Below are 144,179 nucleotides of genomic sequence, written 5' to 3' on the forward strand. Positions count from 1 at the left end.
CTTGGCCAGAGCATAACTGGTTATCTTCACCCAAGAGACCTACTGTTGGTCAATCGTTTTGGTTTTAAAGGTAAATGCATTGTTAGTCACAATGTCTAGTTACTGGGCCAGAAGGAAAATAATATTGAAAAGAGTTAAGCGGGACAAACAGGACATTCACTTGAATCACTACATGCTACAGAAGTTGCATCGATTCCAGAAAACCAGGAAAATGTTGAGCCATCTGTAGACTTCAGAGCTGGTATGTAAAATGTATTGCTGTGATGCTTAATTAGTGATCCTGTAACTAAACTATACACTTTGTTTGATTTTCAAATTTCTGTTCCCTCTTTCTCAGAACCAGGTTTCTCCCCAGTAATCCAGACTCCACTTCACAGAGCCAAGAGTTTGAGTACAAGTAAGTGATGTTATTTGTGACGTTTTTTGTCTTGGAAACTATTGCTTCTATTTAAGATTAGGAATCGTTTTATCCATAATCTGTTTTTCATTAGGGCACTTGACTTTCTGAATAAAAGGTGTCCAGGTGTGTTGTACATATCATTAGCTTTGCACAGTTCAATTCTTGTTTCATTACTGAATATGCAATCTCTGCAGTGAAATTAAAGCTGTTATGTTTGTTCCCCCAGCTCGTCAAGTACTAAGCTTTACACCACCAGCAGCAAATTTACCCTGGCAGCATATGGGTGAAAACGCTGGAGGTATGTAATACGTTGCGCTAAACTAAGTTTTACATTTAAGTCCAATTCATTAAATGTATGCAATTACTTCAAACATATTTTTACGTCAATGATTATCAATAGGAGAAAGTCATCGCTTTGTTATTGGCCCTTGGACGCCCCTGGCATCTTGTGTACAGCACAAAGTTTTCAGCTATGAAGGTATATTCTAGGCCTATGTCTTATTGTCCAGTGTTTTAACAGTATTGAAAATATTGCCTTTAGTAGTTGTTTTTTTATTTTTTTTAATGTAGATTTCCAGTGACTCTGAGGGAGGAGAACCAAGCTCTGAGGGAGAAGAAAACCAAGGCCTTAGGGAGTGCAATGCACAAGCAGGTGAGAACGTGCACTCTTTCTTAAATTTTACTTTTTTGTGTGTAATGTAGGTTCAGAATTACCATATGCCTTTGATTTTGTAGCTTCGGATGACAGCGGCTCACTTCAAGAGCAGGTGAAGCAAGTAGGGACAATGTTGAAGACGTTTGCTCTCACTGGGCAATCAGGTACAACTTGCAAACAACACCTGTGGTTGGTTGTTTAATACCTGTACATGTAGTAGACCTAGATATAAATGTCGTAGTTTAGTATTTGATGGACCAGGACTGACTACTTTATTCTTTTATTCTGGGAACCCCTGTAGGTGCGTTACCTGAAAGGAGCATCTGACCGTGAAGGCAGAAAAAGCCGCACAGCTGAGAAGGACCCACAGCCGACCCTTTAAACCTAGGCTGACTACTGACACCCCAGCATCACTGAACTGGAACACTTTCTTTATCCTGCAGTCAGTAACATCAAGACACCAGAAGTGCCAGACTACACTCACCCTGTTTTTTTTTTTTTATTTTAACTTTAGTATTGGCTTATTTCATTCCGTCTTAACGATTCTATTATAGTTTGTAAATCCTATTTCATACCTGTTACGTGATATTGCACATTAACTAGTACCAAAATTCTACTTTCATTTCATCACTGTGCTTAACTGTTATTCCATTAATAATAGCTTGGAAATACTATTTTGTACCTCTGATACTTGATATTGCACATTACCTGGTACCAAATATTCTACTTACTCTGTTTTTAACATCACTATTTTTCATTCCATCAGTGCTTAACTGTTATTCTATTGTTAAATATAGCTTGTAAATCCTTGTGCCACAGGTCAGCATGTGACGACTACGACCTCTGCTGGTTCACCTCCCCCTGCAGCGGGCGGGCCCCGGCGGTCGACGTCACCGGCTTTCTAACACCACCGTCTCATCATGCATTTCACCTGTGTCTTGTTTCGTGCACCTGTTCATCATCATCCTGTTTCCCCCGGTATATATGTTCCCTCTGCTCCCCCTGTCTTTGTGTGTGATTGTTCTCTGCCACAGTCAGAGCTGTATGCGCTTGTTAAGACGCTCGTTCTGTTTATTTTGTTCTATTCATATATATAAAAACCTTCATCCGCCACGCCTTCTCCGGTTCCTCCTTTGCTTCCTCAACCTAAGCCGTGACACAGCATTGCAGTTGTAATGGTCTGTTCTACTACTGTTTTTACCTCCATATTTTTATATAAATATATATGTCACGTTTTGTTTATCACAGATACAAGAGACACAGATCTTATTGCAGCACGGTGTAAATCTTGTCAGCAATGCCATTATAATGGTCTATTCTACTCTAGAGCTTTACTCTAAATTATTACCATTTTTCCTATTGTTAGAAATGGCTTGAAAATGTGATGTTATACCTCGATTTTATTTGGTATCCTGCACATTATTTGGTACCAAATATCCTCATTACTTGTTATGTTTACTGGTAATTATTTTCATCCCAGAGCTGACCTCTTTTTATATTATTAACAATTATTGTGTTTGTGTTATAATTTGCTTGTATGGCTGTTTTTTTTTTTTTTACCAACATTTAATTGGGAACCTGCATGTTCTGTAGTGTGTATTTATATGTATGTTTTTTTTCTGCCTGTTATTTATTTCAGTGATCTGACACATCTTGTTTGAATGACAGTTACTGTACTTTGAAATGTGGAATTAAAACACCAAATGGAAATGTGTTTGATCAATCATTATTCTCAATAAACTGCATACTATAAATATTAAATATGTGTATATATATAAAAGCGGCAGATCGCTCGAAAATAGCGTTTGTCGCGGAAGGTCCACTTTTTAAAAAGCGGCTGCCGCCGGCGGTGAGCCGGCAAACGTGTTTGCGATTTAGACATTCTGACGCATCTACTGTCTCTGGAGGACCGCCTACGGTCCGCCGACTCATTGCTATCTGGGTCCGGGAAATCCGTGCCTCGATGATGGTGACGTCAAATAGGTTTCAGTTGGTGCGTGTCAATGAGACGATTTTATTGACCACCATTATTATTAATGGGAGGAGATCGCGTCTCAACTGCACGCAAAAAAGGACTTTGGCTTATGCATAGCACGACATTGTGTGAACCCGTGTTATATGTAAGCAAAAGGAAGAGAGTAGGTTGCTTATTTAGAATACCCGTACATTTAAAAACATTTATGGGATGGGAAGAAAACATGGGTGAAAGCAGTTCCAACTGTTAAAATCCTTCGCATGAAACTTGACTCTATTTTAAAAATCTAACAAACATTATTTCTACTCTAAAGTACATCATATATATATATATATATATATATATATATATATATTTGATTATATTCATGAAATAAACTATGTTCTGAGTGTAAAAATGGTACGGGAAAATATGCGTCTGTTTCTGTAGAATTACAAATAAGGAGAAGGCTTTTTTTCATAGCCATATATCACCGGAATGAGCAGTTATACCCCATTTTCCACTTCTGGTGTGTGATAAAAAATGCTGCGGCAGAGACGTCGTCCACTGAGATGTTGTTGTAGAGTAGGTTTGTGGTGTACAGTACTGTAGTCTGAAGTAGATGGAGAGAGGCAGGAGAAATAGACAAACCATGAAGGATCTGATTATATAGAGGTTTGCCCGGAGTTGGAAAGTCGCATCGCGCAAGGTAGGCTATTCTTCTCAAGCCGGGGCGCTCAACAATAAGACATTTATACATTCAGACATTCAGAAGTATACGCTATATTTATATCGTTTTTCAGGCAGCTCCTTCAAAAATGTCGAAGACGTGGAGATCACGGGAGATTTATTCCCCAGACCGCTACCATGAAAATTCCGGTTGGAACATAAATTACTTCAAACACAACCACATGTTGAATCAACTGGATGGTGTGTATCGATCTATTGGGTTGGTGGGGTAATGGGAAAAATGGGAAAACCTACAACATGTCCTCTACAAATACCCATCCCTAACCCTACACATAACCTGTAGACCTAATACCTAAACCTAAACGTATCCCCTAAATCAGAAATCGCGTTTCCCACATGCCAAATGTCCACACGATGTTCAATTTCTCAGCCTTTTGTGTCCAATAATCAAACAAACGCACACATTTTTGCCCCAAATTAATCTGACTAGTTTTTTTGCGACCGTTTTTGGAGCCATGCAACGAGGTGTGACTCCTATCATCGTTGACAAACATTTATCGTTGGCACATGTACCCTTATGTCTTCATGGTATGTACCAATGTGTGTATATGAATAATGACATCGATCATCCCCAGTTTTGTTTGGTTATTCACAGCAGCCAGGCTTGCAGAGACATTTAAAATAATGTAATTGTTGTAACCTTACTAATTCTCCAGTCAGTGTCAGCAACACGGATGCATTGTCATACTGACCACACATGCACTTTCCAGATGCTCTGATGTCCTTTCAGGTACTTTTAATGGGCATTAGAATATTCCTTTGCATGTACCATTCAAATGCATATTACACTCATACATATCTATACTACTTAATACTTCTACCATACTGTTCATACTCCCAATCCTGCTCTTTAAAACATGCTAGTTGCTAGTTTACATTTTTATAAATATTATTTCCATACTCTGCATATCTATAATATTAAATACTAATACTAATATTGCTGCTAGTTTACAGTACCTTTCATACTGCTGCTAGTGCACATTGGTATGTATATTATTGATTTATCTTCTTGCTATATTTTTGCTGTGAATACTTTTTTTTCTTCTTAAATTCTCACTATAGTTGTATTGTGCAATGCCACCATTCATAAGCTTATTACACTCATATGTGATTTTCGAATAATGTATTAGGATTTGTTCAGGATGGACAAAAACCTCACTGGCTACACGATTCTCTTGTCTTTTCACTTGACGAAAAAGTCAGTTGTTTTCCCCTGTATTGATAGTTATTATATCAAAGTCAATCACGAATGGTTAATAAGCTGTTAAAACGGCCAGTGGCAAAAGCCATAGAGGTAATAGATGCTATTTGTGTTGGATGTAAACTTAATAAGAAATGTCAGTCAGTTAAACACAATGCCTAATGGTGATCATTACCTTTTATTATGGGCCGGCTGAGGCATGCCTGGTTTCTTGTTTAAACTACTACTCGTGTACAGTGTTATGCATACTAGCTGTTGCTTTATTTCATTAGTATTTTTTCTCTTGCTATATTTTTGTTTATATATTCTTCTTCCTAACTCTCACTACATAGGGTGATAACAGGTAAAATGGGCCATCAGGTAAAATGGGTCATTTAAGGTTTGGGGGTCCCAGCCCCTCTGGAATTTAGAGCCAATGACCGCAAAGGATTTCAAACTATTGTCATAACTGTGCTTGACAAGTAACAGGTGATTTGATTAGTTTATGGTTGCTATGGTGGGCAGGGCAATACTTCAATTCAAGACTGCACCAGAAAGCTGCATGGTAAGTAGCCTGGCATACCAAATCTAACTAAACTATTATAAGGATGATAAATCTATAAAAAAAAACATGCACATAAAAAAACTATGCATAATATCTGTCTTGATGGCATCAATCAGAATTAATGTTGTTAGTTTTGTATATGAACATATTTTTTGAAAAAGTTATGTTTTTTTTGGTGGCCCAATTTACCTTAACCCACTGAGGTAAAATGGGCAACATGGTTTCAGCTAAAATGGGCCATCATCTGTGTCACTCACAAACACACATACACGTGTGTTTGAGTGTGTGTGTGTGTGTGTGTGTGTGTGAGTGAGTGTGTGTGTGTGTGTGTGTGTGTGTGTGTGTGTGTGTGTATGTACGTGCGGGTTAGGTCTTACTGAACGAATGACATCACACACACCACTGACATCAGTTCACTGATCTATGCTGTTCCAAAATTGCCTTTTTTTAATGGCACATATGAATATGTTTGTTTAATGCAGTTTAAATGTTATGTGGCTGTATAAGCAACTGTGTTTTAAAATTAAAATTGATGATAAATTACTATTTCCCTTTGCAGTTTGACTGGCCCATTATACCTGAAACAACTGGCCCATTTTACCTGAAACTGCTCATGCAAAAAAAGTTGGCACAGCTGATGTTTCAAGAACTGTAGGGCCTAAATAATTATATTTTATTAAATAATTTCAACACAAAATTATCAAAAACAGTCATTATTAATCATAAAAACACATGGAAAAGGCATATATGGTATTGTATTATTGTCCCAAACGATTTACCAAAAAGTGGCCCAATTTACCTGATATCACCCTAGTTGTCGGGTGCCATTTCACAATAATTTCATTGTGGCGTATTTGGTCATTAACCAACGGCGAGTGAATTACCGATATTGCATTCATCTCTAAATAGGCAGACATAGAATTACATTTTACAACGAAGACGTGCATAGCACAGTCAGCAGTTGAGAAAGAAGTGAAAATAGACACATTTTTCTTTTACTGTGTGACAGACAGACACATTTAGATATGTCATATAACGCATTTTTCCTCTCAGGGGAAGCAACGCGGTGACTATTACATCACTATAGAAGTGGCTCGTGGGTATCCTGAAACCTTCATCTCCCTCAACAAACTGTACAGGCAAGAAACAACCTAATCAAGGATTTCTAGTATACTGGCTACATTTTCAGTTCATCAAGAGTTACCTGTATACCTGTTTGGCTCGTAAATTTAGCAATAGATTTGTTATAAATCATTTTTCCTGTTATCCTCTAGTCCCAGGGTTTTTATAACGATAGTGCTGTCCCCAAATGGAAGTTCAGAAATTTCAGGGACCGCAGGGAAAAAGTTCTCAACTGCAAGGATGTTCTGAATGACGAATACTCCCTCAAAACGTGGGGGCATAGCGGCGAGAAATTGGACGAAGATGCTCACACATTCCTCGTTTGCTTGTAATCTCTAGAACATGTTGTTGAATCATCTCAACTGAGCAAGTAATTACATACTAAATATTTTGACTTAAGTTGATCTTACTTTTTGTCATTTTGAAAATATTGTCCTGTGATGTTAGACCTAAATTCTTTTTTAAAATTCATTAGGAAGGCTTTAGGCTAAGTTAATGCACTTGTTCAGACAATCATCAGAGAATCAAAAAATCCTAATAATTTTTTATAGCAATCCTGTTTTTTGTGATGATCATGTTTGGGGCTAAATGCCCCCTCTCCTTATATATAGTATAACCATCATTCAAGATCTAGCCTAACACATAACATTTAGTATAATAGATAGTTTACTGAGCAAATATTAGCATCTAATAGGCCTATCAATTGCCACTGATATTGAATGAATTGTTCAATATTTTTATTTAATGTTGTTTACTTAATACTTTGGCATGGCTAACATACAAATATTTACAAACATTTATCAAAAGCTATTTGGTATTGTAATAAATATTATACATAATTTTTTGCCTTTGGATATTGTCACTTTAGAGACAAGCATGTTCCACCTCCCGTATGTTTTATCAGTTGGGAGTATTTTTAATTCATATAGCCTACTGATAGGAAATGGGCATGAGGAACTTAACACAATGCATATGTGCTGACTAATGCTGAACAGCGGACAATAGATGTGGCCATTACTGATAGGCCCCACACACCCTGTCCACACCTCCTGCTAGGAACTGTCCATATGAGTGTCATAGATTCTATCAATAGACCCATGGACCATAGGGGAGGTTGGAACATACCAAACAAGCGAACCATGTAGGATAAACCTTTCTTATTGGCGGATAATAGACTGTGTAATGGTTGGCTACAATCACTGACTGCCTACTATGTGTATTGGCATTAAGGACTGTGTTAACTTGTAATTATTGGAGAGAAAATTAAAGAATGGAAGGTTAACATCATAGCCTCATGCTGAATAACATTGGCTGTACCCTGACTTTTGGTTGCAATTATTTTGTTCATGGATCAAAACTGGACAGAATCTAACAGATGGTGCCGCGACCCGTATGGATGGTTTTGCGCTCTGGTGAGTCAAAACCACTATAAAAGAGCAAGTCAGTTTAAAGAGCATCTGGATCAACCAGAAGACCTAGAAATGACGCTTTTTAGGCAATGGAAACATGTGGTGAGGACATGCAAGACTTACGTTGACACTAAAAGATATGTGCTTTAGTCCATGAAATACCACAGGAGAAGCTAAGACCTTCTAGGCCACTGAAACAGTGATGAAAACCTCCTCATGTTATTTGGAAGTCATTGATAGAAGAGTATCAAGGGACACGTGTATAATATTTGTACAATTGAAGTTTAAGTTAAAAACAATGTGGTACAAACTATGGACTGCAGCCCTGACGTTGTAATTTTGAGAAAATGGCAAAATCATTGGCTGATGACATTAACAATAGTTTGAAAATAGATGACAGTCGCCAAGAGATAATTCAAAAATAAGATCTTTGGAGTTTTTTTGATATACAGAAAATATGGGAAGAAATTCAAAGAATGCCTGATGAATTACAAAAAACACGTTGGTCATTGATTGTGTTATCAGAAATAAAAATATTGAATGATAAATTCCTCAAAGATGTTCTTGAAAGATCTTTGAAGGAGAAAGAATGTGTTCTGGCGTCGGCTGAACAAATGGCTGAACTGGACAAGTTGAAAAAAGGACTTGAAAAGTTGAAATTTGGAAAAGAGACACAAAGCCCATTGAAGAAGAAACCAGGATCATGTCACTATTGTGAAATCCCGGGCCATTGGCAGAATGAGTGTCGCAAGACGAAAAACCAAAAGAAAAAGACAGGATGCACAGACAGTTGCAACATGAGACATTCTGCCCACACGTCGAGCAGCGGCAAGGACAGATCTCCCATGTCATGTCATCTTCTTCCGCTTATCCGGGGCCGGTTCGCGGGGGCAGCATGCCCAGACTTCCCTCTCCCCAGACACTTCCTCTAGCTCTTCCGGGGGGACACCGAGGCGTTCCCAGGCCAGCCGGGAGACATAGTCCCTCCAGCGAGTCCTAGGTCTTCCCCGGGGTCTCCTCCCGGTGGGACGGGACCGGAACACCTTCCCAGGAAGGCGTTCCGGAGGCATCTGAAAAAGATGCCCAAGCCACCTCAGCTGACCCCTCTCGATGTGGAGGAGCAGCGGCTCTACTCTGAGCTCCTCCCGGGTGACCGAGCTTCTCACCCTATCTCTAAGGGATCGCCCGGCCACCCTGCGGAGAAAGCTCATTTCGGCCGCCTGTATCCGGGATCTTGTCCTTTCGGTCATGACCCAAAGCTCATGACCATAGGTGAGAGTAGGAACGTAGATTGACTGGTAAATCGAGAGCTTCGCCTTGCGGCTCAGCTCTTTCTTCACCACGACAGACCGATACATCGACTGCATTACTGCAGAAGCTGCACCGATCCGTCTGTCAATCTCCCGTTCCATCCTTCCCTCACTCGTGAACAAGACCCCTAGATACTTAAACTCCTCCACTTGAGGCAGGCACTCTCCACCAACCTGAAGCGGGCAAGCCACCCTTTTCCGACTGAGGACCATGGCCTCGGATTTGGAGGTACTGATTTTCATCCCCACCGCTTCACACTCGGCTGCAAACCGTCCCAGCGCATGCTGAAGGTCCTGGTAAGAAGGGGCCAATACGACAACATCATCTGCAAAAAGCAGAGACGAAATTGTGTGGTCCCCAAACCTGACACCCTCCGGCCCCTGGCTGCGCCTAGAAATTCTGTCCATAAAAACTACGAACAGAACCGGTGACAAAGGGCAGCCCTGCCGGAGTCCAACATGCACTGGGAACAAGTCTGACTTACTGCCGGCAATGCGGACCAAGCTCCTGCTTCGGTTGTACAGGGACCTGACAGCCCTTAGCAAAGGACCCAGGACCCCATATTCCCCAAGCACCCTCCACAAGATGCCGCGAGGGACACAGTCGAATGCCTTCTCCAAATCCACAAAACACATGTGGATTGGTTGGGCAAACTCCCATGAACCCTCCAACACCCCGTAGAGGGTATAGAGCTGGTCCAGTGTTCCACGGCCCGGACGAAAACCACACTGTTCCTCCTGAATCCGAGGTTCTACTATCGGCCGTATTCTCCTCTCCAGTACCCTGGCATAGACTTTCCCGGGGAGGCTGAGAAGTGTGATCCCCCTATAGTTGGAACACACCCTCCGGTCCCCCTTCTTAAAAAGAGGGACCACCAAACCGGTCTGCCATCCCAGAGGCACTGTCCCCGACCGCCACGCGATGTTGCACAGGCGTGTCAACCAAGACAGCCCCACAACGTCCAGAGACTTGAGGTACTCAGGGCGGATCTCATCCACCCCCGGTGCCTTGCCACCGAGGAGTTTCTTGACCACCTCAGTGACTTCAGCCCGGGTGATGGACGAGTCCACCTCTGAGCCCTCATCCTCTGCTTCCTCAATGGAAGAAGTGACAGCGGGATTGAGGAGATCCTCGAAGTAGTCTTTCCACCGCCCGACGACATCCTCAGTTGAGGTCAACAGCTGCCCACCTCTACTGTAAACAGCGTTGGTAGGTCACTGTTTCCCTCTCCTGAGGCGCCGGATGGTTTGCCAGAATCTCTTCGAGGCCAGCCGATAGTCCTTCTCCATGGCCTCACCGAACTCCTCCCAGGCCCGAGTTTTTGCCTCCACAACCACCCGGGCTGCAGCCCGCTTGGCCTGTCGGTACCCGTCAGCTGCGTCAGGAGTCCCACAAGCCAACCAGGCCTGATAGGACTCCTTCTTCAGCTTGACGGCATCCCTTACTTCCGGTGTCCACCACCGGGTTCGGGGATTGCCGCCTCGACAGGCACCGGAGACCTTACGGCCACAGCTCCGAGCGGCCGCTTCGACAATGGCGGTGGAGAACATGGTCCATTCGGACTCAATATCTCCAACCTCCCTCGGGATCCAGTCGAAGCTCTGCCGGAGGTGGGAGTTAAAGATCTCTCTGACAGGAGACTCGGCCAGACGTTCCCAGCAGACCCTTACAGTTCGCTTGGGCCTGCCGAGTCTGTCCAGCTTTCTCCCCCGCCATCGGATCCAACTCACCACCAGGTGGTGATCAGTTGACAGCTCCGCCCCTCTCTTCACCCGAGTGTCCAAGACATACGGCCGCAGGTCAGATGAGACGACAACAAAGTCGATCATCGACCTGCGGCCTAGGGTGTCCTGGTGCCACGTGCACTGATGGACACCCTTATGCTTGAACCTGGTGTTCGTTATGGACAAACTGTGACTAGCACAGAAGTCCAATAACTGAACACCACTCGGGTTCAGATCAGGGGGGCCGTTCCTCCCAATCATGCCCCTCCAGGTGTCACTGTCGTCCCCCAGTAGAACAATAGAGTCCCCAGTCGGAGCACTTTCCAGCACCCCTCCCAGAGACTCCAAGAAGGTCGGGTACTCTGCACTGCCGTTCGGCCCGTAGGCACAAACAACAGTGAGAGACCTATCCCCGACCCGTAGGCGCAGGGAAACGACCCTCTCGTTCACCGGGGTAAACTCCAACACATGGCGGCAGAGCTGGGGAGCTATAAGCAAACCCACACCAGCCCGCCGCCTCTCACCATGGGCAACTCCAGAGTGGTGAAGAGTCCATCCTCTCTCAAGGAGTGTGGTTCCAGAGCCCAAGCCGTGCGTAGAGGTGATCCCGACTACCTCTAATCGGAACCTCTCAACCTCACGCACTAGCTCAGGCTCCTTCCCCGCCAGCGAGGTGACATTCCACGTCCCTAGAGCTAGTTTCTTTGTCCAGAGATCGGGTTGTCTAGGCCCCTGCCTTCGACTGCCGCCCGATCCTCTTCGCACCGGCCCCTTATGGTCCCTCCTTTGGGTGGTGAGCCCACGGTAGGGCGGCCCCACGTCACCCGTTCTGGCTGAGCCCGGCCGGGCCCCATGGGGGAAGGCCCGGCCACCAGGCGCTCGCATACGAGCCCCAACCCCTGGCCTGGCTCCAGGGTAGGGCCCCGGCTGCGCCATACCGGGCGACGTCACGGTACTCATAATGTTGTTCTTCATTAAGGGGGGTTTGAACCGCTCTTAGTCTGACCCGTCGCCTAAGACCTGTTTGCCTTGGGAGACCCTACCAGGGGCATATAGCCCCAGACAACATAGCTCCTAGGGTCACTCGGGTACTCAAACCCCTCCACCACGTTAAGGTGGCAGTTCTTGGAGGGGAGATCTCCCATGTATGGAATCAAATATGGAGGATTTCCTGGCGATACCTGGAACAGATGTGAGCTTATATAATCATTGGTTAAATGTTCTTGAATGTTTAGTTCCAAAAATGTATTGTACATAACCATTGAATGGAGCTGGAATTTATCAAGGAAACCTGATCACTTTCCTCGGTAATAGCCAAGCTTATTTTTTTGAATATTACATCTCTCATCTTCATCCGCTTATCCGGTATCGGGTCGCGGGGGCAGCATCTCCAAGAGGGGACCCCAAACTTCCCTTTCCCGAGCCACATTTGCCAGCTCTGACTCGGGGATCCCGAGGTGTTCCTAGGCCAGTGTCGAAATATAATCTCTCCACCTAGTCCTGGGCCTACCCCGAGGTCTCCTCCCAGCTGGACGTGCCTGGAACACTTCCCTAGGGAGACGTCCTGGGGGCATCCTTACCAGATGCCCAAACCACCTCAACTGGCTCCTTTCGATGCAAAGGAGCAGCGGCTCTACTCCGAGTTCCTCATGGATGACTGAGCTTCTCACCCTATCTTAAATAGTTTAATGTGAAAACTAATTTGGGTCCTTCTACAAAAATGGTGGCCTACCTGCCCCCGCCATAATCCGTGTTTAATTTGTAAATATTTGAGATCCTAAGATTTCTAAGTGAATGTGGATCCTGTATATTTTTGGAAGGAACAAGGTGCCGGGTAGGGCTTGCAAATATTTTTTTCCTCGCTGTTCCAGCACCGCCTCAAACTGTCATTTCAGTCGTCCCAAACTGAACTTGACCAAAATTAGAGTACTTGATTTTTTTACATTTTGAAAATACAAACATGGGCTTTAGTCATTTGAAACACTTTTTAAGTAATTTGTTTTTTTCTGACACAGACAATTGACAGTACACAAATATTTAATATTAAATGTATTAATTGAACTCTGATTTACAACACATTTCATGGAGATGATGTTGAGAATCTATTTGACCACTAGCTGCCCGGTTAAACAGCGTTACACCCAGGGATGGCAATATTTATGATACATCTATTTAAAATAGGCATTTCAAATACAAAACAGTATTTTGTCATTAGATATGGTTGATGGGGTTGATGAAAATGAGTGCCCCTCCAGTGGAGAAAATGTAATGCAGTGCACTAATGGGTGGCCCTCCAGTGGAAAAATAGTCATGCAGTGTATTCATGGGTGCCCCTATGTTTGAGGAAATGTGATTAAGTGTCCTAGTGGGTGCCGTTCCAGTGGAGATCATGTGATGTAGGCTTCCCTATATGCAAGAAAATGTATTGGTCTCTATGTGCTCCTAAATGCTAGACAATGTGCCCTCATGGGATGCCTCTGTGGTAGAAAATGCCCTCCTGGTGTCCCGTTTATATATATCCTTTTAAAAAACTGTTTAGTGGCAGCATGATTCTACCTCTTTCATTTCTGTTATGAGCCAATATACTCACCTAGACAGTTTTTCGAATTGTTAGCATGTAGAAGTTAAAAAGTTAGCATGGAGAAGTTAAACGTATATTAGAATATTCATGAGTCAGGGGGTTTAGTGCAGGCTAAACTGTAAACTTCATATCCCACTACAGTGTGTGCGGTTGGTTATATAGCAATATGTGTTAAATTGAAACCAATGGACAGATTGCAGCTTACCTAAGATGCATGACTAATGTGCGTAGTCTGCATTTTCAGGTTTGTTTAGGTTTTTAAGCTGTATACCATGTTACACAATATGCTAGAGGATGCCTTGCTATGTAGCTTTTTCTGTGCTAACTGTTGGGTTTGATCCAACTCAAATCAAACAGAAAGTGTAGGAATATCTTTAACTTCTATTCCACCAACCTGACTCTCCCTACCCTGACTATGCTCCTCAACATTCAGTTGAAGTCGGGAGTTTATGTATACCTTAGCAAAATACATTTAAACTCAGTTGTTCACAATTCCTGACATCTAATCTAAATAAAATGTTCCTGTCAGTTAGGATTATCATTTTATTTTAAGATTGTGAAAGGTCAGAATAATAGTAAAGAAAATGATTTATTTCAGCTTATATTTTATTTCATCCCATTCCCAGTGGGTCAGAAGTCTACATACACTTATTTAGTATTTGGTAGCATTGCCTTTGTTTAGGTAGGTAATTGTTTAGGTAGGTAAGACTGTCCTATTGAAAGCCGCTTTTATACATATTAGAGAATGTGGTCAGTAACACAAGCTGTCTTGTCCTTCATGTCAGCAGTTATCATTTTGTGATATATTTTACATTGATTTCCCTCCCCCTTTCAATGTCATAATACTAATAATAGAGTATGAATATTACAGTTATTTATTAAAAAACTAATATGTCAAGTAAATAATTTGCAGGGAACAAATGCCCCTCAATTTAGAGTGTCTGGTATCCCCATTGATAAAAAAACACTGTCATCACAGTCTCCTGACCTTAATATCATCGAGCCACTCTGGGGAGATCTCAAACGTGTAGTTCATGCAAGGAGACCAAAGACTTTGCATGACCTGGAGGCATTTTGCCAAGACAAATGGGCAGCTATACCACCTGCAAGAACTCGGGGCCTCATAGACAACTATTACAAAAGACTGCATGCTGTCATTGATGCTAAAGTGGGCAAAACACAGTATTAAGAACTAAGGGTATGCAGACTTTTGAACAGGGGTCAGTTTTTTCTTTGTTGCCATGTTTTGTTTTGTGATTGTGCCAACCTGTTATAACTTACAGTTGAATGTGAATCCCATAAGAAATAAAAGACGTGTTTTGCCGCTCCTTCATGTTTTCTTTACAAATGGTTACATACACTCACCTAAAGGATTATTAGGAACACCACACTAATACTGTGTCTGACCCCCTGTCGCCTTCAGAACTGCCTTAATTCTACGTGGCATTGATTCAACGAGGTTCAGGAGAACTGCTGGTGATGTACCCGAAGAGCACATTAAGATCTTACAGGTGAATGATTGGTAGCTTGTTAAACATCAAATAATCTAAAATGCAAGATAACCTATTTTGCTTTTTGATTGTAAAATGCTACACTTAATGTTGACCTAAAGTGAAGTGACTCAACTAGTGGTTGGATATAAAAAACTTAATTTCAATTATTTTAAGTAACTAGGTAAAGGAACACTTTTGACATTTTTTATTACAATTCGAGTCATATTCGATGGGATGGATAGCCCATTTGGGCATTGGGGCAGTCCCCTTCTTAAGATACTATGTTTTTAAAAGTGTTTTCTTAAATATATTATGGATTATAAAATGTGATTTTCGTAAAAGTGTTTAGATTTTACCATCAAAATTATATTTAAAAAGCTTTTCAGTTACCCGCTACTCTGTCTCACTGATGCTCTGTTCATTGGGCAGAACGCCCATAGCTGGGAGTGCAGGATTTCATATCCATTGCTTCCCTAAGGGAGATGGCTGCACCAATGTAATGCCAGGGATTGTATCACATGACTTGTACAGCACAGTGTTAATGGACCACGTTTGGGGCTTTTCAATGGTCATGGCTAGAACTAATACAGTTCAAAGTTCAAAGTAGAACCAGAATCCCAAGAGAGTTTGAACTTTCTCTATCTATGTAACGGGACTTTGGAGAATGTTCAGAATTGTTAACTTTTTGTTTTCGTTTCTCTGACAACATGTTGACTTTAACGCTGTTTTGTAATGGTGGTGGCTCACTGATGTTGTAATGAGTACCAAGTACTTTGTTCCTGTACACTGCTATCCTATGTTAAATAGAGAAGTCTGCGCCAAAGCGTTTGTCTGTCCAGTGGAAGACTACTCACTGTCCTAAACTTTCATCAACTATTGAAGGAAAAGTCTTCAGTATCGATTATGACATCTCTTTTACATGACCTGTATCCCTGCTAGACACAACTCGTTGAAATGAACAGCTTTCTTGATACATGATTTGTGCCGTTGTGTGGTATCCTTTCCTGACAGATGGATCCCTGCGGCTGCTTGTGGGCCTTTGACAGAGGGAATGAAATACAAATTTCACTCATTAAAATGCAAATTAATGTATAACATTTTTGACATGCGTTTTTTGTTTTTGTTATTCTGTTCTGATAAACCTACCATTAAAATTATAGACTGATAATTTCTTTGTCAGTGGGCAAACGTACAAAATCAGCAGGGGATCAAATCATTTTTTATATTCCTATAGTTTTCTGTTATAGTAATTGATTAGACAAAAAAACTTGTTTTCAGTGAACGTGACTTTTTCTGCATCACTGATTGTAGAAGATGTCTTCACTGATCACATTTGATTATGGGATGGAAAATATGAAAAATAAATTCTGTCAATTGTGATGGGTAATTTACAGTTAGAGTTTTGCCTAACGTGAAACCAGTGAAACAAACTGTAATACATTACTTTCAGCACTTCAAAGAGTCATTTTCAAACACTTTTCTCACCTTGTTTGGTCTTGGATTAACAGATTTTTACACTGACTTAACTGAAAGAATTGCACTGTGCTATGTTCTAATGATGTAACGAATGTACTCGATGCATTTCACCAAAAACGTGGTGGTTGAATCACTGATCTTGTGTTGAATGTTTACAAACTGATTGAAAACAAAATCTGTTGTTTCGAATGCAAGATTTAATGATTTAAATCTGTTTGGAGTCTTGTACTAGGAGTTTCGAAACACTGCACCATACTATTGATAATAGTGCCAAATCAACTGAATTAAAAAAATATATTCATAAAAAAAAAAAAGCCTCATTATGTGTTTATTTGTATACATTTAAAAAAATTAATAATTCCAATACTTCTGCTCAATTTCAATACTAAGGGTTTCAATACTTCCAGAGTGGACTGCGGGCGTATCTCAACACATAAACCGGTGTGTGGGGGTCACAGGTATGCACAGATACAGGCATCTTTTTCCTGCAGAGTCATGATATACTGTCTTTGGCAGCAGAGAAGTCTGATCAACAAACCCTTGGTCCTGCTGGTCCATACCTCTCTGAACTAGTCCAGCCATACAGAACCAATACAGACTAAGAGAGACTATTGGCGGTAAAGAGAGATGACGTCCACGTCTCTTTGACATTAGCTGTATCCCATCTAGCCGTGGTCCACAGAGAGGGAGACGCTCCTCTGGCTCTTGGACGTTTCCGAGGTTTGTTGATCCGCGGCACCGGAGGTCCACACGATTACAGCGGACTCCTCTGTGTGAATTCCAGACGGTGATGGTCACATTGGAGCCGTGTCAATGGTGTCCCAAAGCAGCTGCTGTTCATGTTGGACACCTGTGTCTGATTCAACGCAAAGGACCATTATGCCCCGGCGAGAATTACGCAAAATACGCATGGCTTACATGAGCCAGAAATATTCAAAGCACTGTACCACTGTATTTATATATATTTTCCCATTTCATTAAAATGAAGTCGAAACCTTTTGGTTTCCACGTATTATCATTGATGTTTCTTAATTGCAGCACTGGTTTTTCTTAATTGAACTACATTTCCTGTTGTAATTCAGAAACAAAACATAAAAGGCACTGACAAACTGATTGGCACTCAAGACTTAGCATTTGGTCACACGTCCAAGATAACTGCAGTTAAATGGTTCTTGTTATCATAATACGCTTCCCGCATTTTTCTGCAAGCAACTTGGCCAGTAGTATATCAGGAACGTTACCAGATCCAGGTTTTTATGGCTTTAGTCCAAGATGATATTGGCCCAGCTGAGTATAAAATGTTTTTTTTGTGCATTATTGAACATCATAATAGACCTCCTTTGTACAAGTATATATACAGCTGAATCAGAACTGAAGAGCCCCAACACTGGTCAACATGTTGAACTTTGAACATGCTAAACTCAACATACAAACATGACATAACATGGAAATTACAATAACAAATTGTAATAAAGTTAATCTAAACCTGTCTGTTTAAGGCATACCATAACATTAGGTTAGTTTCAAGTTCACTAGGATATCACACCTCTCCTGGCTTGGAGACCCACATAAAAACGGAAGACTCAAATGTAGATGCCCTCAAACTACTCAGTTTTCAGGTGCAGAAATATTGATACAAGTTTTGGGCCATTGAATGGCCAGATGATTTTCTCCAATTACATAATTGTTAACACTGCAGTTCACAGATCTCCCAAAAGATGGTGTCATTATACAGGTTTTTGATGTACACAGATGTTTACATTATATACGTCCGATAATTTGTTTTAATATGTTCCAGAACTTAAATGCGTTTTCACTTCTAAATGTTGTTTGGACCCAAACAATGTGGTTGACTGAAATAATTCCAGCACAGATTTTGATAATTTGATAAAAACACTTTTGGTATCTTACGTCATAATGTTCCAAAACAGAATAAAAATAATTCTTGAAAATGATATTTGAAAACAGATTATTTAGCCAAACTTTCATTTTGTCATTAAAATAATGACCAGGTCTGTTTTAATTTTTGATTTACGCATAACTTAGCCTAACAGTTGGCAAGCTGTATGTCTGGTTTAGACTCTAGTAACTAGTATCTAACTAGCGATGGTTAAGTTACATTTGTAAAACAATGGACAGAAAATCAGATGCACAAATCAGACGCCCTGAAACATAAGGAACGAAGGAAGAGTAATTGTATCCTGTGTTACACTTACATAGAATATACAAAACCATCCCCATCAGCACTGACAGTGCTGATAGGTTTCAGCTGCTTGAAAAGTTTCAGCTGCTTGAAAGTCATCAAGACCTATTTACTTGCATGCACGGATGAGGCCTAACTATCCAACCTGTAGGCCTGAGGGGTGGTGGGTGGGGCCAATGAGAGAGCCCCGCCCCCTCTGCGCTTAGAGTCAGTTCTGCACCTGATCCAAACATTCTACCACTATGAACCAGCCAAGTTCTACCTTTTGGCCAGACAGAATATAATTTTTTTAAAGATAGAATATCAATTTTCTTGGAAATTAGGGACACTGCTTGACTTGACAAAGAATATATACATGAGCTGGCTTTTTTCAAGTGGATGACCAAGGAGTCAGAGCCCAATGGCCGGTCCGTCTCCCAGTACTTTTTGTCTCCAGTGTTCATAACTCTGTCTCCTTAACGTCCAGCTCGTAGAACACTCCGGGATAACCAAAAAAACACCAGGTACCCGGAAGCCCGGTCTGGTGCTGCCCTTGGTTTTGAGGCAGTTGTTGGGTTGATTTTGAAGAGGGCAAAATTACCTTTGCCCCAAATGGAGTGCATTGGCCTACACAGAGAGCTGTGTTTTAATGTATATTTTTTTACTTATTACGCTGATTTAAAATTGTGAAACACACTGTGTTTATTACCTTATAGGCTATAGGTGTATTTCTCTATTAAAACATTGGACAGCTCCTACACAAGTCAAGCGCCAGTAAAGTTACCCATACGATGACTCAAAAAACAAGAAGTGCTGCTGCAGAGCTCCAGACTACTCCAACTTAAGTTAAGATCAGAGACTCAAAATGTTAATGAATGATGTCATAGCCATTAAATTGATTGCATGCGTTAACCAAAGATCCAATGGCTCCCATTTAAAGCTCACAACCTGGTGCTGGCCTGTAGAGCAGCAAGGGAAACTCCACCTCCATAACTCCAAGCCACGCCCAAACCCTTCCTTCTGCCACTGCTGAACTCTCGGCTGTCCCCCCCTACATGAGGGCACCTCCCCCTCAGGCCTGTCAAACGTCTGTGCTGGTATCCCAGTGGTGGAACCAGCTTCCCCTTAAAGGATGAGTCCATGAACATGTATTGTCCCCAAATCCTCTGACTCCCCCATCCTCCCCCTCAGGCCTGTCAAACGTCTGTGCTGGTATCCCAGTGGTGGAACCTGCTTCCCCTTAAAACTGGGGTGGCCAAGTCCTTGACCATTTGTAGAAAACCACACATTTTCCTTCTGAAATCCTGTTCACTGCATTATCCCCAATCCCTCTGAATAATCCATCTGATACCCCCATCTCCTCTTCTCTCCTCACCATCTCTGTCTCATATTCTTGCATTCTGTTTGTCTTGTGGTCTTGTGCTGTTTTTTCTCCTCCCTCTGTCCTCTTCTCTCTCCTCTATCGTCTCCCCTCTTTCTCCTCTATCCTCTCTCCTCTCCTCTCTCTCTGCTCTTTCCTCCCGCCCCTTGTCAGGGAAATTTCTTTATACAATGTATTCTCACTGATTAAAGGACTGAGTCCCATTGTTTAGATGGGTAGAGGAATGTGGGGGATCTGGTATTTGCATAGGGGGCATCATTGACTGGTATCAGCTGATGAAATGGTTACTCTTTATCTCCTTATCTGTCTAAACTCACCAGGGCATCTATTGTCTGTTCGGGTTCGGTTGGAACCCTTAGAGTTGAAGAAGGTATTTATGGCAGGAAGGAGAGCTGTCCTTTGTGTGATGTTTAGGTTATAATGGAACAAAGGGAATGTGTCCTGATTGAGCTGGAATGTGTAGGATTTGTCACACCCCTCTCCTGTCTTTAAATACTGTCGATTGCCTGTTTTTATTTAGAGACTATTCACTGTTACTTTGTAACCTGCGCATTCCCTCCTTGCAAGTATATTAAAACCGTTTATTGCCCAATTGATTTCTCCTGTCTTACCTACCATTTTCATAGAACTGTTTTGCACTTTAGAAATTGCCATCACACCCTCTTCTCCTCTTCTCCTCTGCTCCTCATTATCTCCTCTCCTATCTCCTCTCCTGTTATCCTCCCTCTCTCTTTTCCTACTCCCTGTGCCCTCCTTCCTCACTGCTCTTCTCCTCCTCTAACATGTAAATTTACTTAAAATGCAAATGATTTCCAGAGCAATCTCTGGAAATGAATGTAGGGGAAGCAGCATTCACTGGTGATGTTGTCATCTTTGTCCATCTCTCGCTGCTACTCGAGCTTCACGTTGCGGCTCCTCTTCCTCTTGAAGTAGATACGCAAATGTTTCCAGAAGGACATGTTGGCTTGTTCGGTCTCAGCAATCAGCTCCTCAAGAGTCTCCTCGGAGATGCTGGCGAGGGTCTGTTCAAAGGCCAACTTTTCCCAGCGAGTACCACACCCTTTTCTCCCCATATCCAGCGATGATACTCGCTTGTGTTGATTAACAATATGCTCACACTCTGGGGAAAGTTGAATGATCCGAAAGGGATCGATTCTGGTACTGCGGTGTCCAGTGTTAAGGCGCCTGCCTCTTGATCCGTCCCTGGAGTTCACTATCCCATGGATAGTCTCCTCATGAAGAGTCTCGTCATGTATGATCTCCTCACAGATGCTGGCGAGTGCCGGTTTTGAGGTACCAGCAGAGGACACTGAGCGGGCCGGCCTGGTCCAAGAATCACCAGACCCATTTCTCCCCGTCTCCAGTGATGGGACCCTCTTGTGGCGGGTGACAATATGTTCAACCATTGGGTAAAGCCAGAAGGGCCAGGAGTCATTGTTGCCGGTACTGGAGCCTTGGTGGGTCAGGCTGTCTTCTGATCTGTTCCTGGAGGCCACCCAAGCAGCTCTGGGGGCAGGCAGGATGTTCGTGGTCCGGCCCCTGGCAGGTGATGCCCGGGGGGATTGGCAACGTCCATACATGATCATAACCAATTGGCGAGCATAGTGTATTAGTAGGTTATCCAGAAAATCGTTATTTGAATGGCTGAGTAATGATAATAAGACAACAGATGTTCAGCCTTTTTATAGTCCAGCCCATTATGATGCAATAATCCATGCTTAGAATCAAAATGCTGTTCCAAATCTTGATATTCAGTTTCAGTCTGAGTGGGGAGCTGTCAATGCTGTAGAATGTTACATCATAATGCAGAAAGCAACATCCTCAAGAAACATGGCTCTACCCATGTTCAGACCCACAGAATCCTAAATGATGCCTCAGTTCCCCATGTAATGCAGGATGTTTGATCAAGGTCTGTAGTGATGATATAGGCACCATTTGGGACACTCAGATTTTTTGTCTCCAGTTTGGTTGCATGCAATGCTTAAGATCAATAGTTGCTAATAAGAAATGAACAATAATATCTATGGTAGTCTACCTGTTTTCTTTGTAGTCATTAAAACGTTTGGGGGGAAAAGTGGGCTTACTGCACAAGCCAACAAGACGTCTTTAGAGGGGGTGTTAGGAATTGAAAACTTGAAACAGCGTGACTTACATTTCTCTTATACACTAAGGCATGCATCACAATGTGTTGTTTTCCATGTGACAGTAGATTTGTTTTTCACGTACATAATAACTTTTCATTATTTCACAATATCCTTTTACAATCGCTTTAATGGTGGAGAGCAATGTAACCTCTAACGTCGCACTCCGCTAGCTTGACCGTGTGTTGAGGTAGAGTGTAACAACTACTTTAGGCAATTTATCTTAGAAAATCTTAGATATTTGTGAATAAAAAAATAAATAAGTAACCAGACTTACAAAACTGGTTCACAGAGATCATCAAGACACCAAACAGTTAAACAATTTATGTTTCTAATATAGAGTTGTGCTCAAAAGTTAGCATGCCCTTGGAGAATTGTTAATATACAGCTCTGGAAAAAATTAAGAGATCACTCCTAATTTGTCTTAAATCAGCATCTCTACATGTATAGCAGCCATTCCATTACAGTGTCTGTTAATAAATTCCAACACAGACACACCTCATTTTAATTAATGAGGTACTGATTAGTTGATTACCTGAACAAAATATAATTTAACAAGGAAAAGTATAAAAAACACCTCTGTGGTCATCACTATCTTCTTGCAATAGGACCAGCTGGATGGCAAAACAGTGTAAGTAGTACCTCAAAGTTAATTTCAAGTAGTACCTCAAAGTTAATTTGAATAACAATAATAAAGTTGAAAAGAAAAGCATTGAGTGAGGAAAATAAGTTTTCAATTCTGGCTTTACTAGCAGAGGGATACAGTGAGTGTCAGGTTGCTTCCATCCTGAAATTTTCAAAGACGCTGGTTCATAAGAACAAGGTCAAGAAACAGACATTGGGTGGGACAAAGCTACAGACTGGCAGAGGGCGAAAACGACTGTCCACTGACTGAGATGACCGTCACCTCAATAGAATGTCACTCAATGTCACGATGCAGGTGTAGTGGAGTGTGTAGAATAACTTCGAGCCAAACGCAGGGAGGTGATAACAAAACTGTATTCTTAAATTCATCAAACTCAAAGGCACACTATAACACGGCGCATAAACGCTCAAATCTCCACAATAGAAAGACATAGAACAATACCACACAAAGACACCCAGAAACACAGGAACTAATATAGGCAACCTAATGAGGGAATGGACACCAGGTGTGTGCAATAACAAGACATGACAGTGCCGTGGGAGGAGGAGCGGCGTGGCTAGAAGGCCGGCGATGACGTGCGCCGAATACCACGTCGGGGGCCGTCCACCTCGCGCGTCCTCGTTACACTCAAGAACCGTAGGATGACATCAAGTGACCTACAGAAAGAATGGCACACAGCAGCTGGGGTGAAGTGCATGACGAGGACGGTTAGAAACAGGCTCCTAGGGGCAGGGCTGATCTGGGGATGCTTCAGTGAAGGACACATGAATCAAGCCAAGTGCAAGGTTATCCTGGAAGAACACCTGTTTCCTTCTGCTCTGACAATATTACCCAATTCTAAGAATTGGGAAATATTGTCCCTGTCATGGCCAGCCCAATCTCCAGACCTGAACCCCATTGAAAACCCCAGGAATTTGAACAAGAGGAAGATGGATGGTCACAAGCCATCAAACAAAGCTGAGCTACTTGAATTGTTGTGCCAGGAGTGGCATAAAGTCACCCAACAGCAATGTGACAGACTAGTGGAGAGCATGTCACGACGCATGAAAGCTGCGATTAAAAATCAGATTTACTCCACCAAATATTGATTTCTGAACTCTTCCTAAATTAAAACATTAGTATTTTGTGGTTTAAAAATGAATACTAATTTGTTTTCTTTGTATTATTTGAGGTCTGAAAACAATGCATCTTCTTTTTTGGTAATTTTGACCAGCTACAAATAAATACTCTAAATTACGGTGTTCTTCTTTGGAATTTGGGAGTAATGTTTTGAGTAGTTTATAGAATAAAACAAACATTTTCATTTTACTGAAACACATACCTATGAATATTAAAACCAGAGAAACTGATTATTTTGCAGTGGTTTCTTAATCTTTTCCAGAGCTGTATGTACCATTTGTACAAAAGTCGGCATTCTTAATACTGTGTATGGCCCCTTTTAACATCAATGATAGCGTGCAGTCTTTTTTATTACTTGTCTATGAGGCTCCAAATTCTTGCAGGTGGTATAGCTACCCATTCGTCATGGCTAAATGCCTCCAGGTCATGCAAAGTCTTTAGTCGTCTTGCATGAACTGCACATTTGAGATCTCCCCAGAGTGGCTTGATGATATTAAAGTCAGGAGACTGTGATGGCCACTCCAGAACCTTCACCTTTTTCTGCTGTAACTGGAGGGTCAACTTGGCCTTGTGCTTAGGATCATTGTCATGCTGGAAGGTCCAAGAGCATCCCATGCGCAGCTTTCGTGCAGAAGAATGCAAATTGTCTGCCCCCCCCCAACATTAGTGAGCCACCACCATTCTTCACAGCGGGGATGGTATTCTATTCACTATAGGCCTTGTTGTCCCCTCTCCAAAAAATTATTTTCTTTGTCTCATCACTCTAAATTACAATGTTCCAAAAGCTGTGAGGCATGTCAAGGTGTTGTCGGGTACTGGCACAGTAAAGATTTCTTTCTGGCAACTTGACCATGCAGGTAATTTCTGTTCAAGTATCGTCGTATTGTGCTCCTTGAAACAACCACACCATCTTTTTCAAGAGCAGTCTGTATTTCTCCTGGGGTTAGCTGTAGGTTTTTCTTTGTATCCCGAACATTTCTTCTGGCAGTTTTGGCTGAAATCTTTCTTGGTCTACCTGACCATGGCTTGGTATCAAGAGATCCCCGAATTGAAAAACTTCTTAGTAATTGATTGAACAGTCCTGACTGGCATTTGAAAAGCTTTGGATATCTTTTTATATCCTTTTCCATTTTTATAAAGTTTCATTACCTTTTTTACGCAGGTCTTTTGACAGTTATTTTCTGCTCCCCATGACTTAGTATCTAGCCTGCTCAGTGCATCCACGTGAGAGCTAACAAACTCAATTACTATTTATACACATACACTAATTGCAATTTAAAAAGCCACAGGTGTGGGAAATTCCCCTTTAATTGCCATTTTCACCTGTGTGTGTCACCAAACATTCAAGGGTATGTAAACTTTTGATCAGGGTCATTTGGGTAATTTCTATTCTCATTATGATTTAGCAAGGAGCCAAACAACTAGGTGATAATAAATGGCTTCATATGATCACAATGCTTAAATAAAAAACAAAATCAATGCAAAAATTTCACAATTTCTGCCAGGGTATGCAAACTTATAGCATAACTGTAGCTTAGAATTACATTGATTAGACTAAACTCTTCCCTACCTCTATTGTCGCCTATTTTCAGTCTCCATTTTGGCTCCCTTCCAAATTCATTTACCATCACATAGCTTTTCCAGTCTTTTGTTGCCCGTGTCCCAAGTGGGGAAATATTTGTCAAAAAACCATAGAATTTGTCAGTTTCAACATTTGATCTGCTGTCTTTGTACTATTGTGAATTAAATATGTAAATGATTTGCACATCATTGCATTCTGTTTTTATATACATTTTAAACAGCGTCACAACTTTTTTGGAAACAAGGCTGTATATTTATATTTATTTAACAAACAATGTGGAGGAGACTGGACTGTTAAAGTGTGTGAGAACTACACAACTTGTGGTACTTGTGGTCACAATACACAGAAAAGGAACGTTGGCTGCTTTGCCCAGGTAAATTCTGAGGTCCTTAGGCCGGATGAGATCACACAGCTTTTTGGCCTCAACGTTCAATGCAATGCAGGGCCTGGAAAACTTGCAAAGCTTGTTAAGATGGAGCTGAGAAACGGATGCACCAAGTACAGAGAAATCCTAGAAGAAAACCTGCTGAAGTCTGCAGGAGACCTGGGACCTCGGTGAAGATTCATCTTCCATCAAGACATTGAAACCAAACATGGCTTACACAGCACAGTATTCAGTGAGTGAACCTTTTTTTTTATACTGGATAGATTCTTTGCTGATACAACAAAATGGAATCAATGTGTGGTTGCTTGTGGCTGGTGGTAAATGTGGCCACATTTCACAAAAACAGAAACAGAAAGTGGGTCACAAGCATATCTATAGGTTCTTAACATTCTAAGGAACTTAAATTAACTGCCCCAAATTGGTTTACTTGTTTAAAAGCATGCTTTTATTTGTGGCTAAACTGCAATTGGAGAAAATACACTTTAAAACCTACCCCAAATATTTATCCCTTAATAATCTGAAAAAATTTTATATATTAAAGAAATCTGGAAACACAGCTCTTTTAAAATTCTGGTCTTGTGATATTAAAACAAGTCCATAAAACAAAACATAATGAATATGTATGCACGTTCAAATAAAAAAATTTTTTGGAGTAGTTCTGAGCATTGCATATTTCCTCAGTGTTTACTCTTGCAAGTTGCATACATTGCCCAAACACAGATTTCCAATGGTGATCAAAACCCCCTGGAACAAAAGTGAAATAGTAAGCCACCCACTCAGCAGCCCGAATTTCCCAGAATTAACTTTAACTTCACTAAACTCAATTTATGGATGGGTGTTAAACACATTTCGTCTGTAGGAGTTCAAATTGTGTAAATAAATTTTAGCACAGATTTTTGTGTGTAAAAAATATGAATGACTTCATTAATATACAATATCTATTTCATGGCTTGTTATGCTTTTTTGGACAGAAAAATTGTGAAAGATCAGCTGGTCAGACGCAAGTGCATGTTCAACAAACGCAGTGGCTTATACTGCTGTTCCAACCTAGGCCACGACTTTATGAATTAATATAACAATTATGTTAAAGAAGTATACATTTAAAGTTCAGGTAAACTAGAATTACTGCGTTGACCATATTCACAATATCAGATTTTTTTACATGCACTAATAAACAGTTCTTTGTGGCAGTAGAGATTTTTCACCAATTATAATTTCTCCACAACATTCAAACTTGGCCTAGTTATGGCTTTAGCTCAGTCTAACATGGTTTTGTAGTTGGGTGGAATGTCTTTGCGGAGCATTGAAAGGTGACGCCTACTTTCAAATCCTTTTTTTGTGTCTAAATCCGAAGTTAACTAGATTAGGTGTTCATCTATAGAGCTCATTGGTGCAACAAACACCCCTGCAACTGACATGCCATCCCGACGTGATGTTGAGAAAAACAGACAAGAAATGTCCGTCCAAAACACTGGGGAACCGGTGGTATCAGACTTCTTTTGCTGGTCTGTCCTGAATATAATATTTTGCTGCTGGCCATTAGGAGTTGGAGCGCTTCTTCAATCCAGAAAGGTTTGTCTCTCAAATTCTCATTTGTTTTTATTTTTGTGAACTTTCACTATGGCAAAAATGTTGTGAACTTTCACTATGCATTCCAATTTCAGGCAAGGAAGAAATTGGCTGAAGGAGATGTGCAAGCGGCGAAGAGTGCATCAGGCTCTGCTTTGGCTATGAATGTGTTGGCCATGATTTTTGGATTGGGATGTTGGGTAACCATTATTATTACAATGAAAAATCAAAAGTAAAGGGGAAAAAAGGCAGAAAAATAAATACTGAAGCACAAACAGCATGTATGAAACCTTTTTCTGACAACTAACATGTTCTCCTGCAGAACATTGAATCTTTCAAAATAAAAACATGAAATAATGCTTTGTATTTATCTGTATTTTCTTAAGATCTTGGTTTGTTATATTTAACCACTAGTTGTAACAAGGATACATTTTTACGAGGGAATGTACTGTATTGTCAGACAGTTGTGTTGCTTATCCATTAGGAAAAATCAGAATTTTGATTATTTACAAAAAATAATTAGAATATAAAAAAGACATTTGCACAGCTTCACAAAGGCTAGTTTGCAAGGCTAACATTTGGAATGATAGAGGAATGACCTTGTGGTTTTGTAAAAAGACGAGAAAATAGATTAGAACTGAAAACAAAATACATAATCTCATGAGGGAACAGTGAAACTGATAATGGTAAAACATTAGTACTATTATACCGTCTCTAAGTCTGGGCTGTGTTCGGTATAGGTAAAACGATATGGAAATCTGGATGAAATTCAGTGTACTCATCAGTTAACCAATGAGGAGTGGATGGGTTGGTGAACACTGCAGCCGTTGATTCAACACACAAACCAAATCAGGAGCAACAGACTTAAAATGACTTTTTTCATTTATTGAGCATGTGCTTTTTTTGACAATGTAAAAATCAGGTTAAATACGTGTGCACATACATGGCCCTTTTTACCAAGGGGGTTGCATTTCTCACTGATGATCTTTTCTCTGACACGGTAAAACCTGGCCTACTTAAGGCATTGGCTTCATTTGATGTGGTTGATAGTCCTTTTCTTCGTGGAGGTGTGTAGGTTGCTAACTTTTTTCAACTCCTTTGTTTCCAGTATAAAGCTCTACACTTTAATCCTTCAGAGCCCACTGTGGTACAGCATAGACCATTGACAAGTGACATGGCTTACGGAGGTGATGTGGAGGCTAACAGACAAGAATGGGCCATCCAAAATACTGAGGAACCAGTGGTATCGGACTTCTGCTGCTGGTCTGTCCTGAATACAATATTTTGCTGCTGGCCACTTGGGATAGGAGCTCTTTGCCAGTCCAAAAAGGTTTGTCTATCAAATCCACATTTGTTTATGTTTTTATGAGTTTTCTTTATCTAAGGCAAACACTTTTATCACATTGACATTTCAGGTCAGGAAGAAATTGGCTGAAGGTGATATAGAAGGAGCGAAGGCGGCATCTGACAATTCTTTGTGTTTGAATGTGTTGTCCCTGATTTTTGGAGTGATATTTTTGTCATTTTATGTGTACTTCAAATATGAGAAAAGGCTAACGTACTACTGAAGCTAATGAAAGATGTATACAAATCGATTTGACAACTGATACAGAACATTTAGCCTTTCAAAATAAAAGCATGAAATTAAGCCTTTTATTTGTTTGTTGTTTTGGAAACATTGAAGCAAAAAATTTTATGAAAAACCCGAACTGCATTTTAATCTCTACAACTAATAGCATGAAGCTTAAGTAGTTTTTTTAAATAATGGTGTACTATGTTTACCACTTTGTTTATTCTACATGCAATGGACTGAAAACTGAAGAGACTTATCTTTTTTGTTGCAATAGCCTAATTTTATTAAATACTGTCCGCATGTTAGGGTGGCTTGGGGTTAAACGCCTCCCTGGGTTAAACATCCCTCCGTAATTCTCTACCAAACCAACACATTTTATTTCCACACATTTCTTGGTTGCCACTATTCTTGTTCATGCAGCTACCTCTTGACCCTCCAGTGGTTACAGCAGAAAAGGTTCTGAATGTTTTGGAGTGGCCATCAGTCTCCTGACCTTAATATCATCGAGCCACTCTGGGGAGATCTCAAACGTGTAGTTCATGCAAGGAGACCAAAGACTTTGCATGACCTGGAGGCATTTTGCCAAGACAAATGGGCAGCTATACCACCTGCAAGAACTCGTGGCCTCATAGACAACTATTATAAAAGACTGCATGCTGTAATTGATGTTAAAGGGGGCAATACACAGTATTAGGGACTAAGGGTATGCAGACTTTTGAATAGGGATCAGTTCCTTTTTTTCTTTATTGCCATGTTTTGTTTTATGATTGTGCCATTCTGTTATAACCAACAGTGTTTCCTACCCATTAAATCATTTTCATGCATTATAATTTGATGGCTTCCCCTCTTTGTCATGTAGTGTGAAAAAGAGTAATCATTATTTAAAAGAAACACGTGAATAGTCACAATAATTTGAATGATAAATAATATTTTTCATTTTGAGTATTTGATTGATGTATTATGTATATATTAGACATGTTATAACCATTCCTAAGCATATGTTACAACCATCCCTGTGCACTGGGACGGTTGCACCAGTGGAGAGACTGGGTTTGCAACCTGTACATATTTTATAAAAAACTCTTAAATAAATCAGTAGTTTAAAAAAACTGAACACACGGGAAACTAGCAGACAACACACCACAAAGACAAAGGCGGTTAAAGGCTGTGGTATTGAGGATCCGGTGTGCGCAATCACGGGGCGTCCGCTGTGCCGAGAAACAGGTGTGGGTAGCTTAATTGTGGAGAGTCCGGGAAATTCCGTGACTGAATCCGGAAGAACGGACTATGGCGGGTAACAGATTGTTTCAGGTTAACACATTTACACAATCGACTACGTCCAAATACCGGTCTTTGGTCTGCCGACTGCGGAATTCCGAGTGCAGGACAAGGCTGTCTATTTGCGGACAAACGGACTACTTAGGGACCGGGGTAAAAGTGCAATCCTCAGATCGAAGGCTTTTTATGATACCGTTGATAGCTTATAACTTGAAATCTGCATCAGCAGGGACCCCTCTCCTCCCAGGCAGGGACCCCTCTCATCCCAGTCAGGGACCCCTCTCATCCCAGGCAGGGACCCCTCTGATCCCAGCTATGGACTGTTTACCCTCCTCCCATCTGGGAGGCTGTACAGAAGCCTCCGCTCCCACACTGGCAGGCGAAAGAACAGTTTTTCCCTGCGGCTGTTAATCTGCTGAACTCCGAGTCCCAGTGGTAACCCCCCACTTAAAACCCTCCACCTTCATTACCAGCACCTTCATTACATTTCTCCTTGTCTCATTCTTTTACATCACAAGAACCTGGCATTTTATATCAATCAATCAATCAATCAATCAAATGTATTTACAGTGGGAGAACAAGTATTTGATACACTGCCGATTTTGCAGGTTTTCCTACTTACAAAGCATGTAGAGGTCTGTCATTTTTATCATAGGTACACTTCAAATGTGAGAGACATAATCTAAAACAAAAATCCAGAAAAACACATTGCATGATTTTTAAATAATTAATTAGCATTTTATTGCATGACATAAGTATTTGATCACCTACCAACCAGTAAGAATTCCAGCTCTCACAGACCTGTTAGTTTTTCTTTAAGAAGCCCTCCTGTTCTCCACTCATTACCTGTATTAACTGCACCTGTTTGAACTTGTTACCTGTATAAAAGACACCTGTCCACACACTCAATCAAACAGACTCCAACCTCTCCACAATGGCCAAGACCCAAGAGCTGTCTAAGGACATCAGGGATAACATTGTAGACCTGCACAAGGCTGGGATGGGTTAAAGGACAATAGTCAAGCAGCTTGGTGAGAAGGCAACAACTGTTGGCGCAATTATAATAAAATGGAAGACGTTCAAGATGACAGTCAATCTCCCTCGGTCTGGGGCTCCATGCAAGATCTCACCTCGTGGGGCATCAATGATCATGAGGAAGGTGAGGGATCAGCCCAGAACTACACAGCAGGACCTGGTGAATGACCTGAAGAGAGCTGGGACCAGTCTCAAAGAAAACCATTAGTAACACACTACACCATCATGGATTAAAATCCTGCAGCGCACACAAGGTCCCCCTGCTCAAGCCAGGTCCATGCCCGTCTGAGGTTTGCCAATGACCATCTGGATGATCCAGAGGAGGAATGGGAGAAGGTCATGTGGTCTGATTAGATAAATAGAGATCTTTTTGGTCTAAACTCCACTCGCCATGTTTGGAGGAAGAAGAAGGATGAGTACAACCCCAAGAACACCATCCCAACCGTGAAGCATGGAGGTGGAAACATCATTCTTTGGGGGTGCTTTTCTGCAAAGGGGACAGGACGACTGCACCGTATTGAGGGGAGGGTGGATGGGGCCATGTATCGCGAGATTTGGCCAACAACCTCCTTCCCTCAGTAAGAGCTTTGAAGATTGGTCGTGGCTGGGTCTTCCAGCATGACAACGACCCAAAACACACAGCCAGGGCAACTAAGGAGTGGCTCCGTAAGAAGCATCTCAAGGTCCTGGAGTGGCCTAGCCAGTCTCCAGACCTGAACCCAATAGAAAATCTTTGGAGTGAGCTGAAAGTCCGTATTGCCCAGCGACAGCCCCGAAACCTGAAGGATCTGGAGAAGGTCTGTATGGAGGAGTGGGCCAAAATCCCTGCTGCAGTGTGTGCAAACCTGGTCAAGAACTACAGAAAACGTATGATCTCTGTAATTGCAAACAAAGGTTTCTGTACAAAATATTAAGTTCTGCTTTTCTGATGTATCATATACTTATAATTATTTAAAAATCATACAATGTGATTTTCTGGATTTTTAGATTCTGTCACTCACAGTTGAAGAGTACCTTTGATAGAAATTATAGACTTCTACATGCTTTGTAAGTGGGAAAACCTGCAAAATTGGTAGTGCATTAAATACTTGTTCTCCCCACTGTATGCTCAATGTTAGATCTGGGTCAAATAATATGCATGGGCTAACATTTTCGGCTAGGAAAATGGCTTTGCCGAAATTACCCCCCCCCCCCCCCAAACTTCTTAGAATTGTGACTAGAGTCAAATACTTTTTGTGGGATATTCAGGTGGTCATATTCTTGAGCTACCAAAATGACTATGAAGTGTGCCAGACTTTGCAGTCCCAAGATTTGTGGGGGGGGGGGGGTAATTTTGGCAGGCAGGAGAATGGCCTTGCCAAATATACCCTCCCCCCAACTGGCTTCAGATTGTGACTACTACATACTTTTTGTGGCAGTACTGAGTTTGACCTTCACCAATAACTCATTAATTGATTAGAATGCAATTACTACTCACCAAAGGTTTCATACATGCTGAATGTGCTTCACCTTTTCACCTTAAAATCTATGCACTTACTGTAAATCTCCTAAATTAAATGTAGAAATTATTACCACTTGAAGTGTTTTTTTTTTTTGCATTATTGACTGATTACAATCCAGAAGTGTACTGATGCCACCTAGTGTACAGAATGAAAACCACAAATACAATCAACCAAGAAACAACGTAACAAAGTATGAATAAATAAGAATATCCCATTTCTTCGCCATTCTTCCTTGCAAGTCTGTCATTGTTAACCTTTGAAGGCACCAGAAAGATTTTTGCAGCAGCCACAATAGTGTTGTCTCTTTAGCAGTGCAGTTAACACCAGTTTCAATGAATATCACAGAATCTACCTTTACACAGGTGTCTCTTGTTTCATCAGGCATTAATGGCTAGGGTGAATGACATTTTCTGTCAGCAGTGTCGCCTCCTAAATTCTTTTGAAATTCCTCCACCTCACCCTTCTACACCCTTCCAGAAGCTCAGGATCCTGATCCACATCAAAGCTGCAGCTCTGACTTTCTGCATGCCAAAGCTGCAACACTGACCTTCTGCGTGCCAAAGCTGCAACACTGACCTTCTGCGTGCCAAAGCTGCAACACTGACCTTCTGCATGCCAAAGCTGCAACACTGACCTTCTGCATGCCAAAGCTGTAACACTGACCTTCTGCATGCCAAAGCTGCAATACTGACCTTCTGCATGCCAAAGCTGCAACACTGACCTTCTGCATGCCAAAGCTGCAGCTCTGACCTTCTGCATGCCAAAGCTGCAACACTGACCTTCTGCATGCCAAAGCTGTAACACTGACCTTCTGCATGCCAAAGCTGCAATACTGACCTTCTGCATGCCAAAGCTGCAACACTGACCTTCTGCATGCTAAAGCTGCAACACTGACCTTCTGCATGCCAAAGCTGCAGCTCTGACTTTCTGCATGCCAAAGCTGCAACACTGACCTTCTGCGTGCCAAAGCTGCAGCTCTGACTTTCTGCATGCCAAAGCTGCAACACTGACCTTCTGCATGCCAAAGCTGCAACACTGACCTTCTGCGTGCCAAAGCTGCAACACTGACCTTCTGCATGCCAAAGCTGCAACACTGACCTTCTGCATGCCAAAGCTGCAACACTGACCTTGTGCATGCCAAAGCTGCAACACTGACCTTCTGCATGCCAAAGCTGCAACACTGACCTTCTGCATGCCAAAGCTGCAAAACTGACCTTCTGCATGCCAAAGCTGCAGCTCTGACTTTCTGCATGCCAAAGCTGCAACATTGACCTTCTGCGTGCCAAAGCTGCAGCTCTGACTTTCTGCATGCCAAAGCTGCAACACTGACCTTCTGCATGCCAAAGCTGCAACACTGACCTTCTGCGTGCCAAAGGTGCAACACTGACCTTCTGCATGCCAAAGCTGCAACACTGACCTTCTGCATGCCAGAGCTGCAGCTCTGACCTTGTGCATGCCAAAGCTGCAACACTGACCTTCTGCATGCCAAAGCTGCAACACTGACCTTCTGCATGCCAAAGCTAAATCTGCAATACTGACCTTCTGCATGCCAAAGCTGCAACACTGACATTCTGTGTGCCAAAGCTGCAATACTGATCTGCTGCATGCTAAAGCCGCAACACTGAACTTCTGCATGCCAAAGCTGCAACACTGACCTTCTGCATGCCAAAGCTAAAGCTGCAACACTGACCTTCTGCGTGTTAGTCTTCAATGCACTCCAGACATCTACATTTTCAACTGGACCTGGGTACTCTTTTTCTGTGTACAAATGCTCTTATTGTGCATTTCTCCACACAAAAACCACACAAACAAACCGACAGACTCTTGTTCTTGTACACCTTCAGGCGAGGGGTTCCAACCACACCTTGGATTCTCTTGAGGTGTTCAATCTCAGCCTCGATCAACACTGTGGAGATGTAACGGTTTGAAAACCAGCTTTTTACTCCCGCATGTGTCACCCTCACTCCCACCTGTGCCTCCTTTTATACGCTACACAAAAACACAGACATTTTAATTTGTTTTATTTGTTGTGGACAGATCCTCTCGTACCATAGATGCATTTCAGATAGACAGTAACCATGTATACTGTATGAATACATACGGAGCAACACATCCCCACTGTTTCTTCAATACCCACACACTCATGTAATCAGTCCCATTAATAAACTTTACACCTTATCGATATAATGTACATACATTTTAATCCCACGAATGCAATCATTCAAATCTCTCCTTCCAGTGTCCATCCATTTACACAAATAGTACAGTCTACGACAAGTGTCAGTTTAAGCAGCTGGAAATAGAAGCAGGAAACATCTGACTAACAGTTGGGGCGCATCCCAAAGCACACCCGGTTCTCTAGTGCACTATTTTAACCACGGTCCAGTAGTGAATATGGGGTCACAGTGAATAAGGAGACAAAGTGAACAGACAGGGTGCCATAGAAAAGAGGGTGGCATAGTGAAAAGATAGTCATAGAATAGACAGGGTGCCATGGTGAATAGTGTTAAAGGCTATCAGTTAAAAGGGTGTCATAGTGAAAAGACAGTCATAGAATAGACAGGGTGCCATGGTGAATAGTGTTAAAGGCTATCAGTTAAAAGGGTGTCATAGTGAAAAGACAGTCATAGAATAGACAGGGTGCCATGGTGAATAGTGTTAAAGGCTATCAGTTAAAAGGGTGTCATAGTGAAAAGACAGTCATAGAATAGACAGGGTGCCATGGTGAATAGTGTTAAAGGCTATCAGTTAAAAGGGTGTCATAGTGAAAAGACAGTCATAGAATAGACAGGGTGCCATGGTGAATAGTGTTAAAGGCTATCAGTTAAAAGGGTGTCATAGTGAAAAGACAGTCATAAAATAGACAGGGTGCCATGGTGAATAGTGTTAAAGGCTATCAGTTAAAAGGGTGTCATAGTGAATAGATTGCCATAATGAATAGGGTGTAAAATGGTTTCATAGCTAATAGGGTGTTGTAGTCAATAGTGTTACAGGGTGTCAGGGTTAATGGGGTGTTACAGGGTGTCATAATTAAAAGTGTTACAGGGTGCCATAGTTAAAAGAGTGTTACAGGGTGCCATAGTTAAAAGAGTGTTACAGGGTGTCATAGTTAACAGGGTGTCATCATTAATATAGTAACATACAGTGTCATTGTTAATAGTGTGTTATAGTGTTATATCTAATAGGGTGTTAGAGTGTTATAGCTATAGGGTGTTATAGAGTATCAGCTTACAGGAAGGAGTGGTGAATAGGGTGTCATAGTTAATAGTGTGTTATAGTTAAAAGGATGTTGTAGAGTGTTGTAGTTAACAGTGTGTTATATATTTGTAGAGCTATTGGTGTGTTACAGAGTGTCAAAGTTAATATAGCGTTATGGAGTGTTATAATTTATAGGGTGTTATAAATTGTTATAGTTAATAGGGTGTTATAGTGTGTCATAGCGTGTTATTCAGTGTCATAGGGTGCCATTTTAAATTACTAATAGCAGGCAGAAAAGCATGGACAGAACCTTAATAATGGGCTCAGTGAAACTAAGTGCTGAATAAAATCATTACTGTCGGTTTGCCAGAGGTCTCCCAAGTACAGTTGTTGTTTATGTCATATATTACGGTGTGTTATAGTCGTGGATTGTGTTGTTGATATCTTGTGAGATGAAAACCTTATTTTTGCCAGGATTCAACCACTGGGGATTTTAAACGAGCGTTCCTTTCTAGGTCAGTGAAGATCCCATTGACGGAGCTCATTGCCTTTTGGCTGAAATGTACTTTTACAATCGGAAGTGCTATAAACCTGCTATAAGATTCAATCCTGACCCAATGGCTCTTGTTGAGGGGAGTCCTACATGGACAAAAACAGTGGCAGCAACTCCATGAAAGTTTAAGACACAGAGACACTGGGGTCATAAGAAACTCACAAAGAAAAGTACAAAAACAACGTTCTAAAAAACACCACATTCCCTGGTTAAGACAGGAGAGCAGAATTCACAGAGAGCAACCAGGCGTGTATGTCCAGGCCAGGTAAGCGGACGCCATTTCATGTGCTGTACAGATGGCCACACCCACAGCAGGGAGGAGGGGCTACAACTGGAACAGAGTATTTACAGAGCCACACACGCTGACCAAGTGCCCAGCTACGATGGAGACGCGTCGTACATTAGGAGAGTCGGGGCACATCTCAAATGCGGACCGCTGTTCCAATTCTACAAGTTTACAGTTACTGTTTAAATATTCCCCAGGGCAGTGTTCCATGACGAGCTAATATGGCCGCCGTAGAATGACAAAGGACCAGAATCGGCCCTGCTCTCCGAACACTGGGGCCCGTACACAGAACCATGTGACGGAATGGAGAGGAAACGGCAGTGCGAAACGGGGCGTCCTATGTGGTCCACGCGGAGTGCCTCCTTGCAGCGGTGCTACGCTGCATCGGGCTTCTGCCCTGGGGTCCCAGGGGTCAATACAAACAGGGAGGACCCATGGGCGATATGTAGACAGACGTGTCCTCGCCCCCCAGGGAACCACGTCTGGGCCACATGCAACCGTCTCCACCCCGCAGTTGTATTCTGTTGACTGGAGCCAAACACGCCGCGCCACCACGCGGAGGCAGCAGTCAGCGACTCAGCACACAGGCGAGGAAGTGGCTTCACACAGACCAAGTACAAACTAACAAAGAGACGTTGAGGATGATGCCATAATGTAAAACACGTCATCCGGTCTCCCTGTACCCGCCCCCCTTCCAAACAGGCGTGTCTCACGCATCGTCTGTGTTCCTGTCGGAGACGCTGCACGGAAAAACGGCCTGAGCTTGTCCCGTACAGTGAGGTGCGTTAGGTTCAACAACACATGTCAATTGTCCCCAAAAGGCAATTTCAGGGTTTGTCTATTTGCAGCAGTAATAACTGTCTTTGTCCTCTTCAGAGCAGCACAGATCTTAGCGGTTAATTCATTATAACCATCAGGAAAATGTATATTGAACGTGTTTGAGGAAGGGTACAGCCAGCTTATAGAGTGTTTCGTCAGGACGTCTCATCAGAGTTTAAAGCACAACATCTTCATATGCAGCAGTCCTCTGATCCTCTTCCATGGGGCTGCCGAGAGGTGTTCGAGATGAGTGGAGCTACAGACGGTGTTATTCCCCGGGCTGAGATGGAGAGGACAGATTGAGAGTGGAAGAGATTGAAGATGCCTTAATGTCTTAGGCAGTGAGATGTGTGTGTTTGTGTGTGTCTCAGGGGGGTATCCCGTTCCCCTCTCCCCCCATTTCTATCCACAGTCCTCTCCTAACTCACGCATGTCAAGGCCCCATCGCTCTCAGTGTGATTCTGGGCAAGCTGGTTATAATTTGGTCCTCTCTCATGCTTCCATGCTTCCGTCTGACTCCTCCCTCCCTCCTTGCCTCACTTCCTCTCCCCACCGTCTCTCCCCTCTCTCTCCACTCCCTCACCCGTAGCGTGGGTCCATGTTGGTGAGGGATATCCGGGCTGGAGTCGGCAGGAAGGCTGTGGGGTGAAAACGCGGGTTTCGGGAGGCCTCTATGTACATGGTGGAGCTGGTGACGCTCTTCCGGTCCTTCTGCAGGGTGGACCTCCTCTGCCAGCGGCAAAGTAGCATCTCCACCTGATAATGTTCAACACGAGCAGAAACACACGTAAACGCATGTAAACGCACGTAAACGCACGTAAACCCATGTAAATGCACGTAAACCCAGGTAAATGCACGTAAACCCATGTAAACGGACGTAAGCGCATGTAAACGCGCGTAAACCCATGTAAACGCGCGTAAACCCATGTAAACGCGCGTAAACCCATGTAAACGCGCGTAAACTCATGTAAACGCACGTAAACCCATGTAAACGCACGTAAATGCACGTAAACCCATGTAAACGCACGTAAACCCATGTAAACGCACGTAAATGCAAGTAAACCCATGCAAACGCACGTAAACCCATGTAAACGCACGTAAACCCATGTAAACGCATGTAAATGCAAGTAAACCCATGCAAACGCACGTAAACACAAAATGTAAAGATCACTGTGTCGGATGAACGGTCGGGTCGACAGTGTACTAAATAATGGGCTCTATATAACATGCCTGACACAGATCTCATTTGAAGTGGGTTTAAAATCCTTTATGGGGGGATATTTTAAAGGTTGAAATTACAGAATTTCGGACCATTCCCCCATATAACTAAAGCCCAGCATGTGTTGGTCCACTGCAGCCACTACCTGTTCTCTGAAGAAGCTGGTCGTCACAGTGTACAGGATGGGATTCAGGGCACTGTTAATGGGCAAGATGAAGATCACCACCCAGGAGGAGATGGTGCCTGGAGGCGGCGAGGAAGGTGAGAATTAGACGTGTAGATTAAGGGTGCGTATATGTTTCAGAGTGTGTTTCCGCAGACTGTGTGTGTGTCTCTCCTCACCCGGTATCTCGACCTGCAGCAGGGACAGTATTTTGACCAGGAAGATGGGTAACCAGCAGAGGGCGTCAGAGAACACGATGAAGAAGAATCTGTTGGCTACGGCCACATCCTTATGCAGTCTGCTGCGGAGGTCTGAAACAGAAGAACCTGTTAGCCATGTCCAGATATTCATTTAGCCAGCAACAGAAGTCTGTAACAGAAGAACCTGTTAGACATGTCCAGATATTAATTTAGCCAGCAGCAGAAGTCTGTAACAGAAGAACCTGTTAGCTACTTGCACATATTTATTTTGCCAGTAGCAGAGATCTGTAACGGAAGAAAGTGTTAGCTACGACCTCATTTATGCTGAATTTATCGAGTTCAGAATGAAAATAATAAAAGGAAACATGTGTAGTCTGTTAAAGCTTAAGCTGTACTCTGTAATTCAAACAGCAACAAAGGCCCATGTTTTGGTGAACAGCTGAGATATGCATCTTTACCTGTAGTGTTTAGACCAGTCTTGTAGATGGAGAAGAACATGGAGGAGTAGGAGAACACGATCACTAGAAACGCTACCAGGTTCAGACCTACATAGACACACAAACACACCAACACCCACTACATGTAAACACAATCATGAGGAATGCTACCAGGTTCAGACCTACATAGACACACAAACACACCAACACCCACTACATGTAAACACAATCATGAGGAATGCTACCAGGTTCAGACCTACATAGACACACAAACACACCAACACTCACTACATGTAAACACAATCATGAGGAATGCTACCAGGTTCAGACCTACATAGACACACAAACACACCAACACTCACTACATGTAAACACAATCATGATGAATGCTACCAGGTTCAGACCTACATAGACACACAAACACACCAACACTCACTACATGTAAACACAATCATGAGGAATGCTACCAGGTTCAGACCTACACAGACACACAAACACACCAACACTCACTACATGTAAACACAATCATGAGGAATGCTACCAGGTTCAGACCTACATAGACACACAAACACACCAACACTCACTACATGTAAACATAATCATGAGGAATGCTACCAGGTTCAGACGTACATAGACACACAAACACACCAACACCCACTACATGTAAACACAATCATGAGGAATGCTACCAGGTTCAGATCTAGGGAGAGATGCCTGATTGGTAAATGATCTCCATTGAAGGGCTTCCCAGCTCAACTCTGGTTCTGTTGTCCTGTAGGACTAATCCAGACCTGGGACATCCGGTGAACCAGACAGAAATAGAGGCAGCCCACAGAAGTGAAGTGATTCTCCCCCTTCAACTCTTTGTTTGATTAATAAACGTATTGGGCTGGGATTAGTCTAAACTAACAGGGATTACATTATAACTAGTTGATTCATACAAACGAATAGCTTCAGCCTTCAACACAGTGTGCTTCACTGTCTTTCACTTAGGAAGAGTTCAACTTCACGCCCCCAGCTTATGCCGAAAATTACCCCAAAACCTTGTGGGGACCCATTTGTGTGGGGATTTCAGGTGCCCATACACACACACACACACACACACACACACACACATAGACGTAGGTCGCACAAACACACACACGTCGTACCCAGGAATATCCCAATAGAGTATCCCTCAGCGGTTGAGCTCTCCTTTCGATCTGAGTGCAGGGGGAAGCAGACCCCATTGCGACCATAGTAGTTCCCAAACAGGTCCTCGTTCAGCAGAGGAATCACTGCGATAGTGAAACCCAGCAGCCAGATAGACACCAGCACCACCTAGTGGGGAGAAACGATGAAGGTCTGTCCTCCTAATGTCACCTGGCCACTTCAGCAGGCTTCAGTGGCGTCACAGCATGTGTTGTGATAATGTATTCTGACAATACATGCTGCTATAGATTATTACCTGCCTATGACCTGTTATGTCAGTTCTAAGGAGGTTTAAGGAAACTTTGTTTGACTCACAATGGTGTGCAATTTGCCAGGCCTCAGATGGCTGAAGGGGAATACGATGACCAGAAACTTCTCCAGCGTCAGATAGGTAAGCAGCAGAACGGACACCTGGAACACAGCGTTACAATGATGTGGTCTTTCTTTGTTCACTTCAGTTTCTGTTTCTCGCCCTTTTTAATTTATGTCTCTCTCCCTCCCTCTATCTCTCCCTGTCTTTCTTTCTTTGGTCAGAAAGGTTAGCAGCAAAATGGACACATGGAAGAAACCTTGAAAAGATGAGCTAAATACGTTGAATTAAATAAAACAAAAAGGTAATTATATTATACTATGAAAAAAGGCAATTATAACATCCTTTCGGTTATTCTGTGCTTGATTAATGATTCAAGGGTATCAACAAAATGATATATTCCTCAAGAGTCAAACTTATTGTCCCCCTTGTATTTAATACTATGTGCATTGTGCACTTTCCTATATTTCTTATGAGATAGGAGAAGACATTCCAGGGGAGGTCAGACCATTCCTCTACACAATCTTTCCAGAGGCTTGAGGTCCTTCAGTCTGTGTCTTTGGACTGTCACTCTTTAATTCAAGACACAGATTTTCAACAGTATTCATTAGGGACACTTCATTTATAAATTAAGATGTTTAGTTTTGTGGATTCCCCGGAATAATTAATGAACAATATTGTTTCCATCTCTCTCTCTGTCTTTCTCTGCCTTACTCTCTCTCTGTCTCTATCTGTCTCGCTGTCTCTCTCTGTCTGTCTGTCTGTCTGTCTCTCTCTGTCTCTGTCTGTCTGTCTGTCTCTCTCTGTTGCTGTGCTGGATTGAATTACATTTAGAAGTTACAGCGTGACAGAAATTTAAAGACAATGTTCCAGTGCAAGCGGAGAATGCTTTCACTAATGACCGAAGTATTCCTGGGCTTCCTTTTGATGGTCCAATAATAATATTTCTATATTTGTCAAGTTAATCATTTTTCACCCCCCACATGAACAAGATGAATAGCTCTGACCACTGAATGGTTTTAATAGCTACAGAAAGACTTTGTCTGTCTTATGAAAAGGCACCAGGCCTTCAGGGAAAATCTTTCGGTAAACTAGTGTAGGTGTCTTACGTCCAGTGAGTCTAGGCTGTTCTTGCATGAGCATTTCATATCCTTAACGTCTGTCAGAGTACCAACTCACAAGTACTGTGGAGTTCCTGCATCTCAATGCATATGTATTTCAGGCCAAGCGAGGTACTGCTTTTTGCCCATGACAGATGGCCCCACCAACTGGTGTTCCTCCAATCCCCAAATGTCTTAAAATAGTAAATGACGCATATCTTGACTAACTGTTAATTACCATTGCATTTACCTCTTGTTGATGCAATCCAATACATGTCTGATTCACTCCTTCTTTCACTCTTAGTGTCCCTCTTGGTCTCTCATTCTTTCTTTGTCTCTGTCAATCTCTTTTCTCTGTCTGTTTTTCTCTCTGTCCCACATTCTGTATGGTCGGTCTGTGTCATTGTTTCTCTCTCTATCACACTCTCTCCTCTCTAGCTCTCTCTTCGTTTCTTTCTCATCAATCTTCAATTAAAAAGCATTGCTGGCTTGGGAAACATAAACCAAAATCCAAGGATGAGCTTATTCTGTTATTTGTGTTTTATTCATGTTTTCTATTGCTTCAAAACATAATTGAAAAATGATCGGACATAATTCTCAAAGGATTTTGACAATGTTGTAAATAAAATCAGTGGCTTTTCAGTAGCTAAGTGTACGTAGCTTTTCGTGCGTACACTAAATCTGCAGTAGTCTATTTTGCTCCATAACCACCAACATGGTCAAAACGTACGTTGCAGAAATGTTTGATAAAAAAATAAAATGTTTGATTTTAATTTAAATTCTTTGTGGTTCTGTTTGATCTGAGGGAAATATGTGTACATTCATGTGTGCAACATCCAGTTCTTTATATCACTCAGGTACTCTGCCAGTACTTGTTGTTTTGATCAAGGCAACATTACAAGTTTGTGTTTCTTTGGTTGGTGGGTCAAACAGTTCTCTTTTGGTTTTCTCATGATCTCCAGGAAGCTTTTCTCCAGGTTCATCTCTTTCTATCAGGGTTGAACGGTTTGAGAATAGCTTTTCTTTAGATGGGTCTCTGTTTCGGTGTCTGACCCTCTCCTTCTCCTTTTCTCACTCACTGTTTCTGACTCTCTGTCACAAATGTTCTCTCTCTTCCTCTCGTTGTCTGTCCATATCTCTCTGTTTGTCTCTCTGTTTGTCTCTCTGTTTGTCTCTCTGTCTCTGCCTCTACCTCTTTCTTAATACCTCTTTCTCTTTCTCTCTCCCCAACCCTCGCTCTGGAGAACTGATACCTGGAGATACAACCTTCCAAAACGTTAACACAAGAACGTCACAGTTTCCAGGATGTGTTTTCATGCTCTCCGGGCAAGTATGTGTCCATGCCAAATGGTTCGGCGTGACAATGTCTGACAATGAGTTGGCATGGTATCAGAAACAGGAGCTAACTCAAGTCCTTGGAACAGCGTGAGCCTCTGGACTTCTTCCGGGGAAAGTGTTAGAAATTCATCAGAATGGGAATCGGCCCAAATCAGGGGCCAAAATAGCATCCTATGTAGCTCCCACTGCTTCTGGCCAGAGCCCCCTGCTGCGTAGGGTAAAAGCAAGCCATTGAAGAAACAAGTTCTCAGACATTTATTGGGAGAGGAAATATATTCAGAACTTTGAGAGTTGGCCTGGAGTCAGGACATGACGTCCTGGCAGGCTCACATGAAGAACTGAGAAATACTAACACTTCATTTACGTCTGGAAATCGACCCTCCAGAAATTAATCCGCAGAGGATTGTCTGTTTATGGGTGTGTGAGGAAACGGAAAATGCGTTCGTTTGCAAAGAAGGTTCAAACAAGAGCAGGCTTTTGCATTTAACCCGACCCCCCTTCCACACTGTAGAGGTACGGTTTACTGCCTTGGCCAGAGATTTCTCAGCTCGGGTGTCCTATATAGCAACCTTTCAGTTACTGGTCAGGTTGTCTAAACACCTGGCTACCTGGCGCAATACCTGTCTGTGTGTGTGTGTGTGTTTATGCACCTGTGAATGTGTGTTACGTGTGGGTGTGTGTGTGCGAGTTACAGCGCCTCACCTCTGAGGAGAGCATCGCCAGGAAGCCAATGGTTCGACACTCCATGCTCTCCATCCACAGGAGGGCGTTGCGATTGTACTCCCCTCGGAACTTCACATCGAACACCCCGACAAAGAACAGGTACACGCCCATCAGACAGTCCGCACCTGGGGGAGGGGGGGCGGTCGTATTTGACCACGATCATTGGGAATGGGTTCATTGCCGCTGTTAAAGACAGTCAAAAGTACAGGGGCTAATGGCACTGAATCGGGGATATTTACTGTCTACATTTCACGACAGGGGCCTGGGAATGGCATTGTTAAAGACTACTTTCCATTGACATCATGTTATTGACTGTACAGCAGACAGGTGGTATTATAGTCATTAGCAGCTATGCTAACATCAGCTAGCTCAGATTTGCCTCAGTCTTAACCAGCTAGCCTACGTTATGCTATCTGAAGTGATTCTGGCGACATCAATAACAGGTTTGCCCCCCTTATTATTTGTCATAAGAGACAGTTATGTGTTTTCAAACCCCATGCACTTTCGATCCACTGAGGAAAACACTGTCCTAAAATGCGGCTCAATTCAGGAACCCCTCCTCCCTTCCATCCAAAGTCCCATGCATAGTGTTATTATTGATGGTTCGTGTTATCTTGTTATTTTCTTATTTATATATTATTATTCCTGTTACTTTTTTGTAACTTTTAACTGCACTGTCGGGAGTAGGAAAACCAATTTCATTACCATTTCATTGCCATAACGTGTTATTGCAAATGACAAATAAACCTTTTGAACTTGAACTTTGAACTTTTTTTCTGACAGAATGTGCTACCTATGAGCAAATGGTTCTGTAGCAATGGAGAGAAAGTACACTGTCGCTGGAGGACAGGTGTGATTGGTGGAGAGGGCTCCTCGTTGAGTTGATAGGAACAGTGGGAGCAGTGTACAACCCCCTGGTGTCCTCCATGACACTGCATCTGTTGTACCTGGCTGGCGTTTGCTGCTGGTTTTAATGCTCTTGTAGCCACACGCTGTTTCCTCTGTCATTTCATATTAGGGGTCTCATGTGTGCAAGTCTGATGGCCGCTATGTTTGTCGGCAGCTTGATTATCTGTGTGTGTGTACACGTGTCTGTGCGTTTGTGTGTGCGTGTTTGGGTGTGTGTGAGTGTGTGTATGCGTGAGGAATGGACCCAGTTTACCAGCTTGTTTATTTGTCTGTTATATCTGCCCCGTGTTAATTTGACAAGCTGTTGGGCTGTCAAGCTGACATAAACACTTATGGTGAAAGGCATCACTCCGCATGGACAACTAGCAACGTGTCTCACACAGTAGGAGCAGAGTGTCTGTGTCTGTGTTTGTATGTGTATGTGTGTATGCGTGTGTGTGTTTGTATGTGTGTTTGTCTGTGTATGTGTATGTGTGTTTGTATGTGTATTTGTCTGTGTATGTGTATGTGTGTTTGTCTGTGTATGTGTATGTGTGTTGGTGAGTATGTGTTTGTGTATGTGTATGTGTGTTTGTATGTGTATGTGTATTTGTCTGTGTATGTGTATGTGTATTTGTCTGTGTATGTGTATGTGTATTTGTTTGTGTTTGTGTATGTGTGTGTGTGTGGGTGTGTGTGTGCATCTTTGAACAAGGAACAGGGCTCTAATTGTAGGGGAACGACTAGAATGGAATCTTTAGGATAAATAGAAAATAATGAGGAAAGAAAGAAACACAGAGGAAAAGAGGCTGCTGGTGGTAGAGAAATATATATATATATATAGAGCAGGAAGAGATGGAGGTGAAGAGATGGAGGTGAAGAGATGGAGGTGCACTGATGAAGGAGAAAGTCCACAATGGGCTGACTAGAGGGCTGGGTAACATTCAAGGGGGTTAGGTAGCAGCTGGGTGCAGTTAAAATGTGATTGAGACTTAGGAAACGCTTCTGTAGAGCTATGGGTATGGTAATATTGTCCACAGGGTCGGACGGACCATCTGGCATCTTGGAGAAATGCAAGGTGGGCTTGTCCATTTAAAACCTCCGGGGCTTATTCATTCATTGTGTTATTCTCATTATCTGACTAACAATGTGGATCTCCATGAAGACGAGAACATGTTGCCTTTTGTAGGGGCCTCAAGGAACAACATTTTCTTTTGTTTTAGAAAGGTGAAAAGCATTTTTGGCCCCGGGTGACATTGATGGGACAGATGTTATGAAGAGTTGATTGGTTTAGGTGAATAGAAAACATTTTGTAGTATGTTGGCTCACTGAATCTCATTAATATCTGCCTGAGGATTAAATGAGGCATTTGGTTTGTCAAACGCTTCACATCAACTTTAAATATGCCCTACAGAATGGACTACACAATGGCCCATTACAACAGGAACTGACGCATCACTTTTCAGAGAGGCCCAAAACTGAATTTAAAAGGTGTGAAAATGACCTTAAAACCAAGCAGGTGGCTGTCTTATTGCTTCTGAGCTGAAAATAATTCCAGTTCATTCCTACTTCTGAAATTAACACATTTTGTCAACATCCAGCAAGGGATCCCAACACTTGTAACACTTTCGTTGTATCCTTCATAATGGAGAGGGTTTGGAAAGACCTGGCCATCTGGAAGTTCAGAACGATGAATTAGAACTGGTGGAGAGATGGAGGGAGGAACTGAGGAGAGAGGGAGGGAGGAACTGAGGAGAGAGGGAGGGAGGAACTGAGGAGAGAGGGAGGGAGGTACTGAGGAGAGAGGGAGGGAGGGATTGGTGGAGAGAGGGAGGGAGGGACTGAGGAGAGAGGGAGGGACTGGTGGAGAGAGGGAGGGACTGGTGGAGAGAGGGAGGGACTGGTGGAGAGAGGGAGGGAGGGACTGAGGAGAGAGGGAGGGAGGGACTGGTGGAGAGAGGGAGGGAGGAACTGAGGAGAGAGGGAGGGAGGAACTGAGGAGATAGCTTTACGCAGCGGTGATAGCTTTACGCATTCAGTCATATATTTGAATGTGTGCAGACGAAATGGAACTCACAGCAGAGGACTTTAATACAGGCAGCGTGCAGGTTGTTCTCTGCCCTGATCAGGGACCTCATGCCGATGACGAAGAGGTTCCCGAAGCATGTGATGAAGGCCATGACCCACACAGAGACCCTGAGCACCACATTGGCCAGCAGGTCCTCGACGGAAGAGATACCATCTGTGTTGGGTTTACACGTTCTCACGTGGGGCGCATACGAACAGTACTGGAATGTTTTGAAGTAGCTAGGGGGGGGTTGGAGAAAAGCGGAAAGAAGAGAATAGACGTACAGTTAATTTAAATTGTTATTTCCAAACACAAAAATACCTGTTTAAATAATAAATAATAAAATCTGCACATTTTCTTATCAATTTCATCAGGCCATAACTTTTCTGTATGTGCTGGAGAACATTTGGACTTGGTGAATATAACAGATAACTTTTGGACCTGGTGAAATCTATATACCAAATAATGTTTGGACCAGGTGAAATGAATGTACCACATAACATTTGGACCTGGTGAAAGGAATGTACCACATAACATTTGGACCTGGTGAAAGGAATGTACCAGATAATGTTTAGATATTTGGCTCTACTCCTTAAATATACAGGGGGTGGACAATATGTTAACATTAAGGACCTAATAAGTTGTAGGGCCACACTTTGACTTCGGAATAGCTGAAATCCTTTCTGGAATGCTGTGATACAAGTCCAGAACTGTATATAGTGAGATATTGCACCATTTTTACAAGAAGAAAGGCCTAAAGTTCCTTGAGGGATGAAAGATGTGGAAATCCACTCTGCGCTCCAGAACTTCCCATAAATGATCAATGATGTTCAGATTGGAGAGTCCATGGAAGACATTTGACGTCATCCTCTTGTCCATAAAACCCCTCTTGAATTTATTTTGCAGTGAGGATAACATTTGGACCTGGTAAAATATACTAAGGGCAAAGTGAAAGCTTATTACCTTCTAGCCAGGTCTTGGCGTGATGGACAGGGATGATTTACAGGGATGATTCATAGGTTTGGTGGACAAGGATGATGAATAGGAATGATGGATACAGATGGTGGATAGAGATGAATGGTAAGGGACGATTAATCATGTAACAGACAGGGATGGTGGAAAGGGATGATGGAATTACTTTTAAAATACAGACTTCAGTTCAATTTCTAAAACATTTTTAGGCCCTGGATTTTTCCCTGTTACTTTTTTCCCTCCGTCCCTACACTGTTTAACAATGGGTAGTCAGTCAGTCAGTCACTCAGTCAGTCAGTGAGTCAGTCAGTCAGGCTCTCATCCAATCACTGTGACTGTCATGTTTTTGGCCAGGTGCAGCCTGGAAGGAGGTGAAGGAGGCCCGTGAAGGAGATAAAGGAGGAGGAAACCAAAGAGGGCGGTGAAGGTGAACAGTGAAGGAGGTAAAGGACACTTGAGAAGAAGGTGAAGCAAGCCTGTGAAGAAGCTGAAGGACACAAATTAAGGTGGTGAAGACCAGTGAAGGAGGTGAACGAAAGCAATTAATGACCATTTATGGAGCTGAATGAGACCAGAGAAGGAGGTGGAGGTGGCCAGTGAAGGAGGTGAAGGAAATTAAGAATGTAAAGTATGTGATGGACCAGTGAAGGAGGAGAAGGAGACTGGTGAAGAAGGGGAAGGAGACCAGTGAAGGACATTAGTGATGATGTGAAGGAGACCTGTGAAGGACCAGTGAAGGACACTAGCAATGACGTGAAGGAGACCAGTGAAGGACACTAGTAATGAAGTGAAGGAGACCATTGAAGGACCAGTGAAGGAAACTAGTAATGAAGTGAAGGAGACCATTGAAGGACCAGTGAAGGAAACTAGTAATGAAGTGAAGGAGACCAGTGAAGGACACTAGTAATGAAGTGAAGGAGACCATTGAAGGACCAGTGAAGGAAACTAGTAATGAAGTGAAGGAGACCATTGAAGGACCAGTGAAGGAAACTAGTAATGAAGTGAAGGAGACCATTGAAGGACCAGTGAAGGAAACTAGTAATGAAGTGAAGGAGACCATTGAAGGACCAGTGAAGTGTCCTGCCAATAATATAACAGCTGAATAGCCTCAGTGTTAATATAAAACTTGACACAAATATGTCGGACATGCTATGTTCCGTTAAAGTTCTCAAACTCTTTTAACAGATGTCCCTATCAGTGGCTGTGTTGTTATAATGATGATGAGCAGGGTAAGTTAAAACTCTGTGCAGTGTGTGTGTGTGTGTGTGTGTGTGTGCACAGCTCCGCAGATGTGAGACTCTCTGCAACGTATTGTAATGTTTTCTCCATCTGCTAGGAGGTGTTGGAGAGGAATGCTGTTATGGAAAGACCAGAGACGAACCAGAGCCCCGAGGTCCCATAAACAGGTGATTCATCACCGGGCCACCAACCACTTTCAGGCATACCGGTCCCGACATCGGCAAAGGTGTTCTGGCAGCTCCCGTGCCGGAAAAAGGAATACTGCAGATTCGTTTTGCAATAGAGGTGTCAAACAGAGCAAGAGTAGAACAGTCCAGTAAGTGTTATTTTTTACTCGATCCATCCATGTTTGGTGCATATTTAGCCTGATACACTGCACCTTTTTCTTTCCTTTCCAAAAAAGTCAAAAGGGAAGGTTTTGAGTGAGAAGGGTTAAAATTAAGAGACCCTGCAAATTGAATCATTCTGTTCCTCAATCAAAACTTTCCTTTTCAACTTTTTTGAAAAGGAAAGAAAAAGGTGCAGTGGTTTCTTATTTTTTTCCGGAGCTGTATTTACGGCTTTTGTGAGGGACATACTGAAATCAGTATTTTTTTTGTATTATAGACCAATACCGTGATGAGCTACATGCTTCATTCAGTTAGAGGTGAGACTGTAATTTCCTGTAATAGCTTTTTCTTCTGCTGGTTCTCAAGTCATTTTATTGGATAATGGTATTTTGCATGTTTCTTTTTTTTACTATTAACAGGTCTGTACTTGGGACTAAAAGATCAGAGATTTAGATAAAAAAAAAGATTATTCACATAAAATCTGTGTTTAGGTTGACTGTCACATGAGAGATATATCGAAGTCACTCCAAACTGGAAAGAAGAAACGTGCAGAAAGTTCTGTGCAAACTCCTTTTTATAACTTTGCGTCGGCCATTAGTCATTGATCTTCTCATCGATCCACTGCTGGCTGGGCTTTCCAGGTCAACAAATAGCTGGAGAATATAATGTGCTAAAGATTCAGCTGTCAGCATCTGAATTGCAAAGGTAGTTCTGGAAGCCTTCACAATGGTCTTTCTCTGGGGCAACTTCAAGGATTCTTCCCAGGATATTCAATCGTCCAAAAAAGGATGGCAAAGTCATTCTCAAAAATATAGAAGAATGACGTTATTACTGTTGAACAGGAACATGAAGGTTATGGACCTAGGTATATGTCGTCCACCTGGGATGCCAGGATATTTTCAATACTTCTACATGAATGAGGCATATCATTACACAGTGTATTCACATTGGTGTAATTTACATATTACAAGTCACATGCATTTACAGTATCTTACAGTATAAATATTGTTGAATCAAGTCGAGCTTTGCAGGGACTACATCATCTCCCATGATGACATGCTTCCTGTTGACAACTCGTGCACACAATAGTTTGATCGCTACTCATTTTGCTATGTAAATGCTGATAGAATTGAGTGGACAAATACACAAACTCGAATAGTAAGAACAGTAAAAATGTGTTTGAAACTGGAGGAAGACATGTTTGCTTCTGCATGTGTCTAATTGAATCCATAACAAGAAACACTAGAAGCATAGAACACTGGACTCGCTGCTCCTATAAAGGGACATGAGAGCTCATCCAGCTTGGTTAAAGCAAATCACAAAGCCCCCTAGTGGTTCAATAACAAGAAACCAGTCAAGCGTAGTTCAGCCGGCCCGCAATAGAAAGAGTTGCCATCTCGAGATTCAAACCCAGGTCGCCCAAGTGAAAGGCTGTGTCGTTAAAATCTACACCACGGAGCTGTACATTTGCCAGTATAGCCTCTTGTCTCTATCCTGAACAAATCCTCTTTTGCCACTGGCCGTTTTAATAGTTAATTGGCCATTTGTGAATTATATTGATACAGTTAAACTGACTAACGTTTCTTACTAAGTTTACCTCCACCACAAACAGCGGCTGTGTATGCTGTTTGCCACTGGCCATTTTAACAGGTATCTACTAACTTACTGGAACAGTCATAAGAATTGAGCAATTGCTAGCGAGTCTGCCAAAGCTAAATCATTTCATGGCATGAGAACGTATGTTTTTCTTTCATGGCAAAACAATATACTTTTTTCTTTCATTCATGAATGACATTTATACAATAACTATCAATAAAGGCGATGATAACTAACGTTTTCATCAAGTGAAAAGAAGAGAGAATCGTGGAATCTACCAGAAATAATTCATAAATGTCGTTGTTCTAAACAGATTCAAACTTAGGTCTTCCACATGAGAGGCACTGTCTTTAACCACTATGCCACGGCACTACACGTTTCAGCAGTCACTAGACTCCATTGTGGATTGTGTTAAACTGACTAAAGTTACTTATTAAGTTTACCTCCACCATAGCGTCTATGAACTGTATTGCTTTTGCCACTGGCTGTTTTAACAGCTTATTAGCCAGTAATAGGCTTACCGGTATCTGCTAACTTCCTAGGAATAATCATAAGAATTGAGCAATTGCTAGCGAGACTGAAGATGAACTTTTCCATGCCAGAAACATTCGCAATATAACCGTATACAGTTTAAGTTAAGGCTTACTATAACGTAACTACTGTATTTTGTAGCCAGCAAATGTGTTTGCCTATCCTGACCCAAAATGCATACACAAATGCGTACTTCTAAAATCCACCTGAAACAGTCGCAATATAACCATAAATTGTTTATTTCAGGCTTACGATAATATAGATAGTGAAGGTTTTAGCCAGCGAAGTTTTCGTCTATATGGAATAATTAACAATGCGTACTTCGACTCGCCTGCGAGGAGATACGACATCGGGACCTATAGTTTACAGTCAGTCAGTCAGTGAGTGAGTGACTGCAAAAACTAGTAGAGTTTCAAAGCCAGGACAAAATGATCTTTGGCTGATTTGCCAAAGAGAGTAATTCTTTTTGGGAGATTAGGCTGAAAGTGGAAACGGTATTTATTATCCATATGGTGGTTCTCTAAAGAATTCAACCCTTTGGACTTCTCCACATTTTATGCTTCAAAATGATTTAGTCAGAGGTTTTTGATATTGACTGACACAAAAACATCCATAATGACAAAGGGGAAAAATGTAATCTGCAAATTGTTGTAAATTAACATAAAATCTAAGATAATAGATTGCGTAAGTGTTTGCCTCTTTTTCTATGACACATCTGAATGAGCTGTGGTGGAAAAAAAAATCTTTAGAAGTCACCAATTAGTTGGAATCCACATGTCTCTGGGAGGTTCCACAGTAGACTGGAACAATTCCTAACAAAATCTACATCAAGAAGACAAAGTTACTTTCAAAGCAAATCTTGAGTAAGATACTTCAAAAGCACCAATCAGGGGTAGGAAATAAGAACATTTCCAAGACACTGAATATCCCCCAGAGCACTGTAAACTCCATTAAACAAATACGGGGGAAATTATGGCATAGCTCTGCTTAGTTTCTTTTAAATTTCCTATTGTTCCAGGTTCAGTTTCTTGCTATGAGAAACCAGCTCCAGTGAAAACCTGTGTGTGATCATGCTACAGGCAGGTACTTACATGTGGGAGAGGTTCTCCATGGGAAGAAACATCTTGGTCTGGATATCAGGAATCTCAATCCCCTCCAGACCCCTGCAGAAAACACCACATCCGGTAATAAAGAGGCAGTGCAGTTACAAAGACTTGTCACCCCCCCCCCCCGCCCCAAATAATGGTCAATTTTGTGCAAAAGCTGTTTTCAAGAGATTGTCTGGTATGCTTGCTACTTACAGGGACTGAAGCTGAGTCAGGTGATCAAAGTGACCCGGGTGGATGTGGAACATGGGATTGTGGGATATATTCCTGTGACGACGCAAACAAAAACCAAAACAAAAGCATTTGTAAACAAGTCATCCCGTTTGACAGGCACCTACAGGGCCTACAAAGAACGATGGACTGGTTTCAGATCTATTCGTCCGAGTCCACGGCACATCTAGCTGAGTGGAAGAGTAGGCCTCATGCCACAGCACCTCTGAGACTGAGCTGTGGTTTCTCAATGGCATTCAACCAGTGGGGCCTGGACTACGGCAGAGGATGCATAGGGTGCAATTTGGGACGTTGCAGCCGGTGGGACTCACAGTTTGACAAGAGACCTTAAGCTCTGGAAAGTGTTGTTGGGGAGCTCAGTAATCCGGTTGTTGGAAAGGTCTCTGAATGGCAGAGGGCGGGAAGAAACAAAACATGTGAATACAGTAAATGTGGCAGTTGTTCACAGGACATTGTTGAGCTACGTGTTAGACCGACCTAGGGAACGCTCTCCTTTCCTAACAAACGGACACGTCAGAATGACGTCTGTGCTCAGAGCAGGTGCAGTGACCAATCAAAACGACTGATTGGATGTTACTGTATATGCTACCGTTGCACTCTTTAAATGACCCGGATGAACATGCTCCATTTCATATAAGCCTTGGTAAAATGTTCCGTTATTTTCAGTGACCAACGATCTTTGTCTGTACTGTTTTGAACTCTTCTCTGAAGTCACTCTCTTAACCTGACCTTAAAGAGACAGCGTGCAATCTTCATGGTAAATATAAGCAAAAAGGACAACAGAGCAGAAGAAACTCACAATTCTTCTAGAACAACCAGAGACTGGAATGTGTTCTCAGGAAGGGTCTTGATCTTGTTGTCCATCAGAAGCCTGTGTCAAGAACAGTTCAATGACATAGATGAGTCAAAAACCCTTTCTATGCCATTTTCTCTCTCTCTCTTTCTAGCACACACACACACACACACACACACAGACCCTTAACTCATACAAATGGCAGATTTGATTTTATATTATGTATCTATCTTTATTTACAATGGCTAAATGTGTAGATTAGGTTGAATTAAGTTAATGAGAAAACACAGAAGTATTGGTATTGACTAGAATGTGCTTATTTTTCATTCCATTTGACTGGGAATTATGTAATTATAAATCTGTCCCTCTATTGGGTCTTCTGAAGGCAGACTAAAATGAGATGATCTTATAGGGGTTTTTAAAGAAACTAAGATGTGTTGATCATCTGCGGTTTTAAATACAGACTGACTGTTTTGTCTGCTTGCACAAGTATATGCTTTTGCTAATTGATTAGTTTATTTTAATACATTTTTTAGTTTATTTGTCATCTACAGATCAATATACCATCAAATGTATTTATTTGACGGTATAGCTTGGTTTTTGGTTATTGCACAACACAGTCTTCAAAGACAAAGGACCACTGGTGTTGAGCGGGTAGAATTCAGTGTAGCTGTCAGCTGAGGACATGAAAGGTGTCAATTTCTCAAACAAAATACTCTGATGTACTTGATGATCCTCTCGTTAAGTTGGATAACTGGGATCTCCACATCTTTCTCTCCTTGTCAGAACCAGTTGTCCTTTGTCTTTGAGGACAGCAGTGTTGTAGTAACATACCTTTGTATGATATTTTCAGTTTTTGGGAAATTTCAAGCACTGCACAGCCTTCATTCCCCAAAACAATGATTGACAGACAAGTTTATTTTTCTTTGTTGCAATTTTGACCAAATATGAACCTTAAGACATGCCAGTCTCTTGCATACTGTGGCAACTCAAAAATAAACACAAAGACAATGTCAAGCTTCATTAAACAAATTAATTAGCTGTGTTTGATTTAATGGGAAGTGATTTTCTAGTACCAAATTAGCACTTTAGCATGATGACTCAAGGATACGTTGTTGGAGTGATGGCTGCTGGAAATGGGGCCTGTCTAGATTTGATCAACAATGTATTTTTCAAATAGTGATGATGCTGTTTATTACATCAGTAACATCTTGACTATACTTTGTGATCAGCTCAATGCCACTTGGACAAAAGTGGTAAACAAAAGTACCAATTCACATTTGTTTGAGAACACGGGGCAGGTTTTGCTGACAAAATCACAAACGCGTGTTGCAGACACTGAGGTGTCAGAAGGCTGCCTATACAAACATTAACCAATGTCTGGCCCTTCTGGATGCCAGGGACTCCCAGACAACTGACGAGTTCGACAGACAGCGTTGTGTGCGAAGGTCGGCACCACCAATCAAACACAACGCTACACGATAGACTGCATTAAGGGGTTTCAGTGGCGATGCTGGCACATTCATGCGCAACGCATCACCATAACAAGTACTGACATAAAGGTGACCAGGACCATTTTGTGTTGAGAGGGCAGGCAGGATTTATTTCTATAAAGAAAGGAATATCTCTTGCTACTTCACCTTCTCAGCCAACCTGTGCAAGTTGTGTAGCAGAACCGACCAGGGTAGTAATTTTCAAATCATTCAATTCTAGGTTTTGGGACATTCAGAATAGCATACGCTCAGTTTGACATATTGATTATAACACTAATATACCACAAGTACATTGCGTCGTATCAAATTGTTACTCTCTACAGAGAGACAAGGGAGGAATATGAAAGAGAGAGAGTCAATGGAGAGAGAGAGCAGAGAGAAAAGATAAAGCAGAAAAAAGGAGGGAGGAAGATGAAAGGGAGAGAAGATGAAGGAGAGAGAGAGGCTGTAGAGGCCCTCGTATCAGACCTGGTTCATCATGAGGCCTTCAAGTATTAAACACCCAGACAGACAGGGACTCCAAACATAATGTTCTACTGATGTTCCCTTTGAGTGTTTACTGAGAGTTTGTTGCTGGTTTTGAAACCATGCCCTTCAGGATCCCAACACATAAAATGCTAACAAACCAACCTTGTTGAAAGACTGTGTCAAAACAGGGACACAACTTAACATTGTGTGTGCGGATTGCCCTTTGAGATAAGAATTTATATCAGCAAACCATCAAATGGATAGGAATACGCCAAGATTTCCTTTGAGATACTTGTTTAATGTTGTTGTAAAGAGATGTCTGGAGGATATTGAATCAGAACGGGATATCTTAACAAACTGTGGTTTTCTTTAAGAGCTTCTAATATCAACAGAAGGAAAGAAAAACGTCTAGGTTCAAGTAAACGGCCGATTGAAACCCAGATATACAGACGGATAGGCAACCCTCGCTGTGCCAACTTAGGCAATAACTAAACTAATTATTGAAACAGATTGAGCGGTCAGTTGGGCTTCCTAGTTGGGTCCCAGCCTATAGTACCCTTATATTCCAGGAACCTTTAGCTCCTGTCAGGTGGTTTTGGCAGCAGACAATTGTTTCCTGGCAATGTCTTCTGAGACACGCACACACACACACACACAGACAGACAGACAGACAGCAGTCCTTTGAACTTACAGTACTGTGAGCTTGTTACAGGTCATTAGAGTGGAGTAGTTGATGGTTAAGACCTGGTTCCTCTCTAAGTCCCTGGAGAGAAGACAGGGTTAGCGAACAGAAGTGGAGAGCGAAGGAACGTTGGTGTCTACTCGTATGTCACACACACACACACATACACACACACAAACACACACACACACACACACATGGTCAAGCTGACCCCTGGACAACACTATCTTCTTTGTTCGCAGCATCTTATGGTTTTGTGTTTTGTGTATGTGTGTGAATGTGTATGTGTGTGCATGTGTATGTGTGCATGTGTGTGCAAATGATTGTGTGTGTGTGTGTGTGTGTGTGTGTATCTGATACCGGTCTACGTGTACAGTACTTGTGGGAACCAGATGTCCCCACAAAAATAGCTAAATAAATCATTTTTTTTGTCCGTTCCTTAATATAATAATTTTAAGCGTTGGACTCAGCGGATCAATGTGTAACTGTCTAGTCCAAAGCTATGTGCAATTGTATATAGACCTACATACAATAAGGATTTTATCCAAGATTTCTCAGACTTCCTATCTTCTATTGTACCTACTTCTGATGATCTTCTGATTATTTGAGATTTTAATATTCATGTTTGCTGTCCATCCAAGCCTATGGCACAAGTTGCTGTCCAACTTGTGAACTCATTTAACCTCATTCAGTCTGTTATGGAATCTACTCACCAGCGCAGTCATACACTAGATCTTATTTTATCATTCGCCTTTCCAATTTGCAATGTTGAGATGGATGACATTTATTTGTCTGATCATAAACCTGTTGTTTTTAATGCCACCCATGCCTACTCCCAAAGCATAAACTGCCAGGACACTTCTCTCGCTCTATTAATCTTTCCACTGCCAAAATGTTCTCAGATGCTTACAAGGCTTCTCGTCTCACCAGCAGTATGGAGGCTCCCTCCTCTAGCCTGAGCAAAGAGGGGTTAGTCCTCCTCTAGCCTGAGCAAAGAGGGGTTAGTCCTCCTCTAGCCTGAGCAAAGAGGGGTTAGTCCTCCTCTAGCCTGAGCACAGAGGGGTTAGTCCTCCTGAAGCCTGAGCACAGAGGGGTTAGTCCTCCTCTAGCCTGAGCAAAGAGGGGTTAGTCCTCCTCTAGCCTGAGCAAAGAGGGGTTAGTCCTCCTCTAGCCTGAGCACAGAGGGGTTAGTCCTCCTCTAGCCTGAGCAAAGAGGGGTTAGTCCTCCTCTAGCCTGAGCAAAGAGGGGTTAGTCCTCCTCTAGCCTGAGCACAGATGGGTTAGTCCCGATGAGGGCTGTCACGATATCAGATTTTCACTACACGATTATCGTGGCCAAAACAATTTTTGGTTGACACTGGTTGTTTTTAAATGTGCTTTATGAATAAATTTGACTTGACTTGTCTTGACAAGGCGTTTCTGTGTCTGGCATTATAAATGAGGGTTAGGTATTTGTGAATCAGGAATTATCAGTTAGGGTTAAGTGTTTGTGGACCAGGCATTATCAGTTAGGGTTAGGTATTTGTGAATCAGGAAATATCAGTTAGGGTTAAGTGTTTGTGGATCAGGCATTATCAGTTAGGGTTAATTGTTTGTGGATCAGGCATTATCAGTTAGCATTAGGTGTTTCTGCCTTTCTGGGTAAGGATTAGCCAGGAACAAACCCTCCCAATTAGGACACTCACACATACACACACACACACACACACACACACACAGACACACACACACACACACACACACACACACAGACACACACAGAGAGAGAAACATAGAAACAAAAGATGTGTATCAGTTAGGGAAATTTCTTCATAATTAGACTGTGCCTTATATCTACTTTGATATAATAATGGCAGATTTTTGTTCTGTGTGTTTGCAACATACATACATAAAAAATATTTACAACTTGCCTGCCAAAATACTATTTCAGGCAGACAGGCAAACATAGATGGGTAGACAGAAAAATAAGATGATATAAAAATAAACCAATACAGAATAATAAATGTTTACATCATACATAGACCATAAATATTCAGACGAATAGATTGATAGCACTGTGTGCCGGTCCAATCAGATATTATTAATAGATAGATAGATAGGTAGATAGATAGATAAAAGGTGGCAATTGATACATACACCCAGCTGAGGTTGGGCATGTGTTGACAGAGGCTTGGCTGAGGGAGTTGCTCCAGAGAGGTATTCACCATAGAACTAGAGGACAGAGAGATCACAGGATGTTTAGAAGATCACAGACAGAACCCTGTGACCTCCTCGGAGAACTCTGCTGGAACCCATACTCCCAGAGAACAGGGACGATATGCCCACTCCAGGATACTCTGTTGGCAAGATAACAGGCACTGTTAGGTAAACCCAAACAAACTTCTGTTCTTCTGGAGGACACAATATTACACAACTATTCAAACATTGATTGTTCATAGTCTAATATTATAGTCAATACTTCTTTTAAAGGGGTAGTTTACCATATCAAACTTCTATTAAAGGCATAGTTTACCTCAAATGTCTTGAAAGTTTTAGTTAACACTAGAAAAATGTTTGTTAAATGGTAGTGTAGCTGACTCAAACTCCATGTAATGGTGTATATTACTGTGTATGGACATCACGTCCGACCTGAATCTATAGTTCCACATATCTATTCAAGGCAAACCGATTTTTTATCAAACATATTTGAGAGCAACAGGGACAGTTGGTTTTCTGCAGCCTTTCCACACCTCTTTGTAAGCAAAATAATTGGGTGCCTGTGCCTGTTTCTCCATCTGGGAGAATCGACTGAATTTAACCATTCTCAGAAAATACTTTTAACATCTTCCCTACATTTCTCTGATTGCCTGTTTGTTGCACTTTCCATTCTCTGTTTCTCTTTTTATTCCCAATTTAAATGTTCCCTGTCTTTCTATCTCTATTCTTTGCTCATCCTCTATAAAATATAAAGAGGTTACCATCCAGAATTTGTAAAAGATGTATTTGAAAATGTAATTCATAGAAGAAGAAAAAAAAGGATGAAATGTGTGTTTTTATTTGCACAGAAAAGTATATATATATATATATATATATATATATATATATATATGTATATATATATATATATATATATATATATATATATATACCCACACACACACACAACAAATTTGACACACTATTTAACAGCCGCATTTGGTTCCTTGGATGAAGAAACCTTGTCAGGAAATGACAGAACTAGTGAAAGAAAGAGTATCAATGAAAGGTGAGTGGAGTGCAGGAACACAAGAATGAGGGAACAGGAAAAAAAGATTGAACAAAAAGAGGACAGTATTCTCATCATGATCTTGACGCAGGACGTTTTATTTACTAAATAACAAGAACATGACAGAACATGAGAGAACACGAGAGAACATGAGAGAACATGACAGAAAATGGCAGCGGACCAAGTGAGCATAAAACAGCAAGAGAGATAGACAGAGATAGAGATTTTGAGAGCTTCATCCCACCACCTCTTCTGATTTATCTGGTACATGGGCCTTTTGGCTTCACACTACCTCCTCTGACTGGTCTGGTACATGGGCCTTTTGGCTTCACACTACCTCCTCTGATTGGTCTGGTACATGGGCCTTTTGGCTTCACAATACCTCCTCTGATTGGTCTGGTACATGGGCATTTTGGCTTCACACTACCTCTTCTGATTGGTCTGGTACATGGGCCTTTTGGCTTCACTCTAACTCCTCTGATTGGTCTGGTACATGGGCCTTTTGGCTTCACACTACCTCCTCTGATTGGTCTGGTACATGGGCCTTTTGGCTTCACACTACCTCCTCTGATTGGTCTGGTACATGGGCCTTTTGGCTTCACACTACCTCCTCTGACTGGTCTGGTACATGGGCCTTTTGGCTTCACACTACCTTCTTCTGACTGGTCTGGTACATGGGCCTTTTGGCTTCACACTACCTCCTCTGATTGATCATTGGATGGAGACATTGAAACAGAAAGAGTTTAATAACTGTGTAATTCTGTTCTGGAGCCAATGGTCCATGAAATCCATAACCCCATTCAGAACAATCCAAATTATTCCCATCACTGACTAACTCACTGCGGTTAATTATTCCAAATAAAAACATATGCTTGAATACAGAACGAGGTATTATCAAGGTCACTGAATGAAAACATCAGCACACAACTCACTGGAAGGAAATAATACATCAGGATTCAAATAAACTTCTTCCCAGACTTCATGTGCTTTACTCTTTGGCTTCTACCGACCAATCAGCACCCAGAATATTATGCTCAAATAGCTAGGACTTCATTTTCACTTTGTACCTACTGGTACCTTTCATGTAAAGTGCCTGGTTCAGAGTTAAATATGGAACGTTCAAATGTTTATCATCACATTTCAGAGGGAAAACTCCTCATTCAAACACTAACATCCATAGCTGGATTTAAAATTGTGCAACAGTTATTCATTAAACACAAAAGTTTAACAAATCATTGAAAACAATGTGACCTCTTGTTGAGGTCCACATTAATGAATGTGTGTGTGCGTGTGTGTGTGCGTGCGCATTTGTCCACTCACAGAAACATTAAAGAGGTGAGGCCAGTGAAGGTGTCTTGGGAAACAATCTTTAGGGGGTTATGGTCCAACAACCTGAACAGAAACATAGAAATACTCTTCAGGCGGTTGTACTCCAACAACATACACAGGGAGGGACATAGAAACAAATACCTCATACAATACAGAGTCAAAGAGAGAAAGAAAAAAGAGGGAAATGTACAAAAGATAATGAGGATAACAGTGCTAGTTATGTATGTAAAAGAATGAGACATCGACAGAGACAGGAATGTCCCATGTACAACAATATTTTATATACGTGAAATACTGTACTTTAGTTTTATTCAACTTTTGAATGTGCTCATGACAATTAACAACAAACTCACTGCAATTAACAACAAACTCAAAGCCAAAGACCTCACGACAATTAACAACGAACTCATGACAAATAACAACAAACTCAAAGCTAAAGAACTCACAACAATTAATAACAAACTCATGACAATAAACAACAAACTCATGACAATTAACAACAAACTCATGACAATAAACAACAAACTCAAAGCTAAAGAATACATGACAATTAACAACAAACTCATGACAATTAACAACAAACTCAAAGCTACCAGGGGCACTTGACAATTAACACCAAACTCATGACAATCAACAACAAACTCAAAGCTACCAGGGTCATATCACAATTATATTTCAAAGTGCTCTATTAAGTAAACAGTTATACAGTTAACAGAATAAAAAACTTTTTAAACAATGACTTTGGCTCATAAACATTGATTGCGTGTGCAGATTTATTAGTGTAGGAAGTTCAGCCAGGAAACCTGAGTGGTAATTGGTCAGCGACTCATCAGCTGTTGTCAGATAACTCCTATCACAATGTCAGATTTTATATCTGTCTAATTAAAGGTTACTGTCTGATATGCGGATGGACATCCACCCACCACCCCTGCCTCCACCTGTGTTTTCTTTGTGGGCAGGACCGGAAACGCAGAACCTTGCTTGTTGTGGACTGCTATTAATAATACTACAGTGATGCTATGGTTGGTAGTATGGTATACAGGATCATGTGATGCCAGTGAGTTACCCCAGAGGAGGAGAACCTAATACAGAGGAGCATTGCATGTACATGGCTGTGCATAACTTCTCTAATTAATGGTTAACTTATATATGATGTTTTCTGTCTGAACTTATTTAGAGAATAAAATAAAAAACGAAAGCCTACACACATATATCAAAAGAAACCTTGACATTTCTATATTGACAAGAATTAGTACAAAACACACAATCTAAATACTTTCGGATGATAGACAGGGAATTTTTCCACTATGCATCAACCCTGTTGTTGCTTCATCTTTGGACTTAGGCTAGATATCTGTATTATGCCGACTTAAAAATAGCTTTATAACATATTGATTTTAGATATCAATCTACATATCTATGTATTTGATTAATTGTCAGTCACAATAAGAACATTTGGAAAGTTCAGTCCTTCAGGTCAATGTCTCAAAGAACAGGTGAGGGCTCTATATTTGAGTTACCTAGATCTTTCCTGCAATGCAGGAAATATAAAACTTATTGTGTGAGGTTATGAAAGACTCATGAATCTAAGACGCTGCCTCCAAGTTCTGTCTCGATTTTCCCTTAAAAATTCACTTAATAATTCACTAACTCTGAGCAGGTCACCAAATGTGATCACACTGAGAAACACTGATCAAGACACATGATATCATCATGTGGTCGTTACTCCCAAGCTACTTTAAAAAGCTATAGCCTGGTAAAGAACGTTCCAATTATGGGTGGGATTCTTGGTGTATAATAATAATAATGTATTGCATTTATAAAGCGCTTTTCATCATAGAGGAATAATCTCAAAGTGCATGAAAAAGAAAATAAATAAAGAAACTACAATAACAATACCTATAATAATAATACATTTAATAAAATATATATACAGAATATATACATTAAACTATAATGATAATACAGTAAACTAAAATGATGCCCTTCAGGTTTTTTAATGGACATGAGAATATTTAAAATCAATGCTAGTTTACATTGTCTTTTTAAATGTCAACTGCCATACTTGCCTTTTCTACAATATTCAGTACGACTACAAATATTGCTGCTGATCTACAGTACTCTTTTAAAAACTGCTGCTATGCACAATGTTGTGTACATATGATTGCATTATCCTCTTGATATATTTAAATCTGTGTGTAAATTCCCTTCTCACTAATTCTCACCATTCATAAGCTTATTGCACTCATATGTATCTTATATTTCAATAACTATCAATTGCCGCTAGGTCACACTGTTATGTATATTACTGCCATACTTGCTATATCTAAATGTTCAATAATACTACCCAGATAGCTGGTCGATCAAAATATTATCCAGATTGCTGCTAGTTTACAGTACTCTTTTTAAAATTGCTGCTAGTGTACAGTGTTATGTATATTGTTGCTTTATTTTATTATTATTTTCTGTCTAGATATATGTTCTGCTTATATACATTTCTTCTTAACTCTAACGACGTAGTTTGTTTGGTGCCATGTCATAAACATTTCATTGTATAGGATGACGCTGTGTTTTTCGGTGCATTTGACAAATAAGCCTTGAAACTGAAACTTGAAACTGAAACTAAAATGATAATCCATATTATTATATAATAATGTACAGTATAACTTGATTAAAGGAAAGGGCAGGCCAACTGATAGAGGTGTGTCTGATTTAAAAGCCATGAGGCTGTCAGGAAGGGAGTTCCAGAGGTTAGGTCCACTGTAAGAAAAGGTGCAGTCTCCCATTTTTCGGAACCAGGTTCTTGGTTTATTAAGCAGATTGGCGTTCCTGGACCATAGAGGGTGTGGAGGTTCATGGGGGAGAGCAGGTCAGATAAGTAGGCAGGTCCCAAGCCTAGGTCATCAAGGAGAGGTGTGATGAAGGTCAGTAAAGAGAGGTGTGATGAAGGTCAGTAAAGAGAGGTGTGATGAAGGTCAGTAAGGAGAGGTGTGATGAAGGTCAGCCAGGAGGGGTGTGATGAAGGTCATCAAGGAGAGGTGGGATGAAGGTCAGTAAAGAGAGGTGTGATGAAGGTAAGTAAGGAGAGGTGTGATGAAGGTCAGTAAGGAGAGGTGTGATGAAGGTCAGCCAGGAGAGGTGTGATGAAGGTCAGCCAGGAGAAGTGTGATGAAGGTCAGCCAGGAGAGGTGTGATGAAGGTCAGTAAGGAGAGGTGTTATGAAGGTCAGCCAGGAGAAGTGTGATGAAGGTCAGTAAGGAGAGGTGTGATGAAGGTCAGCCAGGAGAGGTGTGATGAAGGTCAGCCAGGAGAGGTGTGATAAAGGTCAGCCAGGAGAAGTGTGATGAAGGTCAGCCAGGAGAGGTGTGATGAAGGTCAGCCAGGAGAGGTGTGATGAAGGTCAGCCAGGAGAGGTGTGATAAAGGTCAGCCAGGAGAAGTGTGATGAAGGTCAGCCAGGAGAGGTGTGATGAAGGTCAGCCAGGAGAAGTGTGATGAAGGTCAGCCAGGAGAGGTGTGATGTGGGCAGATTTATCTGATTGTCTCAAGATCCTTGCAGCACTGTTTTAGATGAGCTGTATTTTATTACCTGATTTTGCTGTCAGACCCACTAGTACTGCATTCTCATAATCAATACTGGAGAAAACAAATTAATGGATAAGCTTTTCTCCATCAGAGGTCTTAGGCAGGAAATGTTCTTAAGGTGAAAAAATTACAGAGATGTCTAGCATGGGCCTTAAAAGAGAGAGTTGGGTCAAATTCCACATCAAGATTGGTGAGGACTGAAGAGGGGAATGATGTGGCTGTCAAAGGCAGGGCAGATGCTGTAAGAGTTGGTGATTTGCTGTTGGGTTCCTATAAGCATTGTGTCTGTCTTGCTGCTAATTGAGTTGGAGGAAGTTGTTCTGCATCCAATATTTAAAGAATGTGTGCGCAGATTGTGGTGTAACTTTACCCCGAATCCCTCACTTTTCCCTCAGTGCTTATGCTAAACCGCTCCGGCGCTCTTTCCATCATCTGTTTCTCCCTGTTTATAAATGTTCCAGTGGAGTAATTGTAACAATTAAGGTTTTTAATTAGGTAAATAAAATTCAATAAAACTGCTTTGTAACAGCATTTGAACTGCATCCCGACTTCTGTTTTCATTCAATGGTGAAAGCATCCCGTTTCTCCATAGCATAGGGGAACCATTCACCCGGCCCCAGTGCTACACATTCACTACAGAAACAGTTGTTCCAGTTTATTTACGGAGGCGGCGGCAAGGTCGAAGAAGGAGGTTTTAATATAAACCAAAAGAAAAGAAAACTGAGCGCTGTGCGCTCCAGTCACAAAAAGACAATACACCGAAACAGCACAGGAACCACAGGACAGGAGAACGCGACAATACAACAATGATCGATCAGGACAGGGAGAAAATGACTGAACTAAATACACAGACTAACGAGGAGAACAGAAACAGGTGAGGGCTAAACACAGGTGAACAGAATATAACTATTCAACTGAACTGGGAACAGGAAAGACCAAATAAGGACATGACAAACCAAGAACACACAGAAAACACGAAGCGGAACTGTCCCGTCTGGCTGGGACCGTTACAGGTAGTCATATTTACAAGCACAACCCTGGCTGTCATTCTAAATCAGAGGGTTCAAACCGGTTCCAATGGAGGGTGTCTTCAGGCTTTCACTCTTGTACTTGATTGATGAATTAGGTCCCTAATTGGTTAGTTTCTACCCTCACCTGGTTGTTTAGGTCTCAACGGGGAACCAATTTATTGGAAAAACTAAAACCTGCAGACACCCTCCATGGAACTGGTTTGACAACCCTGTTCTAAATACAGATTACAGGTGAGAAATGATTTTAAATGGTCTCCTGACTCTTCCCATAGGAATAGTGCATAGGAATAAGCCATGATTTGTGAATAAGGCATTATTTGTGTCCAGTAAACTATTAACTCCAGAGGGTGTTTTAAAAGTACTTAAAACAACCACAAATTCTTATAAGATCTCTTGGAAGAAAGGCCACAAAATTGAAAATGGATGAACGCAACAAGGATGTCTCTAGGACTGCAAACACAGTTAGGGTTTTTACTGGTAACTAAAAAATACAATATAAAAAGGCACCCTGGAATACATGCAAATAAGGCCTGAATCCCTTCAGGGAATCTACAACAGTTGCCTTACAACAGGACCTCTCTCAAGAGCCTTTTTAGTTCCAAACTGAACCTACATTTTTCTCAAATTAAGATCCTACATCTGTAATCAACTCTGCAGTGGGATTAGGTCAAAATCAATGTATCATAGCTGGAACCCATACTCCCAGAGAACAGGGCCAGAGAGATTAGGCCCTCAACAAAATAGTGCAATATTTAGAAAATAAGACAATAGGCCCTGGTCAAAATAGTGCAGGGTAGGGTGTCATTTCGGATGCCTGTAGCTTTCATGCCACATGCACACACCAAAGGGAAGACTGTCAAAACAAACCTATACAAGTAAAGTATGGTTTTAATCATTTTGGATATGATGTGATCAAATGTTGAGCTACATTCCTTTGTGCTAAGGTAATAAAAAGAGTAATGGCACCCAATTAATCCAGCTGGTCTCTTTTAGTGTCCACAGAGCGGCATGAGCCAATCTCTTTGATGCAGTGAGTGGTTACGAGTGTGTGTGTGTGTGTGTGTGTGGGTGTGTGTGTGCATGTCTGACTGTGTACTCACAGCCACCATAAGTTATGCAGATCACTGAAGACACCCGGACTGAGAGACGAGATGGAGTTCTCACTGAGAAACCTGAAAGGATGAGACAAGGGATGTTTTATTTCGTTTTCTGAAAAAATTTAACGAAACAAACAAACAAAACAAACAAAAGCAAGACACAGAGGGAGGCAAGAAAAAGAGTGGGAGACAGGGGTTAGAGTGAGGAAAAAGTGACAGAAGAGAGGGACAGAGAGAAACAAAGAGAAAGACAAGGAAAGAAGAAAGAGAGAGGCATGTAGAGAAAGACAAGGAAAGAAGAGAGAGGCATGTAGAGAAAGACAAGGAAAGAAGAAAGAGAGAGGCATGTAGAGAAAGACAGAAATTGACAGAGACATTTATGAGAAAGAGAGAGAAAGAAAGAAGGAGATAGAAGGAGAAAGAAACAGGCAGGGAATCTAAGAGACAGAGAGAGGAAAAAGAGGGAAAGAGAAAGAGAGTGAAAGAGGGAAAGAGAAAGAAAGGGAAAGAGGGAAAGTGAAAGAAAAGGAAAGAGGGAAAGTGAAAGAGAGTGAAAGAGGGAAAGAGAAAGAAAGTGAAAGAGGGAAAGAGAAAGAAAGTGAAAGAGGGAAAGAGAAAGAAAGTGAAAGAGAGACAGTGAAAGAAAAGGAAAGAGGGAAAGTGAAAGAAAGGGAAAGAGGGAAAGAGAAAGAAAGGGAAAGAGATAGCAAAGGGGGTTACAGAGAAAGCATCTTCATGTACTCCTGATCATAATTCCTCCCACACAACTTGGATACAAACAGACGATTCCATCCTCCTGTCGCCCTTCCTTCCCTCCCAAAAAACGGAATTTCTCCGTTAAACTTCCAAGACCAATCATGGTCAAATTGTCTCCCGTTCGCTCTGACGTGAACAGATTAACTAATTTCGCTTTCCCCAGTCACCGACGTCGGTATATAATTCAGAATCCCATCCTCCAGCCATAAAATAGCGTCTGCTTGCGAGACTGTATCTTCAGATTGTCTCCACTTAGCACTAAACTGTGAGCCATTTAACAACTCACATTGTACGGCTGATGCACAGAGCCTAGTCTGACCCATGCTTTATGGTGGGTATTAACATAGCGGCAGATGAGACGAATGGGCCAAGGGTTTCTTGCGGGGCTTTATTATGAAATACGACATCCTGGATGTGTCTGCTGGCTGTGCTTTATGCAGCCAGATCTAATGCTAGATCCAAGGCCAATTCAGAGACATCTGTCCAGGTCCACGTGAAAGTCTGGAAACGGCCTTGAAGTAGTTAAATAGGCCTGCAATTTGATGGAGTGTTGTGGAGTGGGATGAAGTATGGCCGTCCATGGAGAGCTGTGGCTCACATGGTTGTGTGGCTAGCTTTTTCGTTCCAGTGCTGGCCACCCACCCAGCAACTCTTTTCTTTGTTCTTAACCAAACCCATTAAGCACTACGAATGTAAAACGTAACTGCTGTATTGCTTTGGTGAACCTTAGCTGTCGAATAAACAATGTTTATCTCTAGCCAATCCCACTTGTATGTGTATTCTGCCCTGTATTCAAAGTTGAGGTTGGGAAATCGTGACAGCGCCGAAGGCTTCACAACCAGATGCTACATGAGAACAAAAAATGTGTGTGAGAGAAATTAGATAACCAACAGTTGTCGTAAATCGGGCCCTTTACTTTTGTCCCAAAGACGAGTGATAGAGTGCACCTGCAAGAACAAATGCTGTATTTATCACCAGAAAGAGAGAGAAGGCAGAGGCAAGAATGGGAGGAAAGACAGGGAGAGAAAGACGGGGAAAACTTACAGGCAAAGAGAGAAAGCAAGTGTTCCAGACATCTTTCAAATACGAGCTGGAACTGTACCAAATAGAGCGGGGAGATGGAAGGTGGAGAGAGAAGATGGAGAAGGTAGATGGAGAGAGAAGTTGGAGAGGGAAGATGGAGATGGAAGGTGGAGAGAGAAGATGGAGAAGGTAGATGGAGAGAGAAGTTGGAGAGGGAAGATGGAGATGGAAGGTGGAGAGGGTACTATGAGCTATTGTCTGTACGGAGCCAACATCTGATAAAACTATCCAACGAGCTCCAGCTTCTTAAAAAACTGACAGACGAGCTCCAGCTTCTGAAAAAACTGACAGACGAGCTCCAGCTTCAGAAAAAACTGACAGACGAGCTCCAAAATCTGATACTAATTGACTGATGAGTGATGTCTATCCTGCTATTCAGAAAGGGAGTATTCCCCTCAACTACCAGTTTGAGGCCATTCTACCAACGGGAAGCTTCCCAATCACAGTTGGGAGGACAACATCGCAGGTGGGAGGACAACATCGCAGGTGGGAGGACAACATCGCAGGTGGAAGGACAACATCGCAGGTGGGAGGACAACATCGCAGGTGGGAGGACAACATCGCAGGTGGGAGGACAACATCATAGGTGGGAGGACAACATCACAGGTAGGAGGACAACATCACAGGTAGGAGGACAACATCACAGGTAGGAGGACAACATCACAGGTGGGATGACAACATCATAGGTGGGAGGACAACATCACAGGTGGGAGGACAACATCACAGGTGGGAGGACAACATCACAGGTGGGAGGACAACATCACAGGTGGGAGGACAACATCATAGGTGGGAGGACAACATGATAGGTGAGAGGACAACATGATAGGTGGGAGGACAACATGATAGCCATCACCAAGAGGAAACACTAAGAGATGTACTGACCACAAAATCTCAATACTAATCAATACTAGTCAATACTAATCCAGTCAATACTAATCCAGCTTCACGCGTGAATTGCTGAGTCCATCCTCACCTCCTCCACCACTGTCTGGTTTGGGTCTGCCAGCGTCCTGTGCTTTTTGACACAAGGTATTCGTCTGCTGCCCTAAACTGAGTTCCTCCATAAGTCAAGGGCAAGAACATTTTCAGGCAAGAGCTTTCCAATTTGGTGACCCCAACAATTATCCTGGCTGAGGCAGAGCGCAGCAGGGCAGAACAGGTCAACCACGACCAAAACCTGTCCAGGTTATATCTTTCTGCTGTGGACTTCAGCAACCAACCGCCTGTCCCACAGGGAGCAAACAGCCTCCATTTAGCAGGTTCCTGGAGCCTGACGGCCTCCTACTGAGAGGCTAAGTTATATTTCCGATGGACCTCGCGTGTAACTGACCACTAAAATAATTGAGTCCATATTATATGCGTGCTTTCTGCATTCATTTTCTCTATTGTTCCCAGCATGCATTATCTGCGTTCACATTATCTCGCTCAAATCTCTTTCTATTTAGTCAGTTTTTTCTCTATTGATATATCTTAGAACAAATTTCACAAAGGAAAATTATTCAGCAGAAAAAAAAATGGGAATTCTGATAGAGAGTATTCTTTGTGTAAGGGTAGATTTTTTTTCAAGACATTTGAAATAGTACTTGTGTTTTTGGATTAATTGCTGTGCAGAAAGATTCCTGCAATAGATTATCACATAAATATACATCACTCACAACATTCTCCCCCTCTGACTGAATCTCTTCTCTGATCTTGTGGGGGAGAACAGTAAGAACATGCAACACAGGAAAAGAAAAGATTGATTTGGTGAAATAGTCATTTTATCAAAGTAAAGAATTCAAAAATGTTAGCACTCTCACATAAAACTTAACTCCTGGAGTCATGAGGAGTTTCACTGAACTGGAAAAAAGTATGCATCACTCAATGCCAAAATAGACTCTCATTCTTGTGCCTCAACGCTCTCCGTTCTCGCTCCTCTCTGTTTGACTCTCACTCTCCTCCACCTGAATCTCATTCTCCTCCACCTGACTCTCTCTCCCCTCCACCTGACTCTCTCCCCTCCATTTGAATCTCTCCTCCATCTGAAACTCACTCCCCTCCATCTGAATCTCATTCCCCTCCACCTGACTCTCTCTCCCCTCCATTTGATTCTCTCCTTCATCTGAATCTCTCTTTGCTCCATCTAAAACTCTATCCCCTCCATCTGAATCTCATTCCCCTCCATTTGACTCTCTCTCCCCTCCATCTGAATCTCTCTCCCTACCAATCTGACTCTCCCCTCCAATCTGACTCTCCCCTCCAATCTGACTCTCTCCCCTTTCTTGGTCTTTTTCACCCCTCTACTTCTTGTTCCACACTGTTACACTATCTCCGCCTTCCTCTATCCATCCTCCATTTCTTTCCCAGCCCTCCTATCTCTCTCAGCCTACCCCTCTGTCTCTCCTTCTCTGTCTCTCCTTCTCTGTCTCTCCTTCTCTGTCTCTCCTTCTCTGTCTCTTGCCTCCCTGTCGCACATTTCTGTCACATCTTCCAACCTTCTCAAACCTTGTTACTTCCATCTCTGTCTCTCTTTTATGTCAGTCGTTTGTTGTTCTCCCCCCTCACACACCTCTCTCATCTCTCTTTCTCTGTCTCTCTTTTATGTCAGTCGTTTGTTGTTCTCCCCCCTCACACACCACTCTCATCTCTCTTTCTCTGTCTCTCTTTTATGTCAGTCGTTTGTTGTTCTCCCCCCTCACACACCACTCTCATCTCTCTTTCTCTGTCTCTCTTTTATGTCAGTCGTTTGTTGTTCTCCCCCCTCACACACCACTCTCATCTCTCTTTCTCTGTCTCTCTTTTATGTCAGTCGTTTGTTGTTCTCCCCCCTCACACACCACTCTCATCTCTCTTTCTCTGTCTCTCTTTTATGTCAGTCGTTTGTTGTTCTCCCCCCTCACACACCACTCTCATCTCTCTTTCTCTGTCTCTCTTTTATGTCAGTCGTTTGTTGTTCTCCCCCCTCACACACCACTCTCATCTCTCTTTCTCTGTCTCTCTTTTATGTCAGTCGTTTGTTGTTCTCCCCCCTCACACACCACTCTCATCTCTCTTTCTCTGTCTCTCTTTTATGTCAGTCTGTTGTTCTCCCCCCTCACACACCACTCTCATCTCTCTTTCTCTGTCTCTCTCTGTGTTCAGTAATGTCTTCGGTATAATGTACTTACAGTCTCTCTAGTTTATACAGTCCACTGAAGGCCTGATTGGAGATTATCTGGATGCTGTTATTTTGTAGGAACCTGAGAGAAGGAGCAAACACACACACACAGCGGTAAATTAAAAACAGTGATTTAGAATAACTTCAATTTGTTTATAGTGCTATCATTTTGAAGGAAGAACCTCAAGGGAAGTTTTCATATTAATAAACAACGATTACTAAAGCTACATCACAACCCAACGGTAAGCCCTGACCCAGCTGGACTGGATCCCAGTCGGGAAGGTGGTTCCCAACCCAGCAAACTTGGAAAGCCGCTTAACAGAAAAAACATGGTGAAAGAGAGAGACCGAGACTGTCGGCGTAGTCAAACACATATCAATATCCAAGTGATGCTGGGCTGAAGACCAATTGAGCCACCATGTTGGGTGTAACAGCTGTGTGTCTCTATTCATCCCTTCCCCTCCCCCAAACTACCAAATCTGGATGAAAGAAGTTTGCCACAGGAAAAAGACCAAAAGGTCACATCAAGATGTTAACAGCTTTTATCAGAGTTGTAATTTACGTACCACAGATTAGTTGTTCTTCAGAGAGTCTCTTTATAATAGTCTCTTAACATGTCCAGATGTATGTGTGTGTGTGTGTGTACGTGGGAAACAGCTAAATGAATCAAGGATGACGATGCTTAGTGAATAAAGGATAACAATTCTTAATGAATAAAGGATGAGGGTCGTAATGCATCTGTTATGGTGACAGGAAAACTACTTAACCTGTTATAAACGTGCACACACACACGTGCACACCTCCACACACACACACTTGTGATTTATTGTGTGAGTCCTTACAAAGCATAGGCAAATAAATGTGTGTGTGGTTAAGTGATGAAAAACAGGCTTATTCAGTGACAAACCCAATCCAGATTGTTCTGCTCCGTTTAACTGCTAGTAACACAAACATTCACACTCACACACACACACACACACACAGACACACAGAAACGTATCACCATATTCCATCCATCTGGACATATTAAAAGACTCTGGGAAAAGTAACTAATTGGTGATATGTAAATTACGTCTCTCTGTTAGAAGATGTAAACAAACTCTGACGTGACCTCTGGCACTTTTCCTTGTGGCAAACTGCTTTAATATGCATGTAAACATAAACTGGGTGTGTTTCTGTGGATTTGGCGTGTTTCTGAATATATATTGGGAATGTCCCCCATCTCAGAAAAAGGTTAAATCAGAAAAAGGCAACTAAAGGGGAACTTTTTCCTGTTGCCTTTTAAATTAGTGTTAGTGTAACCCACCCCAAAATCTGTTGGTTGTGTTTAAAACTTTAAAGCAGGGATGATGTGATTGAGTGATCAATATTTGTCATCATAATAGGATATTTTGTCCATTCATCCAAGCTAATTTGTACTGAAGTTAAAATATTCCTTCAGATATAGCCTACATATGAGTAAAATAAAACACTAAGTATGAGTTTCCTATTTTAATTTATTAATCAGACACACAGCTCAGGTTATGACACTTTATTTAATTGAGTCATTTCAATTCTCAACACTTTTCAGCAGTGGCAAACACTTTGCGGCAATGCTCACTAGGTGACAGATGAGCAGCGCGGGTGTCGTTCTTTTCGAAACCTGTTGCAGAGGGAGAAAACGGCAAACATTTAGCTGTGAAAGAAAAATTTGATATTTTGATGCTGGTGTCTGAAAACCTTTTCTGTTGACATAGCCGTGGCGGGAAAAGAAAAGAGCGTAGAAGGACAGCAGACTGGATTCTGAACTGCAGGCCTGAGTTTGGATTTCCATTTCTTCTACCTCGCCAGTAAGGTCTTTCCCTCCAGTGGAGTTTTTTTTTAGGTTCGTGTGGGATACATATATATTTTATTTTAGACTGAGCTCAAACAGGTACTGGGTTGTGCACAACTAAATTAAAGGGACTATTGCTGCCGCAAAACTTAAAAGGTAGTACTGGCCAGAATTGTTTTTTTTGAAATTGGAGTGTTATGGAGTGGTATTGAACATTTTCAATAATACTATTTTCTTGATAAGAGCAACTGTGTGTTTGTGTCAATAATAATCATTTACAGCCAAAGACAAAATATCTAATGTCAGTGCATTTGATACTTATCTTATCTTAAACCTCGAACCAGGACATTACAAAAAATTATTAAAGTGGTGATCCCAGACCTTGAGGTATTTATTTTTTTGCAAGTAATGTTGAAGGCTAATTAGAACCTGGTTACATTAGGTTTAGGGCAAACGTTACGATTGAGGTTAGAGTTAGAGCTGACATTAAGGTTCAGTTTAGGCATAGCGTTAGGTTGCTGAGATTAAGGATAGGTATCACACAGTGTTACATTTTAGCTGCTCCCATCAGGTAACCTGCTTTGTGCAGGATTCTAGGAGGAAGGACATGAATAAATGACTTTGCGGGCCAGCACAGTGCAACTAGTAGGCCTAACGGGGCCTATTGGCTATGAGTTGCAGGCTACTGTATAATTTATTGTAATGTCTGAAATAATGTAATTTAAACAACAACATGGCTCTCAGCAACTTATTTTATGAATGCCACAGGGCTGAAACGAATGAATGCAACCAACCATGTGAGTACTAGGAACAAATAAATCATTCTAGAGGCATGCTGGGAAACATACAAATGAAACACTAAAGCAGGACTAGAACATTCCAGTCCTGTGTGGTTGAATCATTCAGTTCCGATTTTTATAGAGACCCTAAAATGGTTTTAACTTTCACCAAAATGAAGTGAATGCAGTTCAAACTGGCATATGATTCATGTTAGATTGAAACTTCAGAAATAGACAAAGATGCACGGATACAATGATTCATAATAGGAGTCACACAGTATGTACTATATGTCTGGTATGCAGTGTTAATTTTGTAGGCCAGTCACAGCAGTTGTTATTGTGTTGTTGTCTGTTTTGTAGGCCAGTCACAGCAGTTGTTATTGTGTTGTTGTCTGTACTGTATATGAAACAAAGGATGTGATTGATGTGACATCATAGAAGGGGTCAAATTGTTCTTTTTCAAATTGCTCGACTCACAGAAAGTAAGCCACCCGGCAAGTGAAAATCTATTTTAGAATAATAAGGATGATAATTCTGTCACATATGACATTAGAATATTGGCTTTTAAATACATTTACACAATCAGTGTATTACAAATGAAAAACAATGAGCATGAAACTGAATCAAATACTTATGAAATATAGATTTATATCACTGTCCCACACAACTTGACAGTGTTAGAGAAAGTGGGACAGGGCAATTCAGGCTGAGTGGGCCAGTTTGAAGGCAAATTCTAGGAAGCTGAGTGCAGCCATTTCATGAATAAAACGTACACATTTTAAGTTATTATTGAGAATTACGTCTGAATATGAATTTTGAGGTTGGCAATTTCTTAAATGCATTCCACAACAAACGGCACCCACAAAGTGAGGAGTAGGACAGGGAGAGAGAGGAGAGAGGAGTGGGACAGGGAGAGAGAGGAGAGAGGAGTGGGACAGGGAGAGAGAGGAGAGAGGAGTGGGACAGGGAGAGAGAGGAGAGAGGAGTGGGACAGGGAGAGAGAGGAGAGAGGAGCGGGACAGGGAGAGAGAGGAGGGAGGAGCGGGACAGGGAGAGAGAGGAGAGAGGAGCGGGACAGGGAGAGAGAGGAGAGAGGAGTGGGACAGGGAGAGAGAGGAGAGAGGAGTAGGACAGGGAGAGAGGAGAGGCAAGGCAACTCAGAGAAGTAAAGAACCACAACGGAGGAAGGGGGGAAAAGGAAGAGAGAATGGCAGGGGCTATTGATGAATATCAGGGGCAGGTGTTTGAGGGACAAAAACCTAAATTAAGGTTTTTAGCCAGGGCACGGAACATCCCAAAATCAACCTTACAGAGGCGAGTGAAAGGCCTGGTGAGACGCCACCACCATGCAGCTGGTAGGAGTCCCCTGAGTTTGCTGGCCATGTAAAACTGCTGACAGAAAGGGGGTTCACCCTAGAACGAGGGGATTTAAGCCGTATTGTGTTCCAATATGCCAGAATACATGGCATCAAAGGATTTTCAGAGGAAAAGTAAAAGGCCGGCCACTACAGGTTTGAGGGGTTCACTAAAGGAACCCACATTTGAGCCTTCGTAAGCCTGAAGAGCCTCTGGTATGAATCCTACGGGGATTGAGAAATGGTTTGAGACCTCCACATCACTCCTCAACCTCCTTCAGATTCATGACGTGCCATCTCATCTGTGGAACTGTCCTTTGAATGGCAGAAACATGAGGCCTAACAAAAATTTAATTAATGTTCAATTCAAGTTTGCAATCTTAAAATATCTGCAATAGTTCCAGAAATGCAATAACTACAAAGATAATCCCTACTTACATATCATTATTAATAGGATAGATAGTATTAATCGAACCACTTTGCCTTCATGCTATTTGCAAACATGAATCTTTTAATACATTATACTTTTGATTATATTATACCTGTATTGAATTATATTTACTGTACACATTAATCAATTAATAAATGTTGTTAAAACATTTCTCTTATGTTTTTTATCATATTATAGTGTCCCACTTTACCTAACAAAGTGCCCCACTCAACCTGAATGCTTCCCTTTGCCGGATGAGGGTGTCAGATTGTGTTTAAAGATATACAATGTGTTAATGAAGAAAATAATTGGCTTAATTTCACCAAAGATGTGTTCACAACAACCTATTCAAATAAAACACATGTAATTTAAATACATTCTAACTGATTTAGGTTGGTTAAAAAGCAGTTTACCAAAGTGTCCAACTTTGCCTGACTTTACCCTGTTCTGTTTCTAAGCGAGATTTCTCTGAATCGTTCCGAATCATTTCAAAAACAGATTTAATCATTAGCCCATTCATCTCGGAATAAAGTAATTATAATGTATCATAATTAAAAGAAGAAACATTTAGTAACTGTATCTCCCTTCCTCTGAACAGAATACGTTGCAATACGTTAACTTCACACCCAAACAAACATGAATCTGTGTTCCTGATGGTTATCAGTGACATACACATGTTAGCTAGCATGTCATAAATGGGAAAGGAATATTTTCAGTAGTTGGTTAGTGTTGTCGCAGAAAAATACGATCACCGTCCCCAATTATTGGCCACCTTACTATTTTGTTGAATTACATTATAATTTATTTTTATTCGTATTACAAATGACAGATTTTCGTGTTCTCTGAAGTGTCCACTAGAAAGTTGTAGCTCGCTATCTTGCCTTCCGTTAAAGAAAAAAAAGACTGATCACTGCGATATTACATTACCTGTGGTCGGTCGCGCAAGTCGAGATTCACGAACTGCAACTTGTCTAAACAATTTCCATACATGGCAGTTTTATGATCTCAAAATATTTTTTTTACCTCCAAACATTTCTATAAAAAATGGCGTTGGGCTACCACTCATAAGGACGCTCTGTGGACTGTCTGTTAAAAAGTCCCTGATTCGGCCTTCTGGACCACCACTGACATACAGGTCCAACAGTCATTTTAGTAGTGTGTTTGTCTGGAAAAGCTGAAGTAAAGTCAATAAATAAAGGGCGTACAAATTATTTTGTGTGTTGGAAGCGACCAGTTGCAATGTTCAAGTTAGAGTATTACCCTCAGTGCCTCTGTTCCTTGTAGGCAAAGTATAAGGGGTCTAGTTTATCTGCTAATGACAAGGCGAGCTGCTTACTGACATTTCTTACCATGCATTTTGCTATGCTACTGTAACTTATATCCTAAACCTAACCACTGAGGAGAAAATATTTATTTTCATTATCCTTGTAGTGATTTTATGTCCTCCCTCTAGCAATGAACAGAGACAATCCCCACCCACCTAAGGTCTCCCTGTTTCATCTATTTCCTGTGTTCAGTGGATGTAAAATCTGCTGTAATCTTTTGAAACCCGCTGGATTTACTAATTTCCTCTGTTGATGGGTTCCAACTCTTGCTTGTACCACTCGATCGTGTCCTGTTAAAGACTTCAAAACTCACAGTGGCGATGGCTGAAAGGATTTCCAATACAACAACAAATAATTAGATTTTTGTGGTCCAGGGATCTAAGCCGTTTCCTATGGGGCACATGCACTGCTGCAGCATGACAAAAATATCTATTATTCCTGAAAACTAAAGAGAATATTCAATTAAATACCTTAACTCCCCAATAAGAATCAATGAACTCCATTATTTGATAATTCCAGTAAAAAGGGTTTACAGTACGTGTTGTAATTTGTTCAAAATCTAATAGATCTGCAAAACTAAGCAAAAACATTCCAACATTATCAAATTTTTGCATTCATTAGAATTGTTTAAAACCGTTGAAAGATTTGAATGCTACACACACACACACACACACACACACAGACTATGTTTGTGTTTTTTCTGAAAGAGTTATGTTTGTAATTACATCCAATAAAAGGACAAAACTGTAAAATGACAGACGATGACAGATGATTCATCATTGCTATTAAAACTTCAAACAGCTAAAATAAAATGTGTGTGCGTATTTTGTATGTCATTATGTGTTTTTGAGTCTGTGTTTGCGTGTTCTTGTATGGTAGTGTGTGTGTGCTTATGCGATTGAGTATGTGTGTGCATTATGTATGTTATTCTATCCCTCTGAGAGGTCAAAGGGCCATGAAAGGTCACATCACCATTCTGTGTAAAAAAGGGAAACATTTCCCAGACTTGCAGATTACACCTGGGGTCTGTTTGGAAATACAAGGAAGAAAATTGGATACTACTGAGAGAGAGAAAAAAGTTGTTCCTTTATTTTTCTGAACTGAAAAGCAAAACACAGAGCTTCAATTGAACCTAGAAGACCACATAGCCCAGGATATTCCCTCTGGAAAACACCAAAAGAGGCAGCTGTCCATGCGCAAACAAAAATTTCGTTGTTTTAGATTTCTCTTCATTCTAGGCAACTCGTTGTGTTTTAGATGCAAAAATATACTTGTGTGTTTCCAGCAATGCCGTCCCAAGCACTCTGATGAGGTGCTCGGTGACCAGTCGGTTCAATCTTGTGTCTCGCCAGAAATGTAACCTTTCTTTGAAGCATTCTCATCAAAAATGTCTTGTCTTCTATAGCAGCTCCTCCAGCTATTGTACCAAAACCAAGGGTACCAAAGGTTTAGTTAACTGTGGAAAATCTGATGAGGTTATTTTGCAATTCCTAACAAAAACATGGCCTCAATTCCCGGGTTTTAAAGTTTCCATGGAGAATTCTTACCTGATAAATAAACCTTTGAGTGAGGTGTGGGTTTCTTGACGTAGCATTTTAAGGTTCTTTAAGTGTCACTTTCATAGCCTACAGCCAGAGAGGCTTAGTATTGGAAAAACTTATTTCAACTAGTTTTACGCTGTTCAACCAAAAAAAACACATCCATTGCTCAAAAGAATTCCTATCGGGCTTAAACTGCACCCTTTTCTGAAATGGTTATCACAGTTTAGATGTTCACCATTGTCACATGTCATAATCATCCAAACTTCTGCGATAATCCTGAATACAGATTGTGAGAATAGTATTTTTTATACACATCCAGAACCAGCCTACTGTAGGCCGAATATGGCCTATAAACTATGAGTTCAAGGCTGAATTTATTGTCAGTATAATCTATGTAACTACATAAAGGCAAGAGAGATATAAATATAAATGAAAGAAACAACCATGTACTGTAACTTTACAGCAAGACAGATTCCCAGGAGTGAAGGCTTGAGTTCCTAGTACCACCCATGAGTGGGTTTATTGTGTGAAATGGTCCCTGCTGTCTTTCCTTTGTCACCTTTTATTTTTTATTCATCTTTAATGGTGTCTCTGATGTGCGTTAGTACGTATTGTATGTATTAATGTTCAGCACATTTTCCTATTCCTATCCATAAAATGTTGTGTTAGTCAACAAAATGTTTATTGTTCATTAACTTTTGTTTGTTTAAGGAATGTGGAATGTGTTATGTTAAACTTTTTTTAGTTTGTACAACTTGAGCACACAAAAACAATATTTGTTTAATAAAATAAGAAGATGATGACGTCATTTATGTGAGAGGAGTTGAAATGGCAGTGGGACACTATTTGGCAAGACAGGGCCGGGGGGAAAAAGGCTGGAAGCCTCTGTTGTAGGATATTTTACCATAGATATAGACAACCCTATGTCCAGAAAAGTTGGAACGCTTTGTAAAACGCATATAAAAACAAAATGCAATGATGTGCAAATCATTTATCCCTGTTTTTTGGAATCAGGGTTGTACTGTACCTTGTAAACGATGAGCCACTTTTACAGGACCAAAGAGTTGACCAAATAAAACCTGGGTCAGCATACACTCCAGGGGTATTAAAGTCCTCTCTCGGAATGCTGATACGTTCCCGGGATTTGACCCTAAAATTGTTCCTCTGTCGCATCACCATAAAGAACCTTATCTGGTAACAAATTGCAACAGTATTTTTTCAGTGTTAAGTTAGAGTTTACCTAAATTAAGCACTCTCTGTGAATTTCTGGGGTGAGTCCAGCTGCTGATGTTGTTGTTGTTGTGAAAGTAGAGGAGCAGGTTACCCAAAATGGGTACATTTTAGACTTAGGAACTTCACGTCATCAGATCCCCAAGCCAAGCCAATTCCTTGGTGTCATCAGATCACCAAGCCTATTCCTTGGCATCATCAGATCCCCAAGCCAATTCCTTGGTGTCATCAGATCACCAAGCCTATTCTTTGACATCATCAGATCACCAAGCCAATTCCTTGGCATCACCAGGTCAACAAGCCAATTCCTTGGCATCATCAGATCCCCAAGCCAATTCCTTGGTGTCATCAGATCACCAAGCCTATTCCTTGGCGTCATCAGATCACCAAGCCAATTCTTTGGTGTCATCAGATCACCAAGCCAATTCCTTGGCGTCATCAGATCACCAAGCCAATTCCTTGGCATCATCAGATCACCAAGACAATTCCTTGGCGTCATCATATCACCAAGCCAATTCCTGGCAGTTGGCCGACCATACCCAAAACACATCCACATGACTGCCTTCACAAAGAAGGACACCACACATTCACCCACTTACATTGACTCCCACCATTTTTGGAAAAGAAAGTCAAAGCTATCACTAGCATTCATGCATCTTAAAAGATCTCCCTGGTAGCTAGTGGAAAGATGCAGAAATGGCTTCTGTCAATATCCACAATTTATAAATTCACCTTTGGTAAATGGCAACAGTGAGTCCCCCTTTAAAAAAAACATGACCTAAGAATAAAGCATGACACTTGTACTGAGGTTATCGCCATTGTTTGCTGCAGAAATGGTGTCATATGAGGTTTTGTTCCTATTGTGAACAAGTTCTCTCTCTTTCAATGAGAACGTTGTATAATTTGTACCATGAACTGAATATTGCAACCTAAACAATTACTACATTTTTATAGTTTATCAATATGGAATGGAAAGGAAAGTGACTGATGCCCTCCCTCCAATGCCTTTCGGGGGAAGAGTCACTGGCTTGTTGTTGACTCTCTATTGCGCACTTGTGCAATTGGGCTGTACGCTGCTAGCAATACTCGGCCCTCATTCAGGGGGGTTGCGGTTGGTGGGTGTCCCTTTGGTTGATGCCTGGCAATGTGGGTGGATTGATTTCCTGCCTGTTGGGCCCTGTCCGGGGCCTCCCCCGGGTAGGGCCACAGTGTCGCCGGACCCCCCCCGTCTCAGTTTCCAAGGTGTTACGCTGCTATATTATTGTGCTGGGGGACATGAGGGATGTACTACTAACTTTTCTCAGTTTCCTCCAGTTTAAAATTTTAGAAGGAGATGAGGTCCTGGTCCACACCTGCGGATTACCTGGTTTGGGGGGCCCGTTGGTGTCCCTGTCCTTGTCCACCTGGTCATACTTCTGACCTAGTCTAAAATCAAATAGACTCTGGATTTAGCCCAGAGAAATGTATTTATTATTCCAATTGGACTCTTAATATTTCACCCGGCACAGCCAGAAGAGGACTGGTCACCCCTCTGAGCCTGGGTCCTCTCTAGGTTTCTTCCTAAAATTCGACCTCCTTAGGGAGTTTTTCCTAGCCACTGAAATTCAACACTACTGTTGTTTTCTCCTTGGGGTTTAAGGCCGGGTGTCTCTGTAAAGCACTTTGTGACAACTGCTGTTGTAAAAAGCGCTTTATAAATACATTTTGATTGATTGATTGATTGACTGCACTGAAGCATGGGTGTGCCAAGGTGACACCCAGGGAAAGTTTCTGCCTATCAGGACGGAAAGTTTGAAATAATTTATATTATACATAAGACAATGAAAGGCATTTTAGAATATGATAACCATGCGAATGACTGTCTTCTGTTCAGATGTGAACATAGATCGGCATCTGGAGATTGGCCTTGACCTCTTGATCTCAAGTGACAGAAACATGGTGACCTATTGAGATTATGCACATTTGAACAGGGCCTGTAATATATCACTTTCATCTCAGTGGAGACGAAGAACTGGAAAAATGAGAACATACCTCTTTTGTAAAAAAAAGTACTATCTATCAGTAACTGAGTACAAGCCTTGTGTGCAGTAAAGATCCTCTTTGCTTTTTGAGTAGGGTAACTGAGGCTGAGTGAATCTCTCTTACTATGATCAGATATCAAAGCCTCTCTAAAAGCAATCATGTTTTGGTGTTGAAAGGGAATTCACTTCCAAACCAAAATTGCTGTACTTGTTGCCTTAGCAAAGGAAGTTGAATAGATAATCTAAAAAACACCCAAGTCAATAGTGGAAATCATTATTGGCTTTGTTATAAGAATCTAATCTAATATCAAAGCTCATTGCGTTGCTCTCTTTAAAGGCTGGTTCAAACCTTTCAACTTCCAGGTGATAGTACCACCCATTCTACCCTTTATATCTAGTGACAGACGGCAGGAAGGGGGCTCTTCTTTCATCTCCGCTTTTATGAAAACAAAAATAATAACAAGCTTGGAGCTTATTTGTGTATGACTCCATATCAAAAATATTTACCAACAAACGGTAAAGTTGAGTGCTCACACTGTTTAATGAGCTCTCTTACTTATGAGCATGTGTGCCTGAATATATCATAACATGGTGGGGTTCACTGTTCAGCTGTTCTTGGTGTTTGGACAAAGATAATTTCTGATCCCAACCCATTGGGTCAAGTAAAGTTTCATCTGGTTTAGTACTCACAGTCTTTGCAGGTGTGTGTATTGGGAGAAGATGTTATCAGACAGCCTCTGTATCTGGTTACTCTTCAGAGACCTGCATTAGTAAACAGACAAAATGTTGCTATGGTCACACAGAACAGTACACACACCCGTTAAAAGCAGTAGATGTACACACACACACGCACACACTCACTCACTCACTCACACACACACACACACACACACACACGCACACTGCCACTTATAATGCATAATGCAACTTCTTCAAAATCCAATCCATTATCATCCCTCATAAAATCAGTTTTGAAGATCTCTTAGGGATCTATGGGTATTTACAGACCTTTGTTTATTTACAGACCTAGGAGAAAAGCAGACCTAGGAGAGCTGCCAATAAATTAAACATGTCATTTGTCATTATGGATTAATTGGCATAAGTGTCTGATATCTTAAAAAATATATTATTTTGTGTCACCATGCGTCTGGTAAGAGCAATTCTGGCTTTTCTGAGCCATCACTTTGGAACATGTTGCTGAAGGACTCCATACCAAAAACAAAAAGGAAAATTGTAAAATGAATGTGATATATCAAAACAAGTTGCCAAATAATATACTTCCAAACAAATGTGTACATTTAAATTAAACATTTACACATTTCATATATATATTATGACGTTATTTTCGTTTTTGAAAATATTTGATTATATCTTTTCATGTGACAACACTGAAGAAATGACACTTTGCTACAATGTAAAGTGAGTGTACAGCCTGTATAACACTGTAAATTTGCTGTCCCCTTAAAATAATGCAACATACAGCCATTAATGTCTAAACCGCTGGCAACAAAAATGAGTACACCCCTATGTGAAAATATCCAAATTGGGCCCAAAGTGTCAAAATTTTGTATGGCCACCCTTATTTTCCCACACTGCCTTAATCTTCTTGGGCATGGAGTTCAGAGCTGGTGGAAGTTAGAGAGCTTGCGCTCCTCCACCTTCCGTTTGACGATGCCCCTCAGATGCTGAATAGCGGTTAGTTCTGGAGACATGCTTGGCCAGTCCATCACCTTTACCTTCAGTTTCTTTAGCAAGGCAGTGGTTGTCTTGGAGGTGTGTTTGGGCTCGTTATTATGTTGGAATACTGCCCTGCAGCTCCAAAGGGAGGGGATCATGCTCTTCTTCAGTATTTCACAGTACATGTTGGCATTCATGGTTACCACAATGAACTGTAGCTCCCAAGTGCCGGCAGCACTCATGCAGCTCCATACCATGACACTCCCACCAACATGCTTGACTGTAGGCAAGACACGCTTGTCTTTGTACTCCTCACCTGGCTGCCACCACACACACTTGACACCATCTGAACCAAATAAGTTCATCTTGGTCTCATCAGACCACAGGACACGGTTCCAGTAATCCATGTCCTTAGTCTGATTGTCTTCAGCAAACTGTTTGTGGGCTTTCTTGTGCATCATCTTTAGAAGAGGCTTACTTCTGGGACGACAGCCATGCAGACCAATTTGATGCAGTGTGCAGCGTATGGTCTGAGCACTGACAGGCTGACCCCCCACCCCTTCCATCTCTGCAGCAATGCCGGCAGCACTCATACGTCTGTTTCCCAAAGACAACCTCTGGATATGACCCTGAGCACGTGCACTTAACTTCTTTGGTCGACCATGGCTAAGGCCTGTTCTGAGTGGAACCTGTCCTGTTAAAGCACTGTATGGTCTTGGCCACCATGCTGCAGCCCAGTTTCAGGGTCTTGGCAATCTTCTTATAGCCAAAGCCATCTTTATGTAGAGCTACAATTCTTTTTTTCAGATCCTCAGAGAGTTCTTTGCCATGATGTGCCATGTTGAACCTCCAGTGACCAGTATGAGGGAGTGTGAGAGCGATGACACCAAATTTAACACATGCTCCCCATTCACACCTGAGACCTTGTAACACTAACGAGTCACATGACACTGGGGAGGGAAAATGGCTGATTGGGCCCAATTTGGACATTTTCACTTAAGGGTGTATTCACTTTTGTTGCCAGCGGTTTAGACATGAATGTCTGTGTGTTGAGTTATTTTGAGGGGACAGCAAATTTACACTGTTATGCAAGCTGTACACTCACTACTTTACATTGTAGCAAAGTGTCATTTCTTCACTGTTGTCACATGAAATTATATAATCAAATATTTGCAAAAATGTGAGGGGTGTACTAACTTTTGTGAGTTACTGTATATATTTTATTCAGATTTGTTATTTTAAATCACATACTGGAGGGCTATTGAACACAAGCATCATAAGTTTCTAAATCTGGTCTTTGACACTGTGTCAGTGTGTGTTAGAAAGAGAGACAAAATGATAGAGAAACTAGGGGGAGTTAGGAACTACATTAGCATTAGCCATCAAAATGTACAGAAGACTCAACTTGGAGGTAACATGTTTCAGAATGTACATTCCCAATGAGGGCTTGCAACAGATTTCATAGTTGAAGTATTCAACCAAATGGGACTTTCAACAGGGATTAAGGAAAGATCACATGACTCCAACGGGTTCGAGATCTGCCAATAATTTATAGTTGTGAAATAGAAAATTGAGATGCTTCATTGGCTCTGCCTGTGCTCTCACAGACTCCATACTGGGACAGATTTTGAGATGTAAACCATGTGTTTATTGTCCTGGGGACCGTAAATGCTAAAAGTAGCCTCCCAGGTCCTTCTGGGCTCACACAAACACACATGCACACACACTGCAGAGAGATGCTTGCAGTGACTATTTGCCCTCTCTCTGCAGGAACATATGAAGAGAAAGAAACATAAACAGTGTAATAAACCACATCAACATGATATCTGGGTTAGTGGTGATATTTTATTTTAATTAAAATGACTAAAAACATCAGTGGGGGCCCCCCTGGAATTCAGGACCCCTGGAATGGAGACCGCATACCCTGGCCATACTCTGAAATGGAGACCGCATACCCTGGCCATACTCTGAAATGGAGACCACATACCCTGTCCATACTCTGAAATGGATACCACATACCCTGTCCATACTCTGAAATGGATACCACACACACTTTCCATACTCTGAAATGGATATGTCTATGAAACTCAGATGACAGCTGGTTAATGAGCCATAAAGCAAAACTCGAGGGAAAACACATAAACATATCAAATATTCATAGATGACAGTGTACACACACACACACACACAAATAAACAGAGTGTATATTATGTTAATTTGATTGTTTGTTTGATGGTCTTTGAAAGTCTGAGTGTGTGCTTCAGTGCTGTGTCTCGTTTTAGCACCAAGTAGTTCATAGTTTGTTATTGGGAATAAACTACTGGCTCTGAAACAAAAAACTGTCCACATAATTACTGAATTACTGCTCTTCTGTGTGTGTTAGGAGTCTGTTGGCAATCTATGACACACAAAGTCATAAAACACACACACCATGGAATGAATCTAATGGCTACCCAGTCTCTCAGTGTGTCCACTTTTTGCACTATCCCTTTAGAATTGACTACATGCACAAACACACACACGCACAGTCACGCACACTCACACACGTTCACATTCATGCGCACATTCACATGCACACACACACTCAAACCCACATGCATGCAAAATGTTCACACTCAAACTCTGAACCTGGAATTATTTACTATCTGTTCAGTTCACTATCTACAGGGGGAGGCAGGCAGTTAAGTCTTATCGGCACAGGCACACACACACACACACGCACACAAACAGAGACACAGAGTTTAATCTCTATTTGTGGAAGTGTTATGCTAATATGATTGTATGATGGTCTGTGAACGTTTGTGGGTGTTTTTCAGTGCTTTGTCTCTTGTTTTAGCACCACTTGGGATTTTATAGGTAATAAACTACTGGCTCTGAATCTAAAACTGTCAACACAATTATTGAATTCCTGCCCATAAGGGTCTGTTGGCACTCATGCAAATTTCTTGTTTATTAATATAAACTAGTTTTTGAGTGTTTTGTATGCAGCTTAAATAACAGTCCAATGAGTTTTGTAACAAGGAAATTATGTATTTTGTGTTTTTTTTTTAAATATCATTCAACAGTCATGGGATTTGTTTCCAAAATCATCATCATTTATTTTATTGATTCATTTAAAACCAGATAAGACGATTGTGTCCAGCATGTGAGGAATTGCCTTTAAAACCTTCTAGCTGTTACCATCAGGTCGGCCTGCTGAGAGGTAGTTTGGCAGTGACAGTTTTTTACTCAGTGACTGGTTTCTGACATCCATAGACATTCATCCAGCCTTGGGCAAGTGTCAAAATCTGAGGTGAATTTGTGAGATCTTCTCATGCACCCCCCCACCACACACACACACCTAAACACACCCAGACACACAAAATGACAGAGATGTACTTACAGCCAGGTGACGTTGGTGGAGACCTGAGGTACATCCTGCAGATTGACGTCCACACACTCCAGATCTGTCTTTATGCAGTCACAACGCTCTGGATACTGCTGCAAAACTGTACAACCACATACGATTATTACAAAACTAAAACACACAAAAATACATTATAAATACAAAACTAAACCACACAAAATTAAGCTGCACAACTAAATTAAGCTACACAGCAACGCAATATAAAAACTGAACTACACAACATCACATCAGTACAAATTTAGACTACAGGACAAATGGTGAATGCAATATACACTAAATTATGACACACAATAAATTAACAAATAAATCAAAGAACACACTTTGAATACAAATATTAACTAAACAGCGACATGTTATGTGGAGAACAATTAACTATACCACAACAACACATTATCCATACAAAAGTAAACACTAAAGCCCAAAAAACAAAAAAAAATCTAAATGTGGACAGGAAAAAAATCCTCATTAGGCAGTTATTTTGACAACAGTTTAGGGAATGTTTGTCCCCACAAAATATTTAAAACAACTTAAACACACATACACACACAAACACTCACAGCAGCCATCTGGATGTGTGAGCTGAGGGTTGACCTTCCTGATGGTGCGATAAAAGATGTCCGCCCAACCACTGTTGTCCCCTACAGACACAACATCAACAGTTAGGCTTTAAGACCATACAGCATAACATCATTACTTTGCTAGTAGCACCCAATACATCACCTTCCATAGCTCTACTGCCTCTACCTCATCTTCCAGAGCTCTACTGCCACTGCATCACTTTCCAGTGCTCTACTGCCTTTACCTCATCTTCCAGAGCTCTACTGCCACTGCATCACCTTCCAGTGCTCTACTGCCTTTACCTCATCTTCCAGAGCTCTACTGCCACTGCATCACCTTCCAGTGCTCTACTGCCTTTACCTCACTTTCCCGAGCTTGACAGCCCCTACCTCACCTTCCAGAACTCTACTGCCTCTCCTTACCTTCCAGAACACTACTGTCCCTAGCCTACGTCATCTTCCAGAACTACACTGCCCCAACCTCACCTTTCTGAGCAGTACCTCTTCTACCTCACCTTCCAGAGTTCTACCTCTTGGCTTGGTGCCGGCTTCATCAGGGCTGCCAGAAGCCAACTACAGCAGCTTGATTTGGCGTGCTATTCAGATGTGTTAAATAACATATTCCAGGGTGACTGTGTTTCAGGAAAGCAGTAGCTGTGCTGACGCTTCAGTTTCTCACCACAGTTGTCTTCGTCGGCTCCGTTGGGGCAGTCCTGGTGTCCGTTACACTGCAGGGCCTGGTGCAGACACACAGTTACATTACCACAGGGGAACTGGCCTAGGGGACAGCCGCTCTCTACTGCTGCCCTGCTGGCCACCATTGCAGCAGCTGGAAAACAGAGACAGGGGAAAGAGTGTGGGAGGATAGTGGGAGAGGGAGGGGGGGCATGGGAGAAGGGGGGAAGAGGGCAGGAGGAGCGTTGGAGAGGGAGGGGGGGCGTGGGAGAAGGGGGGAAGAGGATGGTAGGAGTGTGGGAGAAGGGGAAAAGAGGGTGGGAGGAGCGTGGGAGAGGGAGGGGGGGCGTGGGAGAAGGGGGGAAGAGGATGGTAGGAGTGTGGGAGAAGGGGAAAAGAGGGTGGGAGGAGCGTGGGAGAGGGAGGGGGGCGTGGGAGAAGGGGGGAAGAGGATTGTAGGAGTGTGGGAGAAGGGGAAAAGAGGGTGGGAGGAGCATGGGAGAGGGAGGGGGGGCGTGGGAGAAGGGGGGAAGAGGATGGTAGGAGTGTGGGAGAAAGGGGGAAGAGAGTGGGAGAAGGGAGGATGAGGGTGGGAGGAGCATGGGAGAGGGAGGGGGGGGCGTGGGAGAAGGGGAAAAGAGGGTGGGAGGAGCGTGGGAGAAAGGGGGAAGAGAGTGGGAGAAGGGTGAAAGGAAGAGGCACAGCGTTAAAACACTTTTGGTATAACAACATAACAAGGTCAGTGTATAACATATACAAACATGGAAGGAAGGAAGGAAAAAAAGACATAATACCCTCGACAGCGATACACTAACCACCACCTTCCTAGAAGAGACTATCATATCTGTTCAGCCAGATGCGCTCACCCCTTTCATTATCTCTGCCCACTCCACTCAGTAGTCGTCTGAAATATAATAATGAAAACCTCTAAAAGTGGTGCTTTACAAACCTCGAGGCTCTGGAGGTTCATGAACCAGAACATCCAGCTGCCGCCGGTGATGATTAAATAGGAGACCCCCCATAGAAATCATACCAACTCTACTAACGAGTTGAGAGGAGAGGATTGGAAGGAAAGGACAAGAAAGGGGTTGATATTTGAAAAAATGCCAGTGCCTCCCTCCACCATCTTCTTGGCCGTCCTGTCACAGATAGTTGATTACCTCATGAAGTCCTAACTGCCAAATCTGCCTATCAGGCCACTTCCATTACTCCGTGGTCCAGTTCTGATGCTCACGTGCCCATTGTAGGCGCTTTTGGCAGTGGACAGGGGTCAGCATGGGCACCCTGACTGGTTTGCGTCTACAAAGACCGATTTATTATGGTTGGACTATTGCAACTCACTATATTGCGGTATATCAGATTCTCAAATTTCCCGTCTTCAGTTGGTCCAAAATGCTGCGGCCAGACTTATCCTTAACTGTTGCAAATATGATCATATCTCTCCTATCCTCAGATCTTTACGCTGGCTACCAGTTCGGCAGAGAATAGATTTTAAAATCCTCCTCTTTGTCTACAAATCTTTACACAACATAGCTCCGGTTTATCTCTCTGAACTTATTCATCCGTACATTCCGTCCAGAAGTCTCAGATCCCACGACCAGGCGCTGCTGGTAGTCCCTCGGGTCAGACTAAAGCGTAGAGAGGAGCGTGCTTTTGCGGTGGCAGGGCCTCGTCTGTGGAACACCCTCCCTCTAGAGATCAGAATGGCTCCAAACCTCTCTGCTTTTAAGTCTTTGGTTAAAACATACCTGTTCTCTATAGCATATTGATGATTTTTCTTGGGCTGTCTTTATTATTTTACATTTGTGTCTTTGTTTTACAGTTCATCTTAGTCTAGATGTTCTCTATATGTTTATGGGTTGTTTTGCTGATTAAATTTTTTATATACTTGTTCATTAAAGCACTTTGGTCTGTCTAGCGGCTGTTTAAATGTGCTATATAAATAAATGACCTTGAACTTATTAGTACCAGAATTAACTTTTTCAATAATTTCAGCTACAGTAGCTTGTCTGTTGGATCGGACCACACGGGCCAGCCTTTGCTCCCCACATACATCAGTGAGCGTTGGCCGCACATGACCCTGTCGCTGGTTCACCGCTTTTCCTTCATTGGACCACTTTGATAGGTACTGACCACAGCAGACCGGGAACACCCCACAAGGGCTGCAGCTTTGGAGATGCTCTGACCCAGTCATCTAGCCATCACAATTTGTCACACGTCAAAATTGTTCAGATCCTTATGCTTTCCCATTGTTCCTGCTTCTAACACATCAACTTTGAGGACAGGATGTTCACTTGCTGCCTATTATATCCCATCAACTGACAGGTGTTATTAGATTAGATTCAACTTTATTGTCATAGAACAGTACAAGCACAGTGCAACCAAATGCAGTTAGGATCTAACCAGAAGTGCAAATAGGGGGCAGAAAATATTTACAAGTATTAAGTATGTGTATATTACCAGTGGAACGTGCAGATGTGCAATGAGGCAAATAAAGGAGTAATGTAGTACAGTAGCATGAGCAACCGGGATGCAGAGATAGCAGCACTAAGGTCCCCAAGGTAAACGTGGGTGTATTCACTGCACCTGTCAGTTATGTTATATTATGGCTGATCGGTGAACATTAGGTGAGGTCTATGTGTGTAAGAAAGGACCGGGATTCTCTTAAGTAAATTTACAAGCACTTGCAGAATCTTGCAGATTACAACATTATTTGACATCCCTTAGCAAGGTTAAACCAATAAATCTGTAATCTGTGTCCCTGTAGGTAATGTTGTTTTGTTTTGAGAGTTGCAATGTGTGCCCCTGTAGGTAATGTAGTTTTGTTTTGACCATTGTAAAGTGTGTCCCAACAGTATGTCGTTGTGTTTTCACAGTTGTAATGTGTTTCCCATCAAAATGTAGTTTTGGTTTGAGAGGTGTAATGTGTGCCCCTGTAGGTAATGTAGTTTTGTTTTGACAGTTGTAAAGTGTGTCCCAACAGAGTGTAGTTTTGTTTTGACAGTTGTAATGTGTGCCCCTGTAGGTAATGTAGTTTTGTTTTGACAGTTGTAAAGTGTGTCCCAACAGAATGTAGTTGGTAGTTTTAGAATGTAGTTTGTTTTGAGTTCATGTTTCCAAAATGTATTTGGGGTTACATTTGTTTTTATTGTATTGCTTCCTTGCACTCTAACTCCTCTTCTGCAATCTTAACATCTTGACCCCTCGTTCTCCACTTCTCTCTAACCCCTTTTGGACTCTCCATTTGCTTTTCTCCATAAATCTATCTCACCCTCCCCATACACTCATACTTTTGAATTCTCACCTCAATACCCCCCCCCCACCCCCTCTTCCCCTGTCCTTTTACCCTAGTCTCCCTCTCCTCTCTCCTCCTCCCACTCCCACTTTGTGTCACTTCTATTTACATCTATTTCAAATTACAAATCAGCTCAGACACCCATAAATATTCAAAAGGACACCATGTCTCTTCACAACCCCAATGTCTGAAACACAGTACAAATGGCAATTCTAAATGTGCAATGAAGGCAAATGAAAGTACATGAGCAACTGAAATGCAGGGATAGCAGCAATGTAGCAAAATGTATACTGGTCTAAAATGTATTATGTTAAGCAAGGTAGATTGCAAAAATGTGTGGGTTACATTAGCCCACATAGCTAGCTGGAATTATCTGTGGGTAACATTAGCCTACATAGCTAGCTAAAATAACTTGTGGGTAACATTAGCCCACATAGCTAGCTATAATTAATTGTCGGTAAACTTAGCCCACATAGGTAGTCGCTAGAATAACTTGTGGGTAACATTAGCTGACATAGCTAGCTAGAATAACTTGTCAGTAACTTAAGCCCATATAGCTAGCTAGAATTACTTGTGGGTAATGTTAGCCGACATAGCTAGCTAGAATTACTTGTGGGTAACATTAGCCGAAATAGCTAGCTAGAATAACTTGTCAGTAACTTAAGCCCACATAGCTAGCTAGAATAACTTGTCAGTAACTTAAGCCCACATAGCTAGCTAGAATTTCTTGTGGGTAAAATTAGACGAAATAGCTAGCTAGAATTACTAGTGGGTAACTTTAGAACAGATAGCTAGTGTCACACACCCATCTGTATCTGCGTCACGCTCCCAAAAGAGGAAAGTACAGTGGCAGCGGAGGTTCAGGACCATGGATAGTGCAGAGAGAGTAACAAAGTCCTAGATCAAGGAGAACACACAACATGGGAACGTGGGAGGATTCAGCATGGCCGACCCCGCCCCTCCACACCCGCCCCCTGTAAGGACTAATGAGTATATAAAGGAAGGAGTGGAAGGAGTAAGCTGCATCTGTTAAAAACAGCCTGTCTTTGTGTGTGTGTGTGTGTTCCCCCACAAATTGCTTCCTTGAGCGGTAGATGCCTTGAGAGTCCAGAGGGAATCCCGACCTGACTGTAAAACTGCCGAAGGTCACTTTTTCATTTGTTTCTTTTTGTGTTTTGTAATCACGCCCCAGGGCATTGCTCACTCTGCCTATACCCGTGTCCTTGCACAGCCTTCCCATTCCACTGGCTAGATTCAAATCAACTTGTCTCTCTTCTCCACTATAGCCCCTCTCCTTCGGTCTTCAATACCCCCTCTCTCCTTGTCTCCTCATCACCCCCTCTCTTTTTCTCTCTTCAATGTCCTCAGCACTCTGTCCCTCCTTGTCAACTCAACACCCCCTCTTCTCCTCTTCTAAAAAAAACCTTCCCTCTCCTTCTGTCTTCAACACCCCCTGTCCTTCTCTCCTCAATAGCCCCCTTTCACCTCCTGTCCTCAGCACCCTGTCTCTCCTTGTCTCCTCATCACCCCCTCTATCCTCCTCTCTTGACAATCCCGACTCTCCTTCTTTCGTGAACATTAGGGGTGTGCCGAGTACTCCGACAAATATGTTGATTATGAATATGATACGATTAGTAGATGTCAATTTCCGCGATAGGAGAAAGTTACTGAAAACCAGACATTCTCACATCACATTGAGAAATGCTGAGCGCTCCACTGACACATCTGGCTGTCAGCAGGACTCGGGTGGGGTGTGGCCTGGTCCTAAAAGCCTGCGCATTCTCTCCGCAAAACACACAGGTGTGCTAATCCTTTGATGGCTGGCCATCAAGTTATTATTATATGTTAAGCTAGTTATACCAGTAATAATACACATTTGTGATTTGCAAAAAGGTACGTTGTTTTCTTATTATCAAACATGGGGTTGAAGCCGCTCTCCTTCCACAGACAAGCACTCGGGTGTCTCCCAGCTCTTCACTCTTCTCAGGCTTCAACGTCCTCTCCACTAAACATGAATATGATAATTATGAATAGTGAGTCAGCTATATTTTACGTTTCCATACTATGGTTTATTTGGCTGTAGTAGCATCTACGTACCTACGTGATCTAAGACAATGCTTGAATTATATTATTACAGTTTTTCTGAATTGCTAAAACACTATACCCCATTCTCTGAACCACATGTTCAGTAGCCATTTGTTGAATCATTCACTCTTTTCGCAAAACCTATAAAAGGTTCAGGTAGATTGACACCATTTGCAATTCGCATTCACTCTGTTTGGAAAACTCTAAAGACATTCTCACTCATTAAAACACATTTCACACATTTTGATGCATCTGTGTTGCAAAATGGTAAACACAACTACAACACAGTTGTCATCCTTTACACACAAGAACTCAAAACTGTTCACACTTGTTTTGAATTATGTGATCAAACAAACTGTACAGAATTCAGAGTGCACAGGTGGCACCAGTGTGTTGATTGTTAATACCAACAATGGATGGAAAGGATCTGAGTCAGAGGAGGAAGAGTACGAGGATGAGGTGGTGGATGAGGAGTATGAAGATATGAAGAACAGCAAGACCAAGAACAGTAATTCAGATTATCTGTGGTCACCTTAATCAGGACGTTCAGAGAAGAGAACAGGTCATTTAATCTTTTACAGTATATTTATGATTGTTCAGATACTAAAATAAAAAATAGCACACAGTTAGTGAAACCTGACACTCCAGGCACAAAACCACAGCCCAGATCTGCACAGCTAGAAGCATATTCACAGCCCCACACGTTTTGCAAAACACTAAACACAATTGTCTAGAATAGACAAAGAAATCAGACCTGATGTCTTTGCCATTTCCAGGCACTGCCTTTAAAAACACCACACCTATGAAACAATTGATCGAACATGGCCATAAGGTGTACAGACACTTAGGTGCTTAATTGCAAACTCAGTAATCAGGCATAAGCACTATAAAAAGGCAACAGGTGAGTTTACCCGTCTTCGACAACAATGGAAGGCAACGTTGCAGTAAGAGGAAGAAGGAGGATGAGAGGTGGAGCCTTTGGAGGAAGAGAGATAGGGAGGAAGAGAGATAGGGAGGAAGAGAGATAGGGAGAGCAGATGAGATATATAGTCCCTGATGACAATGTATCTTTCCACCAATCTGCTCGAGTCCAAAACGGGTTTGATCAGCATCCACAATTTTCACTCCAATAGCTCCCACCATACCCTCCCTTTCCTAAACCCCATTGAGGAGTTTTTTTCAGGCATGGTGATGGAAGGTTTATAATCTCCAGCTCTGTCAGTATACCCCACATTCAAGCCATGGAGGAGGCCTGAGAGCAAACTGATGCAGGGTCTGGTGCAAGGATGGATTTGGTGTTGTTTTTGGTCAATATATTCATGTACTGTAGTCTAACAATACCTCTGAAAAAAGCCTCTGAAAAAAGACTATATCATAAAGAAAAGTTATTGTTATTTTTTGTAGTAAAATCATATCCTGCAGATTTTAGTTTAACCGTATCTTGTCTCTCTCTCTCTCTGCATTCTCTACACTGTGTAGTTTTCAGCAGAACTCTAAGAAGGCATAGAAGTGTGCCTCTTCTAAAATCAAAGTGCCGTTTTAAAAGTTAAACCTCCTTCAACAAAAGTCAAAGAAATGCTCATGTAAAACTTTAAATGTGTCTTGAGAATGGAGCGGATAAGACAGGGGTGAGTGATTCATCTTCTTCTGGGTCTCTGTGGGACACAAAGCTGTATCCGTGTGACCTTGGTAAAGGACTTGATCACAAGGTTGTGGTTGATGTTGAATACTGTTATCAGAATAATAAGGCAGTGGTGAACAAAAAGAAACATTTTAATCTCCTTTAAAGACGAGCTGAATTATAGAGATACACCAACATCTACAACTATACCCCCTCCATGGTGACAACAAAGTCATATTGTGGTGCAAAGAAAAGGGTTGGCAGAACGGGGGAAAAAAAGAGAACATTTAAAATAACATTTATCTTGACCTTTTTGGGAGGGTATGACGTGAAGTGACTAAAAAGGCCGACATTGAATTTTCTCATTTTATTACTTATTTAGAAACACGTTGACATTTGGAAAGGGATTTTCACTTTTATAATATTTTAATGGTTTAATGGAAAAACTGGTGGAGAGTACCTGAGACTCCAGCCACACTATCGTAGATCTCTCCATAAAACTAGCAGATATTTTCACAGGGCATGTACTACATATTAAGAGCAAGAGGGAGTGAGGGTTAAGGAACGGGGGAGAACGGGGGTGGGTGAGATAGACAGAGAGTGCTATTTCAGGATTGCGAGCGCTGGTTTTGAATAAATGAAGCCCCCACAGAGAGGGAGATTTAAGATTTTATTAGAATCCCCATAAACTGATCTCAACAGAAGCTTTTTCTCCTCCTGGGTTCCACACAAAACATTAAACATGAAATAATACAGAACATTAGCAGAAGCTGTTTCTCCTCCTGGGTTCCACACAAAACATTGAACATGAAATAATACAGAACATTAGCAGACAAGTATAGTACATTTATAAAATAACACAACATGGTGCAACAGTTTTGTTTGAGCAGACTTTCAGACACATTTTTCAGACCACAACACAGATTTGTAAGCACATCCCTTTGCTCTCATTTCAGCACCCAATCACCACAACTTTGATAGTACCTGAGTGATACAGTGATGGCACCTTAGATTAAACCTTGTATTGTTCTTTTTACTCTAAAACCCACCATGCTCACTCACATGTAAATCCACAAGCCAGCATATTCAAACGCATGAACCCTATCCATACAGACAGGCCAGCCTATTTAGACCTTTCAATGTCCTTTAGAAAAGTGAAATCAGGGGACCTATATTCACTCAATACTGATTAATATAACAGACACGTTGAGAGAAATACAGTAAGTTCATGAGAATTGAAAGTACTGCGCTAGCACATTTGGTTCCTTGGAAGTTGTAGGAACATATTTTGGGTTCACATTAGTTGAGGGAACTGAGCAAACCCTTTCCTGATTGTTGGAACTGAAAGTCCTCTGAAAGTTTTCTGAGATTGATGGGGAAAATGTTGCCTGTTCGGATCACTTTTATTTTTATGTTGCAGGGCGGTTCTAAGAATGTGTATTGAAAGTTTTCCAGCAGGTTTTATTACTGCTTTGAGACTGGAAGCAACGGGTTATTCAGAGGTTTTTTAATAACTCTCAGAAAACCTTCTTTGAAAGTTGCAACATAAATTTCAACATCATAACTAGCCTAGGGCAGTGGTTCCCAACTCCGGTCCTCAAGTACCCCCAACTGCACACATTTTTGTTGTATCCCTGGACAAGCACACCCAATTCAACTCAGTGAGAGCCTGATAATTAGTTGACAAGTTGAATCAGCTGTGCTTGGCTGGGGCTACGATGAATATGTGTACTGTTGGGGGTACTTGAGGACCGTAGATGGGAACCACTGGCCTAGGGTAACCATATTCACTCTAAAGTGCTGTAATGCAGAGGGAACTAAATGTCCATGGCTCCCAGGAATCACTACAAAGTTGTGCTCATGAGTTTGCATACCCTGGGAGAAATTGTGAAATTTTGGCATTGATTTTGAAAATATGACTGATCGTGCAAAAAAACTGTATTTTATTTAAGGAAAGTGATCATATGAAGCTATTTATTATCACATAGTTGTTTGCCTCCTTTTTAATTCATAATGATAACAGAAATCACCCAAATGGCCCTGATCAAAAGTTAACATACCCTTGAATGTTTGGCCTGGTTAAAGACACACAAGGTGACACACACAGGTTCAAATGGCAATTAAAGGTCAATTTCCCACACCTGTGGCTTTTTAAATTGCAATTAGTGTCTGTATATAAATAGTCATTGAGTTTGTTAGCTCTCACATGGATGCACTGAGCAGGCTAGATACTGGGCCATGGGGGGCAGAAAAGAACTGTCAAAAGACCTGCATAACAAGATAATGGAACTTTATAAAGATGGAAAAGGATATAAAAAGATATCCAAAGCCTTGCAAATGCCAATCACTTATTAAGAAGTGGAAAATTCAGGATCTCTTCATACCAAGCCAGGGTCAGAAAGATTTCAGCCAAAACTAACAAAGAAAAACCCACAGGTAACCTCAGGAGAAATACAGGCTGCTCTGGAAAAAGAGGGTGTGGTTGTTTCAAGGAGCACAATATGACGATACTTGGAACAAAAATGAGCTGCATGGTCGAGTTGCCAGAAAGAAGCCTTCACTCCTCCAATGCCATAAAAAAGCCTGGTTACAATATGCCCAACAACAACTTGACACACCTCACAGCTTCTGGCACACTTTAATTTGCTAGACCACCTGCAACAATTCAGGGCCTCATAGACAACTATTACACAAGACGGCATGCTGTCATTAATGCTAAAGGGGGCAATACACAGTATTAAGAACTAAGGGTATGCAGACATTTGAGCAGAGGTCTGTTCATTTTTTCCTTGTTGCCATGTTTTGTTTATGATTGTGCCATTCTGTTATGACATACGTTGAATGTGAATCGCATAAGAAATAACAAACATGCTTTCTTTACAAATGGTACATTTCAGCTCCGGAAACAATTAATTTTTTCCGGAGCTGTATATTACCAATCTCTAACAAGTCTCTCTTTAATACTATTATCTTTACATTTTTTTTGGTATGTTAGCTCAAACGTGTGGACATTACATCAATGTTTAAAACATAAACCTATATTGGTTTGATTCTGTAAGGAGGCCCCTCAAATCAAAATCTGCTTAGGGCCCCAACAGGCTAGAGCCAGCCCAGGCGTGAGATGATGTAGCAGTAGGGTTTATAGAAGCACCAGGCCTGTAGTCCATTAAAGATGTGCATCAGCCTGCCTCATCAAAAATGGCATAGTGAGCCTGCAGAGCACATACAGATGTCCAGCTCAATTAAAGCCCATCTGCATACACACATTACCACCAGAGGGATTGGACCACTGGTCTTCATTGAATGCTCTGCTTAGGTTTGCTGTGTAGCAGGTGCAACCTAATGAAAATGAATTTGCCAAATGTGAGCATTATTTCTAGCCTTCCAAGCCAATGCTGACAGAACAGGAGAGGGATAATTTCGAGGAGCTGTGAGCCTGCGTTGTGTAATACTTGTGAAATTTGTTTCACATGTACTTCAGGACTATTTTGCAAGCTACTCATAAATGGCCTGTGAGCTACTATGCAATCAACCTGTGGGAGACGCCTGATCTACAACCTAAAAGGGTTTTTCAGCTGTCCCCGTAGAGAACTCTTTGAAGTACCTGTCTAGGTTACAGTAAAAACCCTTTTCATAGAATATTCTATATTTCACCACGAAGGGTTCTCCTACTGGGACAGCTGAAGTAACCATTTAGGGCCTTTTTGCTCAGAGTAGTTGATATAGCTAAGCTAACCATTTTATGGACCTTCTGAAGTTTTATTCTTCTTTCCTCCTGACAAACTGGCCATAACATCATAGCAAATTCAGTTTTATGTGTTGGCTAAAGCTTGTGCATTTTAGCCAAGCTGCATAGCATCTACATATCATAGCTTGTATAGGTGAAGTTGGCTAGTTATCTGGCTAACTGATAGCTAGTCAGCTCAGCAGGATAACTACAGTACATGCTGAAGCGGCTGCCAGATCACATTAGCTAACGTTACACATTAGGGAGAGGCTAAGTACTGTGCAACATTACATCACAGTATCTAGAAACAAAATAAACAGGCTAGCTGGATAGCTATCGTTCACGTTCTGTAGCTATAGCAAATTGATTCACCTACAACATACACATCTTAAATTTGACTGCCCACTGAAGACTGTGTCTGTTGGTTGTGGATCTGAAAATAATAATCATAAAAACAATAATAAAATAGTAATATAAATAGGTAGGGTTGATTCCTTTTTTTGGACAGTGGGGTTTAAGATCTGTGTTTACCATTTAAGGTGGGGGAAGGAAACTATGATCCTGAAATTGGCAAAAAGTTTCTGTGTTTCACTTTAGAACTGGTAGTTCTTTGCACTCAGCCCATGTTTATGGAATCACTCCTGCTGTAGAAGATGATGAAAAACAAACGCTTTGGCCTTTCGCGCTGCATGCCTGATATATGCCCTGATATAGTGCATATTAGCAGGGGTCCTACTAATCCCACTGTTGTGTGTGTGTGTGTGTGTGTGTGTGTGTGTGTTGCAGCTCAAAATGGTGTTGACACTTTCCATTTGACTGGTTGCCCTTGTTGAGTGGTTTCACAAGGGAAGGAGAGTGGGACGAAGGGATGTTTTCATTAAATGGAATCAAAGCACAGGGTCCCACCCAAATGGCACCCTGTTCCCTTTCCATTTCACTACGCATTTCAACCGTACTCTTTAAGAGATTTTTTACAGGTAGCCCTGAGCTGACAGAATTTAATAACAACTTCCATGGTTGTGATATTGGTCACAATATGATTAAGGATTTGATATGATCCATTCCTTCACAGCAACAGCAGAAAAGAAAGCTTTGACACAGAGACCTTTGCATGCCAAATGGCACCCTAATCAATATTTAGTGCCCTATTTTGGAAAGATCATGCCATTTGAGACACACACAAGTTATATAGATTCTATGATTCTAGAGTCTATGGTTAATCCGATTCTATTTGTGCAACCCTGGTATCTACAGCTGCAGACCTGAAAAGGTTCACACAGTTCCCAATCAGGGACAGGTACTGTTATGTGGAATCAGTAACGCTTTAGTTTTTTTACTAACTGTATACTGTAGAGTTTAAACTGAATACTGTAAATTGCCATGAACTACATTGCATAGTGGGCAAAATATTTAAAAAGCAGGAAATTTTTATGAGTGGTAACACTGGGAAATTATACTGGGCACGTGTCTTAGTGAGAGAATGGTTTGAATTTAGTTATTTTTGGCTATTTGTGAGTTAGTTGCTGGACCCATTTTCTAGTAAATTAATTGCAGTAAGAGTGTTGGAAAATGTAAAATATAATACAGGAACACCCTGTACCTTTTTGAAAAAAGTTACTGTTGTCTTTTCATTCACTTACTGGCAGCCAGTTGCAAGCTAGCCAATCTCTTTTTCTCTATCTCTCTGTCTCGCTCTCCCTCCACTTTACATAATTTGTGGTCCACTTTTCACACTGTTGTGGATTCTGGAAGTGACTGGTGAGATTTTAAGAAGGCTCACAGAGATTGATGTTAATGCAAGCACAGTCCTGGTTTTGGGTTTTCTGTCATAGATTATTTGGATAAATCAGAATAGGGTTAAAGTGGGTTCTACTGCTTTGATTCAAGCATATGCAAAATGCATACTGTATATTAATTCTGTGATTTCTACTTTAATCTACCAACAGCACCGCCTTCAGCAACTCAAACTGGCCGAAGATCCCATCGGACGAACTCGATGCAAGTCCATGTTGGAAATCAATTCGCTCACTTTCTGTTTAGCCCACGTACTGCTTAGCTCCGCTGCGTTGCCACACAAATGATCGACATGATTGAGTTGATCTGCAGAGCTTCCTTAGCCAAACCAGAAGCGAGACACAACTCTACACAACTGAAAGAAAATATGCCCCAGGAACGTTGGCTCTCGTTGCACGCATTCCTTAACACCATTTCCGCTGCACACTTTGGTGTTCCTAAAGGCCCGGTTTTGGGATCTGCGAGGGTTTTGCTATAATTGCCAACTTTAAGTGATGTCATCCGGAAACTGCTTTGCAGACGACACCGTTGAACATTTAAATGAAGCCCAAAACCTCTTCTGGAAGCTGTTTCAGTCATAAGGAAATGGAGGACAGATTGTGTTTACTTTTTACTACCAAAACTTGAAATAATAATTCTAGGTCCCAAGAAACACAGTTAGAAGGCCTGCATCTTGCGATCTCCGGTTACGTGTAGGTATGGCTGGATCATTTCAGCGAGGTAAGTAGGAGCAAGTCCATGTATTGCTTTATAGGTTAACAATAAAACCTTAAAATCACCCCTAGCCTTAACAGGCAGCCAGTGCCGAGAGGCTAATACTGGAGTAATGTCTCAATTTTGTTTTAATTCTATTTAGGATTCTAGCAACCGTGTTCAGCACTAATGCAAGTGTATTTGTTGATTCATCAGGGTAACCGGAGAGAGTAGCATTTTCAGTAAACTAATATAGAAGTAATGGATTGGTATTTGCAATGTTCCGAATATGGAAAAAAGCTAGACATATCTTATATTATTCATCAAAGGAGAGATCAGTGTTGAGGGTAACGTTAAGTTTTCTCACAGTTTTATGGGATATGGTTCATTTTGGGATCTGCCAACAAAACTCTTTGTCTCTGAAAACAAGCATTTCTGTTTTTTCTGAGCTTAAAAGCAAAAAGCTCTCTGTCATCCACTTCATAATATCTGAAACGCATGCTTCCAAAGTAGGTAATTTTTGGGATTCTCCATATCTCATCTAAATATAAAACTGTGTGTCATCGGCACACAGTTGTGAAAAAACTGAAAAAAACTATTGAAAACAATAATGGTCCCAAAACTGAGCCTTGAGGAACATGAAACATGCCTTTGATTTGTCTGAGGACAAGCCATCCACACATATGAACTGATATCTTTCAGATAAACAAGATTTAAAGCAGGCTAGGCCGTGTCCGCATAGCCAACATGGGTATCCATTCTCTCCAAGAGAAGGGAGTGATCAATAGTGTCAAAGGCAGCACTAAGATCAAGAAACAAAACGAATGCGGAGCCTTTGTCTGACACCATTAGAAGGTCATTTGTTACCTTCACAAGTGCAGTCTCAGTGCTATGATGCGGTCTGAAACCTGACTGGAACATTTCATATGTTATTTGCCTTCAGGAAAGCTTTAGTTGTTGAGAAACAGATTTTTTCTAATATTTTTTTAGAGGAAGGGGCAGTTCGATATTGGCCTACAATTGTTTAATATATCTGTATCCAGATTATATTTTTTCAGAAGAGTCTTTATTTCTGCAATTTGTAGTGATTTTGTATCCATTTCAGTTCCAAAGTCTTACGCTGCTATACTATTGTGCTAGTGGATTGGGTCAGTTCTCCTTCTCCACTATAAATCGTTGTTGATATGAGGAATGCATTTTCAGAATTTTCCCAGTCTCCTTCCGTTTTAAACTTTAGGAGGACATGAGGTCCTGGTCCACACCTGCGGAGTACCTGGTTTGAGGGGCCCATTGCTGTCACTGTCCTTGTCCATTTGGTCATACTTTTGACCTAGTCTAAATTTAAATAGACTCTGGATTTAGCCCACATGCATTTATTAATTATTCCAATTGGACTCTTAATATCTCACCTGGCACAGCCAGAAGAGGACTGGTCACCCCTCTGAGCCTGGGTCCTCTCTAGGTTTCTTCCTAAAATTCGGCCTTCTTAGGGAGTTTTTCCTAGTCACTGAAATTCAACACTACTGTTGTTTGCTCCTTGGGGTTTAAGGCCAGGTGTCTCTGTAAAAGCACTTTGTGACAACTGCTGTTGTAAAAAGGGCTTTAGAAATACATTTGATTGATTGATAGGGTGCAAATAATTCTGTTCAACATCGGCTGACCTAACACAGTAGTTTTGTTGGGACAAGTTGACTCATTACTAATTTAGTGAAAATGTTGAGCGATACAGGATCAAAACATTTTAGTTTATGTGATGGGAGACAGGGGACAGTCTGAATAATATGCAGAGTTCTCCTTTCTGATCCATGGAATGCTTCCTCTAATTCTTCTTGTGTCCTACCTAAGCTTTGGAGGACCTGGCGTGATGATTTATAACTGTACCTGTCCTAAGTCCTCCTGGTTGTGCTTATATACCAAGTTGCTGCCTGATGATTCCTGCTGTCACTGCCCACAGCCCACCTGGTAGTCCCTGTCCTCGTCCACCTGGTTGTGCGGCTGGTCTGGATTCTGCCTAAAGACTCTGGACACAGCACATATGCATTCATTGACCTGCTGGTCATCTGACAAATGCAAATATGTGCCTGAAAAAGGGTGTGTGTTCTTATAATCTACACCCAGCACAGCCAGAAGAGGTCAGCCATCCCTCAGAGTCTGGTTCCTCTCTATGTTTCTTCCTGAGTTTTGAGCATTCTAGGGAGTTTGTCTCAGCCCCTGTGCATCAATTGTTGTTGCTTGCTCTTTGGGGATTCAGGCTCAGTATCTGTAAAAGCACTTTGTGACAACTGTTTTTGTAAACAGGGCTTAATAAAATAAATTTGATTGATTGATAAATCTCAGTTCGCTAAAAAAGCAGATTTCATCTTCATTTTTTGGAATTGAATCAGGGCCAGGCCTTATGACGCCACTGTCTCTCACTGTCTCCCTCTGTCTCTACTTCCATCTCCCCCTCCCCGGTGTCCCTCTCACCCCATTCTCCACCTTCCCTACTGCCCTCCATCCTCCATCCTCTCTCTCCCTCCACTCTCCCTCTGCCCCCCCCTTACACAGAGCGAAAAATTATTCATTCTCTGGAGCAATCCCGCAACAGCCACGATACTTGGACTAGATTGATCACTTCACATTTAGATCCTTAACCTAAGCAGGCAATTAGTCTGTGTGGACAGCAGGTCCTCGGTTACAAAGCAGAGTTGACTGCCAGCCTGCCTGCCTGCCTGACACAAAACCAAACCCCTTCAACCTCTTTCCCAGATGTAAATTCTCTGTTATACAGTTAATACACAATATATGTTTAATTTTGTAACATATCAAGTTATCAATCAGCAGTTTGCTGTAGTGATTACTGACCCTGGGAAGGAATGGGAACTCCGAACCCTAAAGTTTCAAGTGTTTGGTCCAACCAATAAGCAATACAAGCCCTTGTACTGAAGAGTCTTCAAATGACTTACAGTGGCATTAAAGCTGAATACATTGTCATTATAATTATCAATATTAAAATAATAATTATTGTCATTATATTCATATTATTATAAAGGACCTTGCACTGAAGAGTCTTCAAATGACTTACAGTGGCATTAAAGCTGAATACATTGTCATTATAATTATCAATATTAAAATTATTATTATTGTCATTATATTCATATTATTATAAAGGACCTTGCACCGAAGAGTCTTCAAATTACTTACAGTGGCATTAAAGCTGGATACATAGTCATTATAACTATTATTATTACAATTACTATTATTGCCATTATATGCGAATTATCATTGAACACCATATGAACACCATATGCTACTAAAACACCTGCACAATATAAACAGCCTCACAGTTAATGAAGGCTATCTGATTGCTTTACCAGTTTGCTACAACTTTGCCTTGAGCTGAGATTTCATTTTCCTTTCGAATGTCAAAATACTTGTTGGTGTTACTTTATAACATTCATGCATTTTGAAGGGATTTGCAGCAAACAGCGTGAAATTAAAAATGTGATAAGATAATTTCAAACAGACATGATCAGTTCAAGATCAGTTCAAGAAACTGGACTCATTAGTTCCTACTACACAATTCAAATAGTTGTTGGAGAGAGAAGTCTACGATAGTACACCTTTTGATTAATTGTATGCATTTTACTGCGTTTTGTTTGTGTATGCTGTTCACAGGGCTCCTTTGGGAATGAGACCTTGATCTCAGTGGGAGTCCCCTGTGTAAATAACAGTTAAATAAAATTAAAAGATCAGTTCATAATCAGTTCATAATCAGTTCATAATCAGTTCATAATCAGTTTTGAGGTCAAGTTAGGATGACTGTTAGTGATAAGTATTATAATGGGCTATTGTTTCTCATCCTCCTTCCCTCTCTCTCTCTCTCTATTTCTGTCACTTTCCATTTCTCTGTCATGACAAAAACAGAAATAACTGCACCCACAAGGATCATTATCTCACACAGCCCACAAAGAGGCACAAGAGGAAACATAAAATATATATTTATTTTTAAACATGTTAAATAAATAAAGGCTTTCCATATTTTAAACCCAGTGAGCAAATGTCACGCCAAATAACACCTAATCTTTTTATTCTCTGCGTCTCATTAGCAAGCCGTGGAGTTCATATGACAGACTGCTGACACACACACACACACACACACACACAAAGCATGCTAACCAAGCTAAATATACTCCTGAGATTATGTCTGTGTGTGCATGCAGGGGTGCGTGGTGGCGTTATATCTGTTACATTCCTTAAATTAAAAAAAAAGTACAATTACTTTCTCCCCACTTGACCACATTGTTTCTCATTGGGCAATTTCTTCTCACCCAATTCACGATTAAGGCCCCGGTTTGTTGAAACAACTCCCCGTTGACCCCGAAACAGTCAAGGTTGAGATATGTCTCCTCCAAAGCACATCCTACGCCGTTCTGGTCCTTATTACGTAGCTGGCTGAACCAGGAAGTGTAGGCCAGAGGGAACACACTCCTTGGGCTTCTAGCAGGACCTGAGGTGTAGTCTAGCATGAATGCAACTAATTCTCGTGACAGCTGTTCCATACACGGTTTGATGATAGCCAGGCACATGCATAGGTAAGGCTCAGTCGACAACCCCGCCCACTTTTTCAGATTCAGCACATCCCCCTCAGAAGGTCTGTGCATGTTACTGATGATAACATTGTTTAGCAACTGTATCTCTGTACTCATGCTAACTAGCTAGTCAAGCATTAAAACTTGAATTGACCAGGCAGTCGACCAAGCGAGCACCTATGAATGTAACAGAAATAAATGAAATGGGATTGGCTAATCCAAGAGCATTCAAGGCCAACTGCATATGCAATATTAGTGTGTGTATATGAGAGAGAATAGAGAGAAAAATAATGTTTGAGAGAGTGTGTGTGGGACAGAGAGAAAAGCTATGTGTGTAAGAGACGGAGAGTGTTGGGCCTATGTGTGCGTAAATATATTTAATATTTAAAATTGAAAGATGGTTGCAGTTTTTTCATAACACTATTGGACTATGTTTCAAATCTATTTTGTCCTTGTATTGAAAGAGGCAGTTGTTTTATCATATTCTTGATTTAGAGAGTGGGCTACATGAACACTGGGAGCATCAACATTCCCTTTGTAAGAGAAAATTACACTTTATTAGGTCCACCTGTTTGTTAACACAAATAGCCAAACAACAAATCATGTGGCTGTAACTCAATATACTGTATAAAGCACGCAGGCATGGTAAAAGGGTAAAGTTGTCGTGCGACGGAAGATTGGAATGGGAAAGACGCGGGACCTAAGTGACTATGGCCCTGGTGTTATTGTTGTTGTCAGACGTGGTGGTTCTGACATCTCAGAAAAAGCTGAGCTCTTGGGATTTTAGGCACTGATGTCTCTTGGGTTTGCGGGGCATTACGCAATAACCAAACAAAGATTAATTGAGCGGCATTGGTCGTGGCAAAACACTTTGTTGGTGAATGGGGTCAGAGCAGAATGGCCCGACTCATTCAAGCAGACAGAAAGGTAACACATATTATAAATACTAACTCTTTGCAATTTACTATTAAGCTGCAGAAACATCTCAAGGACGATATGATGGGAACAGAATGCACTTGAGTTTAATTTTGAGTGTCATAGCAACGGGTCTGAATGCTTAGGTAAATGTGACATTTATGTTTTTCATTTTTTCAAAAATGTGTAATTGCCATTATTGGGTATTATGTGTAGATTGAGTAGAAAAAGCTATTTAAACCATTTCAGAAAAGGGCTGTAACGTAAGAAAGTGTGAAAAAGTTCAATACTTTGCGAATGCACTGCATTATGGATATTTTTTTAATTGCAATGCAAAAAGTCCATATAATGCTCCTTCATTCCTTTCATTAAAAATCATTACGGGACATGCCTCCCTTCAAACAGCTTCTTTGAAGCAAGTGTGCATCTCAGAGGCTAAATCGAACGACTCTGTGTTCCTAAGAACACAGCGAGGGTATCTGAGGTACTTAATAGGCTGTGGACTCGATTGTGACCGTCACTTTTGATCAGATGAAATGTAATCTCAAGGAGCCAGTTGAAGTCACAAGGCGGAAAGACAATATCTTGTCCCCTGTGCTCCCTGCTCTGTAAGCCAAACATCCTCACTCGCTTTAGACGCATTAGTGTTTAGCATTTGATTGAAAAAGAAAACATGACTCACTGCCTTTCTTCAATTCAGTGTGCACATTGTTCGATGTCAGAAAATGTCAGTTGAATAACAACAGGAAACCTCAGACCTGGTCAAAACAGTGACAGTGAGATTTAACAGTTAGGCACAAGGCGGTGGTTGGGGGGTAAGGTTCACATTACGGTTGGGATTGGGGGTTCCTTATGAACGCCTGAAGGTTGGAAGATTTGAGGTGTGGTATCAATCTGCCGCGGTCAAGCCGGGATGTAGGGACACCTCAACACAAGAGGAGGCCTTGAGGGGGGTACGTGTGTGTGTGTGTGTGTGTGTGTGTGTGTGTGTGTGTGTGAGAGAGAGAAGAAAGGGAGGAGAGAAACAAACGCACCCACAGAAATATAACCACAGTGAAAAGGATACAATTAGAAAACATTTAAATGGTGCCTGTTTAAGCTATAAAAGATATGGAATATTCGGTGGGGGTACACCCCCCCCCCCCGAGGTTTTAGCCCTGTTCTCCATAGACCAATAGTTTTCCCCAGAACCTGTGCCAGAGGCCCCAACAACAACCGGATGGCTGAAGCTAGATTTCTCCGATTAATTTGACAGTTCTGCACCAGATTTCTCATTTGAATAGCGCCAGAACACAACACAAAGGACAGAGTAAAAGGAGGACAGAAAGGAGGGGAGGAAGATGAAAGAGAGAGAGTGGGGGTGGGAAAGAGAGAGGAAGAGATGGAGACAGGGGAAGAACAACTGGATGTCTTACACACCCACACAACACACACAACACCATGCCTCATACGCAGAGAAGGTGCTAATAATGGAACCGTGGAATCTGACTGACTTGTGTCTACAAATGGAACAGACTCACAGACGCACACACAAAGCACAACACACACACACAAAACACACACAAGCTTGCCGACACACATGGAGAAATTGCACATCGTACGATGACAGGCGCTGATTAAAAAAACAGGTTGAATCTTTGACATGGCTTTCCTTTGGCCTGCACACACACACACACACTCACACACACAAACATGTGCTTCACATGCGTACACACACACACAGGAGGAGGAAAGAGATCAGCAGCACTGATGGGCTAAGAACATATTGTATGATTAGTTTCTGACCAGATGTCAAACAAACACATGTCTGCTGACTCATCCTGTGGAGAGTACTTCACTGACTCATCCTGTGGAGAGTACTTCACTGACTCGTCCCGTGGGGAGTACTTCACTGACTCGTCCCGTGGAGAGTACTTCACTGACTCACCCCGTGGGGAGTACTTCATTGACTCACCCCGTGGGGAGTACTTCACTGACTCACCCCGTGGGGAGTACTTCACTGACTTATCCTGTGGAGAGTACTTCACTGACTCATCCTGTGGAGAGTACTTCACTGACTCGTCCCGTGGAGAGTACTTCACTGACTCACCCCGTGGGGAGTACTTCATTGACTCACCCCGTGGGGAGTACTTCACTGACTCATCCCGTGGAGAGTACTTCACTGACTCATCCCGTGTGAGTACTTCATTGACTCATCCTGTGGAGAGTACTTCATTGACTCATCCTGTGGAGAGTACTTCACTGACTCATCCCGTGTGAGTACTTCATTGACTCATCCTGTGGAGAGTACTTCATTGACTCATCCTGTGGAGAGTACTTCACTAACTCACTAACTAAATCGCGTCTGTCAGTGCAAAGTAGTAATTCAACCAAGTGTTCCTCTTTATTCAAGTGGAATTACATACACAAACACCTCTCTCTCTCTCTCTCTCTCTCTCTCTCAAACACACACACACACAGATGTCTTACGGGCTAATGTCCTCTAATTTACATTCCAGCACACATGGAGTGACAGGCTGCATTATTTGGGCCCAGACTAAATTAACTTGCTTGCCTTCAAAATAAACAAAAACGTATTTGGCACTGAGTCGGACATGGATCTTTCTGTCTGAAAAAGAGAGACTTTGGTGAAAAAAACGTAATTAGAAAACAATGACCAGAGTGTGTTTGTTATAAAGTGTGTCCATACATAGCATTAGACAAACTGATTAAATACAGTTTGTCTAATGTCTAACATGTTTAAACAGCTAATTCCAAAAGTACCTTTAACAACCTTGATCAATTAACATCAGACCAAACATATATCAAACAACCAAACGGGATATATATATAATTTATTATAAGGGGTTGCTAAAAATTTTTTTTTTAACTGATGTTAACTAGCAGGATTCGCTCATCCCTTCAGGTGATAATAGGAAATGCAAAATTTACTTAAATTGAGCAGTAGTCTAATACAAATGGTCTTTAATTTACAGATGGACTAATAAGTTGGAGTTGGAAAAACTACAGTTGGACAAATAAGTAAAATTGAGACGGCACACGTTAACACCAATCAAAATATATTAGCTGCATATATTAATCATTAGGCAATGTATTTGGGATTGTTTTAGTGCATTCAGTGCTTTCAGACAATTCAATCAATTAATATTAAAAACAATGAGTGCATTAAAAATACCAACTTGGCTTGATTGTTTAATTGTTAATTGACTGACTCGGAGATTTTAAGTTTCAAATTATAGAGTTACGCACCGCTAACAAGTGAAAAGCTGAGAAGTGCTCTTTGAAGTTAATCGCGGTTGATATATTGACGCACACGGGAACCCGTGGCCTCCGCGTTCTGTCAGTGGAATTCTAAACCGGGGTCAACTGCTGTCCTTTTTAACAAGTAGGAATAAAAAGTCACTCATGAAAAAAATATGGCAGTGTCAAATTCCTCAAATGGAATGCTCTATAAACTGATCAATGCGTTACACAGATATACTTGCTGTTCCTTGAAGACTGAAATACAAGTGTAGCCTATATTAAAATATGAAATAGGCGGATGGGATCTATTTACATTCATCCTGACATATTTTTGTCAAAGTGTAAAGCATATGTCTAGGTCAAACGTCCCGTTAAGAATATGGTTTGGCACAGGTTCCTGTGAAAAAATAAAATAGCCTATTATAAACTGGAGTTATTTTTAATAAAACGCTTATTTCTTTCCAAACCCGTACCTGTGCCTCAGCTGTGGTAGACAGCGGTTCCTTGTATGCGCTGTCAATCACTGCCGCGTGACACTGCAGGTGGCAGTTCAGAGAAAAGTTACCACACAATACAAACCGAATGAACGGAAAATGAGTTATGGATTATAGACAGTCATTCAGTGTCGTGTTTTTAGTAAAGAGCCCCCAAGAAATGTAGCCAATTATTTTTGAAAGCTCGCGGTTGAAGCCTTCTTAAGCATGCGCAAATGCACAGCGTCTTATTTAAGTCTGGTGCGCAATGACAAAGTCAATGTGCATTAAAATAAAGAGTTTCAAATGTTAATTATGTTTAGTAGCACCATCTGAGAATAGTTAATACATTCAATTGATTTATTATAATTCTATAAGATACGATCCGATCAACCTACCCTTGTTCGCAGTTTCAACCAGGTGTGCGCACAGCAGAAAAGCTATTAGTACGTCCAGTCTCTTTGTGGTTGCTTTCCCGCTTCTCATGGTTCGTCTTTTGGAGTCAGTTGTCTGTGATCCAGTTAACCGTCCACGGTTGGAAATCCCTCGCCACTACGCCGGTGTTTGTCACTGACATTCTCCGGGGAACCAACATGACAGCGAAACTGAGACAGTAACAGTGTTAGTTGATCCCATATCAGATCATATCGGAGGGCGTAAACAAACTAATATCAGAGGAAGGAAAGGATGGTCGGTGTGCGTCTACAGAATATCCTCTCCCACGCACTCGGTCTCTGTCTCCTTCTCCCTTGCTAGCACTGGATTCCTCTCTCTATATCTCTTTTCTTTCTCTCACACACACAGGCAGGTTCACGGATGTGAGGGAGGGGGTCTTCCTAACAAGCTCAAATGGATAAGGTGTAAGTTCTCTGGTGAAGTCACTGCTGAGAGTCAGTCATTGTGTTTTACTTGTAATCAAGTAAACTATCCTGAATGTAGTGCTAAAACAATTACATCTATAGTGTAGTGTAATTGTTTTAGCACTTTTCAAAACATTTGTATATACAGTGGGAGAACAATTATTTGATACACTGCCGGTTTTGCAGGTTTTCCCAGTTAAAAAGCATATAGAAGTCTGTAATTTTTATCATAGGTACTCTTCAACTGTGAGTGACGGAATCTAAAACAAAAATCCGGAAAATCACATTGTATGGTTTTTAAATAATTAATTTGCATTTTATTGGATGATATAAGTATTTGATACAAGGCAGAACATAATATTTGGTACAGAAACCTTGGTTTGCAATTACAGATATCGTACTTTTCCTGTAGTTCTTGACCAGGTTTGCACACATTGCAGCAGGGATTTTGGCCCGCTCCTCCATACAGACCTTCTCCAGATCCTTCAGGTTTCGGGGTTGTCGCTGTGCAATACAAACTTTTAGCTCCCTCCAAAGATTTTCTATTGGGTTCAGGTCTGGAAACTGGCTAGGCCACTCCAGGACCTTGAGATGCTTCTTACGGAGCCACTCCTTAGTTGCCCTGGCTGTGTGTATCGGTTCGTTGTCATGCTTGAAGACCCAACCACAACCCATCTTCAATTCCCTTACTGAGAGAAGGAGGTTGTTGGCCAAGATCTCGCGATACATGGCTCCAACCATCCTCCCCTCAATACGGTGCAGTCTTCCTGTCCCCTTTGCAGAAAAGCATCCCCAAAGAATGATGTTTCCACCTCCATGCTTCACGGTTGGGATTGTGTTCTTGGGGTTCTACTCATACTTTTTCTTCCTCCAAACACGGCGAGTGGAGTTTAGACCAAAAAGCTCTATTTTTGTCTCATCAGACCGCATGACGTTCACCCATTCTTCCTCTGGATCATCCAGATGGTCATTGGCAAACTTCAGATGGGCCTGGACATGTGCTGGCTTGAGCAGGGGGACCTTGCATCCGCTGCAGGATTTTAATCCATGACGGTATAGTGTGTTACTAATGGTTTTCTTTGAGACTGTGGTCCCAGCTCTCTTCAGGTTATTGACCAGGTTCTGCCGTGTAGTTCTGGGCTGATCCCTCACCTTTCTCATGATCATTGATGTCCCACGAGGTGAGATCTTGCATGGAGCCCCAGACCGAGGGAGATTGACCGTCATTTTGAACTTCCTTCATTTTCTAATAATTGTGGCAACAGTTTTTGCCTTCTCACCAAGCTGCTTGCCTATTGTCCTGTAGCCCATCCCAGCCTTGTGCAGGTCTACAATGTTATCCCTGATGTCCTTACACAGCTGTCTGGTCTTGGCCATTGTGGAGAGGTTGGAATCTATTTGATTGAGTGTGTGGACAGGTGTCTTTTATACAGGTAACAAGTTCAAACAGTTGCAGTTAGTACAGGTAATGAGTGGAGAACAGGAGGGCTTCTTAATGAAAAACTAACAGGTCTGTGAGAGCCTGAATTCTTACTGGTTTGTAGGTGATCAAATAATTATAACATGCAATAAAATGCAAAATGTGATTTTCTGGATTTTTGTTTTACATTCCATCTCTCACAGTTGAAGTGTACCTATGATCCAATTTACAGACCTCTACATGTTTTCTAAGTAGGAAAACCTGCAAAATTAGCAGTGTATCAAATACTTGTTCTCCCCACTGTATACATCTAATAATGGCGTCAATTTCGAGAGATTACATAAAAATATTTATCCATACCCATCGAAGTGAAGCAGATCCCCTGGATTTAAAGTGAACGAAAATGACACCGTCTACACAGCTACAGTTAAGAATGTGAGCTAGATAACCATCTGACATTGGACAGTATAAGGCACAAAAAGTTCTCTACAAAGTTTTTGGCAGAAATATTGTTGAGTCTTACCTAATTATTTCCAAGCCTAAAGCAATGACGATCTGCCACCGTCTGTTTCAGTCTTCTGGAACTGAGGTGTGTGAGCTAATGTTAGTTTATACACCCGAGACCAACGCCGTAGGTTTGTATTGTATATTGGGGCAGTCAGGGTAAATTTATCCCAGGATTTTTTACTCTTTTCCAGGGAGGTCACACTGACTTCTCAGTAATAGTCCCAAATGGCGCTCACATAAGACTCTTGACAGAGTGGATTCAGAAAGAATTCTGATCCCTTTTCAATATTTATTTTTTACATTACAGCCTAACTCTAAAATAGATTTGTCTTTCCCTCTTTCCCTGACTCATCTCCCTGTTCCTGCCACTAAAAAACATCCCCACAGCATTATGCTGCCGCCACCATGAGTCACCTTAGGGATTTTGGCTAGAGGATGATGGGTGCCTGGTTTCCTCCTGGTTTCATCTTTTGGCAAACACCAAGTGGCTGTCATCAGGGGCCACATTAGTGCACAGGTTTACAGGGGCCCCTGAAGATCAAGGAATTTCTCATCAGCCCATAAATAAATTGGCCCGCTTAAATATATTAAGACTGTAAAGGTAAAGGCGTTAACCCCTGTAATTTATTCAATTTAATACCTTTCAAAATAAGGCTATTGTCAGGTCTGCCATAAACTCACTCCCTCAACCAAACCACCAATCCCCTGAATGCAACTCATTCCCCCAACCTAGCCACCAATCCCCTGAATGCAACTCACTCTTCAGATCCCAATCACCAGAATTCGAACCACCTGTTCACACTCAACTGTTCTCATTAGCCAAAACATTTAGTTCAGTTGCACGCACTGTTGCCTTTGTCAGGTGTTGTTTGTTTTCACTGCTACTATACTAAGCCATCCATCCATCTTCTTCCGCTTATCCGGGGCCGGGTCGCGGGGGCAGCAGTCTAAGCAGGGATGCCCAGACTTCCCTCTCCCCGAGGAGGTTCCCAGGCGTTCCCAGGCCAGCCGGGAGACATAGTCCATACTCTATACTAAGCCCTTTCTTGAATTTCAACAGTTCTTGGATATTTGTGTACTGATCTGTTTTTGCCTAGTTTACCTTTGACTCCGATTCCTCGTCTAGCCCCTGTCTGAACTTCTGCCTGCCTTTTGGATTCCCAGTGTATGACCTTTTGCCTGTCCATTGACCACACTTCCTGCCACCTCCTCTGGATTATATCAATAAACATCTGCTGTGCTCTGCGCACTTGAAGCCACTCTGTATTCCCTCGTATTCATTACAGCTGTAACATAACAAAATGTGTAAAAGCATCGGGGTCAGAATACTTTATGAATGCACTGTATGTGAATATGATGTCATTTGGCTCATATTCATACTTCTGGGACCATTGTGACCCATATACTCTACCAATGAATGAGCAAGTGTGTCCAAACATTTGTCAGGTACTATATAATCCAGATGGGGTTTTAGTATGTTAAATGTTTCTTCATCTTATTCATGACTTCCTGAGTAAATGTTTTATAGAATGTCTGCCCAAGATTTCTAGACCATTAGTTCTGCAGCATAGAAGGGTAGAGTAAGCATAGCAACTCATCGTTTAGGGGGTAGATGGAACAGTCCTGCTGTGCCTATTCATTCCTCCAACTCACTAAAAGGCTACAGTGAATTTCCTTTTCTTGCCTGAAAGAAGGCACCCCATCTGAGCTGTCTGTTACAAACAGATCTCCATCTAACCGTAGCACATTTGGCGGCTAAGCTATTGATCAACAACCTCCTGAAACGCTGATTAGCTGTTCCAATGGACTTACACAAACACACACGTTTTACTGTCCTTGTGGGAACCCAATATATTGAATGATATTCTTCTCCGATTGTATTCTCCTCCAAATTGTGAGCCGTAATATTCGTGATTATGGTCTTGACTAATCACAACAACTCCACAGCAGATTTGGAAGAGTGCAGACAGGGGTAAATAGCTGTGAGAAAAGCTGAAGAAGCCAGAGGCCATCCAATGGAAGAAGATGCAGACGCTGGAGAAGAGGAAGGGGCTGAGACAGCGCTAGGCCCCAGCGACTTGGGAGCCCAGGAAAGGTAGGGTGAAGAGGACACCGGAGAGACAACCATCCAAGCCCACTCCTCCCTGAGTTTGATTACTCCCTCACCTCCTCGCCTAACCTTTCTATTTACATTGAACAAAATTATAAATGCAACACTTTTGTTTTTGCCCCTAATACAGTGAAACTGCATATTTTAGAGTGGCCTTTTATTGTGGCCAGCCTAAGGCACACCTGTTCAATAATCATGCTGTCTAATCAGCATCTTGATATGCCACACCTGTGAGGTGGATGGATTATCTCGGGCAAAGGATAAGTACTCACTAACACAAATTTAGACAGATTTGTGAACAATATTTGAGAGAAATAGGCCTTTTGTGTACATAGAGAAAGTCTTAGATTTTTGAGTTCAGCTCATGATAAATGGGGGCAAAAACAAAAGTGTTGCGTTTATATTTTTGTTCAGTGTTTGTTATTAAAAAGCACACTTAAACATTTGCTCAGTGTCTGTACCCTGTATCTCTGCCGTTTGTTTTAATTGCAATTATATACTTCTCTGTGGGTAAAAAAATTGGATTTCATTTGTGGAAAATAAGACTAGTTTGACTAAACTCCAACTGTTGGCTGTTTCAAGCTAAAAAACTTCCCCCAAAAAAACTGTCTAAGTTTATTATCACTCGCATACACACACATACACAAACACACACACACACACACACACACACACACACACATACAAGTGCTCAGTGATTCTGATTATACTTAAATAACAATAAAGGTTAGGCTCACCGGGCATTAAATGTACGTCTATATGAGAGCGAAATGAGGTTTGTAAATATAAGGTAATTTTGGGAAGCCATAAACTGCCACTGCTTCCCTTTTAGAACAGCATGGTCTCCCCTCAGTATTCAATGTTTGTCCAAGGGTGAGATATATTTGAAGTTTCAAAGTTTGTGAAAGTATATCCCTGAAGGCATATCCCTGATTTGCTCCTACCTGAATTAGCTGAATTACAGCAACAGCTTATTCAAACTAAGTCCACTCTGCAAGGTTTACATTCACTTTTAGTTGACCCGCATACCAAAAATAAATTGGGGGCCTACAGCAACCAAGCCATGGGCAGGCTGACTCACAAAGGATGCGCCGAGTAGCGGATAGTAAAAGGTGACGTTCTCCCGAGGGGATGCTGAGGCTAACACAGGGGGCGATGCCCCACACACCCTAAGTATTCCTGTGGCTACGTCCGAGCTAAAAACGATAATGCATAAAGGGAACAAGCAGAACAACATTGTAGGAATGATTCCCTAAACAGCAACAATGCAATGTTTCTTCAAATTTCCTTATGATGCTTCTAGTCATTGTGCAAGATATCAAATGTCTCCTTTTAGCTTAAAACTATTTTGTCAGGTGACCTAACTTTTGTATGGTAATGTATACATCATGGTACAGAAAAACTTTGTGTGTGCATGTGTTGGATAAGAGTGTCTGCAAAATGTGTTGTAAAATGTAAATGAACATGGCTAAGTTAAAGGCTTTATCATGGCCCTCAGATTGCTTGGTGTATTTTCCTGTTGGTCCCCAGGAGACGTCCACAAGGACATTCTGAGGAAGTTCTCCAGGCGTTTTTTGGCAGCCAAAGTTATTTTTAACTTTGTGAGTTTTATATCAATACTTGTAGTCCAAAAATATTTCTTAAAAAAATGGTTTGATGAACTTCATCTATAGATCACGCTCTTTGACTTCAAGATTTTATACATTGTTTTCCTTTGTAATGAAATGTTTCCATATTTGATCTGTGACCTGTGAATTGATAGAACTGAATCCACTGTTGTCAGCTGAATAACCACAACTGTTGCCATTCACATTTAAACAATGAACAAGACACAAAGCTGAAATGTTTGCGTGTGCGTCATTTTTATGAGAATGCGATTCTACGGCAGTCCAAGCCATTGCTTCTGGTGCCAATGCACTGGGCATGGGTTCGATCCCAGCCTACTGCTCTTTCAGCTCTCTCCTCTATCCTTCTCTCCTATCAATAAAGCATAAAATACTCCTAAATATTAGTAAATATATATACAGTGAGGGGGAAAAGTATTTGATCCCCTACTGATTTTGTACATTTGCCCACTGACAAAGAAATTATCAGTCTATAATTTTAATGGTAGGTTCATTTCAACAGTGAGAGACAGAATAACAACAAAAAAATCCAGAAAGACGCATGACCAATTTCTTACATACTGGTAACCAGCTGAGATTAGGAGCACACTTTTAAAGGGAGTGCTCCTAATCTCAGCTTGTTACCTGTATAAAAGACACCTGTCCACAGAAGCAATCAATCAGATTCCAATCTCTCCACCATGGCCAAGACCAAAAAGCCGTCCAAGGATGTCAGGGACAAGATTCTCTACCTACACAAGGCAGGAATGGGCTACAAGACCATCACCAAGCAGCTTGGTGAGAAGGGGACAAAAGTTGGTGTGATTATTGGCAAATGGATGAAACACAAAACAACTGTCAATCTCCCTCGGTGTGGGGCTCCATGCAAGAGCTCACATCTTGAGAACAGTGAGGAATCAGCCCAGAAATACACGGGAGGATCTTGTCAATGATCTCAAGGCAGCTGGGACCATTGTCACCAAGAAAACAATTGGTTACATACTACGCCATGAAGGACTGAAATCCTGCAGCGCCCTCAAGGTCCCCCTGCTCAAGAAAATCTGCAAAGAGGAGTGGGACAAAATTCCTCCTGAGATGTGTGCAAAACTGGTAGCCAACTACAAGAAAATGTCTGACCTCTGTGACTGGCAACAAGGGTTTTGCCACCAAGTCCTTAGTTGTGTTTTGTAGAGGGGGCAGATGGGGCATTTTAATGAGGGAAATACTTATTTTCCTCATTAAAATGCAAATCAATTTATACAATTTTTGACGTGCATTTTTCTGGATTTTTTTGTTGTTATTCTGTCTTTCACTGTTAAAATAAACCTACCATTAAAATTATAGACTGATAATTTCTTTGTCAGTGGGCCAACATTCAAAATCAGCAGGGGATCAAATACTTTTTTCCCCATATAATATCACTGTGGCAGGTTAACTCAAGACTCTGAGCAAATAAACATTATCTTACAACACCTAGACCAAGGATGTGACCTGACCTTTTTCATGGCCTGTCTTCTCTATGGATTCTCAGCTACATGACGACAGCGTTCACTTGCTGGTGTAAACCATTGTGTTCAACATTTTACACATTTAGAAGATCCAGCAAAGCCTTTTCTCTGTTCCAGTCTAACGATGACAGAGGGATTGGTGGAAGCAAATGCGTCAGTGTGTCAAAAACAATACCATCCCCTACATGATGCTCTGCTTTTGACCAGATGCCAAAGGGCACTTCAGTATCACACTATGAAGGGATTAGAGTGCCACTTGGGACACAGATACACTGTAATTGGTTTTCCAGATAACATCCATGCGACAGAACCTGGCAGGCGACTCTCACATTACATGGTTGCCCTAACTGACTGGTAGCTCGGAGCAAGATTTACTACAAACGTTTTTACATTATAAAAAATACTTAGCATGACAAAACACTGTTTAAATGGCTTTAAAAAGCATTAGAAAGTTCCAACTTTAGAAGAATAAAAACTCAACATATTATTCCTCTATGTTATTCGTTTCCAATGCATCCATCTCTGTATGTGCTGTTCATCAAATCCAAATGAATTCAGCACCTTTCTTGTATTATAATGCATTCCAGACAATCTTATCTAGAGCAAATTCCAGTTAGTACATTCCTCTTAGGATGGCCATGCGGGAAAACCACCCAACCCAGTGATAGTCAATACATTTTATTCAGTCAGTGCTAGAAGAAAAATTTGAGTGTAAAGGAGAGAGTGACACAGGAAAACATTGAAGAACCGGACGGGCTGCAGGGTTTTGGATCAGTTGCAGGTTTTGATACCAGTAGTCCAGATGTGTGAAGCGCATGGACTAGCATCTGGCAACAACTTACTGTGAGAGGTGAGGACCAGGGAGCTGTCTAGGGTCACGCCAAGGTTGTTTGACGGGAGACACGATAGAGTTGTCACCTCCACTGGAGAGGTCAGGCACTACCCTGAGCAGTTCTATCTGGTCAAGTTTGAGCTGAATTGGGAGAAGTGGGTCGGGTCACGGGGACAGGCGGTCAAGTGACCAGGCATCAACATGGTGCCATTTGCAAAGAAACAAAAACATTAAAGGACAAAAATTCAAGTGCGTGAGTTCATCACCCTCTTCTATCTGCCATAGTAAAATAAGTTGATTGAGTGAGGGGTTTGTCTTTTTCATCCAGGTTGAAACACTGTGTCCTGTTAGTGTAGCCACTGTCGGAGGTGAATTGATTGGAGGTCTTTCATTTGAATTACTTAGAATTTTGGAGAGGAACTGAATACATTTGTGAACGCCATCTTTTCTAGTTAGAATCAAACAGTCACATTATGATTTTAGTTAGCTGAACGATAAACTATTTGTGTTCATGTGTATGTGTGAATGTTTGGGATTCTGGACCAGAAGTCCCCATAGTGATAGTAAACCCTAACAATTTGGTCACCACAAGGGAAAAGGTAATTTCAAGCTCAGTGGTTAGGTTTAGAGTAGTAATTACAATTGACATTAGTGTTAGAATATGGGTTCATTTTAGGTTTAGGTGTTTAGGGATTTGGTTTAATTAAGGCATACATTTAGGTTAAGGTTAGGTAAGGGTTATGAATTAGGGTAAGGATTAGAGAGCAAAATAGGGAATATTTTTTCTACCCCACAAAAGGATAGAAAAACAAATGTAGGTGTGTGATGGCTTGAAATTGGGAGAGTAAAAGAGAAATAAAGACTGATCAAACGAACTGATTACCATAGAAAGTGAGGCCAGTCAAATCAACTAAAAGGGGATCAAACCTCACCATCTGCAATGGATTATACATAGGGTTATATCCACACACACACCAACATAAAGAAAAACACTTGCTGAAAAATACACACACACACAGTGTTTGCTCTAGTCTTTTGGGGGCCCTAAGCAAAATATAATTTGGGGACCCCTCTCCCCTATCGGTCGAGAGCTCCCTAGCAGTCAGCTGCCCCCTCGTAGTCGGGGGCCCTAAGCAACCACTTATGTTGCTTATGCCTGGGGCCGGCCCTGTGAACACCCATATAAAGACACACAGCCATTCAAACGCACGCATGCACGCACTCCCACAGTGATTTCAAAACAATTAATGTGAACACTAAAATACCGGCCAAAACATGCACTCACTCACAGATGAGACATTACAGGAGATTGGTGTAGGACTCCCGTTAATGTTTGAATGCGAAAACACAAACACACGCCAATCTTTATTCATGAGGTGGACAGCTGGGAAGGGGAAATTAGTTTGCCCTGATGTGTGTGCACATGTCTTTGTGTGTGTCCGTCACAATGTCTGCTAGCCAGCAATTTACGTATTTCATCCCAATCTAATTAATTAAAATCCAATAAATACAATTGCAGCCGGACAGATTTTCCAGGCGGCTGTGAATCAACGACCCTGATTTCAAGCTTTAGTGCCATTCTCTCCCTCTTTGCATGGACTTACGGGCTGTGGAGAAAAGGACAGCGAAACAGGAGCAGGGCTTTTTTTGTGCAACGAAAACCACATTTACTGGAAAAAGTGCATGCATGGTGAGAAGCCTGCGAGCAGAAAATCCTCCATATTGGAGAAATGTTTTATACAGGCGTAGCCTGTTCTTATTCATCAAAGCTGCGTTTGTCGATACCATTTCAGCACGAACGCGAGGGACGTTGTTGGTGGACGTAAAAAGACTGCAGGTCCAGTGGAAGAAGAATGCTGGGTAATCCTGCATTATTTTTTTTTACCAAGTCTTTGTTCGAAATCCCACAGGGTGATTGCAGTTGCTGCACCTTTCCAACAGGTTTAATAGTTAAATAATAATATAATAAATAATAATAATATATATTTTTGTATGGGATGACTGTTGAGCAAGTTAAAAAGATTCGTTCGAAAACAGTAGTCTGTGAATGGCATATCACTAAACCTATTAACATTGTCAAGAAATAGGCAGAATTTCCTTTCTTTATTACAACTCACCAGACAAGAGAACGACAATAATGTTGAAACGAAGGACGAACAAAAAGCGAACAAGCAAGCTACTTTTTCAGACCTGAGTGACAAGTTCAATGACTGATAAAGGCACAGTGGACACTAGCTCTACTTCATTTCACAGTTCCTATTCTGTTAGGATAAATCCCTGTGACCTGAATCAGACTTTTGTCATTCTGAGCACCATTGGGGGAATATCCTAGTAGGTTATTCATCTGATGTATACATGGATCTCTGCTACACTGTTTTTTAAATGTCCATTGAACTGAAAAACTGCCAGTCAAATATCCTGCACCACATCTTAATGGGCACCATGGTGTGGCAGGGGCGTGTACGTGCGTTCGGAAGATAGAGACTGACAGAGATACAAGGATGATTAGACAGACAGAGACAGAGAAAGTCACCAAGGGATGGAGAGAGAGAATAGGACAGCATTTAAAAGGAGTTGTCTTGCTAATCGATATTCCATGTGCATAGTGCTGAGTTGAGGTTATTATTTATTATCTAACTCCCTGACAATATCCACTACTCCAGTCACTGACATCCGATCTGTCCTGTCCTGTCAGGACTGCAGTTAAAATAGGCAAAGGCTACAGCAGTGATCTAATGTCTCTTCACCTCTCCTCTCTTTTTATTTCTGTCTCTCCTTTCTGTCTTCTCTTACTTCTTCTATCTGTAAAAGGAAGTCTCTCGACTGGCATGGAAAATATTTGTTAACATCACCAAAGGAATTGCAAAAAGAAGAATAAATAAAAAAAGGGAAACTGATGGCCCTGAATGTTAGCCGGTCCAAAAGCTGCTGTGATTGCCCGTTGCGGTACTTCGCCTGACAGATACAATACTATTCCAGTGTTTGGTTCGCTTTTGAATTCTTTGTGGGTCTGTCGGAAATACAGTGTTTGTCTCCAATGTGACTGTATGTTTGTCAGGAAGTAAGAGGGCACATCTCTGTTTCTCTCAAGAACTAGGTCTGCATATGATGGGCTATCTCCATTGTCACTGCGTCTGTACACAACCAATGTCTGCACACAGATTTATTTACATTTCACGTATTTTACTGCTCTGTGCTTACAGTTCAAGCCAAGGCTGCAATCCAATTTGTTAGTTATTTGGGTTGATTCTTTATAGTTTTTGGATTAATAATTTTTTTGTTTTCTCTGGATTTGCTTATGTCCAACTGTGTTGCTCTGCTGGGGCTCTGTGGTGTCTGGTTTGGATTATGAGCAGCCCCCCCCAACCAACTGTCTTTCTAAGGTAATGTTGTTGTCATTCTGTGGGTCTCTCTTTCTCTGTCACATTCTCTCTGTGTTACAGTATTGATTCAGATAGCTAGTCGAATGTCTGACAGAATATTTGCAGTAATTTACTTGGGAATTATCTTGCAGCTTTGATCGAAGCACACCAACACACACTCCCATCAACACACACACACACACCTACACACTAAAACCAACACACACACCAACAGACACATTTATATTCACACCATCACACAAACACACGCAATATTTTGTGAAAATTAGTGTTCAGCTAGTTTAAAGTTACAGTACAGTGGTCAGTCAGTGGTCAGTCAATGTTTCGGTTTGATTCTTTGACAATACTCGCTTTGGTTTTCTAGACTCACACAAACACATACACACAAACATGAACACAGCAAATAGACGCACACTAGAAGTACACTGGTCATTAATATATGCTTTTAAAGCAAAATATTTGCTTTGAATGATTTGTCGCTCATGTTTACCTCATAACATAACAACAGATTGGAAGGCTGGTTCTCTAATTATATTAAGGCATACTGGAGAGAAAAGGGTAGAGTGTTCTGAGATGAGCAAGTGATATGGAAAGGAGTGATATGGATAGGAGTGATGTGGATAGTGATGTGGATAGGAGTGACATGGAAAGGAGTGATATGGATATGATTGATATGGATATGAGTGATATGGATAGAAGTGACATGGATATGAGTGATATGGATAGGAGTGACATGGATAGTGATATGGAAAGGAGTGATATGGATAGGAGTGATGTGGATAGTGATGTGGATAGGAGTGACATGGAAAGGAGTGATATAGATGTGAGTGATATGGATAGGAGTGATATGGATAGGAGTGACATGGATATGAGTGATATGGATAGGAGTGACATGGATAGTGATATGGATAGGAGTGATATAGATAGGAGTGATATGGATATGAGTGATATGGATAGGAGTGACATGGATAGTGATATGGATAGGAGTGATATAGATAGGAGTGATATGGATATGAGTGATATGGATATGAGTGATATGGATAGGAGTGACATGGATAGTGATATGGATAGGAGTGATATGGATATGAGTGATATGGATAGGAGTGATATAGATAGGAGTGATATAGATAGGAGTGATATGGATAGGAGTGACATGGATAGGAGTGATATGGAGAGGAGCCAAGTACATGTATGTTTGTGAAATTGTGAGCGAGAGGAGGAATCATGGCAGGCTCAGCTGATATATGTTTCTTTACAGACATCAGAATTTTCCCTAGAAGGTTTAATAACCTGAGCTGTACACCGTCTGTGCTGGCTGCTGGGAAATAGTAGACTATTCCCATCAAAGAGAATTACAAAATATTTTCGCGGGGGTTGTCATTTCTGGGACATATTTACTGTGCATATTTTACGGTGTATTTGTAGCAAGACTACTTCTTACCCCTTTGGGTGCCTTTCAGAAGCCACTGTACTAGACCTGAGTGCTGCGTTTGACACAGTTAGTCATCAGATCCTCCTCACCAGGCTGGAGGCTCTGGGTGCTGAGTGGACCACCCTCTCCTGGCTACACTCATACCTCACCAACCAGACCCCCTACATCTCCCTCAATGGCCGTCATTCGGATTCAGCTGCAGTCACACAGGGTGTCCACCAGGGCTCTGTTCTTGACCCCTTGCTCTTCATCATCTACATCCTGGCCCATGGACAGATCCTCTGTCTCTTCAAACTTGACTTCCACTGCTATGCCGACGAAACTCAAATTTACCTTAGCTATAAATCTCTCACCAACCCGCCTTCGGTCCACTTTGAATCCTGCCTGTCAACAATAAAATCCTGGATACAGCAACATTTCCTCACGCTGTGTAGTGATAAAAGGGAACTACTACTTTAGGCACTAAATCCATGCTCACCAAAAATGGCACTTTCACTCTCACCAATGACGACATCTTTTCTTTCCTTTTCCCTGTACACGCAATGTAGGCGCCATCCTGAACTCCTCCCTCTGCTTTGAACAACACATACAGACATAGCAAAATATCAGTTGAAATCACTCGTGCAGCCAACAAGATATGTTTGTGTTACATACTGGGAGAACTGGACTAACTGACAGAAAGTTTTGTGTATCGAATCCCTGAGCCAGCAACAAGACAAATCTTTGGCCTCTAAGCAAGGCATTTAACACTAATTGCTCTCAGGCTGTAAGATGAACTTTTCACCTGTGTCCATTCTACTTCACACTCACAGTCCACCTTATTATGTAACTACAGAGTCTATCTTTGCACTGCCTGACAACTTTCAACCTGGGTCCACAATGTCTCTGGTCAAAAGTAGTGCACTATAAATAGGGCGCCATTTGAATGTTGACAGAATGTGATCACTGGCGGCCAAACAAAGGGAACAGATTGACAGTTAACTTGGATATTATTTTTGGTTTGTTTCCAATGAGTCATGCACACTTATTACAACAACTTAGAGAGATGAATGAAAAGGAAAGAGAAATATGCATACAGACAAAGAACCGACAGCTTGAAAGAGAAATGAGTAGGACAGAGACAGAACCTTGGGCTTTGGTTTTTCAATGTATTTTTGTTTTACCATGAATTATATTTTTGTACCATATTTTGTAACTGTATAGCGTACAACCAAATGTTATATTCCTGCAAGTTCCCTAGAAAGTCACTAGTTACACTCAGTTGATCATCATTAGTTCCTCCTGTGCTGGTCAACTGTTCTGTCAGGATCTATTTCATCTGTGATGGTCAAGCTGGCATTTAGGAGCCACAAATACAGTGCTTCAGCTGGAAGGATTCACCAACGAGAGCAACACCTCAAGTTGTTCTAACCCACAACAATAAAACTTTTATTTTCCCATTGTGTTTGTTCCACTTTCAAGTTTAATCCTTAGCCTGTATTGGTGTATGTATTTATTTTGCCTTTTCTGGGACAAATGTATCTTTCAGGGCCTATTTATTAACTCAACTTCTTATGGATTGCCTTTTAGAAACAATTTTTCATTCCCCACCTATTTTTGTTTTGGTGTCAGCAGCAATATTTTGGGGTGGTTTAGTAGGGAACGTAAAAAAAATATTATTGTTTAGATAAGTGTGGTAGTTACTCTAAAACATTACTGTGCTTCTCATTTAAATGTAAAACTTTTTGAGATCAGTGACTCAGTGAGTGCCATGTGTTTTGCTAAGAATTTCTTTCCACTTTACTTACTTTTGTTTTAGAGTTGATTAAAAATGCATTACATTTATATTTTTGCCCATCAGTCTACACAAAACACCCTATAATGTCAAGACAATACCTGACGATTCCAGCTGCCTGCCTGATAACCACCACCCCAGTCCACCCCTCCACCAGGTCCATCTTGTCATGCTTCTGACCTGGATTAGTTAATTATTACAACTCCACAACTCCGTGCCCGGTTCCTCTCTAGGTTTCTTCCTAATTTCCGGCCCCCCTTAGGGACTTCCTAGCCACTGTGCTTCAAAATTGTTGTTGCCTTCTCCTTGGGGTATCGGCTGTTGTAAAAATGGCTTTATAAATTAATTTTATTGAATTATTGAATTTATCTCTGGTAGCGATCACAGCTTTTAGTCCTTTTGGGTAGGTCTCTAAGAGATTTGCACACCACCTTTTTATCCTATGCTTCCTTATAGATTCCCTCAAGCTCTGTCAAATTGGATGGGGAGTGTCTCTGAACTACAATCTTCCGTTTCCTCCAAAGACGTACATTATGGTTAATGTCCAGGCTCTTTCTGAGCTTCTCAAAGACAAAGACCAACATGTCCTGAAGCCACTCCACAATTAACCTGACTCTGTGCTTTGGGTTGATGTTGTGCTGAAAGATGAATCAGGTTATCCCATCTATGCAGAGAAACTCTAAAGCTCTGTTAGAATGTCCACTGGGTTCTTGGTCACCTCCCTGAGCCAGGCCTTTCTTGACCAGCGACTTAGTTTGGCTGGATGGCCAGATCTAGGAAGAGTCTTGGTTCCACATAGTCTTCCTTTTTACAAAGATGGAGCCCAATGCACTCCTCATAATTTTTTTATAACATTCCTCAGATGTACTGTATTCCTCGACACAAATCACTGAAGCTTCTTTGGAATTCATGGCGAGGCACCTTGGTGTGTCAAAATTGGTGACTGGTTAGGCCAGAGCTAATTTTGGATTGCTAATTCAAGTGGGATGGAGACACATCCAATAGTGATATTTCAGTTTGTTATTTTTACTGTATAATTTCATTTTAATATAATAACTAAAAACCCCTTTGAATTGAGGAGTATGGTGTGTAAAATGTGTTGAACTATCTTCATTTAAATGCATGAAATAATGTGAAAATATTCAACAGTACAGTTTTGAGAGGCACTATGTTTGAATGTTCTTACTAGCATTCATCTGGTTAAGTATAATTACCAACAGTTGTATAAAATGCCATGGACATTCAGTTTGATTGACCAAGGTATGTCTGATAATCAATTCATTGCATTTTGAAATCAGCATAATATCTGTGTTGGTAAACCCTCCAGATGAGAGAGATTTGAAAGAAACTGATGGGGTCAAAATCAACTGATGAAAAAAAACCTGCAGCCATACAAGAAAAAAAACCTGCAGCCAGACAAGCAAAAAAGAATCTGCAGCCAGACAAGAAAAAAAGAACCTGCAGCCAGACAAGAAAAAAAACCTGCAGCCAGACAAGCAAAAAAGAACCTGCAGCCAGACAAGAAAAATCCCCTGCAGCCAGACAAGCAAAAAAGAACCTGCAGCCAGACAAGAAAAACCCCTGCAGCCAGACAAGAAAAAAAGAACCTGCAGCCAGACAAGAAAAAAAGAACCTGCAGCCAGACAAGAAAAAAAATAAACTGCAGGCAGACAAGAAAAAAAGAACCTGCAGCCAGACAAGAAAAAAACCTTGCAGCCAGACAAGAAAAAAAGAACCTGCAGCCAGACAAGAAAAAACCCTGCAGTCAGACAAGAAAAAAGAACCTGCAGCCAGACAAGAAAAAAAGAACCTGCAGCCAGACAAGAAAAAAATATACCTGCAGGCAGACAAGAAAAAAAGAACCTGCAGCCAGACAAGAAAAAAATTGACCTGCAGGCAGACAAGAAAAAAAGAACCTGCAGCCAGACAAGAAAAAACCCCTGCAGCCAGACAAGAAAAAAAGAACCTGCAGCCAGACAAGAAAAAGAACCTGCAGCCAGACAAGAAAAAAACCCTGCAGCCAGACAAGCAAAAAAGAACCTGCAGCCAGACAAGAAAAAAAGAACCTGCAGCCAGACAAGAAAAAGAACCTGCAGCCAGACAAGAAAAAAAGAACCTGCAGCCAGACAAGAAAAAAAAGAAACTGCAGGCAGACAAGAAAAAAAGAACCTGCAGCCAGACAAGAAAAAACCCTGCAGTCAGATAAGAAAAAAGAACCTGCAGCAAGACAAGAAAAAAAGAACCTGCAGCCAGACAAGAAAAAAATATACCTGCAGGCAGACAAGAAAAAAAGAACCTGCAGCCAGACAAGAAAAAACCCCTGCAGCCAGACAAGAAAAAAAGAACCTGCAGCCAGACAAGAAAAAGAACCTGCAGCCAGACAAGAAAAAAAACCTGCAGCCAGACAAGCAAAAAAGAACCGGCAGCCAGACAAGAAAAAACCCTGCAGTCAGACAAGAAAAAAGAACCTGCAGCCAGACAAGAAAAAAAAAAATCTGCAGGCAAACAAAAAAAAAAGAACCTGCAGCCAGACAAGAAAAATAAACCTGCAGTCAGACAAGAAAAATAAACCTGCAGCCAGAACACAACAAGAACATACATGTGTGCCCAAGCAACAAGAATGTGAGCATTCATCTAAGGAGATGGATTGTCTGATATGAAGGTTGCGCCTGGAGTTGCCTGATGGGTTATCAGACAAATACTTTAAAGTGGTGTCAGACAAATACCTTAAAATGTTTCCACGTTATGTCGTGAAAGCCTCTTCTGGGCCAGGCTGTTGGCACACTGTATCCGAAATAGTTCTTTCAGTTATACTTTGACAAAAAGCTTGGCATGCAATGGTAAAAAGAAAAACATGTTATTCAGGTTTGACAGAAAAAAAAGCCCAGATACTAAAAATGTATCAGACAGTTTAATTAGATCGAATAGAGTGAGATAACACAAACACACAGGCTTGCAGAAAAATAGAAACACACACACACACTTTGCTTCATGGATTGACAGGGTTAAAGTTCATTTTCAAGTTTATTTGTAATTAAACATTAACAACTGCATTATTGGCAATGATTTGCTTTGTCTCCAAAAACTCTCAACAGTGTATGTCAATCTGAACAAAGTGTTTATTTAACAGTGCACATGTTGATGTGTCACAGCATTAATGTAGCAGACTGGCATATAATTCAACAAATAAGAAGAAATTAGTACTTCCTTGGCTTGGGTGCCGAGCAGCGGTGCCACCAAACCCCTCATCCAGCTTACAACAGCTCCAAAGGAAAATTCAATCCTCAGTTTGTGTCAACATGCTGTTGAGAATCGCCTCCAGAATTGGACACCTGGGAGACAAGAGACGAAGACTTGTGAAGGGCAGAGACCACAGGGATCCCAAGGTGCTGTGAATGGAGTGGTATGTGTAGGCCAGCAGGACTGGATCCAATGTGATCATCCTGCCAAAAGATAGAACACACACAAACACATACACAGATACACTCTTCCTTACACACAAACACACGGACACGAACACAGACAATTGCCGTCGTCCAGCTGGCTTAGTATTCAGCATGAAGATTAGCGCAGTATTAATGTCACCTCTCCGCTTTGACGGGTCAGTTCCTAGTCATATTCCCATCACGCGTTTCACACATATAGATTTGGAAGAAAAGTACGGCACACTTTGACCTTGACCACACTCATTCCTCCTCCAGATAGAATAGGACACCTCTGTTGAAACGGATGAAGAACTATGACTCACTTCTTTGGAAATGTGATGATTGGACGCTATTAGACACTGGTCAAAGGTATTCACAACCCGAGGGCTTGAACATTTCAGTGTTACAGGATGGAATTAAAATGGACTTAAGTGTGATTTTCTGTCATTGGTTGTAACAATGAGGAGGCGGGGCACATGCACCGGGAGAACGGAGGACAGTTAATAAAAGAACTAGAACAAAATAAACACTGAACATCAAGACGACACAGTACAGCCGTTACATACGGCATGTGCCAAACAAAGACCAACAAAACATACTAGGAAGAGAGGAATTTAAATAGGGCCAGTGATGAGGGAAACGGGCGAGGTAATAAACAACCAAACAGGTGTGTCTGTGATCCAAATGAGAGAGGCCATTGTATCTCACTGGCTCGACCACCAGCTGCTGACACTGATTTACACAATGTATTACTGAATGCAGATTTCTGAGAATATTTTATTATTAACTATGAATTTGAAATAAACAAGCTGAAAACAGACATGTCAACATTTGATTGGTATTTAACACCTTTTATGTGACACACTTAAAATGTTTTGTTGCAGCCAACATAAATGATGTCCATGGTGCCATGTCGGGCAGCCTCTCCCTCTCTCACTCCTCTGTCTCTCTCTCTCTCTCTCTCTCTCTCTCTCTCTTCTCTGTCTCTCCCTCTTTTCTCTGTCTCTCCCTCTCTTCTTTGTCTCTCCCTCTCTCCTCTGTCTCTCCCTTTCTCTCTCTCATCTATGTCCCTCTCCTCTGTCTCTCTCTTTCTCTCTCTGTGTCTGGCTCATTCTGGGACCTGACTTTTTCGTGTAAGAAATGATCATCAGTGACACACAAGACAAAAGTGTCTAGAATTTGACCATTCGTAGCTTTACCCTAGCATGCATGCTAGTTTATTCATATAGCACAATTCATACATAGAAGAAACTCAATGTGCTTTACAAAGATAAAGTAAAATATAAAAATACAATAGCATAAAAACAAATACTAGAATAAAAACAATAAAACAAGGGGGACTCTAACCACCTTAATATAAAAACAAGGGTGACTCTGACCACCTTAATAAAAAAACAAGGGGGACTCTAACCACCTTAATAATAAAACAAGGGGGACTCTAACCACATTAATAATTAAACAAGGGAGACTCTAACCACCTTAATAATAAAACAAGGGGGACTCTAACCACCTTAATAATAAAACAAGAGAGACTCTAACCACCTTAATAATAAAACAAGGGGTACTCTGACCACCTTAATAATAAAACAAGGGGTACTCTGACCACCTTAATAAAAAAACAAAGGGGACTCTAACCACCTTAATAATAAAACAAGGGAGACTCTAATAAAACAAGGGGGACTCTAACCACATTAATAATAAAACAAGGGAGACTCTAACCACCTTAATAATAAAACAGGAGGGACAACATCATAATAATAAAACATAGAATAATAAAATTGAAATAGAATAAAACCAAAATAAAAACATAACTGGTAGATTGCATAGTAGATTCCATGAGGAAGCTATAAAAGCTGTGAGGCTAACTGTCTGGTTAAGTTTAAGCGCTCAGTCGTAGGTATGTGAATAGAGAATTGTTTTTATCTGGATTTAAAATGGATACATTTGAGGCACGTCTCAGATCTTCTGGTAGTTTATTCCAGTTGTATGCAGCATAACTGCTAAATGCAGCTTTGCCATGTTTAGTTGGGCCTCTGGGCTCTACTAGCTGGCCTGAGTTTTTTAAAGAGCCCTGGTAAACCTAATCCTGAAGCCAAAAATAGTATTTTTCCATAAATCCCATAAGTACTATTACCATTTTCTTGGATTAGTGTTCCTTGCCAGGATAGTAACATTTGCACACATACCCCAAAAGCCCTTGTTTGTGTAATATATTAAATGTTTTCGATTCATTTTTTCTTTTTTCTTTTTTTTCTTTCAGTATAGTCCCAGACTACGTGGCGCTGTGGAGCCCTGGTCTCGCTATGGGGTTCCTCCCCTATAAGTTGAAATCTTCAGTGGATCCTGTCCACTGATCAGCAGTATGGCTTCAGTTGGGTAATTCATTTAGACTGATTATAGAGCAGTATGGCTTCAGTTAGGTAATTCATTTAGACTGATTATAGAGCAGTATGGCTTCAGCTGGGTAACTCATTTAGACTGATTATAGAGCAGTATGGCTTCAGCTGGGTAACTCATTTAGACTGATTATAGAGCAGTATGGCTTCAGCTGGGTAACTCATTTAGACTGATTATAGAGCAGTATGGCTTCAGCTGGGTAACTCATTTAGACTGATTATAGAGCAGTATGGCTTCAGCTGGGTAATTCATTTAGACTGATTATAGAGCAGTATGGCTTCAGTTGGGTAACTCATTTAGACTGATTATAGAGCAGTATGGCTTCAGTTGGGTAACTCATTTAGACTGAGTATAGAGCAGTATGGCTTCAGCTGGGTAACTCATTTAGACTGATTATAGAGCAGTATGGCTTCAGTTGGGTAACTCATTTAGACTGAGTATAGAGCAGTATGGCTTCAGCTGAGTAACAGTTTACTGTTTGCATTTGAGGGTTGCTGTTGAAATATGTGTTTGCCAGTGTGAGTATGGATGTATGTGTGCCAGTACCAGCGTGTGATGGGAGACATGTGGGTGTGAGTGTGAATATGTGTGTGTACACCTTGTCCTGACGAGTGTAATCAACAACAGAAAATCTGATAGAGTGAGGACATTTGGCTTTGGTTTAAGGATTAGAATGCAGGTTAGGTAATGTGTGTGTGTGCATGTGTGTGTGTGTGTGTGTTTATGTCTGGGTGAGATTGTGTGTGTGTGTTTGCGTGTGTGTGTGGAGCAGCAGCATGTCACCTTCCCAGACAATAAAAGGCTTGGTCCAAACCCTAAGAACAACCAGAGTTGATTTGGAACATGAAAAGTGTCACATGATTCTATCCTAGTACATAAGTGAGGGTTAAGGAGCCACTGACTGGTAGAAATGGTATGTTGCCAAGAAAGTCTGGAAAGGATTCCAAGGTTTTGTTAGGATATGGCCAATACCAAAAGGTTGTGAATGTCATGTTTTTCTGGCAAGGGGAATTCATGTAAACCAATGTCTTGGCCTCCATTCTGCCAGTGTCCTAAAGAACTTTTCCCATTCCATTATTTTGTACATTTCGAACACCCATTCACCCAGAATGAAGCCGGGTCATATCCAGCTCATATCCAGTCATTATGACACCAGTATTGAAAACGCTCTCAGAGTCGATCTGAGTCTGTATACTCCATTAACTACATAGTGCTTAACTTAATGCAATGCACATGTGTGTGTGTGTGTGTGCATGTGTTGGAATTAAGTGTGTATGTGTGAGTGTGTTTGTGTGTAGTCTAGTGAGTGTTTGTAAATACAGTAAGAATAGGTTATACAGATGATGGCAACATTGTTCTCTAGCCTACTCCAGCAATGTTGTTGCATTTCCAAGTCCTCAAGTGTAATTTAAACTAAACAGTAATTAACCTCCGTTCGACTTCTGGTCATATACTGTACGACCGCCTTCAATATGACCGTGACAAAGGTGTGATCCATGAATAACCCACGGTGTTGTTAAGCTAGAACCCACACTGCGTTTAATGATAGAACCCACACTGTTTTGTTGTACTAAAACCTTTAATGTGTTCTCTCGCTGTGCTCTGTCAGCTCCATCAGGGGCCAATACTAACATGATGCCAAACATATTGTTCAGGAGAGGAAGAGAGAACAAAGCCAAAAGGAAAAGGATTCAGGAGGCTAAATGAAGCATGGAGAGTTAAAGTGTTTGTGTGTAGACGTTTTAATAACCTGGTTGGGACCAAAAATGCCAACAAGAATAGCGAAACAATGAAGATTTGACCTTGTCAGGACAATTTGTCAGTTCCCAGGAAACTAAAGACAATTTATAGCTTAGGGGTGAGGGTAAATAGGTGGGGTTGGTATCTGGGGTTAGGAATATGAAAGATGGAAATTTAAGATGGAAATTGTTAAAATGGACATGTGTTTGTGTTTCGGGGGGGGTGTAAAAGTCAACCTCTCCAAGTGTTGAATAAATATCCAGCTTAGAAGCATGGAGGTATAAGGATACATTGCCCATGTTAGGCATCAAGAGAGACGAATTGAACCAGAACTGGACCGAATTGGACCAGAACTGGCCCGAATTGGACCAGAACTGGACCGAATTGGACCAGGTGCAGCCACACCCCCTGCTCCCCCGACAGCTAAGCCGCTGATGTTACTTCTAAACAGACTGCTTGTATCAATAGACCAAGATTTTGGTCTGAATTCTGAGGTGGTTGTTAAACAATCCTGGTTCTAGAATGCCACAGAATACATACAATCTTGGTTCGGCATTATAAGATAAAGGTTAAATTCCTGAACCAGTTCTCAGGTTAATCTCCTGGACCAGTGATAATTAGGTTCATCTCCAGGACCAGGGTTCTGATTTATTTCCTGGACCAGTGTTAATTAGATTTATCTCCTGGACCAGGTTTCTGTTTAATCTCCTGGACAAGTGTTCTGGTTTATCTTAGGACCAGTGTTCTGGTTTATCTCCTGGACCAGTGTTCTGGTTTATCTTCGGACCAGTGTTCTGGTTTATCTCCTGGACCAGTGTTAATTATCTATATCTCCGGGACCAGGATAAAGAAATGTTATCTCCTGGACCAGTGTTCAAATGTATCTTCTAGTTCTGGTGCGCCACAGAAAACATTCACATTTATGTTCCAGCACTACCAAACCTGCATGTAGCTGATCAATAACACCTTGATTTGTTGCATGTACTGTGTGTTAGTTGTGGGCTTGTACCACCTCAAGTTGGTACCGAATACCAGGGCTGACAAAACCTCCTACTGGTTATGTTTTGATTTATATCAAACCTTCTGGAAATCCTTTTGAAACACTGAAAACATTTAAATTACGTTTTATAATCCCAAATCGGTTATAGCATACATAAACCAAAACCCAGGAGGTGCAAAGAGGTGTGAAAACACTGTTATAGTGTAATAAAAATTGAATACCCTGTGCCCAGCCCCATGTGTGTATTCTGGAATGAGTTCCGGCAAGTATCCAAAACCCTTTTATTCACACTCTACACGATAACACGCAAATGGCCGACCTTAACTTAATATTTCTAACAGTGTTGGATTGCAGAGTATTATCCAGTCTCTAGTGTTTTACAATTTGTTACTTAAAATCTATTAAAACTAGCCTGATGATCACAGATACCAGATCATTATTATTCTAGGTTAAACTCTGCTCAGTCTCTCTAGACGATGAGTTGCCTCCAGTGATTTATTGTATCAATGTTCGAGCTCAAGAGGACAATTTGGAAGAGGGAAATGGGTCACAGGTCACTTCGCTGCCTCACCGCCCTGGTATTTGTAACATGACGGCCTGAAATGACAGATGGCCACATCCTTTTGAACATCAAAGATGAATCTGGCATTCTCCCCAGGCTTTGTGACAAGCTGCTTAGCTTACAGTCCTGCAAGGTCTGGGATATTCAAGAAACAGTTTTGAGGTCGTTATAAAGAAGTCTATACTGTGCCTCTTATTGACAAGTAGCTAGTAAACCCCGATGGGTAATGCAAGTGGGCTAGTGTCGTCTAGGCAAAGAGGAAGGCATCATCAACTGAGATTTCCTGGTCTCTTAGCATTCTATACTCCTTCAATCTGCCAACGTGTCAGTTAAATAAAAACTGACTTGTCTATATGGGAAAAAGGTATGCTTTCTACCAACCAGTGGCAGGTTTGGGTGACCTGTATTGGCCAGCCATCACCCGAGAGTGGTGGGGATAGACACTGGCAGACATCAGAGGTTTACTTGACTCAATGCTATCTAGCGACCTACTGAAGCCCCTGCATGCTTCCTGGTTGGGCATGCAGAGTGGAAAACAACACTGAATGACAACTGTCAGAAGCCTGTTGGGAGTTGTTGAAACAAGACAGGGCTGGTTCCAGGCATACAGTGGGGACAACAAATATTTGATACACTGCCGATTTAGCAGGTTTTCCCAATAACAAAGCATGTAGAAGTCTGTAATTTTTATCATAGGTACTTTTCAACTGTGAGTGACGGAATCTATAACAAAAATCCAGAAAACCACATTGTATGATTTTTAAGTAATTAATTTGCATTTTATTGCATGACATAAGTATTTGATACAGAAACCTTTGTTTGCAATTACAGAGATCATAGATTTCCTGTAGTTCTTGACCAGGTTTGCACACACTGCAGCAGGGATTTTGGCCCACTCCTCCATATAGACCTTCTCCAGATCCTTCAGGTTTCGGGGCTGTCGCTGGGCAATACAGACTTTCAGCTCCCATCCAAAGATTTTCTATTGGGTTCAGGTCTGGAGACAGGCTGGGCCACTCCAGGACCTTGAGATGCTTCTTACGGAGCCACTCTTTAGTTGCCCTGGCTGTGTGTTTTGGGTCGTTGTCATGCTGGAAGACCCAGCCACAACCCACCTTCAATGCTCTTACTGAGGGAAGGAGGTTGTTGGCCAAGATCTCGCGATACATGGCCCAATCCATCCTCCCCTCAATACGGTGCAGTCTTCCTGTCCCCTTTGCAGAAAAGCATCCCCAAAGAATGATGTTTCCACCTCCATGCTTCACGGTTGGGATTGTGTTCTTGGGGTTCTACTCATCCTTCTTCTTCCTCCAAACACGGCGAGTGGAGTTTAGACCAAAAAGCTCTATTTTTGTCTCATCAGACCACATGACCTTCTCCCATTCTCCTCTGATCATCCAGATGGTCATTGGCAAACTTCATACTGGCCTGGACATGCGCCTGGCTTGAGCAGGGGACCTTGCGTGCGCTGCAGAATTTTAATCCATGATGGCGTAGTGTGTTACTAATGGTTTTCTTTGAGACTGGTCCCAGCTCTCTTCAGATCATTGACCACGTCCTGCTGTGTAGTTCTGGGCTGATCCCTCACCACCTTCCTAATGATCATTGATGCCCCACGAGGTGAGATCTTGCATGGAGCCCCAGACTGAGGGAGATTGACTGTCACCTTGAACTTCTTCCATTTTCTAATAATTGCGCCAACAGTTGTTGCCTTCTCACCAAGCTGCTTGCCTATTGTCCTGTAGCCCATCCCAGCCTTGTGCAGGTCTACAATTTTATCACTGATGTCCTTACACAGCTCTCTGGTCTTGGCCATTGTTGAGAGGTTGGAGTCTGTTTGATTGAGTGTGTGGACAGGTGTCTTTTATACAGGTAACGAGTTCAAACAGGTGCACAACCTTTAAATATAACCCCAAAATGCGGGCACCTGAAGGCCCATGGCAGAGAAAAGTGTTATGTAGCCAACGGTGGTGTAGCAATCTAAGCTCCTGGCCATGGTATATACATCTCTAAAGCTTCGGATATCTTACTGAGCAACTGCTGTCTCGGGCCTCGCCTATAAATCCCACCATCTATCCTACGCCAATGAAAACAAGGAAATGCCCACATGAATGTACACTCACCTAAAAGGATTATTAGGAACACAATACTAATACTGTGTTTGACCCCCTTTCGCCTTCAGAACTGCCTTAATTCTACGTGGCATTGATTCAACAAGGTGCTGAAAGCATTCTTTAGAAATGTTGGCCCATATTGATAGGGTAGCATCTTGCAGTTGATGGAGATTTGTGGGATGCACATCCAGGGCACGAAGCTCCCGTTCCACCACATCCCAAAGATGCTCTATTGGGTTGAGATCTGGTGAATGTGGGGGCCATTTCAGTACAGTGAACTAATTGTCATGTTCAAGAAACCAATTTGAAATGATTCGAGCTTTGTGACATGGTGCATTATCCTGCTGGAAGTAGCCATCAGAGGATGGGTACATGGTGGTCATAAAGGGATGGACACTGGTCAGAAAACAATGCTCAGGTAGGCCGTGGCATTTAACGATGCCCAATTGGCACTAATGGGCCTAAAGTGTTGCAAGAAAACATCCCCCACACCATTACACCACCACAGCAGCCTGCACAGTGGTAACAGGCAGGATGGATCCATGTTCTCATTCTGTTTACGGCAAATTCTGACTCACCATCTGAATGTCTCAACAGAAATCGAGACTCATCAGACCAGGCAACATTCTTGCACTCTTCAATTTTGGTGAGCTTGTGCAAATTGTAGCCTCTTTTTCCTATTTGTAGTGGAGTTGAGTGGTACCCGGTGGGATCTTCTGCTGTCGTAGCCCATCCACCTCAAGGTTGTGCGTGTTATGGCTTCACAAATGCTTTGGCTGCATACCTTGGTGTAACAAGTGGTTATTTCAGTCAAAGTTGCTCTTCTATCAGCTTGAATCAGTCGCCCATTCTCCTCTGATTCTCTAGCATCAACAAGGCATTTTTGCCCACAGGCACAGCCGCATACGGGATGTTTTTCCCTTTCACACCATTCTTTGTAAACCCTAGAAATGGTTGTGCGTGAAAATCCCAGTAAACTGAGCAGATTGTGAAATACTCAGACCGGCCCGTCTGGCACCAACAACCATTGCCACACTCAAAATCACCTTTCTTTCCCATTCTGAACTACAGTTTGGACTTCAGGAGACTTGTCTTGACCAGGACCACACCCCTAAATGCATTGAAGCAACTGCCATGTGATTGTTGATTAGAAAATTGCATTAATGAGAAATTGAACAGGTGTTCCTAATAATCCTTTAGTGTGAGTGTATATTAGCCATTTCAATTTCGTCATACATATCGTACATATCATACGTGTCCACAACATAAAGTGGGAATAATACCACAATGTTGTAACAAAAGTATGATTATGCCCTTTCCTGTAATTGCTGTAAAAAATAAAATACCCTGCCACTGCCACAACTGGGACTCTGAACCAGTACACACCACACTCCACAACAATGTATAAGCTGTGAGTTAGGGATTTTGACCAGTGCGCCACTAAATGTTCCCAGACCTTTATCAGGTTCCAGCTTGGATGAATCCGGGCTTAGCCAGTGAGCCACATATGTTCCAGCCTCTAAAATATGAACGGTGAAATCTGGCCACTTTTTCCTGCTGAGTCGCTCGCTTTTTGGATTATCGCCCCGGTTGGGAAGTGGGTGTGTTCATTCTGGTGGGTTTGTTCATTGTGGGACGAATGAGTGGGATGTTGACCAGAGAGAGTGCTCTGCTCCAAGTCTGTAGGTTTTGGCAAAAACCTTCTGGCTGAACAAACTGTGATAAGCAGGAAGTGCTGAGGAGGACACATTTCCTGATTGACTCTTCCGAGTCTTCTGGAGGTTGGTCTGAATCTAAGTGGGTACAGTGATATTCTAGACACATTCGTCTACATAATTTTCCATTAGATTGAGTTAATATAACAATATAATATCAGAGGACAGACATTTCAGGTATTGTATAACTTCGCTTCTCTTAATTGGGTGTCTGAGTTTTCCATTTCAGGACACGAATTGAAGCCCTCTTGTTTGCAACTCAACAAAGGTTATCTTACACGATGTTCAGTTCAGTGCAGAAGTATGAAAGTGCTTTGGATGTATTTTAGATTAATTTCCTTATTACCTACAAAGTATTCCTCAGTGAGGAGGGAGCAATATAGGTGGCATGGAAAATACTCAACACAAGCTGCAATTATAGGCACATAGGAACGCATCCTGTATAGTAAATCTAGTACAATCATTGGTCCATAGGAACGCATCCTGTATAGTAAATCTAGTACAATCATTGGCCCATAGGCAAACCACAGGAGGGGCTTTCATTGTCATCACAACAAGTTCAAACAACAAGAGAGGCACTCAGAAAAATACACCTCACAACCTCAGCAAAGGTCTGCAAAAGCAAATCAATCACGATATAAAAAGATAATAAATCTGATGGACTGTTCTAGAAAAGAAAAAGCTGCCAGCTAGCCAATAGTAGCAGATATTTTTTTTATTGTAACCCAGGTAAATGAAAAAAACTGCCAAAATTCATGCACATATGCTAGTCAGCTAGCAGAAAGAGAATCAATTAAGCTTATGTCTTCCATGCAATGACCTGTTAGGTTCAAGACAATTCAATTAAACAGAGATATATTGAGAAAGAAAGAGTTAGAATAGATGTTAGTTACAGTAACCCAATCAATCTGGGCCAGAGAGCCAGCAGATGACCACAATTTGGCAAAAAAACAACCTGCCACAGGGCGTTACTACAGAGCAACATGCCAAGCCCTCCATTTTCCAAGATGTTTTCCAACTCAAATGTTATTGTCCTTGTCTCAATGCACAAATTCCCAGCGGGTATACGAGTTCTCTGCCATCAACTCTGCCTTTAAGAACAATACTTCGCCTAAAGAAGACCCAAGTTCTTCACTCAGAAAAGAAGTGACCTTAGTATATTCAGGACTCTTGGCTAACCATTCTGAAGTTACATACAATTTTCATATTTTCCACAGCAAACTCTCATATAAGTCTCCCTAGTAAACAACACCACAGGATCTTAGCTGCTATCTTCCCTATAGGCACAAGACATTAAAAAGACGTCTTCATAGTTGAAAATAAAATAAATGAAAATAAATGTTTCTAATTAACAACACAACATTGCTGTTTTCCCATATCTGTTTTATATAAGCAGTTTAAAATTCTAAACTTACAGTAGGCCCTCAAAAGATGCAGACTCTCTTACAAATGTGTCATTGCAGTCATGTGTTCCAATCCCAGTCACAGCACACTTACAATGCCAAGTGGCCCAGCTGAGTATGGTAGGTTTTAGACGTGGACTGTATTTAATGAAGTCCTTGCTTTACATGTGGTTTGGAGATTGAAATTTCACTATGTTCTATAGTGCACTACCACTTACGCGGGCCCATACACTTTAGTCACACAAGCTCCATTTTGAAACCAAAGCAGGCCTTGGTTGTTTGGAAAATGTAGGGGCAATCGACAGAAGTCGCTAGTACAAAAAAAACAAAACTCTGACAAGGAGTTGGTGTTGAAGCATATATTGTTTCCTTTAATCTGCAAATGAGCAGATGAAGATGTCAGTGATCCAAAAGCACAGTGTTTTAGTTGGACTAAGTGTTACACATAAGCTGGACTGAGTCTTACATTCACGACATACAAGATAAGAAGATATGTAAACCCATGTGTCTTAGCAGCCATTTTGTTACTACCTTGTTGCTACCTGGTAGGTTGCTACAGTTAGCTTGTTACCAGGTAACTTGTACCTTAACCAACAATAGCTAACTTGACACTTTAGGTTGGAGAGGTATATTTGCACTTTTAATTTTGACAATATTATTTGACAATATTTTTGACTAATTTACATGACTTATTTGACAGCACTGACTGCTTTCATTTTGTGTCACATACAACATTTGATTGAGCAATAATGCTAAACTGGCAGTGCTGTTTCATGAATACGATCAGTGGTGTTTGTTAGTTGACAGGATCTATTTTATTTAATGTTCCCTTTTTTGTTGGTTTGGCAGTGCTTGTGACTTGATCTCAGGCAGCAGGAGTGATCAGGAGGCAGCAATGTGAGTGGGAGGTAATTTAGCTCAATGACCAACAGTAGGTTCTGATAACAATTCCAATTTTAAACACAATATGTTGTTTTCAATTTAAGGTCAGTATCATACCAAGCATTTCTGTGATTTTGGCTTCTGCTTGGTTACAGATTTGAGTGCATCATTGAATGTTATCAGTCTGTTCTGCTATGGTGTGTTTAAGGAGATAATAAGTCTGTTTATTTTGGTAGCCCATGTGGATTTGTAGTAAACCCGCATGTCCCCCCAACTAGACACATCTGATTGGAAGGTCAATTACATCCATAGCCTACTGGAGATCAAGTGGCCAGTCCAGGACAATTTAACCTGCTGAGGATGTCTTGTCAAATGACAGATGGAAGCAGGCAATAGACCAGCTGCACAAAGACAGCTTTGAGGCTTTCGTAGACCTTGAATCCAGTGTAAAATAAGACTGGCCTTGGTTCGTGCTGAAACCGCATATGAGTGGTTTCTTTTTGTCCAATAATTGATTTTGTCATGCTGCCTTTAGCAGGCCTTAAACAGCAGGGGCTTCTGTGTAATCATTCTCTGGGAATGGTAGCTTGGTAACCTGGGTGGAAATGAATAGGGCAAAATGTCAGGGTTGTAAACATTTTGACATAACAGAAAAGCATTGGGGTCTTTTTATGGCTACTGTCAGGTGCTAAGGTCAAGGGTGTTTTGGTTATTAGTGGGGATCATTTTCATGTCTCTTATAACTCCATCTGTCATGCGGAACCACCATATTGGAAATTAACAATCCAGAGTTTTCCTTCACATTTACCAAATATGAACTCTGGAAACCACGGATCACCAGCTCTGCAGCTGGCTTATTTGTCTCTGATATTTAACAACGTTATGGAGGTTTGAATAGAGCAAACTAACATAAATGATACAAAACAGTCAAACTTAGTTACATTTCCATGTTCATTGTATTTTGGTTGTAGTTGTTCTGGTTCTGTGTGACACCCCTGTTTTCACTGTGTACACCTGTTTCTCGTTTGCCCCCCCCCCCCCCCCGTTAACTCCCTAACGAGGTTCCCACGTTCCCTGTGTCTTTGTATTTCGTTGTTAATGTTAGTGTGGCGGTTCCCTGTTCCATGTAACATCTGTTGTTCCTCATAGTTGTACTTAAGTGAGTACTTAGGTTTATAAAATAAAAGACTATCGACATCCTGCCTGCGCCATACAAAACCGTGACAAACTAGCTAGCTGAGCAGGCTAATACTATATACGGTTGGGTTATTGTGACCTGAATTTGTGCACTGTCATTCTGTGCTACCTTGGCGATACACTCATGACAGAGTTTATCGTCGATACCAGTGAAATGAGAAGTGTTTAATCATACCTTGTCTTTTTGCGCATTCAGCTTGCTTTTCGTGTCTATTTCCTGGATGTCACATACAAGTCTCGCTTTCATTTCAAAATGAAACTTGCGTGACTGAGTGGACACTTAAAGGGCCAACTATGCTCCTAAAGGGGATAACACAAATAACACAAATAACACAAATAACACAAATAACACAAATTACTTAGTGAAAGTTAGAGGAAAGTCTTAGAGGAGACCTATTAGTTTCAGCTGGCATTGAGCCTTGCTTTAGACCACGTGGTCTGAAATCTAACAGGTTGGGACCAACTTGGCTGACTACCAGCCTCATGCAGAGTTCAGCCGACTGTTGTATACAAACCCGTTTCCAAAAATGTTGGGACACTGTAAAATGCAAACAAAAACAGAATGCAATGATGTGCAAATCCTTTAATTGCAATATGTAATTGCAAACAGTACAAAGACACAAAGATATAAATATGTTGTCAACATATGTGGTCAAATGTCGAACCAGAGAAATGTCATTGTTTCTGGAAAAATTAATGGCCATTTTTTATTTTATGTAAGCATAACTTTTCAAAATAATTTGGGACAGGGGCATGTTTACAACTGTGTTGCATCACCTCTTCTTTTAACAATATTCTGTAAGTGTTTGGGAACTGAGGAAAACAATTGCTGTAGTTTTGGAAGTGAAATGTTTTCCCATTCTTGCTTGATATAGGATTTCA

General features: G+C 41.5%; 1 protein-coding gene across 4 annotated transcripts; it reads right to left on the reverse strand.

Moving 5' to 3' along the window:
• Positions 1 to 35,027: 35,027 nt before the first annotated feature.
• rxfp2a (relaxin family peptide receptor 2a) lies at positions 35,028 to 112,172 on the reverse strand. Of its 4 annotated transcripts, XM_020047747.3 has the most exons (25): positions 111,831 to 111,919; positions 111,433 to 111,495; positions 89,020 to 89,169; positions 88,341 to 88,421; positions 87,760 to 87,865; positions 83,391 to 83,462; positions 72,217 to 72,288; positions 70,726 to 70,761; positions 67,235 to 67,306; positions 61,511 to 61,582; positions 59,083 to 59,157; positions 56,956 to 57,027; positions 54,310 to 54,381; positions 53,822 to 53,893; positions 53,475 to 53,546; positions 53,265 to 53,336; positions 47,516 to 47,745; positions 44,530 to 44,675; positions 41,395 to 41,490; positions 41,040 to 41,208; positions 39,910 to 39,996; positions 39,431 to 39,562; positions 39,234 to 39,331; positions 38,453 to 38,625; positions 35,028 to 38,149 (listed from the first exon to the last, which is right to left on the reverse strand). In XM_020047747.3, the coding sequence occupies exons 3-25, from the start codon at positions 89,159 to 89,161 to the stop codon at positions 38,038 to 38,040; spliced, it is 2,331 nt and encodes a 776-aa protein (XP_019903306.2). In that variant the 5' UTR covers positions 89,162 to 89,169; positions 111,433 to 111,495; positions 111,831 to 111,919; the 3' UTR covers positions 35,028 to 38,037. The 4 variants fall into 4 exon arrangements, with proteins under 4 accessions (XP_019903306.2, XP_019903304.2, XP_010902556.2 ...); XM_020047745.3 differs by lacking the exon at positions 111,433 to 111,495 and having other exon boundaries at positions 111,831 to 112,172; XM_010904254.5 differs by lacking the exons at positions 70,726 to 70,761; positions 111,433 to 111,495 and having other exon boundaries at positions 111,831 to 112,172.
• Between the last annotated feature and the right edge of the window lie 32,007 nt (positions 112,173 to 144,179).

This window comes from Esox lucius, chromosome 7, assembly GCF_011004845.1.
Source record: "Esox lucius isolate fEsoLuc1 chromosome 7, fEsoLuc1.pri, whole genome shotgun sequence".
NCBI lineage: Eukaryota > Metazoa > Chordata > Actinopteri > Esociformes > Esocidae > Esox > Esox lucius.

Coding starts and splice junctions, on each gene's coding strand:
- rxfp2a (XM_020047745.3), bottom strand. CDS start 111,918: ATGAGAAGCGGGAAAGCAACCACAAAGAGACTGGACGTACTAATAGCT. Junction 54,382..56,955: donor TGTAACAAGCTCACAGTACT/GTAAGTTCAAAG, acceptor TTCTTGACACAG/GCTTCTGATGGACAACAAGA. Junction 39,332..39,430: donor GCTGCAGGTCGAGATACCGG/GTGAGGAGAGAC, acceptor CGCCGCCTCCAG/GCACCATCTCCTCCTGGGTG.